This window comes from Amborella trichopoda, chromosome 10, assembly GCF_054954075.1.
Source record: "Amborella trichopoda isolate Santa Cruz 75 chromosome 10, AtrichopodaSantaCruz75HAP2 v2.0, whole genome shotgun sequence".
NCBI classification, from domain to species: Eukaryota; Viridiplantae; Streptophyta; class Magnoliopsida; order Amborellales; family Amborellaceae; genus Amborella; species Amborella trichopoda.
The window spans coordinates 43,817,410-43,961,588 of record NC_142345.1 but is presented as its reverse complement, the minus strand read 5'-3'; the positions used below and the strand labels follow the sequence as shown (position 1 = coordinate 43,961,588).

At 34.5% G+C, this 144,179-nt stretch overlaps 8 protein-coding genes, 5 long non-coding RNA genes, 1 other non-coding gene and 1 pseudogene across 17 annotated transcripts; 4 read left to right on the top strand and 11 right to left on the bottom strand.

Moving 5' to 3' along the window:
• Nucleotides 1–2,710: 2,710 nt before the first annotated feature.
• On the bottom strand, nucleotides 2,711–5,796 carry LOC105421695 (heavy metal-associated isoprenylated plant protein 47-like). Its single transcript, XM_020675627.2, has 3 exons — nucleotides 5,660–5,796; nucleotides 5,417–5,498; nucleotides 2,711–3,173 (listed from the first exon to the last, which is right to left on the bottom strand). The coding sequence occupies exons 1-3, from the start codon at nucleotides 5,663–5,665 to the stop codon at nucleotides 2,905–2,907; spliced, it is 357 nt and encodes a 118-aa protein (XP_020531286.2). The 5' UTR covers nucleotides 5,666–5,796; the 3' UTR covers nucleotides 2,711–2,904.
• Nucleotides 5,797–11,627: 5,831 nt separating this feature from the next.
• Nucleotides 11,628–17,376, bottom strand: LOC148780261 (heavy metal-associated isoprenylated plant protein 46-like). Its single transcript, XM_088849237.1, has 3 exons — nucleotides 17,312–17,376; nucleotides 16,870–16,948; nucleotides 11,628–12,179 (listed from the first exon to the last, which is right to left on the bottom strand). The coding sequence occupies exons 1-3, from the start codon at nucleotides 17,318–17,320 to the stop codon at nucleotides 11,911–11,913; spliced, it is 357 nt and encodes a 118-aa protein (XP_088705363.1). The 5' UTR covers nucleotides 17,321–17,376; the 3' UTR covers nucleotides 11,628–11,910.
• Nucleotides 17,377–28,542: 11,166 nt separating this feature from the next.
• On the bottom strand, nucleotides 28,543–31,986 carry LOC110008408 (heavy metal-associated isoprenylated plant protein 2). Its single transcript, XM_088849236.1, has 3 exons — nucleotides 31,813–31,986; nucleotides 29,714–29,792; nucleotides 28,543–28,922 (listed from the first exon to the last, which is right to left on the bottom strand). The coding sequence occupies exons 1-3, from the start codon at nucleotides 31,879–31,881 to the stop codon at nucleotides 28,654–28,656; spliced, it is 417 nt and encodes a 138-aa protein (XP_088705362.1). The 5' UTR covers nucleotides 31,882–31,986; the 3' UTR covers nucleotides 28,543–28,653.
• Nucleotides 31,987–37,673: 5,687 nt separating this feature from the next.
• On the bottom strand, nucleotides 37,674–39,540 carry LOC148780260 (uncharacterized). The gene is made up of 2 exons (XR_016042277.1): nucleotides 38,348–39,540; nucleotides 37,674–38,040 (listed from the first exon to the last, which is right to left on the bottom strand). It is a non-coding gene; the product is annotated as an uncharacterized LOC148780260 (long non-coding RNA).
• Nucleotides 39,541–45,101: 5,561 nt separating this feature from the next.
• Nucleotides 45,102–47,720, bottom strand: LOC18447496 (uncharacterized). Its single transcript, XR_016042276.1, has 3 exons — nucleotides 47,523–47,720; nucleotides 46,738–46,816; nucleotides 45,102–45,250 (listed from the first exon to the last, which is right to left on the bottom strand). It is a non-coding gene; the product is annotated as an uncharacterized LOC18447496 (transcript).
• Nucleotides 47,721–61,998: 14,278 nt separating this feature from the next.
• LOC148780259 (uncharacterized) lies at nucleotides 61,999–63,446 on the top strand. The gene is made up of 2 exons (XR_016042275.1): nucleotides 61,999–62,164; nucleotides 62,475–63,446. It is a non-coding gene; the product is annotated as an uncharacterized LOC148780259 (long non-coding RNA).
• Nucleotides 63,447–64,881: 1,435 nt separating this feature from the next.
• LOC18447498 (uncharacterized) lies at nucleotides 64,882–66,431 on the bottom strand. Its single transcript, XM_006857595.4, has 3 exons — nucleotides 66,346–66,431; nucleotides 65,987–66,065; nucleotides 64,882–65,648 (listed from the first exon to the last, which is right to left on the bottom strand). The coding sequence occupies exons 1-3, from the start codon at nucleotides 66,349–66,351 to the stop codon at nucleotides 65,176–65,178; spliced, it is 558 nt and encodes a 185-aa protein (XP_006857657.1). The 5' UTR covers nucleotides 66,352–66,431; the 3' UTR covers nucleotides 64,882–65,175.
• A 4,719-nt stretch (nucleotides 66,432–71,150) lies between these two features.
• LOC105421696 (uncharacterized) lies at nucleotides 71,151–79,211 on the bottom strand. Its single transcript, XR_016042274.1, has 3 exons — nucleotides 78,913–79,211; nucleotides 77,914–77,992; nucleotides 71,151–71,681 (listed from the first exon to the last, which is right to left on the bottom strand). It is a non-coding gene; the product is annotated as an uncharacterized LOC105421696 (long non-coding RNA).
• A 6,391-nt stretch (nucleotides 79,212–85,602) lies between these two features.
• On the top strand, nucleotides 85,603–91,638 carry PFK2 (phosphofructokinase 2). Its single transcript, XM_006857596.4, has 2 exons — nucleotides 85,603–86,406; nucleotides 90,731–91,638. The coding sequence occupies exons 1-2, from the start codon at nucleotides 85,828–85,830 to the stop codon at nucleotides 91,547–91,549; spliced, it is 1,398 nt and encodes a 465-aa protein (XP_006857658.1). The 5' UTR covers nucleotides 85,603–85,827; the 3' UTR covers nucleotides 91,550–91,638.
• A 20,545-nt stretch (nucleotides 91,639–112,183) lies between these two features.
• LOC18447500 (O-Glycosyl hydrolases family 17 protein) lies at nucleotides 112,184–116,327 on the top strand. The gene is made up of 2 exons (XM_006857597.4): nucleotides 112,184–112,780; nucleotides 114,606–116,327. Exons 1-2 carry the CDS (start codon nucleotides 112,434–112,436, stop codon nucleotides 115,705–115,707), a joined length of 1,449 nt encoding a protein of 482 aa, XP_006857659.2. The 5' UTR covers nucleotides 112,184–112,433; the 3' UTR covers nucleotides 115,708–116,327.
• Nucleotides 116,328–116,910: 583 nt separating this feature from the next.
• LOC105421697 (disease resistance protein RPM1-like) lies at nucleotides 116,911–127,960 on the bottom strand (annotated as a pseudogene). The gene is made up of 5 exons (XR_016043461.1): nucleotides 125,070–127,960; nucleotides 123,545–123,618; nucleotides 122,929–123,005; nucleotides 119,461–119,566; nucleotides 116,911–117,899 (listed from the first exon to the last, which is right to left on the bottom strand). The product of XR_016043461.1 is annotated as a disease resistance protein RPM1-like (transcript).
• Nucleotides 121,462–122,443, bottom strand: LOC148780258 (uncharacterized). Its single transcript, XR_016042273.1, has 2 exons — nucleotides 121,954–122,443; nucleotides 121,462–121,831 (listed from the first exon to the last, which is right to left on the bottom strand). It is a non-coding gene; the product is annotated as an uncharacterized LOC148780258 (long non-coding RNA).
• On the top strand, nucleotides 121,921–124,419 carry LOC110008409 (uncharacterized). 2 transcript variants are annotated; one of them, XR_016042272.1, is made up of 3 exons: nucleotides 121,921–122,633; nucleotides 122,919–123,683; nucleotides 123,771–124,419. It is a non-coding gene; the product is annotated as an uncharacterized LOC110008409 (long non-coding RNA). The 2 variants fall into 2 exon arrangements; XR_016042271.1 differs by having other exon boundaries at nucleotides 122,141–122,633; nucleotides 123,831–124,419.
• A 7,821-nt stretch (nucleotides 127,961–135,781) lies between the features above and the next one.
• On the bottom strand, nucleotides 135,782–139,721 carry LOC18447502 (E3 ubiquitin-protein ligase RGLG5-like). 2 transcript variants are annotated; one of them, XM_088849233.1, is made up of 5 exons: nucleotides 139,423–139,718; nucleotides 139,065–139,170; nucleotides 138,826–138,953; nucleotides 138,459–138,621; nucleotides 135,782–136,038 (listed from the first exon to the last, which is right to left on the bottom strand). In XM_088849233.1, the coding sequence occupies exons 2-5, from the start codon at nucleotides 139,158–139,160 to the stop codon at nucleotides 136,003–136,005; spliced, it is 423 nt and encodes a 140-aa protein (XP_088705359.1). In that variant the 5' UTR covers nucleotides 139,161–139,170; nucleotides 139,423–139,718; the 3' UTR covers nucleotides 135,782–136,002. The 2 variants fall into 2 exon arrangements, with proteins under 2 accessions (XP_088705359.1, XP_088705358.1); XM_088849232.1 differs by lacking the exon at nucleotides 135,782–136,038 and having other exon boundaries at nucleotides 137,839–138,621; nucleotides 139,423–139,721.
• Nucleotides 139,722–139,968: 247 nt separating this feature from the next.
• LOC148780257 (disease resistance protein PIK6-NP-like) lies at nucleotides 139,969–142,726 on the bottom strand. The gene is made up of 5 exons (XM_088849231.1): nucleotides 141,121–142,726; nucleotides 140,940–141,028; nucleotides 140,716–140,852; nucleotides 140,369–140,482; nucleotides 139,969–140,070 (listed from the first exon to the last, which is right to left on the bottom strand). Exons 1-3 carry the CDS (start codon nucleotides 141,550–141,552, stop codon nucleotides 140,828–140,830), a joined length of 546 nt encoding a protein of 181 aa, XP_088705357.1. The 5' UTR covers nucleotides 141,553–142,726; the 3' UTR covers nucleotides 139,969–140,070; nucleotides 140,369–140,482; nucleotides 140,716–140,827.
• Between the last annotated feature and the right edge of the window lie 1,453 nt (nucleotides 142,727–144,179).

Genomic DNA, 144,179 nt, shown 5'->3' with positions numbered 1-144,179 from the left:
TATATAAAAATAAAGAAAAAGAGAGGATTCTTCACTTGCTGCAGTTGGCTTGCTACAGTTGGCTTGCTACAGTTGGCTATTTATTTATTATTATATATATATATATATATATATATATATATATATAAAGAAAAAGAGAGGATTCTTCACTTGCTGCAGTTGGCTTGCTACAGTTGGCTTGATCTGCCTGTCCACTAGCTCGTAGTCTGGAAAGACTTAGTCCCATTTTGTAGAGGAGGCAACTCAAAACGACTAGCCATCGTCTTGAAGACTGGAAGGGCCCAAATTTTTGGGGGTAGTCAAGCGACAAGGTCTCAGTTTCTCCTTAGGTGGCTCCCACTGTTTCTTTCTCAACTCTTTAACATATTTATTGACTTTGAATACTTTTACATCACATCTTGACATTATATTTTAATTGAAACTTCCTCCCACATTTTTTTATCTAAACTTATTTTACTTGATAATTCATACCATTAAATCCAACTCAATGTTCGTAAAGTCCGCCGGTCCAACTCGGAATTGGCAGGTCAAATCCGAACCAGGCACTGGCCGATCTGGTTTAGGTGGTTCGGCCGTATATTTTAAAAAAATATTATAAAAAAAATATAAAATCCTAAAAAATAAGTGATTTGTTTGTAATGTGATTATCATTTTGATAAAGATTAGAAATTATTTTGGTCATCAATACTTATTTTTACATTTTCCCATATTTTTTGGAAAATTTTGAAATTACTTCTAGGCACAAATTGATTTTTTAAATTCTTTTTTTTTATTTTTTTTTACGTCTTTTCAACTTCATTTGGATAGCTTTATTTACTAATGCTTCAAATATATGTTTTAATTTTTGTTTTGTATTTTTTTAACACTTTTTGGACTGACTCGGACTTGCCCAGTTAAGCCTAGTGAACCGGCCGGTTTACCACTTACTTAGATCCAGCCCTTGGCCTGTTTTCGAGTCCAGTTCAATTTGTCAAACATTAATCCAACTATGCAATGAATTCTACTGTGATCTCTGAATTTTTTCACTGTCCGGCTCTGATTGTCAAGGTTGTTGTGAGGGTATTTTCGGTACAAAAACATGTTCTCATTTGGGTTGTGTTGGGGTTTGAGAATATATAAAGTTGTTAGTGATTTTGTTTCCGTAATTTATAGGAAAAATTATACATAACTTTCTCCCCTTTCCCCCGATACTTTTTAGGGATTACATAAAATGAGACTATTTACCTTTGATATAAGGTGTTCACAATTACTTACAATCATTTAATGTAAAGTTTGATGGCGTGGATATATCACAAAGTTTGAAAAAATTTCTTTAAAAGTTTGAGCTTGGTCAATGGAATAATTGCAGCCACTCAATTTCACATCCAATTGTCAAGATTAATCTCTCACCTTGTACCAAAGGTAAATAGTCTCATTTTATATTTTTCTTATTTTTTATATCATATCTTAAACCTTAACACTATTTTTCTTTGTATTTACCTCTAGTAAAATAGTCACTGAATTTTGGGACGAAATTACCTTTTTTCTCTCTCTTCCCTTTTTTACTCTCTCTATCCCTCACACTCTTTCTGCCCCTTCCCTCTTTCTTTGTTTTCTCTACCCGCCCTTTCTCTCTCTCCTTCTCTCTCCTTTTTCTTTCTCTATCTCACAAAGGGGTTTAACAACGCAGGCCCCTGCGGAAAAATATTTCCGATTGGAAAATCTCTAAACCGAGGATTTTTTTTAGGGCCGTGAATCAAATGGCCCTCTAATTTTTGGGATCCACCAGAAAAAAAAAGGCGTAGCCCGATGGTGGCCACCGGAAGAAAAAAAATTCAAAGAACCTCTATGGCGAGAGGCCATTGTTGCTGCAAAACCATGAAGGATGAAGAACAACTGCTCTCAACCATTGCCAAAACATTTCCAGGGCAAAAGAAAAAGCCATGAGCCCAGACTTCGCAAGGGCATAAAACCCAAATCCCTCAGATTTTTTAGAAGAGAGAGAGATAGAGAGAGTAGGAGAAAATAGGAGAGGGATAAAAGAGAGTAGAGAGAGTGAGAGAGGTCTGGTAGAGAGAAAAATAGTGGGTAGAGAGAGAAAGAGAGGGCAGGTGGAGACAGGGATTGAGAGAGAGCGAGAGGGTGGGTAGAGAGAAGGGTATTTTGGGGAAGAGAGAAAAAAGAGGAAGAGAGGAGGGTATTTTGGTTTCAATTTGATTGATTTTTTTATACAGGGGGGTTAAATATAAAGAAAAATATTATTTGGGCTTAGAATAAAATACAAAAACTATTGAGAGATAAGATTTTATAAAAAATTGATTTTAGGAGGTATCTATAATTTTTTTGAACGTATATATCTTTTGTCAGAGCGGTTTTGTACGGATTTGGAGCTGTGATAGTGAAGCCATATGTTAACTTCGCCTATGAATGTATTACATTAGTGATGGACCATATAAATCCTTAAGTTCTTATTTTCTACTTTGTTTTTTCCGTTATGTTCATTCATGTTATTTTCTCGTGTTTTTTATGGTGCCACTGCCCTATCTACTAGGGTATTTCGGACCACAGATGTCACTATACTGCAATGTGATCATAGCCAGTGACTCAAAAGTTTGTCACCCAGTTTTTGTTAATTTGTAATAATCAATAAAAAACATCGTCGATTAGCCAAGCTCATATAGTTGAGATAATGCTCGGATAAAAAGCACAGCAGCTGGATGAACTTGAAATGTGATAGGCAAATGCAAAAACCTCTTATTCCATTAAAAACTATATAATTCTCACCATACCACAAGCTCATGAGATACAGAAATTTCTGTCGAGCACAATCATCCCTATTCTTTACATTGAAGCTTTCCCAGCAAATAGCAAAACTACCAAACCCCATTTCCTCATTTCTATTTTCTTCTATTTTATTTTCATGCTCTACAGTATAGAGCATTGATCATTATATGAGGGGCGAACCTCAAAACATAAAGGTTGGGGTGGGGCATAAGAACAAGGATAATTACAAACAGTGGGTTCCACACTTGGTTTTGGATCCTTCTTTACATCTTTATTTTCTTCGACACTTACGAGCTCAGTATGGCCCACCTTCTTCCTCAGTATCATAGTTAGCTTTGCTGCATCAACTCCATCTCCTATTACCATCACTTGGCTCTTGTCCTCTCCCTCTAGTCCTAATTGAATGACGCCTGCAAAAATTATAAATGTGTGTGTGAGACAGAGAACGCCCTTTATTTTAAGCCAAAAGATTTCCTACTTTTATGGGAATATACTGTCGATGTGTTCCCTCAGGTGAAATCCAATCTAGAAGTATGATTAGGATCCCAAAATTTTGGATGCAATCCCTGTAACTAGTAGACTAGCTATAATTTAAAAAGTTTTTCCAAATCGTATTTTTTAAGTATTTCTAGTTAAAGAAGGGTGAGGACCTTAAAGAGATGTATTGTATTAGGTAGCCAGACAACATTGTTTTCTATGAATGCTGAATCGTGACAGATCAGATTAGTTTGGAGAGCCCCTACCTTTGATAGAAATTTAGCCTCAAGCGCTAACCAATTAAACCAAGGCTCTTTTTTTACTTTTATTAGTCCTTGCCATCCATTTCACTTTGCTCCTGGGTCAGGGCCAAAGTGGTGAATATAAAAAATTGAGAAAGCGCATGAGTTTCATTAAATTTATCCACTAACCATGTTGTTTAACCTTCGACGATGAAAGGGAAACCCATACTAGAATGCATTGGTCAAAACTCAAAAGGAAAATGAGTCTTAATAAAGGATACAGTTCGGGTGAGGCTGCTGTTAGGAATAAAAGTACAGCTGCACGACAAAACCCCACCTTAAAATTATGTTTTGGTACCATAAATCCCTCTAATGATTTGAAAACATAATTTTGTTTTTAATTATAAAATTTGAAAATCCAAAAATAACATAGATTTGATAAATTTGTGAGCATTTAAAATAAATGGTCCAGATAATATGGTACAATATATGCCATAACCTACTCCTTTCGCATCCATAATACTAAGGTTGAGATGATTGATTTGGTGGTTTTCTAACACCAAAATAATGACTTTCAGCTAGGAATATACGAAATAAAAATAAAGGCAGCATACATTAAGGGCGTGTTTGTTTGGTAGTAGCTTTTGGGAGGGGGAAACCTAAGTTCTAGCCAGTTTTAATCGCACCTTTATTTAGGCCTTGTTGGAAGCTGCAATTTGGAAGTTGCAGCCTCCAGGGGTGTTAGAAACAATGGAAGCCGCCGGCTTCCATGATTTTGTGGAAGAGGGGGCTTTACCAATCAAACACAGCCTAAAAGTCGTCCAAATATAGAGAAAACAAGCGATACACCAGTTGTGTACGCTCAAGCATGGGACACATCCACATCAATCCCTATTGATGAACGGTGGAAATTGACCTAACTATGAATCTTCGCTGGGTTACAGTTGACCTAAACCGCCTCCGTCCGGTTGCCTTAAGGATAGAAGGTGTGTAAAGAAAGTGTATCACATGACATACAAAAACCAGTGTAGTCTGTACCTTTACAACAGTAATATTTTTCCTATAAAAAATGGGAGTATACGTCCAACCTAATTATTTGGGTGGGTTGGAGGAGTTGGACCCAAATATATTTCAGTATCTTTGTTTTCGGTTGGTTGGCTACGTTGGATTTTCGAGTATAAATTAATGGAAAAGTTAATATAAGGGTGAGTCCTTGAACAATCAAATTAAGGCGCACCCTAGAAATCTACCAGACGAGGTTGTTTTGATGCCCAAAAGCCATCAAATCAAGCATCTCAACCTCAACATGCATGGACGTGGGAAAAAATAGATTTCAAGTATTGAAAATAGTGCATCTTGTAATGTATTTTTAAAATTATCAAGTGTTCATAGATCTGTTTGATCTACACTATCTTTTAAGCTTTAAATTTTATAATTTGAGATGAAAACAAATTTTCAGGGTGTCATAAAGATTTTCAATACTAAAACATCTTTGGCACTATTTGAAGGTACATTTTATTTTGATTGTTTAGAGCCCTCAACCTTATATAAACCACAGCCCTACACACATATATATGATTCCCTACACACATATATGTAAAGCTCGGCAGGTCTGATTCCAATCCTAGTTGACAAGGTGCCGAGTGCAAGTGCACATTTGGAGAAATATACGGTGTCATTAACACTCTAATTTTTTATATTATATATGTTGAGACTTAGGAATCAGGCGACTTAGGAATCAGGCTTGGGCTTAATGGTTAGGAGTTGATATTAGCAGCGCAACATCTCAAGTTCCGAACCACCCCTAAAAGACATTTGTTCAGACCTGGCCCAATCTGCCCCTCTTGATCCATGCTCGGGAGCCCAGCGAGTCCAAACATGGGTACAGAATTAAAAAGCCGGAAATGAAAAGGATTCGGTTTACATGGACAAACCTGGGGTACCGGCTACTGCACCCAAGGCCTTGGACATGCTCTTTTGCCCGTCGTTCATTTGTACCTTGAACACCATCTTTTGCTGCAAACATGCATCAATGTGTGTGAGAGAGAGAGCTCCTTCATAGTTTTTTGGGTATTTACAGTAGAGAGAGATATTGAGAGAGAACTTTACAAATTTTTGTGACAGTGAAAATTCGAAAAGAGAAGGCTTTACAATTACAAGAGAGAGAGAGAGAGTACCTTCATGGATGCCTCAAAGAATTGTAGAGATGATGGTTGAAGGCTTGCAGATTGGATACTTTTGGGTCTCTGCAGGTTTTTAAAAATTTCGCACTGGCTTATGATCTATATATGACACATGTAAGAGGATACCAAATGTGACCCTCAATTATTGGACTTTCGGAAGTCTTTCTTTTTTTCTTCCATGAGGAGGAAAGATAGGAGAAGGTTCCATTGAAGCGGTCATCTCACGGGACCGCCAACTAAAGGGCGGTTTCGTTGGTTTGGTCGTGAGTTTTAACCTGGTTTATTTTCAAAACTTAGGAGTTTTATTTCTTTCTATTTGTTTAAGGTTGAGCATAATTTTCAGTTTACTAATTGAGCGCGTATACTATGCTCGTGTGGGAGAAACGTATACGCCCACTCCCTTGGTCAGAAGACCTTCTAGTATTCTTAGAACCACCTCGGAATCATTAGATAATTATTTTTAAAAGAACAAAAAATTGATTTTGAGTTTTTTTTACACTTAGATCTCATCCTTCGTATACCCAAAAAAAAGAAAAAATAAAAAAAAGAATCTCACCCTTCAAATTTGGAGTACATGTTCAATTTGGAGACATTATTTATTTCAAGTTCATAAAAAATGCAACTTAGAATTTTCCTATTGAGATAGGTCTGTGATGTTGCATCCCCAAATTTTGGGGTCCTAAACTTATTCCTGGATCAAGTAGTCTGATTGCCATATTTACTTTCACCGAGAAGAATTTTATGGAAAACTAGCACCGATATATTTTTCCTATTCCATATTTACTTTCACCAAGAGAGAGGAAATGTGTGCACCTCTCTATGAAAAAGAACCTCTTTTGATCCTTTTTATTAAGAACCATGTCATTTTCCCTTGAAAAGCATTCCATTTATTAGACAATGTAAAATTTCGAACTCCAAAGTATTAGTTTCAGGGCCTCTTTGGGCACATCGATTTTGGGTCATAGATTCCTAATATCTTAGATATTGGTGAAATTTACTGTTTGGTTTGCTCAATGCTTAGGATATTAAAATTCAAAGAAAATTAAATCTTGGAAAATAAAACTTAACTTTTTCACGGTTTCATTTCCACACCAAAAACTGTTTTTTTTTATTTTCCAAGGTCGTTTCCACTCATCAACCGCCTTGACCCGAAACATAGAGCACATTTGGTAGGTACGAAAATTTTAGAGAAAAAAAGGCACCTAAAAATTTTTAAAGAGAAAAACTATCTCACAAATTTTTAGAGAGAAAAACTATCCCAAATTTTAACTTTGAGAGAGAGAAAATATGTTTAAATTTTAGAAAGAAAAACTATATCAAATTTTAGAGAGAGAAAGCACCTAAATTTTTGTAGAGAGAGAAACTAACTCAAATTTTAAGTTTTAGAAAGAGAAACTATATCAAATTTTAAGGAGGGCACCTGAAAATTTTTAGAGATAGAAACTCTCTCAAATCTTAAGTTTTAGAGAGAGAGTATATTAAATTTTTAGAGATAGAAATTACATCAAATTTTAGATAGAGAAACTGCATAAAAGTTTTTAGAGAAAAAGATCTCAAAATTTTCAAACATAAAAACTATATCAAATTTTAAGGTTTAAAGAGAGAAAGTATATTAAAATTTTAGAGATAAAAACCATATCAAGTTTTAAAGATAGAAACTACTTGAAAATTTATCGAGAGAGAAACTATCTCAAAATTTTTAGAGAGAGACTATATAAAATTTTAGAGAGAAAAAGTACCTAAAATTTTTAGATAGAGAAACTATATCAAATTTTAGAGAAAGAGAAAGTATTCTTAAAAATTTTAGATAGAGAAATATCTCAAATTCTTTTGAGAGAGAAACTATCTCAAATTTTAACTTCTAGAGAGAGAAAATACACTAAAATTCTAGAGATATAAATTATATCAACTTTTAGAGAAAAAAATATCTAAAATTTTTTAGAGAGAGAAACAATCTCAAAACTTTTAGAGAGAGAAACTATCGCAAATTTTATGTTTTAGAGAGTATCTTAAAATATTAGAGAGAGAAACTATATCAAATTTTAGAAAGAGAAAGTACGAAGAATTTTTAGAGAGATAAACTATCTAAATTTTTTTAAAGATAGAAATTATATCAAATTATAAGTTTTAGAGAGAGAAAGTGTATTAAAATTTTCGAAAAATTTCGTATAGACCCCTAATTTCTCATATTATTTTATTGTAGACGCTCATTCCGTTTTTATTTCAAGAACCATTAAGAATCCCTTAAAGATTTCACCATACCCCCGCATCTTTTATCTCCCTCTTTTAACTTTTGACTATAAAAATGAACACCCAACTAATCTTTTTATACCATTTCAATCCAAAAACATTTGAACCGTTTTTTTCTCTTTCCACCTATTAAAAAAGTTTTTGAGTTAAAATAGTATACAAATATTTGTTGGGTCTAATTTTTGTAGTAAAAAAGTCAATAAAAGAGAAAAATAAGAGATGAGGGGGTACGGTAAAATCATTAAAGATTTCTTTATGTTACTTGAAAGAAAAACAGAAAGAGGGTCTACCATGAAATAAGATGAAAAATTAAGGGTTTACACGAAATTTTCTCTAAAATTTTAGATAGATAAACTATATTATAATTTTAGAGAGAAACTATTTCAAAATTTTAGAGAGAGAATCTATCTCAAATTTTAAGTTTTAGATAGAGAAAGCGTGTTAAAATTTAAGAGAAAATAACTATTTCCAATTTTAGAGAGAGAAAGTACTTAAAAAGTTTTAGAGAGAAAAACCATCTCAGAATTCTTTTGAAAGAAATTTTCTCAAATTTTGAATCTTACAAAGAGAGTATTTAAAAATTTTAGATAGACTATTATATTTTAGAGAGAGAGACGGCTTAAAACTTTTTAGAGAAAAAATTATTTCCGAATTATTAAAAAGGGCAACTGTCTCAAATTTTAAGTTTTAGAGATAGAGAATATCTCACAATTTTAAATAGAGAAACTATCACAAAAATTTTAAAGAAACAATTTGAAATTTTAAAAGTATATTAAAATTTTAGAGAGAACAACCATATCAAATTTTAGGGAGAAAAATGTCCTCAAAATTTTTAGAGAGAGATTAACCCAAATTTTGAGTTTTAAGAGAAAGTATATTAAAATTTTAAAAATAGAATATGCATCAAATTTTGATACCAAACAATGGACATGAAAATGATTGTAAAGAATTCATAAATTTTGTCTAATTTATTCAAACAAGAGATTTGAAGAATCTATGACAAGAGTCCTAATAAAATCGATTGATTTTTTGGATTTCAAATAGTCAAGCTTCCTAATTTCTACCTTCCCTAAGGGGCCCTTATTGAGTCTTATTAAGCATTTGACCAATTCGTCGGTTGTAACACCACTGGTTTCCCACACTGGACCTCTCGTTTTGATAGGATACAAATTCGACTTTTATGAAGAATGTTATGGCAATGGTTATAAAACTGCATTATTCATATGTATCTCAATCTTTATAAAACATAAATGTTTAATTTTAGGGAAAGGTTTATGTACTTCCCATTATGTTCTATACTTTTTTCCCATCCAGCTTTCCAATTTAGTTGAAATAAATCATTGACTGTTTGATATGAATTCGATATCTCAGATTATTTCTTTTTGAGTTTTTATTCTATAACTTATATAAATTTAAATTTGGTACACTCCATCATCTCAATAGGGCAAACAAAAAAAAAAAAAAAAAAACTCTTATAAAATAAAATGACCAAAATACTCCTGAAACTTATGGGACTATTTTTGTCATTTTGTTTTTATAGAGAATAAGGTTCTTATATTGTTTGCAGGTGTGAGTATAAGAGAGGAGTGGATGGCCAAACTTTGGTGTTGTAGAAAAAAATTAAAAATTAAATTGTCTAGAGACGTGACATTGTAATTAGATCCATCTCAACTGTTCATTCAGATCTGATGGCTAGATAAGGGGAAGTATATAACTACTATACATTAGGAGAAGTATAGAGAGCTTGCCCTTTATTTTATTAATGATTTATAATCTATGACATATGAGTGTAATATCTTATTTGACAAAATAATATCCAAGATGACCATGTGAACTTAGATATATTTGGTACCATCGTGACTAAAAACGGACTGGCGGGTTAAGCCAGTTACCCACTCTAACCTGTCTAGGAACTGCTCGAGACAGTCTACTGATTATATGGGGTCTTTAGTAATAAAATAACGAAACAAATATTAAAACTGATGGGATCAAGTATAACACGGTGGTTAATCCAAACGGTTACCCTACAAATCAACTCAGCGATTTTTAAAACACTGGTTAGTGCTCGTGCCAGGATTGGCAGGAATTAGTGAGCTATATTGCTTTCGATTGGTTGTAGTCGAGGACACTTTTTTGTCCTTTCATGCGACAATCATACTTGAAGTACCACAATATTTCCAACTTCTATATACAAATTTTATTTCTACCTGAAAATCCTACCCGACCAAACGAAACTCTATAAACAAAGACCCGGTTAAGTCAATTGACAAAGCAAGTCAACACAGCAATTAAATCATTTTGAAATAAAAAGACTAAGAAATTAAGGACTATGGGCATCTTTGTTTTGGTTCGTCAAGAGAACACTCACTGCCCTTTCTATACTATCCCTAAATTTTGAAAGTCTATGAATTGGACGAAAGGAAACTAGTGTTGATGGCTCACTTTTTCAACTCGGTTTCGCTTCCGTCACCCTTGTGGTTTACTCGGTTTGGTTCTAATGTGGAAATTCCATGGCCCCATACTCCGTGGGTTAGATTGTGATTTATATACGTCAATTGACTCTTCATAAATGATAGAGTAATGACGTGTTTGGTAATTTTGACCAGTGTTTCAAAAGCGGTTGTAACACCACTGGTTGAAACACCTAGTTCATTGAGTAAGTGAACCGGCCAGTCCTATCCCATATAGATTTATTATTAATATTATTATTTTGTCACCAGGAAAATTGCAAGCCGAGTCAGAGTTCACTTTCCGACTTAAGTCGTTGGAGGCCCAAGTCGGCACTTGATTCCTTTCCTTAAAAGACCTACTATAAGCTAGCATGAATGCTTCACCTCCACTGAATTTACAAATGGGCAGTGATTTCATGCAACGGTTGTATAGTAATATAATGCAACAATCTTCAAAAACAATAATAGAGGCTATTTGTTTGGTCCAAATTTGAAAATATACACTATTTTATTTCTCATGAACAATCACAAGAAATAATAATTTGAAAACACAATGTAGAATGTACTTTTTTAGCCCAATTAACATAGACCGTCCATTTTGATAGAATGCATAGATCTAGGCCTTAGAAGGAATTTTTCTTTCCCAATTTTTTTAGATGACTATATTATCATTAGATGAACAATATTTAAAAAGAAAAAAAATGATTTTGAGTTTGTAAAAGTTAAGATCTTAAAATTCACTAGGTGAATGGTCTAGATTCGTTGTTGGAGGGGACTCATTTTGACCATATCTAGGGTTCAAACTGAACTTCTACTTTTTTGGGATTGATTATAGAGATGAAAAGAGCGTGTGTGCAAAATTTTGAGTCGTACAAATACTACAAACATGGTTTTCTATAAGTGTGGTTGGATTATAGTATGATACAACCGTTACATTAGATCATTTCCCCAAACAACATACTACGAAACCACTAAGCTTAAATTCTTCTACTTACAATTTACGATATACTTGGAAAATGGCTTCAACTTCCTCTCCTATCATGGAATTCGTCAACCCAAAAAACGTCGCTATTTCGAATGTTACCAACTCGCACTTGGTAGCTCCAGATTCTAGAACCAAAACATGGAAACTGACCCATATCACATATCAGAGTTTTATTGTCTCTATGACTCGGCCATGAGTTGCCTTACTTGGCCTCAGGAACCTAAGGTGTCCGGATTCCGGACCCGAGTCTAAGTGCACAAATTCCGGGTGATTTAAATTTATTATTTACTCAAGTCATTCTTATTACCACAAATACAGTTAATATATAACAAGGGGCTGAAAAACCAGAAAAGAGAGGGACCATAAATAAAAGCTCCTCACAAACACTCCGCAAAACTGCATCTTAATCGTCCATCAAGCATCATAAAGATCTTAGTTAAGAAGCAGCCAAGGTTATTTCAAGGTCAATCCCGGTTTATCACTCATGGTACTTGATGGATGGTCAGGATGGAGCTCACCCATAATTTTTGTGTGCATGGCATATGTGCAATAAAAGTTCTTCAAAAAATGGAGCACCCATTGTGATTTGGATTATAATACTCATAAACTATAGGCCGAGCCACTCCATATTCAATAGGCCAAACCGTTTCAAGCCGATCTGAGCTCATTTGCGCCTCATCATCATCATCATCTCTCATTTGTCTCACACTTAGCAGCTTTGCATGGCCAAGCCGCTTCTTAAGCCGCTGAGTCAAGTCGACCGCGTCCATATTCTCACCAATCACTTGCAACTTGTTCCCTTCTTCAATTATTTTTACTGAACCAACTCCTGAAAAAGGGAAAACTGAGAATTGCCTCCATACCCCCTCTACATTACTTAATATGTATAAGAAAATATAATATGATCCATATGGTCATGGTGACAAGATCAATGTGCATATGATGGTGGTGACTAACAGAACGTAAGGTCGTACAGTTCATTACGTGAAAGTGTACGGCAAAACCGACTTCCTCCTTTTCCTTTTAGTCCCATTAATGGTTTAAAATTACACTCAATTTGATATTATTTAAGAGATGGGCTCAAGGATAGGTGGTCAGGGCGTAGGGACATCACAATTGTTGGATTTGGTGTTATCTAAAATCACTAACACAAAAAAATCCTGTATTTTGTGAGATTGGTTGAAATTGATCTATAGTGGGATTGAGATATTTCTATATTTTGTGGAATTGAGATATTCTCATAATTGGTAGGATTGATATTGATGTTGATGTTGATAAGGTTCTTAAAAGAAATAAAAATCCAAAAAGATTAGGATTTTTAGATATATCTATTGGTCATTTGAGATATATATTACATTAATAGGAAGTTTTCTATTTTGTGTTGATTCCTTATTATATATATGGGATGAAAGTGTAGAAAATTTACGTACTTAAGTTGGGTCAAACCATATGGGAAATGGTGGTTCCTCTAGAGAGAGGGGGTGATAGAGCATCATGTGTATAAGATGCGATTTTCTCCTAGAGATGAGAACTACTTTTGGACAGAAGCATTGTGATGGTGTCTCTTTTGGACTCTCGAAAATTGAGAGGCTTGTTTCTTGTATAAAAGCGGTTCCCATAGAGATTTTGGGTTGTTTCTCTTTTTAGTGAGATAAAGTTTCGTTTGCTCTTAAAGTTGTTCTCTTTCTAGACAGTAGTCTAGTTATGGAATAGAGATCAGAGAATCGGCATGGTCCGTTTGGGAGAGCATGTTTAAAAGAGTTTGCTCGACTTGGATATTTTTGTCGAGATTTATTCCAAAATCTTTGATGTAACTTTCATTGGTATAGTGGATTTCTATTTGCCGTGCCCGTGGATGTAGCCCTCTTGAGTGAACCACGTAAATCTTTGTGTTCTTGTTGTATATTTTTCATGTTTTATTTCTCATATTTTATTTGTCAAATATTGACCCATCGGGTTTATTGGTTTTGCGCGCACAACAAATGGTATCAGAGCACAACAAGTGGCATCAAAGCACAATAATAATACGACGATTTGAGTTCTATCGTACCACATGTAGGGTACCCATCCCCTATGGACTACCTAAAAAAAGTCCGAAAGAGAATTTTCACCATTTTCCCTTGTTTGGGTTATTGCATTGTTCTCCTATGGGTCCCTCTTCAATATCTTGTCCTCAAAGTGTTGGAGGGGCCTATTAGAATAAGGTCTTGCGTGAGACCAATATTTTAAACACCTTTTGTTCCAAATAAGTCTTATAAGCTATCCTGGACCAGGCTTGGGCTTGTCCAAGCCCAATAGACTCAAAATGAGGTGAGAGGACATCAAGGCTTAAGCTCAAGGTGACTTATGAGGGAAGTGGTCTATACAACCCTGTTTGGGTCTTAATTACTCTTGGAATTTCTACTAATTTGGGGATATAGTAAATAGACCTTGTATGAAATATTTATGATAGGGCCTGGGACAAGAAAAATATACGTTTCATGAAAGAGTAAATATTAATTAGATCTTTAATGAAATATTCTTGAGAAGAGTTTTTAATTTTCATTTTTTTTCCTTTTTGGTAGGGAAAGGATCCCCTACCTAGATCGCCATGTTACTGTACGAAAAAAATAGTGAACTTGCGAAAAAAGATGTGCAAAAACAGTGAATCGGTAAAGAACTGGTCTGGATTGGGGAATAGGAATTTTTACTGTAGCGAATCGTCAGTTCTCTTCTAAACCTAGACACTTTCCTATATATTAGCACATGGTGACTGATTCAAAAGTTAGACCAAGCGATTCCATGCCGACTTGAGGTTTTTTAAATCACTTGTAGAAATGAAACACAAGATGTGATATTGGGGTGTCACCATCTTGACCACCTATCCATGTAAGATTAGGTTCATAGAATTTTCACTCATCTTGTAGTGTCCATTATGATCCCTCCAATTAGTGGCATCAGATTCAAACCTACTTAAAAGGGATTAAGTAGGTTTGAAATTATTGTCCCAAGTGGGAACTCAAAATTAGGTTTGAAATTATTGTCCCAAGTGGGAACTCAAAATTTGAAATTTGAGGGGAGGAGCATGAGGGGCCATAACCAAAGGACCAATGGTTGAACGGCTATCTCTTTTACAAGGAGACATTCTTAATTACAAGTTGAAACCTAGTAGTTCTAAGAATCATTTATATATTATTTCCCCATGTTTTCATGACGAAGGCTTGACTGAGATCTAAATCTACGAAGTTAGATTACCAAATGGACGTTGAAATTATACCACATTAATGTGGCATGCATGCGTGGATTCTTCTCTAGTTTATTGGAATGACTTAGGTATTGAAAACCTTTTTGAGATACAGGAATTTGCAAATGTTTTGCTCAATTGTACCCAAGGTTTTAAGATATACCAATTCAGAGTTAGAGAGTCGATAATCAAATTTGGTGTGTTTAAGGGCCAAATGACATGAATAAAAGTAGTGGGAAGAGATACGGTCACTCATGGTTTGACCGAAGGTAAGACACTTGATATAGTGGAATGACGGAATAAGATTCGTTCAACCAACCTTAAGTAGTTGGGATAAGGCTCGAATGACAATTTTGAGGATTATAAATATATAAGGTTGCAACCTTATATTGTAGAAGTAAAGGTACAAATAAAAAATACTTAAAAAAAACATATTCTTTAGTAGGAAAACCTTCTAATCAATAATCTCAACCTCGAGATAAATGGATATAAAGAAATAATAATAATTTCAAGTCCTAAAAGTCATCATAAGATTTCAAGTGGAAAACCTTTTAATCAATATCTAGACTGTCTATTTATAATGTTTCAAGTGTGTATAGATCTTTACCATTTTTCTAATTTTAAATTTCATAATTAGGCTTGAAGAAGGATTTTCAAGTCCTCGTAAGATTTCCAATACTAGAACTACATCTTCCGGCAAAAATTAGATTTTCGATGCACCTAGGCTTGGAGATGCACCAAGGCTTCTATAGCATAACATGGCACCTTATACAAACCTCACAATATTTAACTCAAAGATAATTCATCAAAGACAGATATTTCCTAAATTTATGTACCCTTTTATTTTTCAATTTATATTTTCAACCGAATTGTTATCTGAATGGTTGAATCAGTTGATCCAAATTGTTCCAGTGGAGGGCTGATATTAAGGGATTGTCCGATCTTTAAGACCTTTGTTTGTGGCACCACAATGGGTTGGCAATGTCAGAGTGAGGTAGATCGGATTATGTAACCATCCCCCTGTCATCTCATTCATGTGTGGCGTATGTCAACTAATTGATGTTGAGTGAACATTCAATATTTTAGGCCCACATAACCTAGTCCACATGCTCAACTCCTTCATAAAAAAAATATGATTGGAACACTTTTTTCATTTATTTCCTAGGAAAGGGCACATGAAATCATTTAACATAGTTCAGACCTGTGTAGATTTTATCTGCGTAAGGTGACGCACATGAAATCATTTAACATATTTATCTGCGTAAGGTGACGCACCTGTTACAGCGAGTCCACACTTTTAAAATCCATCTTTGGCAGAGATCTCGAAAAAAAATTTTTTTTATAGGTCTAACATCTCAACTATCACAATCATCAATTTCGAAATTTAAATTTTGAGCCCCAAAATAAAATTTTTTTTGAGACTATTTGTTTCAACTTTTTTAATAATCACTAATTGTGTTTCGGGTATCTAATTAAAATATTGACAAGAAATTTGAATATCAATCCTCCGATTCAATGCTTAAAAAATTGATATGGCCACCTAATAATCACCCAAGTCCTTCGGGATTGGGTCCCTGGAAATCCAAAGCAAAAAATAAAATCACCCCAAATCTCACTGCTATTTTCTTTCTTTGTTGAATTTTTAATGGGTGTGGTTTGCACTAGGTTGCAACCTTAAATTTAGGAGCACATTTAAATTTTTTCATAAAAATAATTTTGAAATTAAAGAATTTTTATATGCGTTATATGCTTTTCATATTTTAGTAAAAAAAATTGTATATATTTTTATTTTTTTTACAATTTTTTTACCGTCCGGGACTTACTCGATTAGAACGGTTGAATCGGCTAATTTACCGGTTAGACCGGTTAAACCGCTTCCGGCCCTATATCAAACCGATCAGATTTAGAGCTTATTAAGAGCTCCAATCCCTCTCTTTATTTTTCTTGTGATGGAGAATGAAATGGATGTCCTAAAGTATTTCGAGTTTCGAGGGTTTACGATCAACAGAAAAAATTATTGTTTGTTGTGTGGCTACAAGGGTTTATCATGTAGGCCACTTAACACTACAAATGCAAATATTTGTTGATGCTATTGGACGAGTGGAACTCTTGACATCATGTTGTGACACCTTTTTATTTTGATAACCCACATCTCTCGAACTTTTATTACCATTCTCATGGACAATCAGGTGATGATCGAAAATTTATTTTTGAAAAAAGTAAAGAATAAATCTCAAAAATTAAGCCAATACCTGGACATTTACGAAAATAACATATAAATGTGAAGAGTACAAACCTTGTCCCGAGACAGCGGCCTTTAGAGCATTTGACCGGCACTTCTCACAGGCCATGCGAACCTCGATCACAAATTCTTGCTGCATATTCACAAGCATATGTAATTAGCAACTTAGATAACTAAATTCCTCAAATTTCTTTTTGACAATGTTAATGGAACTTGAGATGTAGTGCTACAAATAAGAAGATGAAAAATATTAAGATCCATGTATTATTGTAAAATTTGAGGAATTTAGATTTACGAGATTTGAAGAAAAATTAAATTCCTTCAACCACACAACAATACATGGATCTTACTATTTTTCCTCTTCCTATTTTGCAATCAAGAGAAAAAAGAAAATTTTTAATGCTTTTATTTTGCAAATCTAGAGAAAAAGAAAACCACGTGCAATAAGATTTTTGCTCCCCCTTTTTTTCTAAATACAAAAATAATGTTTTTGTACCTTTCCCATTTATTTGGCCTTGAGAGAATAGTAAGATAATGCCAATAATTGCTTTGCCTTTGTGGGTTGATAGAGAAACCCTACCCCTTTATATAGAAAAGAATGTAGATGCAAATTCCATTGAGATTCCAAGAAACTCAAACTCCATTGAGATTCGAAGAAACTTCTTAAGTCCGAAGCCGTATTCTCTAGGTGCTTTACGCGGCTTGACTTAGGGACATGGTTAGTAGCCTAATAAGAGTTAGATTAAAAAATGACCTTGACCCCAAGCTCTCAATATTTTTTACTTTAAAAAATGACAATGACCTTGACCCCAAGCTCTCAATATTTTTTACTTATGAAAACATTTATTAGTTATAAACAATGAAAATAAGACTGTATTTTCAACCTTCATTTCTTTATTAATCTAAAGTTGTAAAACCTATCTTACTACATAAAAATTCATTTTATTATATCTTCTAACCCACTTAATATATTTTATTTATTTTTTATTAAAATTTTTGGCCCAAACAAATTTATAAAAAACAATGTCTTCTAAAGCCCTCTCTCTAGCCATGATTCCCTTTCTCTCTCCCCCGATCAACCTCCAGACCCCTCTCTCTCTCAATCACCCAAAATTTACCGTGTTTTCCTATAAACCTCCAGCGACCATAATTTTGCGGCACCGAAACTGGTGACAGAGCGCTTCAAGAGAACGCGCTTTTGAAAGGTGCATTCACAGTAGTGAATCAGGTTTTGTTGTTGGAGATCCCCCATCTAGAGAGAGAGAGGCTACTGATCCAGAGAGCGAGAGTATAATGCCCGATCAACAGAGAGAGAGAGAGAGGTAAAATGGGCAGCAGCACAGTGGTAGTGATCTTAGAGAGAGAAAAAGGGGCAGTAGTGGTTTTAGAGAGAGAAAAAGGGACAACAACAAATTGGCAATAGCGTTCAGGTGGTTAGAAGGGTGCGACAGTTGGCGGAGAAGACTGAAGGGGATGGCTGAGGAGCAGAGAGCAGGGAGAGGGAAGTGAGAGAGGCGGAGATCAAGGAAGGGGAGTGAGAGAGGAGGAGAAATGGGGCAGCAGAGTGGTTGAGAGGAAGAACAGTCTAGACAGAAACACACGAAGAGAGAAAAAGTTAGAAAAAGATTATTTTTTAATTTGTTTGGATTAAAAGTTGAAATAAAAAAAGATAAAAGTTATTTGGGGGGGGGGGGGGGTTAGATTATAGGTTTTGAATTTTTAGGTTTAGAAAGAAATGGAAATTAAAAATGGGATCTATGGAGATATATTTTCAAAAAATAAAATAAAAAAATAAATATGCACCTTGTGAAATTTGCGCGATTAGGTAGATGTTACGACAAAGTCCAAAGTCCACCGACATGAAAGGAAATAATGGTAGAAGTTATGAAAAACTTATTGGTGGTGGCAAAAAGATAAGAAAAAATAAGTGAAAAGTAAATTAATTTGAAGGTTTTAAAACCTAGAAACATGGTTTATGAAAAGGATACAAACATGTGTCTCCTCATGCATCAGGTGTCCCTCTTAGAGATGATGTCCAAAAATTAGTGGCTACAAAACATATTTAAAAAGGTAAGAATTTTATTTTTAGAAGTTATAAATTCCAAATTCGTTATCACCATGATAGTTGAGACTAAACAATAGACAACCCCTAAATAAAAGAAAAGGAAATATTGGCTAATAAAATTTAAAATTACTAATGTCCTCAATTTTGAGCCCTAAGGTCCACACTAAGTCAATAAGCCATAATATCTTAGTTTAGTCCCCAAAAAAAACTCAAAGTCTAGCCCAAATGATAGTAGATCTCAATACCTTTCCAACCGTTTAAAAAATCATCAAAATTTGACCTTCCGTTCGAAAGATATTGACGGAAATATTGTCCAAAATAAATGACGTAGAGATTTCCCTGCGTGCGCAGGTCCACGGGTCCACAAGGCGCTTGCTTGAGGGTTCCAGAAGCTTTTGGTTCCTTCTATTGACGTGTTTTGGAAAGGATAATCTCAAATTTTAACAATTTTGCCCGTCACAGTTGGGAAAGGACTCCAACATTGTTTCAACCATGCCCCTAGGCAAAGCCTATGTAAAACCCTCTCATAATCCTAAAAAATTATTTAGAAAATTCAGAAAATCCTTAGGAAAATCACTGAAATTCTACGAAATTTTGTTTTAGAATATAGTACAAAATCCCAAATTCCATAAAAATTAAGAAACACATGAGGAAAATTAAAAAATTTCTCAAAACAATCAGTCAGGCTCTAGAAACCCTATGTCTAGGAAGAAAACTAGGCCAGCGATCATAAGCCAAGGTCGATTCAATAGTACTCCACAAAATCCCCAAAAATCAAGATACCTAGGAATAAGATATCTTAGATCCAACCTTTAAATTCAACTTTCAAGAATGCAAGAGAAGGCACCAAATGTGTAAATCAACCTGTGGTGTTGATATGGGCTTCAACTTCGAGTTTTTCAGATATTTGATCTTTCTTTTTCTCATTATTTATATTCTATTTATCTATTGATTTTTTAGTTTAATTTAGAATTCATAGCTTTTAAAGAACTAGTGGGTCTAAGATTTACAGTTGGCGTTGCCAATAGATCCATAAAGGGTCAGATCTATACTGGTTTTGGATCTATAATTTGAGCAGCCCCACATTCTCTATTGATACATGAATTTTAACTCGTTTTGCATAAATTTGAGTTGATCTCGCTTAGAGAACTGCGCATTTTCAAATATAATCATTAACAAATTTCAAAACTTTAGTTTAAAAATCCATTTTAAAGAACGATTTTGAAGGGCTCCCCACATATTCAGGTGAGTCGACTGACTAACAAACACTTTCCCTTAAGAAAACTTAGGTGGCAAAAGTGCTCAATATCACAGTAAATATGACTTTGAGAAAACAAAAAAAAAAAGCTTTTAATAATATTAACAATAACAACAACAACAACAACAATTACAACAAGAACATCAAGAACAAGAACAACAACAACAACAACAACAACAACAACAACAACAACAACAACAACAACAACAACAACAACAACAACAACAACAACAACAACAACAACAAGAACAACGACAACAACAACAACAACGACGACAATAGTAAATATAGTAATAATAATAATCCAAGCCGATTTGGCAAACTTCTTAGTTGACCAAATGTCATTGTTATGCGTACTTTTCTTGGAAATTGCACTTGATGCCTTAATCAAAGTGATTCTACATCCAAATGGCAAATAACACCTGGTTTTCCAAATGGCCAATTTCACCATAAATTATGGGATCCTGCTAATGTGTCGCATGACTAAATATTAAACTAGTAAATTATAAAAAACATATCCCATCAAGTAGGCCCATTCCCTTATATGTGCTTTATCACAATTAATGCCCAAGTTTGGTCTTTGCAAAATTAACCTTGGATCCCTAAATAATCTTTGAATAACAGACTTGATTCAATACTCGTGCTCATTCTAACATGATCCCAAAATTTAAGATCATGAGATCGTCCTAAGTAGGTCTTTTACTTGATGCGTAAGTCTACGCTATGCTCTCATGACTACATGTTATGCACTCATATATTTAATAAAAAAGGAAATAAAATTCGAGCTTAGCAACCTCCAATTATGGTATTAATGCTTGATTGAGATCTTTAATTAGATAAGGCTAAAACTTCAAGATAAATAAAAATTTTTTTGAAAAAACTGTAAAAAAAATTAGAAAAAATCACAAGAGTTCTATAAATACCCCTTTCATAACCCAAAAGGAAAAGACAGGAAACTACAAAGAAATCCCTTATAAATTCATGAAATTAGAAAAAAGCCCAAATTACCAAAAATAGGAAAAAAACCTTAGAAAATTCTTCAAATTTTTAAAAAAATCTCAAAAATCTTAGAAAAAATATTAGAAATCATATTCAACCTATAGAGATAAAAAAAACCTTAGAAAACTAAAGAAATTCTCCTCCAATCCCAAAAAAAGCCTAGGTAGACCCTACCTAAAATTCTAAGCTTTTCCCCTTGTGTTAGGAACCCTAGATCTAGGTCAAAAGAACCTTAGATCTACCAATTCCAGCAAGCAAATGCATCCAAAAAAAGAGACGGTGGCGTAAATCGGAAGAGCGGCCTAATCCAAGCTCAAATCTCCGGGTTTCGAGTCCCTAGAGGTAATTATATATTTATTTGCTTAATTTAGTTTGTTTTTCATCATTTAATTATCTGCTTTATTTTATTTTTCTTGGAAAACTAATTCATTATTATATTTAATTAAATTTATAAGCATTTTTAGGTCAAAATACGGATTTGGAGCTGGCGTTGCCAGTGGACTTAGAAAAAGACCGGATCTGTATAGATCTAGGATTTTTTTAAGACCATAATTCAAACGACCCCACTTTCTCTATCTTTTAAAAAATAATATAGTTTTTGTTAAGATTTGAGCAGATCTCATCACAGAGATAGACGCATATCTGAGCATAAACAGTTTGGCGCCCACCGTGGGGCACCTTGAGCTTCAGATCCGTATTTTAGACGTAAAAAACTTCTTCTTCTTTTTTTCTCATGTTTATTTTTTCATAAAAAATAACAATACAAATAAAAAAATAAAAAAAAGAAGAAAAAAGAAGGTAAATTTGAAAAGATTTCTTTTTTATTATATTTGATCTTTTCTTTCAAGATCTTATTTTTTCTCTTTCCATAAAAAATTTAGGATTTTTTTTCTCTTAATCTTTATGATCATGTAGATCATATTCTTTTAGATTCATCTTTTAGATCAATTATTCTTATTAGTATTATTATTATTATTACTATTATTATTATTATTATTATTATTATTATTATTATTATTATTTAGAAATTCTTTTATTTCCATCTTGATCATCTTTAGCTTACGATCATCTTTATCTTTTTTAGATAATCTTCTTTTAGATCTCATCTTGATCATCGTTATCTTTAGATCATCTTTTTAGATAATCTTTTAGATCATCTTTATCATTTAGAACATCTTTAGATTCATCTGTATATCATCTGTATCATCTTTATCATATTTTTATCTTCTCTTTTATTAATACTTATCATCTTTGGATCATATTTTATCACCTTTAGATCATATTTATCTTCTTTAAGTGCATCTTTATTATTTTTTAGAATACATCTTTTAGAAGCATCTTTATCTCTTTCCAAAAAAAAAAAGAACAATCTTTTTCTCTTTTGATAAAATAAATTTTAAATTAAAAAAAAAAAGACAGATCTAGGCCTTCTCTACTTTATCTATTTAGATTAGAAATATATCTTTTTCTTTTTTTTCTTTTCTTTTTTTTTTTCATTTTATCATTTGTTTTTAAGCCTTATCTGCATAGCTTATAATTTTCTTGATATTATCTTCTCTTTTTTTTTAGAAAAAATAAAAAATCTTTTTCTTTTAGATCTTTATCTTGTTTTTGTTTTTAGATAGCTAAAAAAAAAACAGAAGAAGAAGAAGATTTTCGTTGCATAATTTTCTAGTCATGTCTGTAGTTCGTGATGGCTCGGATACTTAGTCTACTGCCCATACTAGACCCAAAGAGCTAAGCAACATGATCAATCTTTTAACGGCACCGACCCCCATTACATTTACTGATGATTACATACCTTCGGGGTTCGATCGTTTTCACGCCCATTCACTTTATATCACTGTTTTTATGAGCGGTTATGAAATCAAGAAAGCGATGGTTGACAATGGGGCATCTCTGAACATCTGTCCCTTGAAAACTATTCTAAGAGTAGGGTTATCACGAACAGACCTTGAGGTCTCAAACATCTCAATTGCAGCCTATGATGGGGCTCAAAAAAAAACCTTAGGGATCATCCCTCTCACTCTTTAGATTAGGCCAGTGGTCCAAATAGTGAGGTTTTATGTCCTTGACATCGAACCTTCTTTCAATCTACTCATTGGCAAGCCATGGCTCCATGAAAATCTTGTTGTGGCATCCACTTTGCACAAATGCCTGAAGTTCCCACCTGTTAGAGGAGTGGCTCACATACGTTTAGATGTGGTCAAAGCAGAAAAAGAGTAACTCTCTAAAAATTTGAAAATCCAGGAGATCCTACTTCTAACATGTAAGGAAAATTGTGCTATGATCCATGAAACACATGAAGTGTCTGAGAAATTGAAAAATTGTTATAGTCATTATGATTTCGGTTCATGCACAGCATGAAATATGTTATTGGCTAAGGAGCACTACCCCGGCGATCGAAGAGGGTTGGGTTGCACACTTTCTAAGCTTCAATGCAAACTCAAATCTTTTCAGCATCCACATTTTATTCTTGGAGGAATTTAAGGTCTTTACCATCGAAAGACCGAATCTCTTCCAAAACTGGAGATCATAATTGAAATTCTTCTAGAAGAAGAGCTGTTAGAATGACAACTTTTCCGGCTTACACTTGGAGCCCATATTGTGGCTACCACGTCCTCGGCTTCTAAGCAACTTAGGGCAATTACTGAAAATTAGAGTATTACTCTCTTATCTATTGAATCTATCAAAGGGATACAACGACACTTTCAAGTCCCTGTACCAAAAAACATACATCCTGTGTGAAGCCTTTCTAATACTATTACCTTTCCGATTGTAGAAAATGCAGTCAAGACCCTTGACAAACCCAGTAAAAACTTAAACAAAGTCAATGAAGAAAATGAAAATGAAACAAATGAGGACTCATCTGCCGATGAAAATTTCGGGGCACATGAGAAACCTCCTACTGAGGAACTCATGTTCCAAGCTGAACAGTTTAAGACAAGATTCGACGGTAGTCCTACTGCTATTGTCTAGGAGTCCTTAGACATTAATCTAGGAACTGAGAATGCAAGCGTGTATGATTTAAGTGATGTTTCAATTCACTTTTCTAAATAAAAAGAGATTTACAAATGGAGCAAAGCGAATGTGTTGCAAAAGTATATGTTTTTTTTGGGTAAAAAAATAAATATATTGCAACAGTATTTTATGACTGGTGTATTAAGAAAACCCCTTTAGTAATGAATGACGATGTGTCCAAAGTCTAGACGTCCTGTCTGCCTTCTTTCTCATGAGAGTGAGGGAACACTGAAGGTTCATAGAATAGGTCAACCTTTCTCTTTTCTAGGGTTTTTCACAGTCTCAATTACACAAGGAGAGGTATCCCAAAAAGCTAAAGGAGTGTATGTCCTTTGTCCTTTAATTTGCCTCACTTTAGACAGCGAAAAACTAGTGTACACCCGCAGGAGCATAATGACATTCACTGGGGAAAAACCCTATCTTCAGAGAGTGTGGTCTCTAGTGACTAGGGATAGGTCTGTGAAAAGTCTTGGAATTTTCTTTTGTTAGTATTGGAGGGGCTCTACAATTAATTTGTCATTATTTAGATTTGTCCTTAGGTAGATAAGATGGGTCCTGCATAACTGTGAAAGGAAGCATTCTTTGAGATTTTCCAAAACATGGAAAGTGATAACAAGGGTAGTGCACTGTTGATATTAATAAGGCTAGATGAATAAAACTTCCCTTTATATTTGACAGGAGTTTCCACCTACCAAAGAAGAATGAAATGAAGCTTCTTGGCATGCATGTGCAAGACTTGTTGGGCTACCTAAACTTGAGGCGGGTAGGGACTCTCGATTAAATGCTCCAAATTTTTGTTAGATAAATAATTAAATATTGACCTAGATTATTGTGATGGGTTTTTGAAATTAAAATCAAAAGAAATGGTAAAATGTCAAACAATTCATCTAGGTGCATTTTGATAAATTTCCTGTCGACCTTATAATGCTCCCTATGGAGCTCACATGCACTTACTCCCTCAGGCAAAAGCGGAACTTAGGAGGATTATTTGGATCAGAAATTTTGGGATCCACTTTACATTCAAGATGATTATAAAGGAAAAAATGTATTTTGATTTTCTAAACACAGACGGATTTGAGCGTCAAAAATTTGGACCATTTATATTGAATATTTGGTATTGATTGTTCGAAATGAGGTTAGTTTCTAGTTTGAAGTGGTTACATCTCTAAAATTTAAATTCTAGATAAAATTTTACTAGAGGGAATAAAACATGGTGGATATGCTCCTATGAGATTAGATTTGAGGTTTGGGTGTTAAGTGAAACTTGAGAGCTTAGAGTTCTGCAACATGTTTAAAATTGGATGATTTGTTACAAAGCATTAAAAATCATTCAAAATGAAAAACTGACATGAGGACGATTTCACTTTTAAGAGACTATCTTACGCATCATATAGGCATTACCTACATATTTTCAAGTAGGCGAGATAAGGACCCTCTACTCAAGGATCAGGGTTTGAATCTCTATATTTCAATCAAGAAATTGCTTCTAACTACTTTCTACATTGAAAAATTTAGAAAATGTGGTGAAAACATAGGTCTTGGGAGTCAACACCATGTTGAATCTACACCCATTGTTAAGCATGTGTTTGAATTTGATGAGCATCCCTCATATAAATGTTACGAACTTATTTTAGGGCAATTTATTGAGAATGTAGTAACTATTTAACACAGTTTCTATGAGCTCCCAACTCATATGTAGGAATGCTACCCCCCTTAATAATCTATTTTTGAAATAAACCCCAACTCATATGTAGAAATGCTTCCCCCCTTAATAATCTATTTTTGAAATAAACCTAGACTCTGATTTTTAAGGAATATACAATCCCTAAGATGTAAATCATTAATGTATAAAAAAATTTAAAACTAAAAATAATATTTTTAAAAGGAAATATATGAACCATTTATTTTAGGAAATATCTAAGCCATTGATTTTATCTTTTTCTTGAAGAGACCATTACTTGCATCCATCTTTAGATGGAGAGTTTATGCCTTGCCCCCCCCCCCCCTTCGCGGATGTAAAACCACGAAGACACGTAAATCATAGTAAGAATAGTTGGCATTTTGAATATATTTTGATAAACGAGTGAAATATTGAATGGTTGAAATTAAAGAAAAACCCCATTTTGTTTTCAAAATTTAAAAATATATTCCATATTATATGCTAAGTCTCGCCGTTTTAGAGTGCATAGCATATTTTAAATTTATTTATTTTTTTATATATCTGATTAAGCTCAAATTGGAGTTTTCCCAACTTTGGTTCATTAACATTTATTTGCAAACAAGGCCAAATCTGCCTACGATACCGTAACCAAAAACTCGGGCCGGACCTTTTGTAAACACTAGAAAAATTTTATTTAAAAAGGTCATAAGATATTTTGGGCTAGGTCTGGGCCGCGTTAGGTATACCTCGGGCCTGGCTCCAAAGTACGCTAGCTACCCCAAAACCCCACGGGCCGGCCCAGCCTACTAACACACCCAATGGTTTAAAAAACGGATCGGTGACCTGGATCGGACTTCCAAAAAATCGATCCGGATCGGCGAATCGGCGATTCGGATCGGGAATAGGGTGAATCGGTCAGAATAAAGCTTAAAAAAAATGCGAAAAAATTATTAAAATTCATTATAAATATTGTTTTTTAGGAATTCAATAAGAAATGAGGGTACTCCATTAAAAATTTTCATGGTTTTGAATGAATATGCGAATATTGATATGTTCTTTCCCTGCATGAATCGCCATTCAGCATTTAATTTACATCACACAAAAGGATAAACATATAATTATCATGGAATAAGTATATCAACATACATGGACTGCAATAAAGTATAAAATTAGTAACATATGATCTAAAAATAAAATGATAGACGACGTTATTGTTCTTCTTGGTCACGCTGGTGCCATTGATTGAATTCGTTTAACAATTCATTGATTCGATCTAAAAACGAATCATCGATATTAGCAGACATCTGACTAATCCCAAATCCATGAGTGTTAGTGTTTTATTGTGTTCCCAATCTAAAATCCTCGAAGATTGTCCATCCTATATGCTCACCTGCACTGTCGTGCTCATCTCTACACTGTTGCTGTTGGGACTCGATATGTGAATAATATGGCTGGGATAGGGTGGCCTCAGAATCATCATCTCTCTCATTTTCTCTTTGAATAATATGGATTAAAAAAAATAATAACAAATTTTCAAAAAAAATTGATCATGGATTAAAAAAAAAATCACAAATTTTCAAAAAATTCTATCATGGATTACAAAAAAAAATTCGATCATGGATTTAAAAAAAAAAATCACAAATTTTCCAAAAATTCCATCCTGGATTACAAAAAAAAATTCGATCATGGATTAAAAAAAAAAAATCACAAATTTTCAAAAAATTCAATCATGGATTACAAAAAATTCGATCATGGATTACATAAAATTCGATCATGGATTACATAAAATTCGATCATGGATTACATAAAATTCGATCATGGATTACAAAAAAAAACAAACAAACAAAAAACAAAAAATTCAATCGTGGATTACAAAAAAAGAAAAAAACAATTCGATCATGGATTACAAAAAATTCAATCATGGATTACAAAAAACTCTATCATGGGTTACAAAAAAAGCAAAAAACAAAAAATTCAATCATGGATTACAAAAAAAAAAACAAGCATTTCGATCATGGATTACAAAAAAAAATTAAACATTTCGATCATGTATTACAAAACATTCGATCATGGATTACAAAAAATTCTATCATGGGTTACAAAAAAAAAAAAAAAAAAAAAAATTCGATCATGGATTACAAGAAAAAAAAACAAACATTTTGATCATGGATTACAAAAAATTTGATCATGGATTACAAAAAATTCTATCATGGGTTACAAAAAAACAAAAAATTCGATCATGGATTACAAAAAAACAAAAACAATTCGATCATGGATTACAAAAAAATCGATCAAGTATTACAAAAAAATCTATCATGGATTACAAAAAAAAAAAAAAAAAAAAAAAAAAAAAAAAAAAAAAAAAAAAAAATTCCGTACGAAAATCGCCGATTCACTGTTTGGACTCGCCGATTCCGTACAGTGAATCGGCGAGTCACTATACAGAATCGTCCGGTTCTCTCTAGAACCGGACGATTTCCGATTTTTTAGCTGATACGATCCACTTTTGCGATTTCCAAGTCGAACCGGGCGAGTCCGGTTCGACTCGGCCTTTTTTAAAACACTGAACACACCCCTATGCCATCTCAAGAACCTTTTGATTCAAGCTGGATCACTAATTTTTCGAGTCAATCGATCGCAAGAAGAAAATATCGCACAAAAATTTGCGGGACTGAGATCTCAGTTTACTAATAGCTGATAGAATCATGCTAAGGGGCTTCCAGAGATTAAAGGCACGAAGTTGGGCCTTAACTTTTAAAACTACCAAGAGTTTTACATCAATTATTCACAAAAGATAATCACTAGTGTTTAATAATTTAGGAGCAATTTTGATGGTTACATAATAGAACAAACTGACCCCTCATCGTAATATTGACATGGACTAGGCTCAATGTAATGATAATGACATAAAAGAGGTTGCCATTGGCACTCCATCTTTTTCGGTACTGGCTCTTCCTTCTTTTTTTCTGTTGCTGGTTTCACACTAACCAGCTGTGCATACCCAAATTTCTTCCTCAGTGAACATGTCAGGCGAGCTGAATCGATCTCCTCCCCGATCACCGTTAGTTGGTTCTTATCACCATCAAGTTTTATGACTTCCACGCCTGCATGGATTTTAAAAAATTATTTTGGATTATAATGCTCCCTTTGTATGTTTACTTTTGTTGTGTTATGCAGTTTTTGGAAAAATGTAATTAGTATTTCCATTGACAAAAAGTTTTCAGTCATTCGATATCCATTCACCAAGTTTACACCCATCCCAATATATTTATTGACATCTCTAATTAAAAAATTTAGTATCAGAAATTTTTATATTTATTTTCAATGCAAAATATATTGTTTCAGTAATTCTTTATGATGACCTGAAAATTTACTTACATTGCTGGTTATAAAATTTAAAGATTAAAAAATAGTGTAGATTGAGCAGTTTTATGAATTCTTGAAAATTGACGGCCTGGATAATACGTTACAAGATGTATTGTTTCTAAGACTTGAAATCGATTTTTCTCATGTCCATACATCTAGAGGGTCTTTCAGCATTGAAATAACTCCTCCTAGTGAATTTTTGAGATGCGCCTTAATTGATGGCTTAATCAGCATCAAAATAATACCCCCGATATTATTTTGTCTGAGCAAGCCACAGATCTTTATTTCTGAGCGATGTTTTTCACATAGTTGAGAAGCTATATTTTGAAATGTGAGAAAGGAAAGAAAAAAAGAAAGAAAGTGCAGTATTATTTTCTTTTTGATAAATAAAAGCAAAGGAATTTATTTGGTAAATAAAGCAACTTGGGTTAGATATTCCCACTTGGCAACTAATTGATGTAACAATGTTTCCACCCTTTACTGCATGAAGAATTTTTTAGAAAATATTTTCAGTCACAGAGACACTCACCAAGTTGTTTGGCAACGTTTACCATGGCTTCGGAATGGCACTTTTGACACTTCATGCTCACCTTGATCACCACCTCTTTCTGCAAAAGAAAACCAGCACAATACTTCATAATATATCTACATGACACCATGCATATATTTACATACATCTAACATACATACATACGAACATAAATCAGAAAATTAAGAAAAGTAGGTATTGACAGTTTAGCAGAAATAATATTTTTCAATTATGGACAAAAGGAAGGGTTGATTTGTGTGTATATGTGGGTGCAAATGATTCGAACTGGTGTTTCGACGCACTTTCTTAAACGACAGAGATCTAGAAATGGTACAGATCAAATGCATTTACGGCTGCCATGGAGCCGGATTCAGGGAGGGCAGGCTCGAAATATTTTCTTAACCCCGACACATCCCACTATTGGTCAGATGATGGCTTTCGGGCCGGGCCTTGTCCCAGCCGGCCCATATATACTTTTGTTTTTGAAGGGTTAGATCTCTCTCTAAAGAAGTTTCTCAAAAAGCCAAAAACATTCTTCTAATAAAAAAATGTAGTAAAGTATAAAGGAAAAAGTTTATGATAAGGATTCTACCTTATAATGCATAACTACGGATGCTCCTAAAAAATCTATCTAAAGAGGTAATTTTAATGCTGAAAAACCTTTTGATTGATTATCTCGATATCTGTAAAAAATAAAAAAAATTTAAGTCTAAAAAATAGTACATTTTACAATATATTATCTACGCAGGTCATTTTCAAGATTTTCATATGTTCATAGATCTACTTGATTTTAACTATTTTTTTAATTTAAAATTTTATAATTAGATATTAAAATAAATTTTAAGATAATCCTAAAAACATTTTACATCAAAATTATATACCTTGATAAAATTTGAAGGTGCACCTTACCTCTACCCCTACGGATGCATCCCTATGCAAAAATGCACCCCCTAATAAAATCGAATAAATAAATTTATTTATTTTTTGAAATTTTACCCAAAAAAAAAAAAAAATAACACGTCCGCCTCCCATCCAACACATGGCCAACTATTTATCTCTCTCTCTAACAAACGCTTTAGGGAGGGTGATGGAGGCAAGCAGAGGTCAATTTGGTGGTATATAGAGAAGCTCTTAAAGCTCGGTGGATGGGGATCGCTGCTTTCTTCTTAGCTTTACAGTGGAGATTCTAGCACAAAATGGCGTGTCGGGCTTTATTTCTCCTGTAACAGCTAAACAATAATAGCAGAATAACAATAAGTAGTAGATGAAAAATGAGAACACGAAAGAGAGAGAAGTTTTGAAGTGGGGGAGCACGAGAAGATAAATAAGAATAGGTTGAGTTGCAGGAGCAAGCTTTCTCTCTCCTCTTACAATATTTTAGTTTCTCACTGAAGGCATAATCAATATGCATCCATGGCCCCAACCAGTGGGTTTTCTCTGTGTCTTTAGAGAGAGACTAGGGAAGTTAAAATAAGAGAGAGATTGGGTTTCGCAGATAGAGAGGGAGAGAGAGGTTTGGGTATGTTTAAGAGGGCGACTTTCGGCGTTATTGTGGACCTATTTGGCCCGGCCTGGACCGAAAAACAAAACGCCCCCTCAACAGCCCTCCCTCCCAAAACCAGCCTCAAAGCCCGGTGACAGCCCTGTAAAATGGTCCCCGGCCACGGGCCCAAAGCCGGAGGCCAGCCCGGTCCTTTGGAACCCCTAACCGGATCGCAAAAGTTTGCTTTCTCTTTATGTATTGCGATGACTCCAATGTAGTAAAAGGATGGCAGTTAGTCATGAATAGCAAACAATCTGTCCAAACGTGTTATGAAAATAACAACACAAACTGGACAGAATTCTCTTGCTCAATGGCAAAAATGCTCCAACCTGACCATGCCTGTGCACAAGCACTCAGACGCATGCACACAAACACACTTTTGTGTGCTTGCATTCCATCAAAGACTCCTCACGAGGATCTTATCCAATGGTAATGGTTCAAATCTTTGCAGCCGCAAGATACAAAATTTTTTATATTGAGAGTTTTCAATTTTATATGATTATAAAATCCGACGAAATTGAAAAGACCCTCAATATAAAAAACTTGCTGCTCTAACCTTCAACGATGTCGTCCTTCTTAATCTAAACCATCCGTTTCCAAAAGGCATGAAAATGCCGAAGCCCATCTGATACCTTCATCTTCCGAGAACTCTTCCTCTCTGTATGTATGTATGTATGTATGTTTGTAGAGAGACTCCTAGGATCCCCCACTTCTGTTGTGGAGACTCAAGAGGCGGCCTTTTATATTAGCTAGCAAGGGGTGATCCTAGTCCCTCGGTTTCACTACTTTCTGATGTCATTCTCTCCACAACTAAGGCCCTGCCAGCTTCTAACCACATTTTATTTTATTTTAATTTATTGGTTTTTCGTTAGTAGGGCAGGCCGTAGTTATTGAGTGGTCCAAGGTCCCTATTCTTGCGGACTGCTCTTTTTTTCTTATTTTTGGATAAAAATAGTGGTTTAAAGTCCCCATCCTCAAACAACACTTTATTTCTTATTTTTTACGAAAGCGGCGGTCCGAGGATGAAGACCTCGGACTGCTCTCTAGACTTAGCAGGACTCAATTCCAGGGTTGTTCGAGATTCCCATCGTCGAGCAACTTCATTTCTAATTTTTTGAGAAAAACAAAGTATGGGGACCTCAAACCACTCTACTGGGGTTTGCTGTGTTCCAAGGGCAATCCAAAGATTCTAACCTCGGATGGCAAATTCAGAAAAAAAAAAAAAAAAAAAAGCTGACCGGCTTTCCTTGTAATTTCCGCATAAATCATATCGTTTTGTATTTTTAGTAATTATTTCAAATCCATACGTTATTTATTCAAAAAATTATAACTACTAACTGGAGCATATCTTTCATCCACCCATTGGGGCAAAACGCTATATGAAGGTACTTTTAAGATTTGAAGCTTGGGAATGTAATCTATTTAACAAGCTACCGACCTTAAAAAAAAAGAAAAACAATAAAAAATAAATAAAAATCTTATCCAACTGTCTGTGTTCGAAAAAAAAGAGTAATCTCCTAAGATGGAGCAAGGAGTGTATAACTATTAGCGTTTTTTTTTTTCAACAGATATAATTATTAGGGAAACCTTTTTATGTTCCCTTACAACATAGAAGTTCTATCCTCCCCTTATCCAAACGTGTCTATTTTTTATTGGAGGGTGAAGATTGCCCCAATTAGAATATCACGTCTCTACACTATTTTATTTTTATTTTTATTTATAAACTGTTTTGACACCAAATTTTGGACGTTTCCTCTATTAAACCCGCACTAACGAAAAAAAGAAAAATTATTTTCAATAAAGTAAAATGATCAAAATACCCTTAAAAGATTCAAGGGGTATTTTGGTCATTATTTTTTATGGAAAAATTATTGTTAATATTTTTTAAAAGTACGCCCCAATGAGAAGACGTCACATACCAAATTTTATATTCAAAAAAATTGTAATAAAAAATTAAAAATAAAAAACTTTGAGACGTCGAATCTAAAATAAAACGATGAATGGCTTTCTTGATAAAAAATGGACGGATGGATGGTAGAGAGATGATAGAACTTCTATATTGTAGGGGAACATAGAAAGCTTTCCCTAACTATTGAGTGTATAGCATGCTCCAATAGGACACCATATATGCTCTTAAATAAATAAGTAAATCACAATAAACACGGGTCCTAGAAAATTTTCAGGACTATTGTTCCTCAAAACAAAGACTGCCCTCTCAATATTTACCTCGGGATTATGGATCAGATGTTGGGAAGTTCTACCATTTTTTTGCATTTGTTTATTTAACTCATTTGGGTCTTCTTATCGCGTATTGACCGTAGAGTTCAAGGTCAAGTACTTGAAAAGTTTTGCAATCCTATGTTGTCATTAACTCGAGCGGCGCACAATTAAAAATATATAAAAAAATATAACTCAAAATATAAAATGATCAAAATACCTCGAAAAATGATGGGATCATTTGATCATTTTAAATTATTGAAAATATTTTTTTTATATTTTTATATGGTGCGCAATAGTGTTAAGTATATACGTCCAAATTTAATCTTAATCAGATTTATATAAAAAACATTAAAATTAAAATAATGATATGTATTTTGAATTACTCGATGAAGATCTTTCGGTTGGGATTCCATCTATATTATCTAGACCATCCATTTTCAAGATTTTCATATGTTTATAGATCTACTTGATTTTAACCAATTTTAGAGTTTACAGTTTTATAATTAGATATGGATATAGATTTAGAGATAATCCTATGATTTTTTTACACCAAAATTATATATTAATATAAAATTTGGAGTTGTGCCTTAATTGGATTGTTTAAGGTTGCAACCTTATAGAAACCCCACCTTTTTTATATTTATATATATATAGAAGATGCTACGGTACGCCGATTCATGGACCGCTCAAGTAAACGCCGAACGGCCCAGATCGAATTTGGGCCGATTTGACAATCACGGATATCCGGTAGTATTGAATTTTTTTTTTTTATTTAAAGCCTGTATTTATCAAAAATAGGGGAATCTACGAAAAATATGATCAAAATATTTTACATTAAATAATTTGACCAAAATACCCCCAAAAATTTTCAGGGGTATTTTGGTCAATTTGGTTTTTACAAATTACTTTTTTAATATTTTTATTAGGTACGCCTAATTTAGATGTACATACATTCCAAATTTTAGATCATTCTAATTTGTAAAAAAAAATTAAAATTCAAACATTCTCGGACAACCGTGACTGTCTGATCAGCCCAGATTCGATCTAGGCCGTTGGGCATTTACTGTAGCGGTATGCACATGGCTATATAGGAAATTTTTCCATATATATATATATATATATATATATATATATATATATATATATATATGGGTGTAGTTTCCATAAAGTTGCAACCTTAAACAATCTAACTAAGGTGTACCTTCAAATTTTATCATAATATATAATTTTGATCTAAAATGTTTTTAGGATTATCTCAAAATCTATTTTTATATATAATCATAAAATTTTAAATTCTGAAAATAGTTAAAATCAAGTATGAAAATCTTGATAATGGACGGTGTAGATACTATATTGTAAGATGCACTATTTCTGAGACTCAACATCTGTTTAGTTTTCATAGTCATACATCTCGATGTCGAGATGATCAATCACAAGGTTTTCAACATTAAAACAATATTTTCTGATAGATTGTTGAGATGCATCTGTAGTTCTACATTTTAAGGTTGCAACCTTATATAAACTTTTTCCTAGAGAGAAAATAGATCCTACCAGCCCATGAAATAGTGTATGGCTATTAAAAGAAAAAATATTTTGAGTTCTTGAGATAGTGTATCTTGCAAGATTTTCATGTGCTTATATATCTACTTGATTTGAACCATTTTAGAGTTTAAAAGTTTATAATTAGAGATGATAATAGATTTTCAAGCCATCCGAAGAAATTTTTTATATCAAAATTACATTTGTAATAAAATTTAGAGGTGTGCCTTAATGGGATTGTTTAAGGTTGCGACCTTACGCAAACCACACCCCTTAACTTTTAAGACTACCAAGAGTCTACATCAAATATTCATAAAAGATAACCATTGGTGTTTAGTAATCTAAGAGCATTTTTTGTTGGGTTTATGTGGTATTTTAAGGCTTTATGAGAGCTTGTATGAGTATTTTATATAGTGAAACATAAATTTAGTGGGAGTATGGTCATCTTGTAGATCATACTAGGCAAATGCGATTTACCGATACCCAGACTAGACTCAACGTGTTAGGCCAGCCAAGTTTAGAAAAACCCAAGATACCTGGTCATAGGGATCTACCAAAAAGAGTTTAGTGGGTTAGCCCTTGATGAGGCCGGAGTATACTCAGATGAGAGCTGAGGGACTGTGTAGCCCTTACGTGTGATGAATAGCCTTTATAGACAGTGCTAAAGCATCATCGTTATATCATCACACAGCATGTACATAGATAGTCGTTTTGAGATTCGCCAAAGAGGGTGAAGCGTGTACATAGGCAAGAAATTTCTCTTATGAATCATAGAGTCATGGTTGCATCTTGGTCTGAAGGATCATGATTTTCTCTAGGGAATAATCTAAAATCCATAAACTACTATTGTGTCCCCTAGTCTATTTGGTGGTCTAATCATGAGCGATTGTAGTGTACTGTGGGGCCCATGGGAATTACTAGGTCAGATAGAGAAAGCTAGGTGGATTGTGGTCTGCAGTTGAAAGTGAAGTGCTCTAAAATTATATGGAACCATCCATAAATATAGGGATCCAATTTAGAATATGTGTGATTGGATGGGGCCCACATATGGCCACTGAAGGGTGGCACCCCCTTGTTTGTTGGCCTATCTTTTGGGTATAACCAACTTATATGATAAGATTGAATAATTGAAATATTTAGTACATCTTTGAATCAAGATTGATTCATCCAAGAAATAAAGATTAAATATACTAAATTAGAAAGTAATACTTTGTTTATTTAAATATTTGATGTGAATAGATGTAAGACACGGAGGATAAAGCTCTAGCTCATGTCTTTGAATCTTGATGGTCGATCAAACAGATGGATGATTCAAATCTCTCACCCCACATGTCTTTTTAGATCGACGGTCAAGATTAATCCTACAAATTGAGATAAACCCCAAGACATAGAAAATCTATATAAAGAGGCACTTCCACCTCATAAAATCTGGACACTTATTCTCTTTTCTCTCTCTAAAGGTTTATCTCCCTCGATGGTCAAGATTTAACCCTACAAATTGAAGCAAACCCAAGGACATATAAAATTTATATAAAGAGGCTCTTCCACCTCATAAAATCTGAACGCTTATTCTCTCTTCTCTCTCTAAGGACTTATCTCTCTCTCTAAAATATCTCTCTATAGGTGGCACGTTCTACTTAAATCTTCAAGATCTCTCCCAAGTTTTTCCTATGGGTCACACTCCAACCAAAATCTCTCATGCGAAAGGGGCACGCCAAATAATCTCTCTCAAGCCAAAAGGCACATCCAAGTAATCGCTCTCAAATCAAGGGACACACCAAATAATCTCTCTCAAGCCAAGGGAGCATGCCCAAGTAATCTCTCTCAAGTCAAGGAGGCATGCCCAATTCATCTCTCTCTTGTTTCTAGGTTGCACGTCCAAGCTCAAGTTAGCTTGTGGTGGCTTGATTTTCTCAAGCCAAGGGGGCACGCCCAAGTAATCTCTCTCTTGCTTGTGGTGGCTTGATTTTCTCAAGCCAAAGGGGCATGCCCTAGTAATCTCTCTTTTGTTTCTAGGTTGCACACACAAACAAAGGTTAGCATGTGGTGGTTTGATTTTGGGTAGCACAAAGGAGGATCTTCTTGCTAGTAGATATCTCCCTCTCTCCTTGATCTATCTTTCATCGATCCAAAGTTCAAACCAAATGACAATTTCTCATCTCTCCGAAGATCAAATCAAAGGGGCTTGAGCACGACTAAGGCATTGAGGGCTTAGTTGGTTCTAGATTGAGATCCATGGCTCCAAAGATCAAGCCAAAGGGGTTTGAGCAGATTGAGATCCATGGTTCCAAGTTTTGAACCTTAGGTAATTGGCTTTAGATTGAGATCCATATGTCATTGAAAGAGTTTCTCCATATGTGAGAGAATCAAGATATCGATTATAAATCCGAGCACCATCAGAAGAAGGAGTCTCGGAAGGAAGAGACTCGGTGTGGGGTGTACTAAGCCCAATTGAAGTAATCTTCGGCAATTTTATTCCTTTAAATATTTATTTGTGATTTGATATTCTCTTCCCATAAAATAATGAGTTAAGGTTTTGATTTAAGGATTTGTATTCAATAGTGGTAGCAAAGGGAATGATGTTTTTTTTCTTTTATTTATTTATTTCAAGAGTTATTTTTTTGTAATTGGACATTGTGTGTGGTCTTGCCGGTGTAAAAAAAAATATATATATATATTTATATACACCGTACTTGATCACATGGTCCTACTTTCATTTTTTTATGGTTACATGATAGAACAAAATGGCCCAATAGGCTCATTGTAATATTGATATAGACCAGGCTCAATGTAATGATGTTGATATAAAGGAGGTTGCCATCGCCATTCCATCTTTTTCACCTCTTTCTCTTCTTTTACCTCTTTCTGTTCTTTCTCTTCCTGTTTTCCTTCGGCTGGATTCACACTAACTAGGTCTGCATAGCCAAATAACTTCCTCAGTGAACTTGTCAGGCGAACTGAATCGATCTCCTCTCCGATCACTGTCAATTGGTTCTTATCACCATCAATTTTATGAACTCCACACCTGCATGGATTTTGACAAATTATTTTGGATTTTCAATGTTTTTTGATTTTCAACTTGTATATTTACTTTATTTTCGTATGCAGTTTTTGGGAAAAAGAATGTAATTAATATGTCCATTGACAAAAGTTTTCATTCATTCGATATCCATTCACCAAGTTTACACCCACCCAATATATTCAGCCAAAAGAATTTGTGCTCCTGCGGAAGCCATACACTTTTATTTCCGACTTAATAAAAGCAAAGGAAAGTATTTGGTAAATAAAAATACTTAGGTTAGATATGAGTACTTGGTTATGGAGACACTCACCAAGTTGTTTGGCAACTCTTGCATGGCTTTGGAATGGCACTTTTGACACTTCATGCTCACCTCCATCACCGCCGCTCTCTGCAAAAGAAAACCAACACAATACTTCAAAATATATCTCCATGAAATGATGCATATATGTTAAAGTTCGATAGAGCATGAGCACATATATTGAAGGTAAAGAGAAGAAGAGAGATAACACAAAATTATAAAGAGAAGAAAAGAGATAATAAAAGATTTAACATGGTATCAGATCGAAAGAAAACCTCCACGCAAGAAAACTTCTTGCCCCAGTGCCATATAAAAGAAAACGTCTGCCTAAGAAAACCGAAAGAAAACCTCCTTGCAAGAAAACTTCTTGCCCCAGCGCTGTGTAAAAGAAAACCTCTGTGCAAGAAAACCTCAAGCCCGAGTGCAGAAAACCTCGGTTTTCTTGCGCGGACGTTTTCTTTTGTACGGCACTGGCAAGAGGTTTTGTCTGTGCTTATGCTCTCTCGAACTTTAACAATAAATTTACATACATAGAACATGCATGCATACATACATCAGAAAATTAACAACAGTAGGTATTGACAATTTAGCAGAAACAATATCGTTCAGTTATGGACAAAACGAAAGGCGGATTTGTGTGGTTTGTTTCTTTTGGGACAAATTTCATGGGACAGGAACCCGAACAAAAAGGCAACTACACAAAGAGCAGTTTAAGGCTAAACAAAAAGTGATCTCCCATTGCATTGAAAGTCAGCTTGAAACTTACAGAAGAATGAAGCTTGTTTGGTTGGACAAGCTTGTATGTATGTGTGCACATGATTCGAGTGGTGTTTCTAAGCAATTTCTTAAATGACAGAGATCTAGAAATGGCGTATATCAAATGCATTGCAAAAGTTTGTTTTCTCTTTATAGAAAGTGTGTGTATTGCGACAATGTTTGATGATTAATGTAGTAAAAGAATCACATTTAGTCATGAATAACAATCTGTCCAAACGCCTTATGAAATCACAACACAAATTGGAGAGAAATCTCTCGCTAATTGGAAGAAATGCTCCAAGTGCATATGCACAAAACGTGACCATGCATGTTCACCAGCACTCAAACGAGCGTTGGAAAAATCAAACCGGAATGGTTAACCGGACTAACCAATAACCAACTGGGTCAATAGGCCAAACCAGGGAAGTCCCAGGTGGTAAAAGAAATATTAAAAAATACAAAAAAATATAATAAACTATAAAAAATATGTTTAAAGCATGATTAAACAAAACACATCCAAATGAAGTTGAAAATTAATGAAAAAAAGGATTTTAAAGAATCAATTTATGTCCAAGGAAATTTTTAAAATTTTTTAAAATAAGATGAAAAATGTAAAAATACGTATTAATGGCCAAAACAATTTCCAATCGTTGCGAAAACGATAAAAAATGTTAAAAAATGCATTACAAACAAAATCCCTTATTTTATAGGATTTTATATATTTTTTGAATTTTTTAAAATAACCTGGCCAAAACCAATGGACACAAGCCAGAGGCCCGTTCAAATTAACCAGGGAGCTAGAATTCGAACCGCCCGATTTTTCTATGCTGACTCAGACATGCACAAGAAAACAGTTTTGTTATGGAGAAAATACATCAAAGACTCATGAGTTTGTCACGAGGAGCTTATGGGGATGGTTCAAATCATTCAAGGGCCATGCCTTTTCCAATCTGTTTCCAACATGATTGAAAATCCCCATGCCCATACGGTAACTTCATCTTCCAAGAACTCTTCCTCTATAGAAGGACTCCTATTGGGGACTTAAGCCCATGACCTTTTATACTAGCCAGCAAGGTGTAACCCTATTCACTCAGCGGGGGTAAACAAAATATGATTTTCTATAACCAGGGTATGTGTCCAACGTTTTTTTAGTCACATAACCGTGTTTTGTGTGAGTACAAAGAGGTGCGGGTTCCCAAAGTTAAGAAAAAAAAGTGAGTTAGGTAACACGCGGTTTTGTATAATCACGAGGGCTGATCATCAATTTGACTACTTTTTCATGAAAAACGTTCCCCTCTGCCTTCTTTCTCACGACAATGAAGACCCTAGAGACGAAACTGTGCCTTCAACTTGTAGGAAAACACTGAAGAAAGGTCCTCCATCTTCTTTTCTAGGTTTTTACAGTCTCAATAATACAAGAAGAGGTTTTCACAGCCTCACTTTCTAAGAGCCAGGGATGGATCCCACGTAGTAAACAAGGCCAAAAATTTAGAAGTACCCTCTGGACCATATATTTCATTCACCCATTGTGATAAAACCCTATATAGCGTATTTTTAGGATTTGAAGCTTGGGAATGTAATCTCTTTAACTAAGCTACAAACCCCAAAATAAAAAGTTCTTATGCACTATATCTGTGCTCGAAAAAAGAAAATAGCCTCCTAAGATTGAGCAGATAATGTATAACTAATAAGTGTACAGCATGCTCCAACAAGACCACACCATAAATAAATAAATAATTAACAATAAGGATGGGTCCTAGAAAATTTAAAGGACTACTTTTAAGGACTACTGTTCGTTTATTTAACTCCTTTGTGTACCTCTTAACACATATTGACTCCAGTGTTTTTAAGGTCAAGGCCTTGAAAAGTCTTGCATTCCTCTATTTTTACTACTGAAGGGACCTCCATAATTAATATCAATCTTTTTATGTTTGTTATTGGGGGAAAAGGTAGGATCTTGAATACGTCTAGAAGGTAACCTTATTTGAGATTTTCCAATTCAAGGCAAGTGTTAACAAGTTTGGTCCATTGTTCACATCAATGGTTCTACGTGCATAGAAATTGCCTTTATAATTGATGGAAAAGTAGCATTCTAGAAGGCCTGCGCAAGAGTTTTCAGGCCTACCTGCAACTTGAGAACAATTCGAGGCTCTAATCATCTATTAAGGAACTTTCTCAAAATATATCGGGTTTATTACTGATGTAATATTTTACAAATTTTCAAATATTCCGAATCGCATGTGTTTCGAACGGATTTTTTAAATAAAATCAAAATAGATCGATAAAATGTTAAATAGTTCATCTCTACATAGTTTTTGATAAATTTATTTTTACAATTATTTTGGATGTGGCCTTAATACTGTACTTCATCGAGATCTTGTTGTGCACTTTCTCCCTCAGGCAAAATCTCTACTTAGGAGGAATATTTGGATCTGAAATTTTGGGATTGACCATAGATTCCCCCAAATTATTGAGAAAAAACTGGATTTTGACTTCCGTAGCATAGATCTGAGCATCCAAAAAGTCGATCATTCCTATTTGATTTATATATGTGTGAAAACAATTACAAACATTGTTGGCTAAATATGAAGTAGATGAATACAACTATAAATCGAGTGTGAGAAATAAAGCAAACATAAAAAGCACACCACAACAACACACAATTTACGTAGTTCACCCCATAAAGCTATATCCATGGCGTCAGCAATTAGAAGTCCATCATCACAATGAAGATTACAATTTTGGATTACAAGAGATAATACCTATCTTTAAACATCGGTAAAAGACCATTACTGATCTTCCCTTCTAAACATGCTCTTCAAACCGAGCAATATCATCGATCAACATCGTCTTTCCAACCGCAATACCGATACTGAAAAAATAAGCTCGAGAGGAATATAGAGATTTTCTCTATCTAAAAGTGGAAGCTAACCAACCCAAAACTCGTGAAAATACTGTTTCTTTCTCGAAGGTCATATATCTTTCTCTTGGAGACCCATCTCCATGTTGGAGATCTACTCCTATAACTCCAAAAGTGTGACCTTCAAAAGATGAGTAGTGAGTTTTCATTCACTCTCGCTTATTTGCTTAAAAAAAAAGTCAATTTTTTTATTTTTTCTAATACTTTAATCTTTAGGGAAAAATATGATCACGATGATTTTAGCTATAACCAAACCCAACTATTACTCATTATCGATACAATCTATTAATAGCTTTATACATACTCAGTGTGTGGTCGTTAAATTGAAGTAGTCTCCCTTAAGAAAAGATTTTACGGTGGAAGAGAAGGGTAGACATTCGCATGCGATATTAGGTATGAAATCAAATGGGCAAAGGGAAAATGTGCCGGCATAATGTTTTAAGGAAAAGTTGTTCGTGAGTCAGGGTGCAAGAGCCCGCTACCTCACCATCGCGGATCTTTGAGATGGATGTTGTACAAAACTTATGGTTTTATACGGTGCAATTTTTTTCTCAAAAATTTCACATTTTACATATCCATTTTTGTTATATATGTATTTATCATCATCTTAATCTAGATCATGAATTCTTAAAATTTTGGATTAAAAATCCATCTTAAATATGGTTTAAGAGGGGACCCGCACATGTACAGTATGAGTCGGCTGACTCATAGAAACCCCAATGATTTAAAGCGGGATGATTTATCCTGGAAACCGTACATCATGCATTGGCGGACGCAATTCCACATGCGCGTATGCCGTCGAACATCCATCTTAATGACGAATGAATGGATGAATGCAAAAAAGTTGTGGTCCTTACCAAGATCTGTAATAGGCTAAAACCGTATCAAGAAATATTATTATATTTTAAAAATCATTTTATTTTTTATATTCATGTTCACCATAGTGGAGGTTCTTAATCTTCAAAATTTTGTAAATAGGTTAAATTTTGGAGAGAGGACTCATGTGAATGGGTAAAAGCGGCATCTGCCGAAAGCCTCAAGGGTGTGGTTTCTGTATGGGTGTAACTTTAAATAATCCAATTAATGGGCACCTCCAAATTTTATTATAAAATATAATTTTGGTATAAAAAAAAATTTGAATCACCTCAAAATCTATTTTCATATGTAATATAGAATTTTAAATTTCAAAAATGGTTAAATTCAAGTAGATCTATAAATACATGAAAATCTTGAAAATGAACGGTCTAGATAATGTATTGTAAGATACACTATTTTTTAAAACTCAATTTTTATTTTTTCATATTCATACATCTCGATGTCTCGATGTAGATATGATCAATATCACGGTTGGGGCCAGGTAATATCAACCCAAGTACAGTAGCAAAGCTTGGGCCACAGATGTGCTTTTGGTCTACAGATGTACTTTTGGTCCCTTAGTAAAAGAAGCCTAGGCTGATAATAAGCATCTAGCACCACTTAGGCTGAGCACAAGCCACTAGTAAAAACGTAAAGGCAAATGGTTTGATAGGGCTCAACCCTATCAAAATAAGTAAAGCCTCACCTCATAACTCATCCATCATCTCCGCTTGAACATTTTGGATGTAAAAAGATATTGGGATTTTATATTTTAAAAATAATATATATTATAACAAATTATCTAGATGACCCATTTTGTTTTAAAAATAAGTGTTTATAGATCTATACGATTTCTATTATTTTTTTCAGTTTCAAATTTCATTGCCGGTGTTGAAAATCGATTTTAGAGTCATCACGGAGATTTTTGTTTCCCAAAGTACTTTGCAGATGAGGATTGTAAGTGAAGTTTTATTTTGTTTTATATAAAGCCTAGGCCTTATAGAAACTACATCCAAATATAAAAAAGAGAAGAATAAATGTTGAAAATTAGGCCAATATAAACAAATATAGAAGTACAAACCACGAGTGAAGACAGCCATGCGCACCTCCATCACAAATTCTGGCGGCATAATCACAAACACATGTAATTTAGAGAGATTAAATTCCCCAACTTCCAACATAGTACATTGATCTCTTATAATTTTTCCTATGGATCTTAATATTTTTCCTTTCCTTATTTTGCAAATCAGACACCCCCAAAAAAAAGACAAACTTTTTGATAGTTCTTATTTTGCAGATCTAGAGAAAAATAGCATGTGCTTTTTCCAAATAAGAAAGGCATCCCCTGTAATCCATAGCTCTATAAAAAAGATTTTAATAATCTAAGGAGGACTGGTGGTGTTTCATAGGAGCTGCAGTCTTTCTCTAATTGTAGAAGTCGCCTCTTTAGAGGTAATCAAATGAGCAAGTGCACAGGGCAACTGTCCCTAGCATCTAGACCATGTTTTTGAGCAAATAATGGAGCTGCACATACCATTGCACATTATTTTTTGGTTCTCTCCGCCTAATTGGTTTATATCTTTTAAGTAGTGGAAAAGACCCTCAATCATTTTCATTTGTGGTTGTAGTTACATCTGTAGAGAACCATGTAACATTTTGGTGTTCTTTTTGTATTATTTCATTACTGCTTTATTTTTCTTGCTTGTGGTATGGTTATTGCCTCGTTCTATTTCTCTCGCTCCTTATTTACGAAAAATCCAGCCATCGGGTTTTAGAATTTCCACGCATAACATTTTATTGGGTCCACGAAACTAAAATTCACAATAGCTTATGAGTTCCACTACTGATTCCCATGCTAAATTTTCATATATGGGGATCAAATTTGAGGAATTTGAGAAAGTAAAATTGGGAAATTTTCCAAATGGCAAGGTCAAGAACCGAATCCAGTGCTCAGTTTGCCAATAGCTTATTAAAATTCTGGTAATTGGATTTTAGAGATTACAAGCACATAGTTGGCTTTTAACTCTTAAGACCATCGAGAGTTTACCTAAAGTTTTTATGGAAGATAATGACTGATATTTAATAACCTAGAAGCAATTTTGATGCTTACAAAATATTACAACCTGGCTCAATAGGCTCAACGTAACATTGATATGGACAACGCTCAATGTAATAACATGGAGGTAAAGGAGGTTGCCACTTTTCTTCTTTCTTCTCTTCTTTCTTCTTCTCTTCTTTCTTTTCATTGCCTGTAGTTACTTTCACTATATTTACACAGCAGAATTTCTTCCTCAGTGAGGCTGCCAGGCAAACCGAATCAATCTCCTCCCCGATGACCGTCAGCTGATCCTTCTTAGCACCATCAATTTTTATGGTCTCCACACCTGCATGAACTTCAACAAATTCTTTTAGATTGCCCTGTTTTTTTTTTTTGTTTTTCTGATGCTCACTACAGTATATATATATATATATATATATATATATATATATATATATATATATATATATATATATATATATATATATATATATATATATATATATATATATATATATATATATATAGTGTCAATATTCTATTATAATTTAACCTTTCTAAAATTATTATTTTCCAATGCAATCAAAATCCACTATCAATAAAAAGTAACATAAATTTGGTTTCTTCAAGTGGTTCCAAAACCAAAGGCAGTGACACCTTCATTCGAAATGACACTACAAAATAAAGGGTGACCTTTGTATAAGGTGCCCTGCTTATACAATTAGAATTAAGGTGCACCTTTAGAATTTGTTTATAGATGTAGTTTCCTTGTGACTGCTCAAAAATCTTTTTTTGTCCCCAGTTATGATATTCAAAATTTCAAAAATGAAATGGATCAAGTCGGTATATAATAGATAGTCTATATAACTTGTTACAAGATACACTACTTTTAGGATTTGAAATTCTCTTTTTCTCTTTATATCTATATATCTCGAGGTCAAAAAGATCAATTAGAGGGTTCTTCAACATTAGAACACTCTCTTTGAGAGGATTTTTGTGGTGCATTTTTTTTTAATAGTACAAAGTTGTAACCTTATTTAAGGTTTTTCCTTAAAAAAAATACAAATTCTTTTGGTCATCCAAAACACCCATCATATTCTTTCACCTAAGGCAGCCATAGACCTTCGTCTATGATTTGCTCTTTCACATAATTGAGAAGCTAGATTTCGAAATTTGTGATAACAAAGGAGATAAAAAAGCATAGAATTGTTTTCCATTTGATAATAAAATCGAAGGAATGTAATAGGTAAAAGGGATGCTTTCTATGCTTCTTCTACAACATAAAACTTATATACTTCTCCTTATCCAACCGCCCATTCTGAATGGAGGGCTAAGATTGCCCCAATCACAATGTCACGTCTCTATACTATTCTATTTTTAATTTTTTTCTATAAATTATTTTGACACCAAATTTTGGACTCCAACCCTCTATTAAACTCACACTAGTGAAATATATATATATATATATATATATATATATATAATATTTTCAATAAAATAAAATGACAAAAATACCCCTAAAAACTTCAAGGGGTATTTTGGTCATTATATTTTATCGAAAAAATATTTTTAATATTTTATATAGGTGCGTCCCAATGAAAATATAGCATGTATCAAATTTTATATTCATAAAATTCATAAAAAAAAAACTAAAAAAAAAATATTTAAGATGTCGGATCTAAGATCAAACGGTGAGTGGCTCTTTTGATCAAAATTGGACGGCTGGATGGTAGAGAAAGATCTTCTATGCTGTAGAAGAAGTATAGAAACCTTTCCCATTGCTAAATAGAAAAACTTGAGTTAGATATGATGAATTTTCATAGAAGCACTCACCACGTGCTTTGGAAACGTCTTTGAAGGCTTGGATACGGCACTTTTCACAGTTCACAGTCACCTCGATCACCACTTCTCGCTGAAAAAAGTCCAAAAATAATATTTGTCAATGTTTTTTCAAAGTATTTTATATATATATTTACTCACATATAAAAGCACAAATATACATGCATACATACACTAAAAAATTAACTTAAGCAAGTAATGACAGTGTAATAGAAAGAACTGCTGAAAAAAAAAATGCCATTAATCTGAAAAATCTTCATATCAACTTCACTTAAATAAAAAATAAAAATAAAAAAAATAAAAAAAAATATTTCCTTTAATATCAGCTGCAAAAAAAAAAATTTAATACAAATTACAGAGAAAATAGGGAAAAAAGTGGAATCCCAAAATGGTTTCAATTATTAGGGCATTTGTTCGACTCATATTGATTCCCCTTTCCTGAATCATCCCTTTTCCCATTGAAACAAGATGATTTTTTCGGGAAAAGCCTGATTCATAAGTAATTAGGTTGGTTTCAGATGATTTATAGAATTAGATCGGACGATTTTGATCGGAAAAAACCTGATTCATAAGTAACTAGGTTGGTTTCGAATGATTTATAGAATTAGATGGGGCGATTTTGATCGGATCTGACGACGTTGAAACAAATGGTTTTCAGTAGGACAAAAGAAAAGCATAAAAACTCGATAGAATTCTCTTGCTCAATGGCAAAAAATGCTCTATATGCATATGCACTAGCATATAGACGCATTTGTGTGCACACACACTTTTGTGCTCACATGAGGATCTTATGCAATGGGATGGTTCAGATATTCCGAAGCTCCATACGACTTCTTAATCCGAACCATCCTTTCCCAAATGCATCAAAATCCGCATGCCCAGCCGATACCTTCATGTTTCAAGAACTCTTCCTCTATATGTATCTCTGAAGAGAAACTCTTAGGATACCCCCACTTCTATTGAGGACTCAATCCCATAAAATCAACACTGATGAGGCCCTCTATATATAGCTAGCAAGTGGTAATCCTAGTCTTGAAAGACCCTCAATTTCACTTATAGTCTAGACTTCTTCTCTGCCTTTTACCTCACGCCATTAATGGCCCTAGAGATGAAACTACATGTTCCTCTTGTACGAGAATTAAAGACTCACAAGTGTCTTTTAAACGTTTGAATAGTCCCAATCACGCAAGGAGAGGTACCCCAATGGGATGAAGGTGCGGATCCTTTAAAGGACAATTAATGGACCATGATAAACAAAGCCAAAATATCATATGCTCCCACCGAAAGCCAAATTTAATATTCACCATTTGATGTGGAATTGGTTGGCTACATTTACTTCATTGACCAAGCTTAAAGTTCAAAATATATTTTTTCGAACTTTGTCACACCCAGGCAATTGTATCTCGGTCACCTCCTTGTATTAAATGTATATGGTCATATTGTACACAATCCCATATAATTTCTATAAGCAAGCCATCAACCTCAAAAAAGAAAAACACAAACTGTATGTATTCTGTGTCCGCTTAAGGAAAAGAACCCCTGAGCATGTATAATTATTAGACTGCAGATTTAAGGGTTGAGGAACTCAAAAATCAAACTTCTTCCCTTTCAACATACTCATTTGGCAATTTCCCTAAATGGGTTTTTAGCCAAAGGGACTAAGTTTACTATGCATGCTCATAAACAAATAAATAAATAAGAACAAGGATGGGTCCCATACAAATTTCAGGACTATTTTTCCTCAACAAGATGATTGCTCTCTCAATATTTACGGTAGGATTAAGGATCGAATGCTGGGAAGCTCTACCATGTCATTGCATTCGTTTGTTCAGTTCTTTTGGTCCCTTAGGGAGTAGGGTCAAGAACAAAAACAAAAACAAAAACAAGAACAACAAAAATAAAAACAACAACAACACCAACAACAAAAACAACAACAATAACAACAACGACAACGACGACAATACTAACAATAGTAATAATAATAGTCCAAGCCGATTTGGCAAACTTCTTAGCTGACCAATGTCAATGTTATGCGTACTTTTCTTGGAAATTGCAGTTGATGCCTTAATCAAAGTGATTCTACATCCAAATGGCAAATAACACCTGGTTATCCAAAAGGCCAATTTCACCATAAATTATGGGATCCTGCTAATGTGACGCATGACTAAATATTAAACTAGTAAATTATAAAAAACATATCCCATCAAGTAGGCCCATTCCCTTATATGTGCTTTATCACAATTAATGCCCAAGTTTGGTCTTTGCAAAATTAACCTTGGATCCCTAAATAATCTTTGAATAACAGACTTGATTCAATACTCGTGCTCATTCTAACATGATCCCAAAATTTAAGATCATGAAATCGTCCTAAGTAGGTCTTTTACTTGATGCGTAAGTCTACGCTATGCTCTCATGACTACATGTTATGCACTCATATATTTAATAGAAAAGGAAATAAAATTAGAGCTTAGCAACCTCCAATTATGGTATTAATGCTTGATTGAGATCTTTAATTAGATAAGGTTAAAATTCCAAGATAAATAAAAAATTTTTTGAAAAAACTCTAAAAAAAATTAAAAAAAATCACAAGAGTTCTATAAATACCCCTTTCATAACCCAAAAGGAAAAGACAGGAAACTACAAAGAAATCCCTTATAAATTCATGAAATTAGAAAAAAAGCCCAAAATACCAAAAATAGGAAAAAAACCTTAAAAAATTCTTAAAATTTTAAAAAAAAATCTCAAAAAAATTAGAAAAAATCTTAGAAATCATATTCAACCTATAGAGATAAAAAAAACCTTAAAAAACTAAAGAAATTCTCCTCCAATCCCAAAAAAAGCCTAGGTAGACCCTACCTAAAATTCTAAGCTTTTCCCCTTGTCTTAGGAACCCTAGATCTAGGTCAAAAGAACCTTAGATCTACCAATTCCAGCAATCAAATGCATCCAAAAAAAGAGATGGTGGCATAAATCGGAAGAGCGGCCTAATCCAAGCCCAAATCTCCGGGTTTCGAGTCCCTAGAGGTAATTATATCTTTATTTGCTTAATTTAGTTTGTTTTTCATCATTTAATTATCTACTTTATTTTATTTTTTTTGGAAAACTAATTCATCATTATATTTACTTAAATTTATAAGCATTTTTAGGTCAAAAAGCGGATTTGGAGCTGGCGTTGCCAGTGGACTCAGAAAAAGACCGGATCTATATAGATCTAGGATTTTTGTAAGACCATAATTCAAACGACCCCGCTTTCTTTATCTTTTAAAAAATAATACAGTTTTTGTTAAGATTTGAGCAGATCTCATCACAGAGATAGACGCAGATCTGAGTGTAAACAGTTTGGCGCCCACCGTGAGGCACCTTGAACTTCAGATCCGTATTTTAGACTTAAAAAACTTCTTCTTCTTTTTTTCTCATGTCTATTTTTTCATAAAAAATGACAATAAAAATAAAAAAATAAAAAAAAAAAGAAAACAGAGGGTAGATTTGAAAAGATTTCTTTTTTATTATATTTGATCTTTTCTTTCAAGAACTTATTTTTTCTCTTTCCATACAAAATTTAGGATTTTTTTTCTCTTAATCTTTATGATCATGTAGATCATATTCTTTTAGATCAATTATTATTATTATTATTATTATTATTATTATTATTATTATTATTATTATTATTATTATTATTATTATTATTATTAATATTATTTAGATATTCTTTTATTTCCATCTTGATCATCTTTAGCTTACGATCATCTTTATCTTTTTTAGATAATCTTCTTTTAGATCTCATCTTGATCATCGTTATCTTTAGATCATCTTTTTAGATAATCTTTTAGATCATCTTTATCATTTAGAACATCTTTAGATTCATCTGTATATCATCTATATCATCTTTATCATATTTTTATCTTCTCTTTTATTCATACTTATCATCTTTGGATCATATTTTATCTTTTTTAGATCATATTTATCTTCTTTAAGTGCATCTTTATTATTTTTTAGAATACATCTTTTAGAAGCATCTTTATCTCTTTCCAAAAAAAAAAGGAACAATCTTTTTCTCTTTTGATAAAATAAATTTTAAATTAAAAAAAAAAAGACAGATCTAGGCCTTCTCTACTTTATCTATTTAGATTAGAAATATATCTTCTTCTTTTTTTTTTCTTTTTTTTTTTTTTTCATTTTATCATTTGTTTTTAAGCCTTATCTGCATAGCTTATAATTTTTTTGATATTATCTTCTCTTTTTTTTTAGAAAAAAAAAATATATTTTTCTTCTAGATCTTTATCTTGTTTTTGTTTTGAGATAGCTAAAAAAAAAACAGAAGAAGAAGAAGATTTTTGTTGCATAATTTTCTAGTCATGTCTGTAGTTCGTGATGGCTTGGATACTTAGTCTACTGCCCATACTAAACCCAAAGAGCTAAGCAACATTATCAATCTTTTAACGGCACCAACCCCCATTACATTTACTGATGATTACATACCTCCGGGGTTCGATTGTTTTCACGCCCTGTCACTTTATATCACTGTTTTTAAGAGCGGTTATGAAATCAAGAAAGTGATGGTTGACAATGGGGCATCTCTGAACATCTGTCCCTTGAAAACTATTCTAAGAGTAGGGTTATCACGAACAGACCTTGAGGTCTCAAACATCTCAATTGCAGCCTATGATGGGGCTCAAAAAAAAACCTTAGGGATCATCCCTCTCACTCTTAAGATTGGGCCGGTGGTCCAAATAGTGAGGTTTTATGTCCTTGACATCGAACCTTCTTTCAATCTACTCATTGGCAAGCCATGGCTCCATGAAAATCTTGTTGTAGCATCCACTTTGCACAAATGCCTGAAGTTCCCAGCTGTTAGAGGAGTGGCTCACATACGTTTAGATGCGGTCAAAGCAGAAAAAGAGAAACTCTCTAAAAATTTGAAAATCCAGGAGATCCTACTTCTAACATGTAAGGAAAATTGTGCTATGATCCATGAAACGCATGAAGTGTCTGAGAAATTGAAAAATTGTTATAGTCATTATGATTTCGGTTCATGCACAGCATGAAATATGTTATTGGCTCAGGGGCACTACCCCGGCTCTGGCCTTGGAAAAAATGGGCAAGGTGTTGCTAAGGTAATTACTTATTCCCCTCATGTTAAAGTAGACATCGACGATCGAAGAGGGTTGGGTTGCACACTTTCTAAGCTTCAATGCAAACTCAAATCTTTTCAGCATCTATATTTTATTCTTGGAGGAATTTAAGGTCTTTACCATCGAAAGATCGAATCTCTTCCAAAACTGGAGATCATAATTGAAATTATTCTAGAAGAAGAGCTGTTAGAATGACAACTTTTCCGTCTTACACTTGGAGCCCATATGGTGGCTACCACGTCCTCGGCTTCCAAGCAACTTAGGGCAATTACTGAAAATTAGAGTATTACTCTCTTATCTATTGAATCTAGCAAGGGGATACAACAACACTTTCAAGTCCCTGTACCAAAAAACATACATCCTGTGTGAAGCCTTTCTAATACTATTACCTTTCCGATTGTAGAAAATGCAGTCAAGACCCTTGACAAACCCAGTGAAAACCTAAACAAAGTCAATGAAGAAAATGAAAATGAAACAAATGAGGACTCATCTGCCGATGAAAATTTCGAGGCAGATGAAAAACCTCCCACTGAGGAACTCATGTTCCAAGCTGAGCAGTTTAAGACAAGATTCGACGGTAGTCCTACTGCTATTGTCTAGGAGACCTTAGACATTAATCTAAGAACTGAAAATGCAAGCGTGTATGATTTAACTGATGTTTCACTTTGGGTAAAAAAATAAATATATTGCAACAGTATTTTATGACTGGTGTATTAAGAAAACCCCTTTAGTAATGAATGACGATGTATCCAAAGTCTAGAAGTCCTGTCTGCCTTCTTTCTCATGAGAATGAGGGAACACTGAAGGTTCATAGAAAAGGTCAACCTTTCTCTTTTCTAGGGTTTTTCACAGTCTCAATTACACAAGGAGAGGTATCCCAAAAAGCTAAAGGAGTGTATGTCCTTTGTCCTTTAATTTGCCTCACTTTAGACAGCAAAAAACTAGTGTACACCCGCAGGAGCATAATGACATTCACTGGGGAAAAACCCTATCTTTAATGAGTGTGGTCTCTAGTGACTAGGGATAGGTCTGTGAAAAGTCTTGGAATTTTCTTTTGTTAGTATTGGAGGGGCTCTACAATTAATTTGTCATTATTTAGATTTGTCCTTAGGTAGATAAGATGGGCCCTGCATAACTGTGAAAGGAAGCATTCTTTGAGATTTTCCAAAACATGGAAAGTGATAACAAGGGTAGTGCACTGTTGATATTAATAAGGCTAGATGAATAAAACTTCCCTTTATATTTGACAGGAGTTTCCACCTACCAAAGAAGACTGAAATGAAGCTTCTTGGCATGCATGTGCAAGACTTGTTGGCCTACCTAAACTTGAGGCGGGTAGGGACTCTCGATTAAATGCTCCAAATTTTTGTTAGATAAATTATTAAATATTGACCTAGATTATTGTGATGGGTTTTTGAAATTAAAATCAAAAGAAATGGTAAAATGTCAAACAATTCATCTAGGTGCATTTTAATAAATTTCCTGTCTACCTTATAATGCTCCCTAGGGTGCTCACATGCACTTACTCCCTCAGGCAAAAGCGGCACTTAGGAGGATGATTTGGATCAGAAATTTTGGGATCCACTTTACATTCAAGATGATTATATAGCAGAGAAATGCATCACCGTTATTTTTTTGGTAGAAATACCAATATAAAAATTTTACTAAAAATATTAATGTTTTATATTTAAATGTTAATTTTATTTAAGATTTTTTTTAGAAAGTTATAAAATGGTAGAATAAAATTATTCAAAATTTTTAAAAAATTATTGTCATAAAAATAAAGGTAATATATATATATATATATATATATATATATATATATATATATATATATATATATATATATATATATATATATATATATATATATATATATATATAACTAAATCCAAATTTGGGAACTCATTTGAGAATTATATAGTATTTTACAAAATCAAAAATATAGGAAAATGTTTATATAAGGTTCCAATGATAAAATGTAGTACTAAGGATGCACCCCACAAATCCATCGGAAAAGGTTGTTTTAATATTGAAAAAGTCCCTAATTGACCATCTCGACATCAAGATGTATGAGTATGTGAAAAAAAAAAAAAAAAAATTCAAGAGTACAAGAAATTGTGCATCTTGCAACATATTATCTACACCGTCCATTTTAAGAATTTCATAAGTTTATAGATCTACATGATTTTAATCATTTTTGGAACTTAAAATTATTTAATTAGATATGAAAATAGATTTTCAGTTAATCCTAGGAAGTTTTACATAAAAACTACATGACATGATAAAATTTGGTGGTGGTGCGTTTTAATTGCATTTATTAAAGCAAGGATATATGAAATTGAAAATCCGTGAAGTAGAGGGAGCGAAATCCGTTGTATATGGGATCGATATCGCTCCTTTAGTAGGAGCGAGATCTGTTGTGAATGGATTTGAGATCCATGAAGTAAAGGGAGAGTGATCCATGTTTAATAAGAAAAAGATCCCAGAAGTAGGGGGAGCGAGCTTCGTTGTTAACGGGATCCAGATCCTAAAAATTGAAGCGATATCCTAAAAAAATGAGAATGGGTTCCCAACGAGATCCCGGCTATAGAGCGGGGTCCGGTAGCGAGAGCGTCACCCTAGTTCGGCGCTCCTGGTTACTATGATATAAACCATACCCATATTATAAAATTTTGATAAAAGGCCGCTCGAGAATATAGTAAACTCCTTGTTGCAGAGACATGGCATCCGTTTAATTAGAACCACAAACAGGAAGAGGGTAGTCACAAATTTGAGTTTTACTCTTACGACCTTTAATTGGGCTCCCACTCGGTTTACTCTGAAGCTTCTATTAAACTTTAGCTTAATAGTACCTTTTAAATTTGGGAACCTTATTTTAATGGGCCAGCTTTCCATGCTTCCACTCAGTGTTTAAAAAAACGCCAAGTCAAACCGGACTCGCCCGGTTCGACTCGGGAATCGCCTTGGAGGGAACGAATCGCTGTAAAAAACAGGAATCGTCTGGTTCTAGAGAGAACCGGACGATTCTATACAGTGACTCGCCGATTCCGTACAGTGAATCGGCGAGTCCCGTGAAGAACACGGGTTGCACAGTGTTCTCCACGGGATTCTTCGAAATTTGTCATTTTTTTATCATTTTTTTTTTTTTTTTGGCATGTGATTTAATTTGCAGGCTGTAAACAGCTTTATTCAGCTTTTACACGGATTAAATGGTTGAAAATTTTGGTTTTTTTGGATCACAAAACTTGTATTTTTAGGGTTTCCGCCTTTCCTTGTATTTCATGCCAAATAGGGTATGAATCTTTCAAAATTTGTAGGCATTTTGATCGTAAAGTTGTGCATCAAAACCTTTTGTTACTAATTTGTGATAATCGTTGAGAAAAACAGAGTTTTTTGGAGATTGAAAGCTCCGGTTCACAAAATCAGGTAAGAAGTTTGGGTTTTTTTTTTTTTCCGCCATATGATTAATTTCACTGCATATTTTGAAGATAATGAGTTCCATTTGTAGGGTTTTTAATATTTATTGTGTCTATTATGATTTAAAATTTTCAATTTTATGTAATTTGGTCAATTACAGCATGAAATTTGAGATGAACACAGAGATGTCTGCGGAACCAAAATTCCACTGGTTTTTTTTTTTTTTTTCCGCCTTTTGATTTATTTTTCATGATATATTAGAAATAATGTGTTAAAAATTGTAGGGTTTTGATTCCTTATATTGTTGTTTATCAGAAAATGTACTCAATTGGATGTAATTTATTCACTTAGAGGTGGATTTTTTAGTTAAAATGGTTTATGTAAGATAGCTCTGTGAAGAACATAATTTTTTTTTTTTTTTTTTTTTGTAATCCATGATCGAATTTTTTGTAATACTTGATCGATTTTTCTGTAATCCATGATCGAATTGTTTTTTTTTTTTTTTTTGTAATCCATGATCGAATTTTTTTTTTTTTTTGTAACCCATGATAGAATTTTTTGTAATCCATGATCGAATTTTTTGTAATCCATGATCAAAATGTTTGTTTTTTTTTCTTGTAATCCATGATCGAATTTTTTGTTTTATTTTTGTTTTTTGTAACCCATGATAGAATTTTTTGTAATCCATGATCGAATGTTTTGTAATCCATGATCGAAATGTTTGTTTTTTTTTGTAATCCATGATCGAAATGTTTGTTTTTTTTTTTGTAATCCATGATCGAATTTTTTGTTTTTTGTTTTTTTTGTAACCCATGATAGACTTTTTTGTAATCCATGATTGAATTTTTTGTAATCCATGATCGAATTGTTTTATTCTTTGTTTGTAATCCATGATCTAATTTTTTGTTTTTTTATTTTTTTTGTAATCCATGATCGAATTTTATGTAATCCTTGATCGAATTGTTTGTAATCCATGATAGAATTTTCTGTAATCCATGATCGAATTTTTTGTAATCCATGATCGAATTTTTTGTAATCCATGATCGAAATGTTCGTTTTTTTTTCTTGTAATCCATGATCGAATTTTTTGTTTTTTTTGTAACCCATGATTGAATTTTTTGTAATCCATGATCGAATTGTTTTTTTCTTTTTTTGTAATCCACGATCAATTTTTTTGTTTTTTTTTGTTTTTTTTGTTTTTGTAATCCATGATCGAATTTTATGTAATCCATGATCGAATTTTATGTAATCCATGATCGAATTTTTTGTAATCCATGATCGAATTTTTTGTAATCCATGATTGAATTTTTTGAAACTTTGTGATTTTTTTTTTTTAATCCATGATCGAATTTTTTGAAAATTTGTGATTTTTTTTCTTTTAATCCATGATCGAATTTTTTGAAAATTTTTAATTTTTTTTTTTTAATCCATGATCGAATTTTTTTTGTAATCCATGATCTAATTTCTTGGAAATTTGCTATACTTTTTTTTTTATTTCTTTTTATCCATGATCGAATTTTTTGAAAAATGATGATTTTCCGAAAAGATGTGAAAATCATGATAAGGTTTTGATTATCATGATGTATTAAACCCAATTTTTAATTTTTATTGTTTGAGTTTGCTGTATTTTTTTTTTTTTTTTTCCATGATCGAATTTTTTGAAAAATAATGATTTTCCGAAAAGATGTGAAAATCGTGACAAGGTTTAGTTATCATGAGGTATTAAACCATATTTTAAATTTTTATTGTTAAAGTTTTTGTTGAAAAAATTGTATATGGATAGATTATTTATGCAAAAAAATGCATGTTATTATATTTTTAATGCAAAACTGTATTTTTTTTATCTGTTGTTCATGGATTTTTTAGTTGGAATGACTGATGTTAGCTGGCTCTGTGAAGAATTGTTTTTATTATTAATTTTTTAATGTGCAAAAAATGTATGTTCTTGATAATTGAGTTGTAGCCATGTTTGGAGCTTGCATTTTGTATTATATTATCCTGAATGTTTGTAATTGATATGTACGAAAATATTATTGTCAATAAAAGTATTTTACAATAACAAATAACAACAAATATGACTACATGAACTACTGCAACATATTATCACTACACATGGTGATTATTTTTCTTTTTGAACTGTCAGGTTAATTTTATACTTTTTACATCTTAAAACAGTTGAATCATGTCAAGATTTGCAGAAGACCCTGCATGGCAACATGGGGTCAGACTTGATCCCAACAAAAAAGACAAAATTATTTGTAATTACTGTCAAAGAGTGATAAGTAGTGGGGTACATAGGTTCAAGCAACACTTGGCAGGGGTTAAGGGAGAAGTTTCTGCATGCACTAGTGTCCCTAATAATGTAAAAAAACAGATGGCGGCAATTCTTAATGCTAATAAAGGTAAAAAAATTGCCAAACATAAGATGAATGAAGAGATAGCTAGTTCATATACACCTTCAAGCAGAAATGATACAGAAGAGTAGTATAATAATGACTTAGAAGAGCAATATAATAATGAGCTAGATATGGCCACAAGATTGAGTTTACATGAACAATATCAGAGGGAACGTGGGTTTAGAATGCCCGGTGGGTCTAGCTCAGACATGCATGGTGGGCCCAGCTCAGATATGCATGGCGGGCCTAGCTCGAGCATGTATGGCGGGCCCAGCTCAAATATGTATGGAGGGGTTGGTGACAATATGTATTAAGGAGAATCAGATGTTGAAGAAATTCTTTCTAGGTTACCTAAGAGTGTCAGTATTGCAGGTCATGGTCGTAAAGATCCATTTCTCTCAAAGCCTAAGTCACAACAGATGACCCTAAAAGGCATGGTTAAAGGTACAAGAAACATGTTAGGGAGATATGTTGGTAAATGGTTCTACGATAAAGGGATTCCCTTTGATGCAGCCAATAGCCCATATTTTCTACCTATGGTCAGTGCAATCCAGAGAGTCAGGCCCGGGGTAAAACCCCCGACGGCATATGAGCTCAGTGGGCCAATATTAGATGAAGAGGTGCAGGAAGTTAAAAAGTAGATTGAAGAATATAAACAGAGTTGGCCAAGGACAGGCATTACTCGCATGAGTGATGGTTGGTTGAATAAAGTTAGCAAAAAGGAGTTTTTAAACTTCTTGGCCTATTCCCCAAAAGGTACAGCTTTTTTGTCTAGCAAAGACGTATCAGGGACGAAGAAGGATGCAAACTTCTACGTACGACTATATGATCAGATAGTGGAGGAGGTGGGAGATAAGCATGTAGTCCAGTTTATTACGGACAATGCGCGTGCATGAGTTTCTGCGGGCAGCAAGTTGATGGATAAGATGAAGCGTCTAGTATGGACCTCGTGTGCTGCACACAGCATCGATCTTATATTAGAAGAGATCGATGAGATCAAAATTATGAAGGAGACTCTAGAGAAAGCAAGGTTGGTGTCGAGATTTATATACAACCACTCTAAAATTTTATTTCTATTTAGAGAACACTCTAAGAAAAAAGAGATAATCAGGCCTGCCATAACCCGCTTTGCGACCGATTACTTAGCTGTGGACTCCATTCGAGAATCTGAAGGTGCATTAAAGAGATTGTTTACCTGTGAAGAGTGGTTAAATGACCGCCTCTCGAAGTCCAGTACCGGTATAAAAGTGGACAACATAGTCTCAAATAGGCGGTTTTGGTCTCGATGTTCCAGTGTTGTAGAGGCCACTGCCCCTTTGGTCATCGTGTTAAGAATAGTGGATGCTGACAAGAAAGCTACCATGGGTATCCTTTATGAAGGCATTGAGAGGGCGAAATCAGCTATTGGGGAGAAGTGAAAATTTGCTAGCAAAGTGATCGAGATTATAGAAAGGAGGTGGACTACCAAATTTGGACGTCCAATTCATTATGTTGGTAAATATATATTTATATCATTACAATGCTTCAGTTTAAATCATTTTTTTATGAAATTGTAAATGACATTTTTCTACCTATATATTTTTTAGGTTACTACTTCAACCCAAAATTTTTCTATTTGATACCTGAACAACCCCACAAGATTATGGAAGGGGTCAGATACATTGTTGCAAGGTTAGAGAGAAGCTATCGAAACCAAGTAGCAGCAATACAAGAGGTATTATTTAATGTTTGGGTAAGAACTTCATTGAGTTGTTATATTTGTGAGGAATAATGCACTAAAACGTAATATATTTGTTTTAGCTTGCTATGTATAGGGATGCTATAAGATCCTTCGGAACTAGACTTGCCAGGAATTCTCGAACTATGATGGATCCAGGTTATCCCCTCGCTAATATTTTGTTCATTTATATATTTAATCTTATGAATTGTTCTTGCCCTTACAATGCTTTTTGCATTTTAATCCAGCTGAATGGTGTGATATATATGGTACTGATGCACCTCACCTAAAGAGGATAGCAATCAATGTGCTCTCCCAGACATGTTCGGCTACTGGCTGTGAGCGCAACTGGAGTACGTTCCAATGGTTGCACACTACTAGGAGGAATCGACTCGCTTCTGAGAAGCTTCATAAACTACTCTACGTTCATTATAATTAAACCTCAGAAAACGACAAATAAGAAGGAAGCTTGAAGACTATGGGCCGATAGACTTAGACACAATATTTGTCACAGATACAGCAGACCAATGAGTAGTAGAAGAGGAGGAGCCAGTGTTGCCCAAGAGAGCGTTCCTTAAGGCTATCGGTGATGAAGATCTTGAAGAAAGTGATGAGCAGCATGAAAGAGGAAGCAGCCAGCCAACACATTCATAATTCGTCGAAGATGTTGGTGATATTGCACCTAGTGAGGGAGAGTGGGAAGGGGGTCTAAGAGAAAATGTCAGAGATGATGATTCTGAGGCCACCCTATCCCAGCCATATTATTCACATATCGAGTCCCAACAGCAACAGTGTAGGGATGAGGACGACAGTGCAGGTGAGCATGAAGGATGGACATACTTCAGGGATTTTGGATTGGGAACACAACAAAACACTAACACTCAGAGATTTGGAAATAGTCATACGCCTGCTAATATCGATGATTCGTTTTTAGATCGAATCAATGAATTGTCAAACGAATTCAATTAATGGCACCAGCGTGACCAAGAAGAACAACAACGTCGTCTATCATTTTATTTTTAGATCGTATGTTACTAATTTTATGCTTTAATGTAGTCCATGTATGTTGATATACGTATTCCATGATAATTCTATGTTTATCCTTTTGTGTGATGTAAATTAAATGCTGAATGGCGGTTCATGCAGAGAAAGAACATATCAATATTCGCATATTCATTAAAAAACATGAAAATTCTTAATGGAGTACCCTCATTTCTTATTGAATTCCTAAAAAACAATATTTATAATGAATTGTAATAACTTTTTTCGGATTTTTGAAGCTTTATTCTGACCGATTCACCCGATTCCCGATCTGGATCGCCGATCCGGATCGATTTTTTGGGTGCCCGATCCGGGTCACCGATCCGTTTTTTAAACCATTGCTTCCACTATAACATAAAATTTCTATACTTTTCCCTATCGAACCGTCCCTTCTAAATAGATGGCTTCGATGGACCCAATCACAATATATGGCTTTATACTATTTTATTTTTATAATTTTTTATACAAAACATTTGACACCAAAATTTTGAAAGTCCAATCCTCTATTGAACTAGCACCTATAAAAAAATATAAAAACAATATTCTCAATAAAATAAAATGATTAAAATATCCCTAAAATTTTTTGAGGTATTTTGACTATTATATTTTATCAAAAATATTTTTTGAATATTTTCTTTAGGTACGTCTTATTGAGGTGATGGCACGTACCAAATTTTATATTCATATAATTAGTATAAAAAATTAAAAATATAATTAATATAAAAAAATTAAAAATAAAATATTTTGAAGTGTCGGATCTAGATTAAATAGTTAGTGACTCACTTGATCTAAAATGAATAGCTGGATGAAAAGAGAAGTATATATATTTTTATGTTGTAGTGGAACCATAGAAACCTTCCCTTATTTTAATTTCCCCTCTCAATGGCATGTGATTGTGGGGAATCCCTAAAATGAGCATGAAAATGGCATGAGACTGGAAAATTGAATACCCTAAAATCCCTTCCTGACTTAAGCCCAAGCAAAGATTTTTGGACTATTTTCCATTTTGGAGTGCGTGTGGGTTTTGATTGGGAATCCCTAAAATGTCTCATTGTTTCACTCTCATCAAATTTGTCATACAATCATAGCTAGGAAATCAGGTCTCCTTAGCAAAAACTCCAGCTTTGCAACACAGTGATTACCTAATAGATATAAGGAGACCATTTACTATTAATACAAGGAGATCATAATCACTCATGTCTGTCAAATTTCAAATCGGGTGGCTTTCAGTGTATTATTGACTAGATTTAAAGTTCAAAACAAATTTATCAAACTTTGTGTTATACTCCAAGCCATCCAACTCAACATATATCATAAAAGTAGAAGAGTACAATGAGCTCACCAAGAGAGAAAGCGATATTCCAATGACCACAGTCCACAAATAGAAGCATTCATCTCCCATTACTCATTTCATGTCTCGGTCAATGTTTTTTTAATGAATTGTGATAAAGCACTGAAAATGACATGCTTCTTATCTAAAGCTCAAAATAATTGAAGAAGGCATTTTTAGGCCTTCAAAAGTTAACATTCAAAAAGAGGGAAAAAAAAAAAAAAAAAAAGTTTAGTCCTGCGTTGGATGTACTTGTTCATGAATAATCGTGTTCTCTTCCTCAGCTACTCATGAATGGGAATGAGCACCGTCTAGTTTGCTCGAGCTGTTCAAGAGCAGTGCTCATTGGTCTAATCTGATGGTTGAAAAATATGGATATCCGAAGGTGTTTACTTCTTTTCTCTTTTTTTTGTATTTTTTATTTTTTATTTTTTATTTTTATTATGAAGTGTCAATCTTGTATTATAAAAGTAAGGTGCATCAAAAACCCACTAGGTAAGGTTGGTTCCACACTAGAAAACTGCCTAATTGATTATATCTCAACCTCGAAATTTATGGATGTGAAAACTAAAAAAGATTTCAAGTCTTAACATAGTTCATCTTGTAACAACATTAGATAGACCATAGATTTTTAAGATTTTCAAATTTATACATTTGATCAATAGTATATTTAAAATTTTAAATTTTATAATTAGGGGAGAAGATTTTCACGAGATTGTGGTGGTTTTTGGAACTCGAAGCAATCTTCAAGCCGGATTTGGAGGTGTGCCTTACTTTGTTTGTTTACTTTGTTTAATATAGACGCCTTATATAAGCCTCATACATTTTTTAAAGGGTATTGTTTTTGTAGAGCCAATGCTCCAAATAATCAAAGTAAAGTGCACCTTTAAATAGTACGAAAAAATATGGTTTCAATACTGGAATTCTTTGTGATAGCCTTAAAATATATTTTCATATTGAATTATAAAATTTAAAGCTCAAAAAATATTGCAGATAGAGTAGATTTATGAAAACTTGAAAACTGACACTCCAAAAATGTGTTACAAGATGCACTATTTCCAAAACTTGAAATCCATTTTTTTTCTCATGTCTGTGCATCTTGATGTCGCGATGATCAATTTGAGGATATTTGGTCATTAAAACAACATTGTCTAGTGGAATTTTTGAGGTGGGCTCTAATTTGGTTGTTCAAATCGGCTCTATATATATACTTTTTCCTTTTTTAAATACTTATTCATTAATATATTTATACGAGCATCCAAATTGACCCTCGATATTTGATTTCTCATACATCATTATTTCCTTGATGAGTTATAATATTCATATCACGGCTAAGTAATCATTTTCTTTTGATAATAGATATATATGATGTGCACCTTTTTTAAACTTTAAATTTTATAGACCAATGCAGAAACTATAAGACTAGAACTGCATCTTTCAGTTGGATTCTTTTAGATTGAATGGCAGCCATACATTCATCTTTTAAAGCTATTCATCTTGTAACATTCCTCCCAAATGACAAATAGTCCTCGGATTGTATAACGTGACGTATGCAATTTCAAGGTAGTAAGTTGTAAGGCAGTTGAGATGAATGTTTCTCCACCAAATTCACATTTGCGGAATGGTTCACATCATCCATACATTGTTTGGTGTAGAATGCAGTTTTACTAATGTATCACAGTTATCAAGATAAGACTAGGCCGGTGGTCCGATTTGTCGGATTATCTATTGGTGCTTTGGCTAGTTTGGTCTAGAATAAAAATTTTGATAAAAAATTAGTCCAAATCAAAGTTTGAATAGTCCACCATCCTATTCCAACAAATTTGATAGGCCAAACAAAGTGGGTAATTTTTTTTAAATATACTGCTATTTTTAAAACTATTATTTATAAATATTTATTAATTTTTATTTTTTTAAATATACTGCTATTTTTAAAACTATTATTTATAAATGTTTATTAATTTTTATAGTTTGGTTAAACCTGTTTAACTGCGGTGAAATTAGTCTTGATCGGACTAAATCCCTCACCAGACCCAAATAGCAATGGTTTGTGTATTAGAACGCACTGTAACCCATTTTCTCAAACAATTATTATTTTTACATATCATTTAATCTTTTGTAATTCTGCTTAGATACTACCTTGTTTTATATATTTTCCTTTTCTCTTTAACCATCCTCTATGTAAAGAAAAAGTTTATCTAGAGTTGAGGCTCTAAACAATCAAATTAGAGCCCACCTCAAAAATCTCATTAGAAGAGGTTGTTTTGATGCCCAAATATCTTCAAATTTATCATCTTGAAATTAAGATGCATGGACATGAGAAAAAAATGGATTTCAAATTTTAGAAATAGTGCATCTTGTAACACATTTTTGAACCGTCAATTTTTAAGATTTTCAAATTGTTTTAGATCTGCTCAATGTACACTATTTTTGACGCTTCAAATTTTATAATTAAAGAAGCTATCACAAAGATTTCAAGTATTGAAATCATATTTCTAGACATTATTTAAAGGTGGGCTTTACTTTGATTGTTTAGAGCCTTGGCTCAATACAAACTGCACCCTCATGTAAAGGGAGAATATCTGGGTGGTCTTGCTAGACTAAACCCAATATTTGTTTCTCGCCCAAAGTATGTCGGTGCTACTTTTTATGTGAAACGCTTAGATCATGTTAACTTATCCTTGATGTCAATTTCCAAAAAAAGAATTATTTAAAGCTTAGAAACAGCTCCAAATCAATTTCTTATCACAAATTTTTTTGTGAACCGCCAAGGACATTGACAACTTTGGACTTAAGCAATTCGTGGATAGAATCAATTGTACTTTTACAATTATTCACAATATTACTACAATAATCATCATAACCATGAGTTTTGAAAACACAAGCAATGCCAATTATTCCAAATCCAATCATGAAATGGGGTGGACCCACTCCCACCCTCAGTCACCCATAGCCACAATAAATTCATTGAAGCCTTAGAATGCATCCATAAATAAAGACTTTCATGCTGCCTTCTAATTTTGCCAATAAGAGGTGCAATTCCAAAGAATGACACATAAAAAAGCTCCACTATAGATTTTAATAAATAGGAAATGCCCCAACTTTTGACTAATAGGTCTTAAAGAAAATTTATTGATTCCTATAAATGCACACCTCATTTAAAGTGTAATTGCATCCACACTAGGTACATTCCGTGAATCGAAACTCGACGAGTCCGACTCAAACATCCGGCCAGTTCCTAATATTTTTATGTTACTTTTTACTTATTGAGCCGCAACGGACTCAGCAGAGTTTATCATACCTGACTCGGGCTCCAGAGCCTAGCGAGTTCATGTCCGAGTCTGCGTCTCAAACCACTTGGTACACGGCTGTAGTAATCTATGGAAATATGTAAAGTCACATGATAGAGCACCATGGTGTGGGTTCATCCACATAACACTGATAGACGATCTGTGGCTCCTTTGGGTACATGGGCATGGGGTCAAAAAAGTGATGCTGATGGATCACAATTTGTTCTTTTGGCTCTGGTGGAGTTGTCTTTGGTGGCTCTTGCTTTACCTTATCTTCTTTTTTCCCAGGGTCTACTTTACCTTGCTCAGATTCAGTTTTCTTTGGGGCTTCTTTAGTTGACTCTGTCTCTGCCTTTTTCAGGGCTTCATTAGCTGGCTCGGGCTCGGCCTTCTTTGTGGGTTCTGGTTGTTTGTTAGATTGTGGCTCTGGCTTCTTTTCTTTGACTGGATTCACTTTAAGAAGGCGAGCTAGCCGAAATTTCTTCTTCAATAAACGTTCAATCCGACCCGAATCGATAGACTCGCCAGAGAATGCTAGTGTATGTTTATCTTTGCCAGTGACTGATATTGTGTCCACACCTACACGATCCGAAAGAAACTAGTGTGAATTCCCCTTCATAAGGCCCCTTGTTTCTTTTTCTTCTTAACTTTCAATAGCACTTTTAATGGAAGAAAAAAGAGCAATACAAGAGAAGCGATAACTATTGGCCAATTGATTGCAGTGCATCTCTAAAGTTGAAGAGGGTTTCCTTGGCTTGGGACAAGCCGAAATTTAAGATTTGGAAAAAAAAATATAATGGAAAACAAAAGCTGGAGAGATCAGTTACTTAAGAAACGAAAGATCAATCAGGACTGAATTTTGAGAAATCTTATGGAATCACAAGCAATAACCCCAGCAGGATTTGTGAGAAACTCACCGCCGGATTTCACGACCTCTGCCATGGCTTCCGCCTGGCACTTTTCGCATTTCATATTCACCCAGATCTCCACCTCTTGCTGCACTCTTACATATTAATCAGCATGTTCTTAACTATATATAACAAATATATTAAGTATGCTCATGTCAACAAACAGTTAAATACCCAAATGATTTCCAATATGAATGGATCTACATATATATACATAATTTCACACAAAAATTTGCATTTGAAATTGGATGCATGCATTTTCTACTTGAAAGGGAGATCAAATTAGTACCAATGATTCAAACCATGAATGAAAATGCAAGGAAATTAAATAAATTCTTTAAAAAGAAATCCATGTAACCGAACCAGACCTTCATGATTGAAGAGAGATTTCTCAGCTGTGTAGCTTGAAGACTGATATGGGGGATCTCTACCTTCTCTAAAGCTCTCTTATGCCGACGAAAATGAACCCCCAACAGAGTTTATAAGTGGTCGCAAATGTAGCCTTTTTATTTTGGTGGTAGTCTTTTGTTCTCGTTTTATTAACTTAAAATAGAGAGAAGACCTTCAATAATAATGTTTCTCTCTCTTCCCATTTTTACTGATAAATGTAAGATCCTAGAGAGAGAACTTTATTGAGCAATTTCAAAACCGCGTCACCCCCTATTCATCTTACCCTGGAGGCTCCTTAGGATTGAAGCCTGTCATCCAAAATCCTAACCGACAAGCTCCATGACAATGTGATAACCAAAAGCTTAAAAAGATAGTAACCACGCACACAGTAAGTACAATGAAAAGAAATGGCACAACTACATATTTAAATTTTCATGGTTCTTCATTGATGTGATTACATCTATAGGTAAAGAAGATCGTTGATGTGATTACATCTATAGGTAAAGAAGATCTGGTTTCACTATTGTAATTCTACAAGACAGCTAAACTCCCCCGAAATTCTCGAGTCCAAGGCTTTCACTACTGTAATTCTACAGGACAGCTAATCGTTAGTTGCCAACAGCTCAAGCGCAATTCGATTCCTACCACTGAACTAATTAAAAAAAAAAAAAAAAAAAAGCACTGAAAATATACATAATACCAAAAAAATAGGAATAGGAAAAATTGTAAAGTATTAATCTTTAGGGTCACTCAAGTATTCACACACACTATGTCACAAGATGTAATCCATGACATAGTTGCAGGTCACCAAAATATCATTTTTAAGTTATGCAATTATAATGTTTTGTGAAAATGGGAGTTTAGTTGTTATGGTAGTTAACTCATAACTTACCCGTTAGTTAACAGTTAGGTAGCACCTTTGCCACTTTTTAAAGACACAGCGCACCCACCAGTGAGTTAGATCCACAAATAGAGACTAGCCCATTGATTGGATTCCTCTTTTATTTCATTGCATTGAGAACTAAATAGAGAACGCTGGAGACAGGGGAGAAAGAGATTATTGATTTTTCTTTCCAAAAAAAGAAAACAAGAGATTATTGATTTTTACAATAAAACATGGCCTTTTTATTATGGAATTGGAGGTAATTAACATTTAATACAAGGGTAATACTTCCTTTTAATTTTAGCTAAAAATTAACTAATGGCCTTCATTAATTTTAACTAAAAATTAACTAATGGCCTTCATATACTTGAAACTCCTTAGTGGGATCACTTCAAACCATTAATTGATTCCATAATTGAAACAACCAGATCTCTCTCTCTCTCTCTCTCTCTCACACACACAGAGCAATATATATTATCTAACGTGTATTATACAGAGAATAACATGCAATGTTAATGCATCAATATTATCAGCCATTCCTCTTCCTGTCAAGCATGAGAATAGCTCGTATCCACCGTCTGCTCTTAGAATATGGATGGTTACGATGGCATGTAACGACTTGTAGTTACATTCCAAATATTTTAAACTCACAAGTAAATGAAAGAAATGTACGATGGAAGAACCAAATCCAATATGCGGAACATCGAATAATGTGCAGTGCACTTGAAAATGCATTTCACTATTGGGAAAGTACTTAATAAGTCACGCCCCAATAATGCATTTCACTATTGGGAAAGTACTTAATAGGTCACGCCCCAAAAATGCATTTCACTATTGGGAAAGTACTTTATAAGTTACTCCCAATAATGCATTTCAGTATTGGGAAAGTACTTAATAACTATTGAGAAAGTACTTAATAGGTCACGCCCCAAAGATGCATTTCACTGTTGGGAAAGTACTCAAATAGGTCACGCCCCAATGATGTATTTCACAATTGGGAAAGTATTTAATAAGTCACTGTTGGGAAAGTACTTAATAGATCACGTTTGGTTTCTCATGCGGTGAATTTTTTCTTATCCATTGGTCTTTGTGTTTTTTTTTTACACCAATTGATCTTGGAAACATAGCTTTTTCTTTAGATCAGGAAGACCTCCCTCTTTCTATCCAATCGCCTACCCCTCAAAAATCAGCTCTATATTGTTTACCATTATAGGCCACAAAAAATGAAGGTCATAATGAGGGTGGCAATGGACCCGATCAGACTTTAGACCCGACGGGTGCGGGTATAGGTTCAACTTTTGGATCCAACGGATCGAGTCTGAATCCAAAACCAGCATCATTTCATATTAAGTGTTTTCATAGTTTTAAGGTTGATATGGAGTCTTCTGTGTTTTATAATCAAGGTGTTTTTATTTGTCACTATTCTCTGGTTGATATAAGCCGTTGATTTATGGAAAAGTGTATTATGCTTCCTAAGGGTTACACTTGAACATACTTGATTAGAAGCATCACCACAGCTTGACTAATTTGGGACGGTCGAGATTTGACAGCACGTTTATGGTTTCTCGCAAAGGGTCTAGCGCTACATAGATAAGCTCTCACATTTACAAATCAAAATCAATGCCCCAAATTGTAATGCACCATGGGGCCGCACCATTGGTGGTTAGCAGCGCAGGTGCCTGTACATACTTCAAAAGAATTTCATCAATTATCATTTAAAAGTAAACTTAAATAAAACCTTATTTACAAAATCATGATGTGGGGATGAATTGGAGCATGGGTTCCTCATCCAATTAAAAGCAAAAAGTTTTCGCAATGGTCAAAAGATCCGGATTGCCTATCCCAAAAACAGTCCGGATTGGTGGACCAACAATTTGGATCAACAATCTGGCTTAGAGAATCAGACAAAAAAAATAAAAACAAAAAATTGAGAAAAATTAAAAATAAAAAAATGATAAGAATAAAAAAAGGTATCGATCGACCATTTCCCACATCTGGTGGGAACCAAACCGGCTCCACCAATTCCTGAAACAACGTTTTTTAAAACCCTTAGAATGTTAGGGTAATTTTCCCTTCCCTCAAAAGACACTTTTTCATATTGGTCCTCTTAAAAAACAATCTCTTCAAAATAAAATTTATTTTGAAGTTCCAATTCCAATTAGATCCGGATCAAATTATATCTTGGATTACGAATCTATTGCTACCCCTGGAACATATTTGGGCCGTCCATTTTTTTCTGAACAATACATATACAAAAATCCTGATCATTTTCTAGAACTCCGATGCAAATCCCATGCAGAAGATCATGATATGGAGCTGGTTTGCTACACATTTCAAAATTTGCTTATATAGTAATGAACATGTAATTTTTTAAGAAAATATTTATCTTTGATACAAAAAAGTCACAATAGTAAATAACTTTTAAATCGGGCAGCATAATTGTGCCATTAACTAGTCTTAAATTTTTTTACAAGAAATTTTTTAATCTTTGTGATACATTTCAAGCTTTAGGATTTGACATCCGAACACTTTAATTAGTGACCCCCTTTTATTAAAGGAAAATGATATTTTAGTTTACCTCCCATCTATAAATATGAAGGATATAGATCTCCCTTAAGGCCTCAATCAAAAGAAAAAGTGTTTTGTGAGTCAGCGGACTCACTAGCCCGCACAATCACAAACGTCCATCTTTAAGATGAATATCCACAACTAAAGATTCCTATCCATTGGGTAGGAAAATATTCTAATAAAAATATTTTAAATTTTTATTTTAATGTATTTCATTTTTTATATCGTGATCATCATAGTGTAGATCATGGATCACTACAAAATTTGGATCCAAAATTGATACAAATAATGGCCGTTCAAAGGAACCCGCGTGAAAATAGTATAAGTCGAGGGACTCATTAAAATCTAGTCCTAATCAATGATGTTTCTTCCTCGCCCTGATTAAGATTTTTTTCCTTATTTCCTTGTCCAGCACGTTACGCACTTGATTAATGCTCTACTTACTTAATTATGCACTCAGATTTATAAACGACAGAGACAAGTACACCAACTGAAACCCACTGCCAAGTGCCAGACAAAAGGTTTAGGCCGGTGTTTTAAACCTCAGATAGGTATACGTGGGGCAAATCGTTCATCAGTGATCCATGTTCGATCACTGGATCGAACGATACAAGGTCAGGTCTGGATTTATTTGCATCGATGATCCAAAAAATTGTTAATAGATAAATAAAAATTAAAGTGAGTTCATAATCCAGGGATATATAGGGGACTCTATGAAAGCATTAAATAAACTTTAGAAAAAGAAAAAAAATATATAAGAGGGGTTTTTGAGGGGCAACTCAGTCACGACCCATACCATCTCCGAATCGGTTCGGTCCTGACCGATTCCCATCCAAAACAACACTTCAAATTGGAAATCTCAAGGTTTTAAAACACTGGTTTAGGCTAAGTAAAACAATGAAGGAAGACGTTAACCTTTGGAATGTTTTTTTGGTTCCATGGCTTTTTCCCTCACCCTTGCAAACCCGTGACAAATGAATTTTGCACGGGTGAAGAAAAAGAACAAGTTCCTCAAATAAAAGAATTTTTTAAAAAAGATAAAAGTTTCATAATAATCTACTAAACAAGTTATTAAGGAGACAAAACCCTAGCTAATTTACCGAGACCATCGGCTCCAATTTAAGAGCATGTTTGATTGGTGGAAGAGGCTGCTGCCAAAGCAACATCTTCCACTTACCCCATAAGCCACAGCCTTCATGGGGTAGCATAGAAAAAGTGCCTTCCCAAGAACAATGTATTATAAAGCTATTTTAAAAGTAGTTGGAAGTAGCGACTTCCAAAACAACAACTCACTTCCAACATAACAGACGCAAAAAGTCCCAGAAGCCACTCTGCACAAAACAAAATGAATTGCTGTATCTTTCTCATTTCATTCTTAGTCTTAATAACATTTAACGACATTCAACATGTGACATTAGCTATAAATCCATGACAATTTTTTAAACTATTAAATTTCGTATATTAATGTTCCAATATGGGGTCCTATAATGTTTTGATGGAACAAGACCTTCCCATCGTTGGATTGGCCGAGAAGATGATCTCCACGGTACAATTGCATATGATAGGGGACCACCCACCAGATGTGCTCCTGAATTTTTTGTAGTCACATAATGGAACAACACGGCTGTGCACCATTCTTTTCATAATCTTTAGACTCAGCAGGAGCATTTTTGGGCTGAAATGGAGCCTTTGGTTTTCCTCTCTCTTGCTTTTTATCTTCTTTTTTATCTTTGGTCCAATTCACAGTGAGTAGTTGTCCACTGTTGTTGCATTTGTTTCCTACTGGTGTTGTTAAACGAACACAATTGATCTTATCTCCACGCACTGTCACCCTTTCTACTTGTTGGCTGCCCTTTTGCACTCCTATTTGATCATGGAAGAACTGTTGCAAATGAGTATTTTGAAATAAATACAGTAAATAACTAGATTGTTTGGTCACTTGGAGAAATTTAGGTAATTGATTCTAAAAAGTAATTATTAGTGTCACACACTTAATGCAAAACCGGACAGGTCAACCCTGCCCTGGCCGGGTTACGTGGAATCGGCCACTGGCATGGCCAGTTTTGGCCGGTTAGGGTTGACCACCCTAAGTTAAAAAAAATTCAAAAAACATTATAAAAAATCCAAATGAATTTTTTTTATTTTATTTGTTATAGGTTTTTTAATGTTTTCTATTGTTTCGAAAAATAATGAGAAGTATTCTTGTCATAAATATTTATTTTTACATTTTTCCATCTTGCTTAGATTATTTTTAAAATTTATATTTCAAAATCCATTTTTCACTACTTTTTTAGTCTCATTTGGCTGCAATTTGTTTAATTAAATTTCAAAATTACTATTCATATATTTTGTTATTTTTTTCTATTTGTTATACTTTTTTTTAACCCTTTTTAGCCGGTTGGGACTTGCCCAGTTAGAGCCCATTACATGTTGGAGATTTGGTTGGTGAAATGGGGGCAGAAAATGGTACGATTTGCAAAAATCGGTCTCGAACTCTTCTTGTTTTCAGACACGTACGAGCGCTATCTCAAGACCCTATTTGCCCCCACTTCGATGTACTATTTGTTGTGTATCAGAAGGGCAATTCGTCTTCAAGATACAGAAAAACATAGGATCTTTTTCTTTGTTCCTAAGCACTATGCACCCGAGCTTGGAACCCATACAATAGACACCTGAGTCTTGATAGTTTAGAGAGAGAGAGATAAAATCTAGTAGAGAGAGAGAGTTAGCCCGTTAGCCCACTGGTTTCCTTGCTGGAATTGCAAATAATAATATCTTGAGAGAGGCTAAAAAATTGTTCTTAGTATGTCAAAAAGCTCACACTCGTATGAATAGGAAGGTCCTTGTCATAGAGCACCAAGAGGTTGCCCATTTAGTGTTGTGGTGGTTATATGCATCACCTAACAGCTACAAGTTGCATGAGTTATATGCACCCCAACAAGTACAAGTTAGGTGAGTTACATGTACTTGAATGCTGTTGTTACAAGCCTCCATCTCATCAACGGCTAGATGACCGTTAGATATTCCACACTCTTCGACAGCTAGCTTACCGACACTCTTCGACGACTAGCTTACGACACTCTTTTATGGTTGGCTTACCGATACTCTTTGACGGCTAGCTTACTGATACTCTTTGAGAGCTAGCTTACCGACACTCTTCGACGGCTAGAAGAGCTTCGGATTCCTTTATGAGCCGGGCTCACAAAAAGATAACGAGCCACAAGCTAGACCCATACACGTGCTCAGGCGAGAGGCACCTTATGCACCGATGCAAGCATGCGAAGTGCATCATCAAGTGCCCTTACGCCTACGCACACGCACATGCACATTGCATGCTTTGCGTGCTTCGTACAAGTGCCTTTTCTTTTTTTTGTACTTAGAGTATATTCCATCGGAATAAGTGCTCTTAAATATGGCTCAACAAACTCTCTCCTCTTCAATGTGGGATTCAAACCCACATCTTTCTCTTTCTATAAAACATTTTAAGAAAGAACAATGAAACTATAATCAAAGTAATTTAGGAAAAAATAATATGCCATAGTGTTGTTTTGAAATACATATAAGTATTTTTCTAACAAAAACTATTAACAATCTCTGCCACTATTTTAAAATAACAAAACAAAACATATGAAACATATTATTTGCATACCATGAATGTACATTTCGATTTGAACTTTCACTTAGAGTGTACATTACAAAGTCCATCAAGTACCGTGGTAGCGTATAACTTTGAATCAGGTTGCTTATTTAACAGATAGGTAGTACAACTCACAAATAATATTTAACTCTGATGTCTTTTAACTGTCAGCACGTTTTGGGCCATGTGCTTATATCTCGATTTCATAAGTGCTCTAGAAATGAGTTTTATCTCATAAGAAGCGGTCTCACTTCCACACTTAAATAGATGTGTCCATCAAGAGTGCCCCTATGTAAAACACCACGACTTATTTATATTCCATAGACAACATTAAGAGCATAGCTCATTCTACTAGTATACGGGTCATCACTAGATTTATCCGCCTATGGATTTCTTTACAATGGGTGCTTATTATATTTTGTTGTCTAATGACCAAACTAACCATATGTACAATTTATTTTTACCACTTTGAACTTAAAAATTTGAGGTTACAAAAGACAAAGTTGGGTTCTCACTGTATATGATTACTTAATGGACCCTAGCCCCATTCGTATTGATGTCTTATTAATGTCATCTCTTGCAAGGCCTTTAATCAAAAGATCAGCCAAATTTCTCTTTGATCTTATATATTCTACACTAATAATTTCATCCCCAATTAACATTTTAATAGAATTATGTATCCTCGCAATATATGTAGATTTCTCATATGGGACTACCATATAACAAATTCTTTTGTCATTCGGCCTCTTTGCCTGCAGAGTCTAAAACAATAATTTCAAACTCCATAGTAGAGCGTGAAATACACATTTGTTTATTTGACGCCCATGATATGTCACCATCCGCTAATGTAAATATCTATCCACCAGTTGATAGTGAATCTTGGACTTCAGTAGTCCAATTAGCATCACTATACCCTTTCAACACTCCGAAATAATCCACATATTTTACGTCATAATTGATAGTTCCTTTCAAGTATCTAAATACTCGAGGTATAACATCCCAATGCTCTTTACTTGTGCAACTTATATATCTACTAAGTTTGCCCATTGCATATGCAATGTCAGGCCTCCTGCTAGTCATTGCATACATCAAACTACCAATTACCTTAGCATATTCAAGTTGAGATATACACCTCTCATCATTTTTCTTTAACTTAATATGAAGATTTATAGGGGTAGAGACTGGCTTACTATCAGTATGCTCAAATTTATTAAGCATTTTCTCAACGTAAAGAGATTGAGTCAAGATTAAGACTTTTTCTTTTCTCACTATTTTGATACCAAGTATTACATCAGCCTCTCATATGTCATTCATATCAAAGTGAGATGCGATGAACTTTTTAGTTTCCTCCACAATTTCTAAATTAGAGTCAAAGATAAGCATGTCATCCACATGTAACCAAATTATGACACAAAGAATTTATTTTCTTACTATACACACATTTATCAGCCTCATTTCTTTTAAAACCATTTGACATCAACACATTATCAAATTTGTTATGCCATTGTTTAGGTGCTTGTTTTAGTCTATAAAGATATTTAATTAATTAACAAACTTTATTCTCATGATCTGACATTACAAACCCTCCAGGTTGTTTCATATAAATTCTCCATCTAAGTCACCATTTAATAAATCAGTTTTTACATCCATTTGATATATGTCATGATGATTAGAATGAGCTATTGCTAAGAGCAATTTAATGGTAGCAATTCTTGCCACAAGGGCATATGTATCAAATAATCAATGCTTTCTTTTTGTTTAAAATGTTTAACAACTAATCTTGCTTTATATTTATTAATAGAACTATCAGAATTCTTTTTTCTTTTAAATAACCATTTGCAACCAATGGGTGTATAACTTGGTAGATATCTACTAATTTCCATGTATTATTAGCTATAATAAAATCTATTTCATTATTAATAGCTTCTCTCCAAAAAATTGCATCTTGAGATGCCAAAGCTTCATATAGGATCTTCCTCCAAATTTGAGACTATAGGTAATGAATTCAAATTTTTATTTTGATTAGTCTCAACAAAATAAATTTAAAGTCAGGTCAAAAAGTTGTAAGATGGATCACCTCTAATCTTTTTACTTTTTCTTGGTTCTATAATTTCATCATCATAATTTTCTATATGATCTTCATCTACATTATGATCATTTTCATGATTATTTTTATTTCACATGCTACTTGATTCATTCACTTCACTTTTACAATTGAGATTTTCAAAAAATTCAGCATCTCGATATTCTAAATTTGTGTTAGAAATTAGATCAAAAAATTTATGAGCTTTACTATTATGATAATATCCGACCCAATTTATTTCTTTTAGGATCTAGAAGTCTAACATATGCAAGACCACCCCAAACTTTAAAAAACTTCGAAGAAGTTTTTTCTATCAAACCAAAGTTGATAAGGTGTCTTTTCATACTTTTTATATGGAATTCTATTCAAAATAAAGCATGCCCTTAATAAAGCTTCACCCCACAAATGCAATGGTAAACGAGAAGTAATAAGTATAGCATTCACCATTTCTACTAAAGTTCTATTTTTCCTTTCCGCTAGACCATTTTGTTGAGGGGTATAAGGAGCATTTACTTGATGAATAATGCTATTATTTTTACAAAATTCATTAAAGTCATTTGATAAATATTCTCCTCCACTATTACTTCTAATGATTTTGATTTTCTTACTAAGTTGATTCTCAACTTTTGCTTTGAAAACTTTAAAATTTTCAAACGCTTCATCTTTATGTCTAAACAAATAAACAAGAAAATATAGGAAAATCATCAATAAATGTAATATAAGTATCTTTCACCTCCTCGAGCTAGAACATTATTTAAATCACATATCACTATGTATAAGTCCTAACAATTCACTATTTCTTTCAATTGAAAGAAATGATTTTCTAGTTATTTTAGCTTGTACACATACTTGACATTTTTTTTTAGTTAATTCATCACAATTGGAAATTAATCCTAATTTAATCAAAGATTTAATTGAAAAATAATTAACGTGTCCTAATCTACCATGCCATACATTACATAAAGTAACAATATAACGAGAAGATTTATTCATTTCATTAACAAGGTCAAATTTAACCATCACATCATAAGAGCATCCTTTGCCATCAAATATGCCCTTTTGTTGGCATTAGACTTTTGGTCCTCAAAATTTTCATTAAAAGGTTTTTTGTTATGTGGAGCATATGGTTTTTGCTTAACAAGGCATACCTTAGAGTAAAAATTAATTGATTCATCTTTTTTTTCTCTAAGTCTATTCTCTTCTTCAATTCGAATAGATATTTGAAGTTGAACCAAATCAAGATCAACTTTCTTGTTTTTTATCGTTTTTTTGTACTCTCTCCAAGATAGGTGTAACTTATGAATTATAGATCCTATTAGGAAATATTCATCAAGGAAATACCACAATATTTAAATTCATTGACTACAAGCAGCAACTCTTACACTTGAGAGAGTTTATGCTTGTTTTCAATAAATTTAAAATCTAAAAAATTAGATATCAGAAATCTTTTGTTACCATACGCTTCTTTGAGGTACTTGCTCTCAAGTAGTTTCCATAAGTCTCGAATTGTTGGAGATTTGGTGGGTAAAATGGGGGAAAAAAAATTGTACAATTTGCAAAAATCGATCTCGAACTCTTCTTGTTTTTGGGCACGCAGGAGCGCTATCTCAATAAGATATTTGCCCCCCTTTAATGTAGTATTTATTGTGCATAAGAAGGGCAATTCGTCCTCTATGCACCCGAGCTTGGAACCCATAATTTAGTATGTCAAAAAGCTCCCACTCTTATTCGTATGGGTAGGAGGCCCTTGTTATAGATCACCAAGAGGCTGCTCCCATTTAATGTTATGGTGGTTACACACTCTGTGACGGCTAGCTGACTGACACTCTTTGAAGGCAAGAAGACCGTCATATTCCTCTATGAGAAGTGCCATTGCACCAACGTACATGCGCATTGCATATTTCGCGTGCTCCGCACATGTGTCCTCTCTCTCCTTTGTACTTAACGTGTATTTATGGGAATGAGTTCTCTTAAATATGACTCAACAAACTCTCTCCGGTTGAATGTGGGACTCAAACCCACATCTTTCTCTCTCCACAAAACATTTAAGGAAAGAACAATAAAATCATAATCAAAATGATTTAAGAAAAAATAATATACCATAGTGTTATTTTGAAATACATATAAGTATTTTCTAAACCAAAAATTCTAACATTACACTGACCAGTTCGTGGTTACTCAGCCAGTTCTGAGCCTGGTTTGTGCAATCGAACACATATATAACATCTGTTATTAAAAAATGATCAGTAATTTTGATTTACTCAGGCAGTTTTGAGCCTGGTTTGTGCAATCGAACACATATATAAGATCTGTTATTAAAAAATGAACAGTAATTTTGATACCTATGTTCCCTGGAGAAAAGGAGAGAAACCCACCGGATGTTTTTGAGACAGTAACAGTGGCGTTTGTTTGGCATTTCTCGCATCTCATGCTAACCTTGACGTGCACCTCTAGCTGCAAAAAAAATCCTGCTCTTAATGTTATGATTTGCATATGTAACTGCTTAAAAAAAAGGGCAATGCATAAAAATCCTATTTTATTATTAAAAAAAGTACTTTTTTAGGATCGATAATTTTGTTTTCTTTTCTATATATCAAATTTAAGTTCAAATTTAGGGAGTTAGACACTTTTCACCATCTTACATAGGTAAAAACTACTAAAAACATTTTAACATAAAAATAACACAAGTACCCCTAATTTTTTAATTCTATAGGGGTATTTTGGTTGTTTTTTTAATTTTTCTTTTATAAGTGTATTATGATGCGAAGTACATATGCCCAAAATTTGAGCATAATCGGATACATAGACAAAAAAATAAAATTAAAATACAATATTCACTAGAAAAATGTGGACACGTAAAGAATAAAATATATCGTACTATTTTTCAACTTTAAAAATAAAAACTATATTTCAGTTACTTTTTTAGAAAGAAAAATAAGCATACATGGATGAGAAGACTATAAAATACACCGTGGTGTATGTTATATGGTATTAGTCAACCATAAGATCATCCATCTCCATCTCAGACAATGGATGGTAGAGATTAACCGTACTAATGCGATTAACCGTACTATTGCTTGTGCATGCTATCAGCAGGGTCTTTCAAACCTTCACATAAAAAAAAAGTTCAAACAAAAAAAAAGCACATATAGCATACTTCCATGAAAGCATATTGTACAGCATACTTCCATGAGAGCATATTGTACACACACTTCCACGACAAACCCAATTTTCAGCCAATCGAAAAATCCCATTTTTTCGATTGGCAATATGCAAATCAAAACAATCTGATACTGTGCCTCGACATAACATCCCACCCTCCATTCCCACAATTAATATGTAAAAAAAAAAAAATCCCAAATGTAAAGTGTTACCTTCATTGTTTTAGGTAATGATGCTCTTGAGAATGGCTTTTGTGATCTCCACTTTTCATATATCTTGAAACATTTATACAGAGGAAATGAGGAGGAAGTTTCCCAGTACCTTCTAACGAAGACGACAAGAAACTGTTTTGCTTAAATCAGAGGGAAGAAATTTTTTAAGACCCAATTTTTTCTTCTTGGTGGGGCCTATAAAATACATTGCAACTTCTACTATATACTTTGAAAGACACAGTGCAACTTCCACTATATACTTAATCAAAAAAAATGAAAAACTTCCACCAGATCAAATGAGGAGGGTTTCTTGTAGAGGCTTCTCTTTCTACTTCATTGTGGTTTGAAAAGATGGGAAAAGTAGAGCCGAAATTTCCATGGAAATAGTAGTCGGTTTTTTTTGGGTGAGTCAATGGGGAGAGTACCCCCTAGATAGGAATTCAGCCTTGATTGCAAATCGTCAGGCGCTAACCAATTAAGTCCGAGCTCTTTTTTTTAAAAAATAGTTGGTTTAGGGTAAAATTTTGCAAAATCATCATGTAACCCTGAATTCGACAAGAAATAACTCAGAATATATGACGACGACGCGTGGTTCATGAATGCACAGAGATGAAAAGATGGGCAGGGAAGTTGATGAGGGGGTGGAATAAAATGAAAAAAAAATGCTAGAAAAAACAATCTTTATAAGTCCAGATAAAGTTAAAAAATTACTAGAAAAATAGTAACAAATGTATAGTTGGGGATATTTTAAAGAATTTAAAATAAAAGGAAAATATAAAAAAAGAATATCTCCAAAAAAAATTTCAAAAAAAAGGACATCTACTTTTTGTAAATCATTTTAAATAATAATCAGAGGAAACTCTAAAAAGGCAACTCCCGAATTTTATTGAAAGACGGAAATACCTCAGCTTAGTAATCTAGAAGACTAAAGTCGTCCTATTAATTGAAGACGAAATTTCCAGGGTAAATTCCAGAAATGAGGAATTTGCCCGCATGGGTGGATAGTATGCATAGGTTTTCCCAAAATAATATATATGCCCATCATTTCTTTCAAAAAGTCTCTTTGCCAGTCTTTTTTTTTTAGTTTTTTTTTAAGTTAAGTTTGGTGGGATTTGGCCCCTAACTTTTTTTTTTTTTATTAAGGAAAGGTTTTTGTAGTTCGTCAACTCTATAGAAGATAGATACTTCCCCCAAACAGAGGCCCAATTTAGATTAAGCGAGCCATTGATTATTTGATCTAGATCCGATATCTCAAAGTATTTTATATGCAGCTCTTAAAAAATGTATTAAAAAGAATTTTTTTGATAAAATATAATAACCAAATACCCCTTGAAAACTTCAAGAGTATTTTGGTTATTTTATTTTATTGAGAATATTTTATTTATATATTTTACATGTGTGAGTTTAAAATAGGAGTGGACGTCCAACATTTGATGTCAAAATATTTTGTAAGAAAAAAATAGTGTAGAGAGATTTCTTGCCAGCTTCTTAAACAAATATACACTATAAGGTCTTACAATCACCCATCCCATTGTTTTGGGATAGTACCTATTGCCTCTATTGCCATTTTCAAGTTCGCAATTTTTGGAAAGTTAATGACCTTTCAGAGTTAAGAAAGGCAAGAGGAAACTTACACGTACAATTATAAACTTTGAAAACAAGGAAGTTTTTCATTAATTAAACAGAAAGAGAGAGTCGTGCAAATGGTCTTGATAGCGGTAAAAAATTTTATAAAAATCAAAGGTCTTCTTGGCAGTAAAACAAATATAAGAAAATGAAAAAAACAGAAAAACTATTTTGCTACAGTGACCATGGCTCGAAAGAGAGAAGCGGACTAAGGTCCACAACCTCAACAACAACCAAGCACGTCAATCGATGGCGCATGAGGTTAATCCGTAATCACGACCCCATGGTTCCAAGGGAATAGAGGTCTTGGTCAATCTTGCCACACACAAAGGTTAGACAGTCTAGACATTTATAACTTTTTTTAAAAAAAACTATGAAATAGGTGAATAAGTCAAATACTATTTGTGATAAATAAGATTACAGGGAGACTAACAACTATAAAAAAAATAAAGGAATTTGTCTTTAAAATTGAATATTGTATCAAATAATTATAAATTTTATACATTATTTTTTAAATATTTCATTAAGACGTATCTATTTGGCATAAATTAAAAATAAAATAATTCAAATTTCATAAATAAAAATGATAGAGAATTAAGTTATATAAATAAAAATGAGAGAGAAATTAATAGAGGGTCTTTCTAATGCCAACATCAAATATAATAGTTCTTTAAGACATAAGGTCTTGCTACTACCTATATCCAATGTAATAGGCTATTAAGGCATACTTCAAAAGCATTGGCCCATACTAAATTTCAAAAAGAAAATTCTTTATTTTTTATACTTAGGATATTAATAATCTTTAACCAATTATGTTGCGAAATATAATTTTATTAAATATGAAATAGAATAATTTGTTTGTTAATTACTCTATATATAGTATTATATTGCCTGTTAAATAATTCTTGTTAAATATTATATTTCTTACTAATAAATTCTATTTATGTTATCAAATATAATTCATATTCAATAGTGTTAACTATGTCCTTAAGAAAAGGGCACTTTGAAAATTTAAAAATTGAAAAAAATAAATAAATATAAAAATAGTATTGCGGTGTGTGCAACTTTTTTTTTCCAATTTGGCTGTGGATGACAGAAGTTGCAAAAGAAATAGAAAATACCAAACAAATGAAAAATAAAATTATTATATTATTTTTAAAATATTTTTTATTACGAAAAAGAAGATATTTACCATTATGTATTATGTAATATATAATTAACAATATATTAACAAATTATGTAATATTACAGATATTACCCAAAAATTGGCTTTCACATTAGATCCATGAATCGTCTCAATGGAATCAGTATTCGATAAGAAAAATCCTAATCTCAAAGTCACACATGTAAATGTTATACAAAATAATGCAAATATTTAATATATATATATATATATATATATATATATATATATATAATACTAAAAATGCTAACTCAGGAATATATTTTTTTATAGTTACTAAAAATAGTAGTTTATTCAAATAGTTTGAAAAATACAAACGAAAAATTTTGCAAAAGCACCTTTATTATCCAAATTAATACAAATGTTATCTTAATATATACAGTACTAACTCAAGAATATTAATTTTTAATTACCTAATAAATAGTAATACTATAATTTTCTTTATTTATTGGAATTCGATTCAATTATGTCCTAAAAAGGGGTATCTTCACATCCAATGAAATAAGTACCAAAATGATAGTCTATAAAACTCCAATAAAAAAAACACACTTACTGTTTCATTAGATCAGAGATTCATCTACAAAATGTGACACATCGAAAGAAATGATTCAATTTCACATAATATTCTAAAAAAATAAAAATCAATTCCAAATAGAAACTAAGGAGAACATGAAGGAAATGACCGAAATGTAGGAAAAAACAATAAAGAAATGTAGAGAAAATGGAAGGTTATTTACCATGTAGATCACTAAAACATTTACAAAAACAAACAAAAATAAGTCAGTTCCACATAATGTTAAAAATAAAAAAAATAAAAAAAAATTTATTTTGAAACTAAGGAGAACATGATGGAAATAACCAAAAACGTAGGCAAAAGTAATAAAGAAATGTATGCAAATGCAGAGAAAACAGAAGATTACTTGCTTTGAAAACAAAAAATTATGCTTTCAAGAACATCTCAAAACAACTTGGTCTATAGAGCCTCAATCAATAAATCATTTTAGCGCTTCTATAGATTACTCAAATATCTACAAAAACAAACAAAAATAACTCGATTTTACTAAATATTCTAAAAAAATAAAAATCAATTCCACATAAAAACTAAGAAGAACATGATGGAAATGACCGAAATGTAGGCAAAAGCAATAAAGAAATACATAGAAAACATAAGATTATTTACATTGTAGATCACTGAAAAACAAATAAAAAGAACTCAATTCCACATAACGTTAACAAAAAGAATAAAATAACCTCAACTCCACATTGAAACTAAGAAGACCATGATGGAAATGACCAAAAATGTAGGCAAAAGTAATAAATAAATGCATAAAAATGTAGAGAAAACATAATACTACATACTTTGAAAACCCAAAATTATGTTTTCACAGTAGATCCGTTTAGAACATCTCGAAACAACTTGATCTACAAAGCCTTAGTCAACAAATCATTTTAGGGCTTCTATAGATCACTCAAAGATCTAAAAAAAAAAAGCTCAATTTCACAAAATATTTTAAAAAAATAAAAATCAATTCTACATAAGAACTGAAGAGAACATGATGAAAATGACCGAAATGTTGGCAAAAGCAATGAAGAAATGCATAGATAACAGAAGGTTATTTACCTTGTAGGTCATTGAAAGATCTAAAAAAATAAATAAAAAGAACTCAAATCCACAATATGTTAAAAAAAAAAACACTCAACTCCACATTGAAACTAAAAAGAACATGATGGAAATGGCCGAAAATGTAGGCAAAAGTAATGAAGAAATGCAGAGAAAACATAATATTACTTATTTTGAAAACCCAAAATTATGTTTTCACAGTAGATTCCTTGAAAACAACTTGAAATTACTTAATCTATAGAGCCTCAATCAACGAATCATTTTAGGCCTTCTATAGATCACACAAAGATCTACAAAAACAAACATGACAGTATTTTTATATATCAAACTCGTTTTTTGTATTGTCGTTCAAAAAAACAAAAAATTCAAAAATTCAAAATCTTAGAAACACTTTGAATCTTGAAAATATAAAGTATTTTGTCCTCGATTGTTCTTAGTATTTTGGCCCTAGAAGACAAGCAAGGAACTTTCATAAATTATGGGCAATTTTATCATTTTATGAAAAAGGAAATGTTTTTATGTGACCCCAACAACGTTATACGTGACCCCATTTCTTAGCCGTTCGATTTGAATCGAACGGCTACGATGGTTCATACCGCAATGCCACGCCAAACACTGTTTTATTTTTCTTTTCGTTTTTTACAAAACATTTTTTGATGAAATTTTGGGAGTCCCATAATTAGGGCAAACCTAGAAAAAAGCAACATAATATTTTTTGTAGAAATAAATGACCACAATGCTGAAATTTTGAAGGTTATTTTGATCATTTTTCATCGCCAGAAATCTTTTTTATTATTTTTTATCGTGTGTGTGAATGTCAGATCTATGCATGTATCAAATTTTGCTTCAAAAGTATTTATACAATAAAAAAATGTCAAAAACTATGAGCCGTCTGATCAAGATCTGATGGATAAGAGCTAGCTTTGTGACATTGTGACTCAAGCCATCCTAGCCACCTCCCTAGATTTGACAGCTGATAATAGGAATCACATATACTATATATGTAGGTGGGGTCACATAGAAAGCTCCCTCTTCAGAAAAATGGTGAACAAATTGGGAATGAGGTCAATGAGGTAAAAAAAAACAATGATAATTTAGAGCAATTATGTGTTAATTTCTCTTAGTATTTTGATACGTTGTGTATAACTAAGGCTTAAGTTCCTTATAAATACTAGTCCAAAACTTTCAATTCCCTGCACTATTTTTAAGCTCCAAATTCCATAATTAATTCACTACTATCGAAAAAGAGTTTTCTCAGTGGAAGTTGGAAGTTGTTGAAGTTGAATTTTCACAGAGGCTGCGTTGCCAGAGCCTTTGATGAATTTTTTAGGGCCACCAGCGGCACTGATTGACCTGAAGTCCTTACCAGACTTGCTGTTGCAAGTTAAGACCGGTGGGGCTTGGCCCGGTAGGCCTGAAATATTTTAAAGCTAAGCAGTGGCTATCTTGGTCAAAAACTAATTCGAATGGAAGAGTTTTTAAGTAAATATTTTGTATTAAATAAGAAAAATGTTTATATAAAGCCGAGGTCTTAAAAAATCAAATTAAGGTACACCTCAAAAAATCGGTTGTTTCAATGCTGAAAAATCTTCAATTTTGATCATCTTGACTTTGGATTACATAGACTTCAAGTCTTGAAAATAGTGCATATTGTAATGCATTATCTAGACCGTCAATTTTCAAGATCTTCAAGTGTCTATAGATTTGATTGATGCACACTATTTTTTAAGCTAGAAATTTCACAATTCGAAATTAAAATAAATTTTCTATCCGTCATAATGATTTTTGGTGTTGAAACAATATCTTTGACACTATTTGAAGGCACACCTTACTTTGATTGTTTAAAGCCTTAGCCTTATACCATCCACACCTATTAAGAAAAAATTTTCTTTTATTATATATTTACGAGAAATTTATCAAAGCATTCACACCAATTTGCTAATATATACTTATAGTAATGTACTCAAGGCTAAGTGGTCAAATAGTGGGGCACAACAATATGAAATCTTAAATTTTATTTCAATCAGAGACCTAATTCCCACTAAACTACCCAAAAAAAAAAAGAAAACAATTCAGAGTCATATATTTTGTGCCCGGGAATGTAATATAGTGACCTCCGATCGGACTCAGGGCCGAATGCGACCCATTAAAACCCGGCCCGTTGTCGGTCCCTAAGGTTTTATTTTTTTTTGGTTTTTTTGATGCTTCGATAATTCAATGGGGAAGACATTAACTATCCCTTCTATTTTCAATATAGAATTAGTTCACTAAGCAACCAACCGATGCCATAGAGCCACGTGATTGCAAAGCATCGCGCCAGGTTTTAAAATCGTGCGCCGATCGCCTCACGATATGCCACGTATAATAAAAAATTCGTCAAGAAAACCACCACCTCCTTCTCTACACCTTACTAAGAGGCCCCATTTGCGTTAAACCTAAAAAAAAGACCAGGCCCCTTTGTTCTTTTGTTTAGCCTCTGGCCGCCATGACTAGCCGGGAAACCATCAATAACTCGCCTGGGAAACCAGAAAACCACCCGATAAACCGCTTACTACCCTCCCTAAACCTACATACACCGCCCCACCTTAAGGATTATATACCGAAGCTCCCTTCTTTCTCTAACCCCTTAATCCACAACCCACTTTACGACCTCTCACATGAATTTTTCATCTCACCCCATGAAGTGGTTCTCAAGAAAATACTCTTTGATTATTCCGGCGAGAATTCGGCCGGAGATCTCTACACGTGTGCGGGACCAAGGACTGATATTTGTTTTGACCCCAAAAACGTTAAGGCGGCTATTGTCACGTGTGGGGGTCTGTGCCCCGGCTTGAACACGGTGATAAGGGAATTGGTTGTGGGATTGTGGGACCTTTATGGGGTCAGGGAGATTTTTGGGGTTATGTCTGGGTATAGGGGATTCTGCACGTGTGAGCTGCTGAGGTTGAATCCTAAGACGGGGCATGATTGGCACAAGAGAGGGGGCACGGTGCTTCAGACTTCGAGAGGTGGGTTTGATTTGGAGAGGATTGTTCATTCCATTGAAGCAAATGGGTTTAATCAGGTTAGTGGAATTTTGTTTGTGTTCTTTTGACTTCGCTATGTTCGTTTTTGTGTGTGTGTGTGTGTGCGTGCGTGCGCGCGCATGTGTGAGGGAGTGGGGTGGCAACAGGTCGGGTTGGGTCAAGGTCTGTGACCAGACTTGGATCCGAAAAACTATTATGGGATCCGTACCCGGACCTGACCGGATCCAAAGTCATTGGACCTAGACCCAAAAATATATTGTGGGACTCGACTGACAAATTAAAATATCTTAGGATTTAAATATATTCTATTGTTTTTTCATAAATTGGGAAATGTGGGACTCGGACCCGATCCGACCCAAACAATAACCAAACACTGTTTTAGTCCAAGATTTACACCCGGACCCCACCAGTTGGGTCCAATTTTTGGACCCATGCCCGGACCGAGGTGAGGTTAACCGCCGGTCCCATGTCGGGTCTCTGGTCCATTGCCACCCCAGAGAGAGAGAGATAATGTTTGGGATTTTGGAAGATTTTGGTTTTTTTTTTTCCTATTAGACTTGGGTGTATATATATATGAGAAATGATTTCGTACAACGGTGGTATAGTAGTATAATTTTGTTTGACACAAATTTTTAAATTTACACTCTTTTCGTTCCGAAGAGCAATCACAAAAAAGAAAATTTTGAAAAAATGCTCTAGAAAGTTTTCAGTCTTGTCCAATTAATATATGCCATCCATTTTATTGAGATGGCTAGATGTAGGCTTCATAAGCATTTCTTTATTCCCACAATTTTTATATATTGTTATCATAATTAGATTAATAATGCTAAAAAATAAAAAAGTGATTTAAATTTTTCAAAGCCTAGATCTTGAAATTTACCAAATGGATGGTCGAGATTCATTGTTGGATGGGTACTAATTTTGACCATACCTAGGGTGTAAAGTTTTTTTTGTAGGATTGATTATGAGGATGAAGAGAATGTGGGTGCAAAATTTGGGGTCCTACAAATGCCAAAACTATGGTTTCTAGAGGTGTCGTCGTATTATACTACTATACAACAGTTCCATTAGATCATTTCCTTATATGGGGAATGATTTCATGGTTATATATAGGAAAAGTCTTCTCAACGCCTATAACGCCTATAGGCGAAAATAAATAGTGATTTTGTCTATCCTCATCACTGTCTTAATTTCATAGAGCGGTCACGATTGTCCAGTAGTTGTTTTATTTTTTATTTTATTTTTAAATATCGGAATGACCTGAAATTTGGAAGGTGTTTATATCTTACTAAGGAGCATCTAATAAAAATATAAAAAAAAATTATCCACAAAAAACAAATTGATCAAAATACCCGTGAAACTTTTCGGGGGTATTTTGGTCAATTTTTTCATGTAAAATATTTTTTTTTATATTTTTCAAAGATTCCCATATTTTTTATGAATACAAGTTCCAAATTTCAAGTCATTCCGATTTGTAGAAAAAAAAATTGACAAATGAAATACTACCAAACAATCGTGACTGCGCGATGAATTTTGGACGGTGATGGGGGTAGGCGAAATCACTGTTCATTTTCGCCTACAGGCGTTGCGTAGTGTTTATATATATATATATATATATATATATATATATATATATATATATATATATATATATATATAAGGATTGTTTACAAAGAGACCATTAGTCTTTTGTACATAGAGATCGTAATCATTCCCTCTCATTAGATGGTTTGGGGTAAGTCACAAAGTCCTGAGATTTTTTTTTTTTTTTTTGGAACATTGTCTATTAATAAATTATGCTCTTACAACAATCCATTTTACTTTCAAATTTTAGGGAAGAGTGGTTGTGACTTCTTGTACAAAAGATAAAAGGGAAAAGTTTTTATAGAGCCGAGGCTCTAAACAATCAAATTAGAACCCAGCTCAAAAATTTCACAAGAAGAGGTTGTTTTATTGTCCGAATATCCCCAAATTGATCATCTCGACATCAAGATGCATGGACAAGAGAAAAAAATAGATTTCAAGTTTTGAAAATAGTGTATTTTGTAACACAGTTTTGGACCGTCAATTTTCAAGATTTTCAAGTTTTCATAGATCTGTTGATCTACATTATTTTGGAAGCTTTTAAACTTTATAAATAAAGATGAAAAACATATTTTAAGGCTATCACAAAGATTTCCAGTATTGAAATCACATTTCTCGATACTATTTAAACGTAGGCTCTAATTTGATTGTTTAGAGCCCAGGCTCTATACAAACCGCACCCCAGATAAATACTCTCTTTTTAGACAATTCCATATATATATTCTTTCACTTGGTAGGGAACTTGAAGTTTGGGGGTTTGAATTTTGTTGAAATTTGATTTTGTAGTAGAAATAGTTTCATTAGTAGGTTATGTAGAATGATTTTGAATTCAAACTTGATGACTTTTAGCAAATTTGGCTGTTTCCTTTGCATTAGAGTAGGGCATGGGTTTGAACTTGGTGGAAATTGTGTTTTTAGGAAAATATAGAGGAGAGCTCCGTTGTTGGAGTTAATTGTTATTGTGATCATCATCGTCCTCAGCGGAGCCTTACCTCAAATATTTGTCCTCGATTACATGAGCCATACTCTGAGTAATCGTTATTACGATCTAAATTATAAGACATTAATGAAAAATAGGCCAAGCGTGCTATGATCCAAATGTGTACATTGATAATGTAGTCATGGGACCTGCAGAACATGATATAGCTTCAGCTTTTGGCCCCATAAACCCTCGTAGCTTCAGTTGTATACCCCAGACCTTATCAGTATCCCACTCATATATTACAGCTATGGACTCTCTCTGATAACCAAATAAAATTGCAAAGAATTCTATGCTCCCTCAAGAGTTTGTATTACATCGTGATGACGGTCCATTGTAGTTAACTGGTGGTCATACATTCATGCCCTCATGTAAGATCCTATCTAGGATAACTTTTACAAAACCAAAATTTGGGACGTAACCTCAACCTAACGACGCAAAGGAAAACAAATTCACAAGTATCATGCGTCATGCATCTGGCTTAAAAAGACAAGTTCTAGGATGAAAAATACATGGTCGAATTTTTGGACGATCAGATTTAAGTGTTTAGGATTTCAAAATCGATTTGTTCCCTCGGAAATATTTATCTTCTGATTCTAAAGTGGATACCAATATTTAGATCAAGAAATTCCTCCTATCCTGAGTAGGTATTTTGCCTATAGGATTAAGTGTGTAGTTTGTTACAATGGAACTGCGCTATACGTGTGTATGGTGTGTTACAATGAAGTTATTGTATACTTTATATACCAGATAAGAAGTGGACGGGGAGTCGTAAAGTAGGGTGCATTCAAATAGCTTGACTTTGAATCCAACATGAGCCATTTGATAGTTTTTAATTGTTTGCTATGAGCCCGTTGATTTTCCTTAATTGTTATATACTGAAGTGTTTCAGCGTGCTGACACTAACCAAAGGGTTTAGTGTAACACTTTGGCAAGTGTCAACCCACGATATCAGCCAAAGGGTAAAGTATCGATGACACTGCTATGATGTGTTTATACTCTGGTAGTCTTTTATTGTTCTATACTCTGGTATCTTTTAGTTTTGACTTGTGTTGAAGTGTCGACCCATTTGAAAAAGCATGAAGTACTGCTCGGAGGTGTTTACTTTGAATTATCAAGACTCAAATATTTCTATATGCATTTACTATGTGATGGTGGACAGTGGTGGTCCACAATATCACACAGACCGTTCGGTAGTAAACAGGGAATAATCTTAATCTTGATCGGTATCATTTGATTGTCTTAGGGTCGGTTAGTCATGATCCCTAAAATGATTTTTACTACATAATGATAAAAAGATGCATCATATGGAGGTGCAGTGAAAATCGAGTTTCCATAATTTATAGATCTTTATCTGTCTTTCGTTATTAATGTTATCGTGGCTTTTCCTGTCCCTACAAGATGCAACCACACATAATCACAAACCACATAATTTGTGATTTAAGGTTTCTTATCTTTGATTCTACTAGTGATTGTAATAAAATAGTCCATTTTCCCCATAGTTGTTTGCTTGGGTTGTATCGTATACTTTCATCCCTTCTTTGTGTGTGATAAAGTTGCATTTTGCATGTGTGACTCAAGAAATTGTGTAATTTATCTGAATTCTTTTGCTAGCTGATCCCAATTAGTTGGAAAAAGCTCTAATCATAAAGATATGAATTCTTTTGCTATATAAAATGAATTCTTTTGCTACATAACGGTATTGCTTGCATATATGGCATTTCCCCCCTTTTATTTATTACAAGTTACACAAAGGGCAATGTGCCTACTAACCTCTGTGCTCAATCACTTAAACATAGGTGTACATAATTGGTGGAGACGGCACTATGCGAGGAGCCGTGAAGATATACAACGAGGTCTGTCGCCGAAAGCTCAACATCTCCATTGCAGGAATCCCTAAAACTGTAGACAACGATGTTGGGATCATTGATAGGTCCTTTGGCTTCCAAACAGCGGTCGAGATAGCACAACAAGCGATCAATGCAGCCCATGTTGAGGCAGAGAGCGCAGTTAATGGCATCGGCCTTGTAAAGCTCATGGGTCGAAGCACTGGTCACATAGCCCTACACGCCACCTTAAGTAGTCGCGATGTTGATTGTTGTCTTATCCCTGAGAATGACTTTTACTTGGAGGGAAAAGGCGGGTTATTTGAATTCTTAGACCAACGGCTGAAAGACAACGGTCACTTTGTGCTCGTAGTAGCCGAGGGGGCGGGCCAAAACCTTATTCCGAGAACTGAAGAACAAAAAGAAGAACGTGATGAATCAGGAAACCCCGTGTTTCTTGATGTCGGTAATTGGCTAAAATCAGAGTTGAAGAGCTGGTGGGCAAGAGACCATAAGGGATTGTTTACAGTTAAGTATATTGATCCAACATATATGATAAGGGCAGTGCCAGCAAATGCAACAGATAATTTATACTGTACACTCTTGGCGCACTCGTCTATACATGGTGCAATGGCCGGATTTACAGGGTTTGTGACTGGTCCGATCAATGGGCATTATGCTTATATTCCGGTGGATGAGGTGGCGAGGGCGAAGAATTTGGTGAATACTAGAGATCACAAGTGGGCATGGGTCAGATCGGTTACCAATCAGCCAGATTTTGTAAAGAGTTAAGGCCTGAATGGTCTGTACATAATATTTCTTTGATGATAATTATTGGTGGATTCTTTTTTTATATGAAGATTTAAAATCAATATGGGTGATATCAACTTCTTCTTTTACTGCGTCTGGTTTCCAGGGGTGTTACCACTGTTTAATATTTCCATTTCCTTTTGTTATCCTAGGGATAGGTGGTGATCTTGTTGTGAGCTTGAAGCAAAAAGTTAAAAAGTGCTTCTATCTGAATAACCAAGTTGCACAGTGGATTTTTGTTTATTTGAAACTTGTGTGGATTTGTCTGCTCATGAATGTGCATGTGGTTCTTTTTTTTTTCTTTTTTTAGCATCAACTGTTAGTAGTTTTGGAAAGGGACCATTGGTGGGCTAGGAATGGAAACCGAGACTGATAGTTGAGTCACATGTGGTGCTACCATCTTGACCTCAACCCCATTCCTCACTTGTCTAACTCGAAACAAATTTTGATCATTGCAATCTTACTTCTGCCTCATATTGAAAATCATGAATTTGGGCCTTCAAAAGTGATGTCGATTTCAAAACACATCTTAAATCACCGCAATTTCATATCTGCCTCAGATTTATGATTTGGAGCTCTAAGCAGCCTAGATCTGATGATCTTTGAAAAATTGAAATGAACCACCTAAAAAATGAGTATAAGATTAGCTACTTTAAGCTCAAAATTTCTTTTTCATAGTATTGGTGATCAAGATGATAAATCTATCAAAGATGATAAAAATATCTGTGAAGTCTTGGATCTCCATTTCATTTCTAAGATAGACTTGGGCGCACCTTGCGCACCTAAATCCTACCCTTTAGTGTTGGCACTTGATTCTGATCTTTGAAACACTCTATTATGGCACTATCACTATTCTACACCTTCATCTTGATGCAGGCTCAGATTGTTCTCAAAGATACAGTGGGTGCTCTTGGTGGCCATGGCAGAGAAAGTTCCTTCCTATTTGGTAACCCATGCACAAACATGAATATGCACAAGAACAGTGAGCTAGGATTGTGTGCGTGCGGGTGTGAGAGGGCACGCTTGAGGCAAAATTTCTTTTCCTTTTTGTTCATTTATGACCTGAAAATTTATTTACTTGTTTATTTATGACCTGGATATTGTTTGAAGTATCTAACAAGGTTCAAAGAATGTGAATTTAGTATTCAAGTAATATATTACAGTGATGAGTTCATAAAGATACTTAAGATGGTTTTTGTATGCAAGTGGTAATTCTTTCAATTTGTGACATGTTAAATGAAAGAATAAATTACAGTGACAAGTTCATATAAGATGCTTTCCACATGTAAGTGGAAATCAAAAGAATAAATTACATACATATACCCAATTTTTCCTGTTATTACAAAAATATCATTTTATTTTGAAATTTACATTCATACCAAATGCCTCGATTTTTTTTCCAAGTGGATAGTTTTTTCATTTTGTTACATGTTTAAATTAAAGAATAAATGACTTACGTATCCCCTATTTTTCCTGTTATTACAAAAATATCCTTTTATTTTGAAATTTACATTCATACCAATGCCTCGATTTTTTTTATTGGTTCCCAAACTAATCCTTTTTTGGATATTCAAAAATTCGAAAATCGACTTTATTTTTGGATAAGTCGAAAAGTAGACCTAGGCTTTTTCTCCAAAAAAGAAAAAGAAGAAAATTCTCCTCCCTTCCTCGTTGGGTTCGCGAGGTAGTGATTTTATTTGTATGAAAAACAAATTTGATTCTTGGATGTCCGAAATTTAGTAAATTTGGACTAAACAGTTTTTGGATGTTGAGAACCCGAAAAATTGCTTATATTTTTTGGATGTCCAAAAAAGGCACTTTTTGGATGTTGAGAACCCGAAAAATTGCTTATATTTTTGGATGTCGAAAATTTCAAAAGTAATTTGAAATTGCACATAAGACTTTTTTTTTTATTAGTGGATTTTCAAAATCTGGAAATTAAAAAATAACCAGTTTTGGATTTTGAAAATATGAAAATCTTTAAAAAGAATGAACTAACTTTAAGGTGTGTATTTTGGATCTTGAAAAACTGAAAACTTTAAAAGTTTTTTTAGATTTTGAAAATTCAAAAGTCTCACAAAAATAACTAGTTTTGATTATGTTAATTTTCACATCTTGAAAATCTGTAATAAAATCAGTAATATGGGTAATTTGGTCACCGGGAAGAAAAGGAACGAAATTATGCAAAAAATAATGATGAATTTAAATAATGTTGATTAAAGATGAGACCTTAATTATTAATGAAATTAATTGTTAAGGGAACACCTGGTAAGAAAGGAGGAAGAGCTCATAAATTTTGGTTTAATAAAAGATCAATATTGGATTTTCGAAGTGTGGAGCTACATAACATGCTTTGGACTTAACTGACGTAAAGAGAAGTAATAACAAGATCCACGACCCTTTAGATGTGTGTTTATGAGTAATGCATAAAGCAGTTGGACATCTAGATTTATGGAACCGAGTTTTAAAATCATCACTGAGCCTAAAGATGTTAAATTCTTTGAGAACATGATTTGAACCAGTCAAAGTAAACAAGAAAATGCAATTGAACTACCAAGAAATGAATTCAAGATACTTTTTGATGAAGCCATAAAGGGAAAGACGGATGTGTAAGAATGAAAACATCGATTTAAGAAATGATCCATTATATAATTTTCGGCTTGATTTATGTTCTCATCTATAATTCACAAACCAAAATATGATATTAGGAGTCTTGATAATGGCCCTCAGTTTGGATAATGGACTTACAACATTTAACGAAAGTTGCATGATGCTACATCTCATAGAGATGCCATAAATAGTTTCATACTAGTATAACTGAGAAAGGTTTTCTGAATGTTTTGACATTATGTTAAGATATCTATTATAGAGCTATTACACACAATTACCTCATTTAACTATTTAATTATTCACCAATTCTATATGCTCCAATGGCATAAGCAATTGGCAAAATATTTCTGTCCAATGCTTTTTTAGAAGGAAATTTTTTAGAAGGAATTAGACCGATGAGTGTGTATAGTAGATTTATAAATTCGTTACGTGTTGTTATGTGTCTTTATCTTCATATTTTACGGCTGTTTTCTTTTTCTAAAGTCTATTCTCATCTTCTATTTGAGAACGATTTTAAAGTTAGTGTTATCATGTGTCTTTATCTTCATATTTTATAGCTTTTTTCTTTTTCTGAAGTCCATTCTTATCTTCTGTTTGAGAACGATTTTAAAGTTAGTGTTATTATGTGTCTTTATCTTCATATTTTACAGCTAATTTCCTTTTCTGAAGCCTATTATTGTCTTCTATTTGAGAACGATTTTAAAGTTAAACGAAATCAAGATCAACTTTATCATGTTTCATCCGTTTCTGCTGCTTTATCCAAGATGGGGGTAAGTAGCATATTTCATAGTTTGCATTTGGAAAGACTGATCTAACTCTATTCCACTTCCTTTAATTTAACTTACTATGAGTTGCAATGCATACGTTTGATTGTGTATATTCTTATTTTTTATGAATGTAAACTTCAAGTAGTTTGAAACAGAAGTCTTTTATCTTTTATTTCCTGATTCCTAGCATGATCTGCAGTCTCCTTGAATAGTAGAGTCATGTTTGATTCACTTTTGGTGCACCTTGGCTTGCTCCTAATTCCCCTTCAACTGGTGGAAATAATTCTAGTATTTGGTCAATAATCGCCTTTGGTATCGTCCACAAGAAAGGCAGTTAATCTTTCAACTTTTGAAGAAGTTGAATGGGTCGAATTTTACAAGTTCTTGATTCATGAATTTCATAAGGAAAATTGTTTCATGCGGTCTGGATCGCATTTTTACATATGCGGTCCTGAGAGTGGAAAGCATCCATCTTGATGGATGCAAGTACGTATTTCATCTAAAAACAATGGAAACTAACTGTCAAAATGTTTTTTTTATGAGAATTATTATTTTTAGTTTTTTAAATTTATTTATTTATTCATATTCATGCTCTCCATATTGGAGATTACATGTTCTTAAAAATTAAGTCTTAAAATCCATCTCAAAAATAGATTTATTAAGAGGCCCATATTTCTACATAAAGGAAGTCACAATTAACTATTGTATAATTTGTAGAAATGCCCGGTATTTGAACAATTTCTACATAAAGGAAGTCATGATTTACCGGGTTCATTTCATAAAAGAAAAGTACATAATGAGCTTATTTACCTTTAGTACAAGGGAGTTACAATTAATCTTGACAATTGAATATAAAATTGGATGGCTGCATTTATTTTATTGACCAAGCACAAAATTCAAAAGAAATTCTTTCGACCTTTATGACACACCCAAACTATTAGATTTTATATTAGATAGTTATAAATAATGTGACTTCTTTATATTAAAGGTAAATGATCTCATTGTATACAATCTCATTTAATGAACTCATCAATATCAAGAGATACTTTGATTTACCCAAAAAAAACAAAAAATATTAAGAGATGACTCTTTCATCGACATAATTGCATGGAAACAAAAATGCCGACCTCACAGTTTTGAGGCTCATCACAAGTCAACAATTTGTCCTCGGCATAAAATCGAGCAGACAACATAATGATCTCACAACATAATGATCTCTTTTTTGATGGAACATAATGATCTCTCTTGTTCAAATACAATCAATAGAGAAAAAGAGCACACAAATTATGATTAACACTATAATTTGCAAGAGAAGTCGGAATCCTTTGAGAGAATTAATGCTCTTTCTAGTATAAAGCATTACTACTTGAGTAAAACTAGTGTCTTCTTTCTATACTTTCATTGACAACAATGCATTCTGTGTGCTATGCACAGGCCTTCTCTATGTATACATCATTCCCTTTCCTAGTTGTCGATTTGAGATTGAAAACCTACCTTTTATCTACCTATAAAAAAGATAAGGGGTTGTTTATAGAGAGATTATTTACCTTTTGTAAAGGGCTATCATAATTATTCTCACTCGATGTCAAATTGGATGGTTTGGGGTGAGTCACAAAGTCCGATAATTTTTTTTGGAATTTTGTGTCTAAACAATGACATTCTTACAATCACCCATTTTGAAATTTAAAGAACAAAATTATTGTAACCTTTTTGTACTGAAAGGTGAATGATCTTTTTGACACCAAAATTACATTTATAATGAAATTTGGATGTGCTCCTTAATTTCATTGTTTAGAAAATCATAGTATTTGAACTTGTATTAGTAAAATAACTTTGAAGATACAAAAATTGTGACGAATCTTGTCGAGAAGGGGCTTAGACCAAGTTGATCAAGTCAAACAATATCCATCTAAATTTGATAACGTAAATGAATATAGTGTTGGTAGGAAGTTTCAATTTAGGGCATGAAATTTGGTTTTGAGCTTCAAAACTTGAAGTATGCTTTAAAGTTTAAAAGCTTCCACTATATTTTAGAAACTGATAAGAGTTTCATTTCAATATTTTACTACTTTCAACCATGTCTACTTCTTGCCTTTTATGAGCCTTCCACTTGAACAAGCTCTTGGTGTACATCAGATTCTATAAAACCCTGAGATGAGCTAGCGAACTTTGTGGAAAAATAAGTAAATAAATTTTTAATACCCAAAAAGTAGATTTTTAATACTTTTGTAGACCAAATGCTGCATATAAGTGGTGATATGCATTTTATTTGCAAAAGGGGTTCTTCCCAATTTTTCTGTCTATTTATGCCACTAATTCATTACTCCAGTGCAAGAAATACTTTCATAGTACACACACAAGGGCCTAAAAATCTTAAATCCTATTCAACCACAGTATGTATCTTCTGATGTAGCCATGCCCCTTCGTGACTGGGCCAAAGAAGGGATTATTTTAATTATTCTTTTATTTAGAGAGTGCGCAAGGATAATTAGTAAGGCAACTTTAGAGTTTATATTGTGTTTATCATGTATGATTGGGTTAGTTTGAAGGATATAATTAGGATAAGGTAAATTTAGAGGAGAGTTTATCTTTATCAACAATAACCAACTTGAGAGGTCTTTTTGGGGTAAAACATGAGAGGGAAACATGGCTATCTAGAAGCCCGCAGATATGAGAGAGAGAAAATAGCGATACGTGTGAGAAAATAGCGATACGTGTAGAGAGAAGCTTTTTATTAGTTATTTTATTTTAGTCTATTTAAAGAATAAAAATTGGTCTCTTGAAAGAGATTGTTTTGGGGGTAGATTCCCTTGCAGACCTTTGAGAGAGGGTTTTTTTCTCTCAACCTTCCTTCTTTTTATTGTCAATTTTCTGGTTTTATTCTCTCTCTGCATCAATTGATATCAAAGCGAGGTTTCGATGACTTCACAAGAGACACCCCTCGATGGATTAAAGGTATTGACTGAATTAGTTCAAGCCCTAGTAGAAAGAGTAGACCAATTCATTCCTGCAGCTGCGAAAGTCGATGAGCTTGCGCAAAGGTTCGCTCAGCTTCAGGATGGAAGGAATCCGGAGACCGGCATTGGAACTCAAGGCCACAGAGATGAAAGAGGTATGCATCTTGTTCCTAACCAACCTCGGGTGGCCCCAGCTAATAACGAATTCAATGAACGAATTCTTTGATTGTTGGAAGGAGAAAGAGAACCTGGAATAAAAATTGATATTCCGGTGTTCCATAGTCGATTGCATGCAGATGATTTTCTTGATTGGCTAAATAAAATAGAGAAACTGTTTGAGTACAAAAATATTGCAGATCACAAAAAAGTAAAATTAGTAGCCACAAAATTTTCTAGCCATGCATTGGTTTGGTGGGATGATTTGCAGCAGGATCGTCTTCGACAAGGCAAGGAAAAGATTAATTTGTGGGAAAAGATGAAGACGAAGATGCGTCGAAAATTTTTACCAATAAATTATACCCGAAATTTGTACCAAAGGTGTCAAAACCTCAAGCAAGATGAAATGTCGGTAAGTGACTATACTGAATAGTTCTATATTTTGACATTTAGGGCAAATTTACAAGAGTATGAAGATCAAAAAATAAGTCATTACTTGAATGGGCTAATACAAGGCATTCAGAATGAATTGGCCTTCAAAGATGTCTATAAAATGTCTGATGCCTATACTTTGGCCCTCAAAGTAGAGAAAATAGTCAATCTAGGCTTTGGGAGAAATAGCTCAGTGACAAAAGGCTTTACTTCAATACAGGGGCAACAAGCTTTAACCTTTAGAAGACCACCTATAGAGCGTGGAAACCAAACTTCTCAAAATTTTCCGATTAGGCCAAACCCTAATATGGGGAGAGGTGGTGTTGGGAGAGAGTTGGGAGCACTTAAAATACTTCATGATAATACATAAATAGTGTGTTTTAAGTGCCAACAACCTAGACATATGGCATTCAATTGCCCCTCACAGCAACCCCTTGTCAAAGTTAATTTGGCTGAAGAAAATTATGAAGAAGAAGTTGATGAAGGATACACTTATGAAAGCCAAGGTGTTATTGGGACGAGCCAGTCTTATGAAGGGACTAGGCCTTTCAAAGGTGAAGTTGAGGATTTGTATGGAGATGAAGAGGGTGAAGTCTTAGTTGTCCAACGAACTATATTATCAACCCCAATACCTAACAAGAATGAGAAGTGGCTGCGACATAATATTTTCGAACAATTTTCACATCAAGAGGTAAGTTATGCACAATACTAATTGATGGTGGGAGCAGTAAAAACATTGTATCTAAAGAGATTGTGGCTCAACTTCAATTGAAGGAACATAAGCACCCACGCTCATACCACATCTAGTGGTTCAAGAAAGGAGGTGATGTATCAGTTCTTACTCGTTAATTAATCTATTTCTTCATTGATGCTAATTATAAATATAAAATATGGTATGATATAGCACCTATGGATGCATGCCACATATTACTTGGTAGACCATGGCATTATGATCATGATATGATGCATAAAACTGGACCAAACACTTATTCTTTTGTTAAGAATGATATTAATATAATACTCTACCCTATGAAGCAACTTCCTACACCTAAATCCACTAAAGAGGAGGGTTCAAAGTTACTTAATATTCAAAAATTAAAAGGGGACAACAAGGATATGGATGTAATTTATGTATTGGTTGCAAAAAAAAATTCTGCATCGACTGCAATTCTTAGGTCTGTTGAACCTCTACTTGATAAGTATAAAGATTTGATGCTTGAAGAATTACCTGATGGTCTTCTTCTAATGAAAAATATTCAGCATCACATTGACTTGGTGTCCAGATCTAGCCTATCAAATTTAACCCATTATCAAATGAGCCACATAGAACATGAGGAGTTACACAGACAAGTTGTTACGCTGCTTAAGAAGGGATTGCTTCGACAAAGCATGTTACCATGTGTTGTCCCTGCATTACTGACTCCAAAAAAAGATAGGTCATGGAGGATGTACGTGGACAGTCGGGCAATCAACAAAATCACAATCAAGTACCGATTTCCCATACCTAGGCTCGATGATATGTTAGATATGATTAATAGAGCCAAAGTTTTCTCAAAGATTGATTTAAGGAGTGGGTACCATCAAATTCGGATTCGACCAGGAGATGAATAGAAAACCACATTCAAAACTCGAGATGGACTATATGAGTGGCTTGTGATGTCATTCGGTCTTTCTAATGCACCAACTATATTCATGCGCCTAATGACTGAGGTACTTCGTCCTTTGATTGGTAAATTTGTTGTGGTTTATTTTGATGATATATTGGTTTTTAGAGCTAACCCACATGATTATCTTAACCACTTGGAACAAGTTTTTGATGTGCTAAGAAATGAATCACTTATTGTGAATTTGAAAAAATGCTCATTTATGACAAACACTGTCGTCTTTCTAGGGTATGTTGTTTCATCTAAGGGAATTACGGTGGATCAAAAAAAAGTGAAAGCCATAGCTCAGTGGCCGGTGCCAAAGTCACTCACTGAGGTGCGTTCTTTTCATGGCCTAGCGACTTTTTATCATCAATTTATCAGAAATTTCAGCACTCTAATAGCACCTGTGACTGATTGTATGAGAGCTGAAAAGTTTTCATGGAATCCCGCTGTTGAAAAGAGCTTCACTCTAATTAAACAAAAGATGATGCAAGCACCAGTACTTGCCTTACTAGATTTTTCTAAGGTGTTTGAGATTGAAACTGATGCATCAAATGTTGGCATAGGGACAGTTCCAAGTAAAGAGGGACGACCATTGGCCTTCTTTAGTAAGAAATTGAATGATCCACGTAAGAAGTATTCGATTTATGACCTCGAGTTTTATGCAGTGGTGCAAGCCTTACGCTACTAGAGGCACTACCTGATTCATAGAGAGTTTGTTTTATACTCAGATCATGAAGTACTTCGGTATTTGAGTTACCAGAAAAAGTTGAATTCACGACGTGCTAAGTGGATGGCCTTCCTTCAAGAATACACCTTCCTATTAAAGCACAAGGCTGGAACCCAAAATAAGGTAGCTGATGCTTTAAGTAGAAGGGTAGTGTTGCTTAGAACTTTGTCTATGGAAGTGCTGGGGTTTGAAGAGATAAAAGATCAATATAAAGTTGATCTAATTTTCAGCAAGGTCCTTGAAAGGTGTGTTGATGGGCGAGACCCTATGAGTGAGTATTTCGTGCATGATGGTTCTTTATTTAAATGTGTGCAGTTATGTATACCTGATTGCTCCCTAAGGGAGAAGATAATCATGGAGTTTCATGGTGGGGGCTTGGGTCGACACTTTGGGAACGAAAAAACTATGACTATGGTTGAGGAAAAATATTTTTGGCCACGTATGCGACGAGATGTTAATCGATTTGTGACCCGATGTCGAACTTGTCAAGTATCTAAAGGTCACACACAAAATACAGGTCTTTATACTCCGCTCCTGTTCCAGATGCGCCATGGGTTGATATTTCTGTGGATTTTGTACTTGGACTTCCACATACCACATGAGGTATGGACTCTATTTTTTTTATTGTTGATTGATTTTTCAAAATGGCACATTTATTCCTTGTAGAAGAACTATGGATGCTACACATATCGCGAATCTCTTTTTCAAATATATTGTAAGGCTACATGGTGTTCTTAAGTCTATTATATCTTATCGAGATACAAAATTTTTAAATCATTTTTTGCGCACTTTAAGAAGGTGCATGGGAACTAAACTTCAATTTTCTAGTGCTTATCATCCTCAAACAGATGAGCAGATCGAAGTAGTGAATAGGAGCCTTGGTAACCTCTTGAGGAGTATTGTTGGTGATAACATATCTCAGTGGGACCTCGCTTTGCCTCAGGCTGAGTTTGCTTACAACAGTTCAATAAATCGATCTACAAAAAAATCACCATTTGAGATTGTTAATGGGCGGACGCCTAATCGTGTGTTGGACCTAGTGCCATTACCCATGTCAAGCAAGATAAGTGATGATGCCAATGCTTTTGCTGAATATATTCGAGATTAGCAAGCCCAAATCAAGAAGAAAATTGAGGAGAGTAATGCAAAGTCTCAAAAAGCCTCAAATGAGCATAGAAGAGAGAAGATTTTCAAGCAGGGTAACTTAGTAATGGTGTATTTACGAAAGGAAAGGTTTCCGTTGGAAACGTATAATAAACTCAAGTTCAAGAAAGTGGGTCATTGCCGCATCTTGAAGCAATATGGGAACAATGCATATAAGGTAGAATTACCAAAGGCATTGGATATCTCCCTGATATTTAATGTTGCTGACTTATTTGAGTTTCACGAAGACCCTCTAGAAGTCGCAGAAGATGTAGTTGATATGAAGAAGAAATTACCAAGGCAGAAATATGATGAAAGTTAGCAAGTTTTGAAGACTGAAAGCTTTCAAACTCGAAAGGGTTCATATCACCAATTTCTAGTCAAATGGAAGGGCATGCCATATTCTGATAGGACGTGGATTTCTGAGCCAGAGTTCAAAAGAGTGGATCCAGACTTATATCGCATATATACTAAAGCCAACTCGTCGGAGGCGAGTTCCTTTCAACTGGGGAAGAATGATGCAGTTATGCCCCTACGTGACTGGGCCAAAGAAGGGTCGCAGAATCCAATAGGGAAAGAAATGGCAATGACGTAATAAGAAAAAATTATTAGGGTTATTTATTATGATTATTTTAATTATTTTTTTGTTTAGGGAGTGCACATGGATAATTAGCAGGGCGACTTTAGAGTTTATATTGTGTTTATCTTATATCGATTGCGTTAGTTTGAGAGATATAATTAGGATAAAGGTAAATTTAGAAGAGAATTTATCTTTATCAACAATAACCAACTTGGGAGGCCTTTTTTTAGTAAAACATGAGAGGGAAAACATGGCTATCTAGAAACCCGTGGATATGAGAGAGAGAAAATAGGGATAGGTGTAGAGAGAAGTTTTTTATTAGTTATCTTATTTTAGTCTATTTAAAGGGACATCTCCTTTCATTGTAGATCAGTCTATGAATTAAATAAAAATTGGTCTCTTGAAAGAGATTGTTTTAAGAGTGGATTCCGTTGCAGACCTTTGAGGGGGGATATTTTTCTCTCAACCTATTGTCAATTTTCTGGTTTTATTCTTTCCCTGCATCAATTGTGAATCGAAACTTTGCTTCTTTTTTTTAATAATCATTTTAATCAAGGAATAGGTTTATATTAGGTTGCAACCTTAAACATTAGAGTTAAAGTACGTCTCAACAAATTATCGAAAAATGCTACCCTCTAATTGATCATTTCGATATCGAGATGTATGGAAATTTCAAAAAAAAAAAAAAAGATAACATAAAAACTTTTCAAGTCTAAGAAAATAGTGCATCTTACAACACATTATCTGGACTGTCTATTTTGTCATGTGTTTATCAATCTATTTGATTTGAACTATTTTTGAAGTTTAAAATTTTATAATTAGAGATAAAAATAGATTTTAAGGCCATCCAAAAAAAGTTTCACATCAAAAATACATTTTATGATAAAATTTGGAGATGGACCTTTATTTTGATTGCTTAAGGATGCAACCTTATACAATCCACACCATTTAATCAAATCTATTACAGAACTTCGTGTCTCCTATAGGACTATGTTGGAACTCAGTCTTCATTAGGGATTGATACGACGGGCTGTCATCAAAGGTTACAATTAACTCAGCTGGCATGCCTATAGATTTTGATGCCTAAATATTTTAGGGATGATATATTATAATACTATATATTTTGGTATAAGGAGATCACAGTTAATCTGATGTTAAATTCAACTACTTGAGAGGTATGTTAGTTCAAGATATTTTTTTTGAACCTAGGCAATGACAACTCCATCCGCTTGATTTGAAATTTAATAGCTAAGAGTAATTATAGCCTCTTTAAATCGTCGAAAAAGCTCCAGTGTTTTAAAGGACTACATGTAATTTTCTCTTGAAAGGATGGTTTAGACTCGTGTCAACATATAATAACTATGGACTCGAATATCCCTAGTCATGTGGAGTTAACATTTTATTATGATAAGGTGCTTTTCCAAAGAAGAAATGCAACAAAGTCGAGAAATAATTGAGTCTTTGAGTAAAAGGGAAGGAATAAAGGAAAGCAAAAAGAAAGTGATCAAAAGTGGCATCCATGGGAATCATTATCCTTTCCATTCTCTTTGGGAATAGAATGCATGCATCATTTTTCTTCCTTTTCGGTTTAATGGAAATATTCATTTTGCTTTCTTTACCCTTCAATTGGATCACTTAACTCAATTAGATGGGGGCTGTGATTTTCCATGAAACTGCATCCTATGGTGTTTCTATGAGACCAGGGGAAATGATAGAGTGCTCCGGCCGGATCACCTAAAAATTAAGAGATCATTTATTTTTGGAACAAAAAAGTCACAATCTTTCCTGGCCATTAGATTTGAAATCTGGACACTAATAATAAGTCATGAAGTTCAAGAAAAATTAATTGCATAAAATATGTCTCCATGTGATGACAACATAAGACCAATTTGATATTGGCACCCTTAAATGGAATTCCCCAATTTTGTGTATCTATGATTCCACATTTGTAGGCTCATGTTTATGCATGTATGAGGAACAAACGTTATCAAAAGCACATGGCCTCAATTTTACATGTATGAAAGATATATTGTCCTTGTTTTGATTTATCATATATTGGTTGTCCAATGGAAATTTTTATTTTTAAACATTAAGAAAACATAAAACTATTGACAAGCTAATGGAAGATGGGTTGGAAGGAAAAGGTGAAGCAAAATTAAAAGGAAAAGTATATAATGAGATTATTTCATTTTTGTACAAGGAAGTCACAGGCAGTTGGAGGTAAAAGAGGGGTTAAAGAACTTTTCGAACTTTATGGCGTATATCAATTAAATCTGTTTTTTATATGTAAAGATAATGAATGATTGTGATATCTTTGTATCAAAGATAAATAATCACAAACGTTTGCTAAACGAAAAAAATCTGCTACAAGTGAAAAAAAAAAAAATGAAGTAAATAAAAACTATAATAACCTGTTTGGGAAAAAAGGATATTTGAAGTAATGTATTTGTGGCTTTTGATAGTAGTAAAATTTGTGTTTCAACTAGCATATTGGGAAACAAGATAGAAGTATGGAAAGGGAGAATTATGGATTGCAGTAAATTGTAATGCCTTTAGAAGTTAGGGAAGAAGGGAAGAATTCAGAAGGAAAATCACACTTGAATATGAAGCATAATAACTCCATGTGGCGTGTGTAAAGCTAGTGTTGTCACGCAGTCAACGCATTGGCTCCCTAATTTTACGTGGACATGCAAGTAAAATTAGTGGTACGTTGAAATCCGGCAAGAGAACTAGGTTCAATAGTAATTTCTCAGAGGTAGTATACATCATAGTTATCAAGTCTGCACTTTTATGGGTGAATAAAATCATAATAACTGATTTAAAAAAAGAAAAGAAAAAAAAAGATTGCAATGTACCACTAGGTTTGACTAGTTGGATTGCTAATCAATGTCTAGGTTGAAATCTAGTTTCATAAATAGCATGTGAATATCAATGCTTGATTGATCTTTGACTCCACCAGTTAAATAAAGTTGAGAAATTCTTTTTTAATATATTCTATTTTTATAAACCGGTATTCTTATTTTTTATTTATTTTATAAAAAAATTGATGGTTCAACCAGTGTTGAATTGATTTTGATTGAACTAAACCCTCTAATCTTCATAACAATGATTAACATATGAGTTGATGTATTATGAATTAAAAACCCTTGCAAGGTGTGTGGGACGAACTCCCTACTCAAAATGGCCTTTGATAAATGCTATGTCTCTAAGATTATGTTGTAGGTTAGAGCATGCATTATTTTTGTGATGAGGCAAGACCAATTATACAATGCACGAAAAATTCGACAAAGGCGAGTCATAAGATTTTTACAACCCTTTACTACTTATAAATAGGCGAAGCACTTAGGGGTGGCAACGGGTCGGTTCCAAGTAGTGTGGGACTTGAACCTGGACCCAGATTCAGATCCGATTCAAAAATTAAAATATCAATATATTTAACTATATTTAAATATATTTCATATATTGGGACCCAAAAATATTATTAGATCCAAACTTAGACCAAGATCCGACCTGTCGGGTCCAATTTTTAAATCCATATCTGGACCTAGATTGAGTCTACCCCTCGAGTTTCGGGTTGGGTCTGGGTCCATGTCACCCCTAGAAGCACTTAACAAGGAGCAACGAAAAGCATTTGGTTAGTCAACGGACTCGTGCATCTTCCGTAATTTTGGAGGGACTTACGTTCTTAAACACACCCAAAAGCTCTCTGAATCTATTTCCACCACAGATATGTGAACTTGGACCTCCAAAAACAATATATCGAATTCAAAAGAACGGTCCATAAAAGAGTACAAAATAATTGTTTTCTAGGCATAGAACTCTTTGTTTTTTTTTTTTTTTTCATGTTCGTGGTGGTCTAGATGATGGACCTACCAAAACTGAATACAGAATCCATCCCCAAAATGAAATACGGAATTGTAGACTAGCTTTAACTGTTGGCCCTTTGAAGCACCTAAACTCTACCCAAAAATCAATCATCAAAAGATTGCAATTCTGAGACCATGAATGTAATGTATCTAGTGACATAAGGGAAAACGGTTGCATATACCAGGCTACAAACCAGGGCAAATAATGAAACAAGTTGAAACTGAAAGAACATCCAGGAATCAGGCTTGGGCTTAAGAGGTTAGCAGCTGCCATTCAGCAGTGCGATATCTCAAGTTCAATTCCTACTACTGAATTACTCAAAAAAAAAAATCCGATTTAAATGCCTTATAAAAGACGTTTGGCAGTGCTATATGAAAGGCAGCAAAGTTTGTCTGCGATATCTCAAATTCAATTCCTACTACTGAACTACTCAAAAAAAAAAAAAAAAAAAAAATCCATCTGAATGCCTTATAAAAGACGTGCTCTATGAAAGGCAGCAAAGTTTGACATGGACACTGTTGATCAGCATTAAGGCATAAGATGGAACCAAGGTCAAAAGAAACCAAAACAAAAATATTTGAACTAAAAGGGTAACAAACATGTACAAGCATGAAATGTGGTATAATTTTAATACTCCCCCAATAGCATAAGGGGGAGTATTATGTAGGGTTGGAACTTTATAAAATAATTACTTCACCCTCACTCGAAAATGCTGTTTTGCTGGAAAACCCATATATCTAGGACCTTGACAATTATGGATATGGAAATATAATAATTAAACTTCAAACCCAAATAGTAAAAAGATCTTGAACAAATAGTCTACTTTGTAACTTTCTTTTTCGGCCGCGCATTTCATTTGGTTACAAATCTTCTGTATATTTGTATTATTTTTTTAGCTTCAAATATCATAGTCAGAGATAAAAGTACATTTTTAAGATATCGCAACATTTTTCAATGTTGGGGTTTTTTTGGTAAGTAAAGTTTTGAGGTACTGCTTTAACAAATATAATTATGTCATAGCCCTAAAGAAACCTTTTTCAAAGTATAAATATACAAAAGTAAATTTCCAATATGAATAATGCAAATCTTGTACTACTACAATCTTACGACTAATTGTAAACTCGCATCCTTCTTCAATAAATAAAGGGACATGTATCAAAATACCCCCAATTTATCAATTATTTAACATTTGATCCATTTTCAACTATTTCAACATATAATTGTGATGGGCTTCCGTGATGAGCTTCTTAACTTGATGGTGGAGTGATGATGATCAAAGGCTATTAGCGGAAATTCATTATATTAAAATCTTAGCGTATGAATAAAAATGATAAAAAATTAAGATAATATAAAAATGCCAACAATAATGCTAAAAAAATAGTAAGAAAACTAAGTTTAAGGTATCTAATGATCTGTACAAAAAATAAAAAATTGAGTATAAGAGAAGGTAAAACAAAATGTCTCTAAATTCGCAAAAATGAGATAAAGGAAGTGTAGGGATCTACATCATATTAAATACATTAAAAATAGAGATCAAAGAGTCTAAGTGGAGGAAGACGAGCTCAACAAAAGAAGGAAATTTTATTTTCAAAAATTGCTAAAGATGGCTACTGAAGAAGAGCCTTTGACATTAATGAGGCCAGATATCATAGATGCATTTGTGAGATTAGGATATTTGAAGTGAAAATAAATTTTTAGAAAGATAAAGATATAAAAGGCTTTAGGACCAGATGGCATCCCAATAGAGGTTTGAAATGCTTAGGAGATATTGATATATCCTGGTTGACCAAGTTACTCAATAGGATTTTGAGAACAAAGAAAATGTCAAACAAATAGAGAAAAAGTGTGGTGGTACCTCTTTATAAGAACAAAAGAGATATACAGAATTGTACAAACTATTGAGATATCAAACTTATGAGCCACAATATGAAACTATGGGAGAGAGTGATTGAGTAATGACTGTGACATGAATCGAATGTATTAAAAAATTAGTTCGGGTTTGTGTTAGGGACGTGAAAATTTAAGCTTATTTTCATATTTAGACAATTGATTGAGAAGTTTAGGTAGAAGAAAAATGCCTCTTCATGATCTTTATGGATTTAGAGAAAAGATATGATAGAAAACCTAGAGACATAATTTAGTAGGTGTTAGAAAAGAAAGGAGTCTCTAGAAGATATATTGACATTGTAAGAGATATTTAACGAGGGAGTACTAACTAGTGTGAGGACTCTAGTAGAGAGTTTTCCGTAACCACATGCCTATATCATGGGTCAATGTTGAGCTCATATCTCTTTGTTTTGGTTATGGATAAGTTAACTAGGTATTTATAGGATCAGATATCATGGTGTATGTTGTTTGTGGATGACATATCTTTGATTGATGAGACTAGAGATGGTGTCAACATAAAGTTAGAACTTTGGGGGGGGGGGGGGGGTGGTCTAGAATCTAAAGGTTTTTAAAGTTAGTAGGACTAAGACAGAATATATGGAATGCGAATTTAGTTATAATAAGAGTTGGAACAAGAAATTAATTAATTGAAAGAAGTAGCTAAAAAATATTATTTTTGATATCTTGGGTCAATAATTCATGATAATAGATTAATTGACGAAGATGTCACATATAGAATTAGAGCTAGGTGGACAAAATAGAGATGTGCTTCTAGAGTCTTATGTGAACGTTACATACCAGCTAAACTGAAAGAGAAGTTTTATATGATAGTTGTAAGACCAGTCATACTTTATGAGATGAAATTTTAGGCCATATTCATCGAATAAATGTAGTTGAGATGATGATGTTGATATGGATGAGTGAAAAGATAAAAAACCAGAATTTGGAATGAATACATTACAGGGCACTTAGGGATGACTCTAATAGACGATAAGATGAGGAGAAGTAGACTTGTGTAGTTTAGCCATATACAAAGCCAACCTAGAACAACACCAGTTAGGATATGCCATTTTATTTAACTGGAAGGCTATAGAAGGGTAAGGGAAGACCCAAAAGGACATGAATTAAAATAATTAGAAAAGATATTGTGACCAATGATCTTATTGATGGTACGACCCTTGATAGAGCAGAAAGATAGAACAAGATTAGTGTAGCCGAACCTAAATAGTTGGAATAAGGTTCAAGTGATGATGATGAACCTTGAAGAAATTTTCAAAATTAAGTAAAAAAGAATGTAACAGGTTAAATTGTTCATCTTTTAAATACATTTTGATTAATCTCCAATTAATGAATCCGAAACAAGGACCTCCTAAGAAAAAGGCATGCAGTCCAAAGAAATGCAAATGTGGTGAATCCAAATAAATGGCGATACAAAATGTTTTACAAAAGAATCCCATCGAAACCTAGGAAAATTTATCATCTTTTCCTTTTACTTAGGAAATTGGAAGCATTTCATTCTTTGTATCATGAGTGGATCCAACCTTTGACTCTTTTTTCTTTTTCTTAGAAATCGATAGGCATTACAAATTTTCTAATGTTAAGACACCTTTCCTATATGGAAAGATAAAAAGAACCTTATCTTGTTTTCTTTTATTTCCCTAAAAAGAATAAGAACGAGAACGAGAGAACAAGAGATAGAAAACTACTTCATGTTAGAGAGAGAGAGAGGTGTGTCTCTTTAGTCCATGTTGGGGGTGTGTCCAACTGATTCATGTTTGCCACCAAAACTAGAAAAAATATATAAGGGTGCAGTTTGCATACGGATGCATATGTTGGTGTAGACGTAAGGTGCACCTTTAAATTTTATCATAGTATATAATTTTGATATAAAATTTTTTCAAGGATTATCTCAAAATCTATTTTTATATCTCATTATAAACTTTTAAATTTAAAAAATGGTTAACATCAAGTAGATCCATAAACACATGAAAATCTTGAAAATAGACGGTGTAGATAATATATTGTAAAAAACACTATTTTTAAGACTCAAAATCTTTTTATTTTTTATAGTCATACATCTCGACAGAGATGATCAATCAAAGGGTTTTTCAACATTAAAATTACATTTTTCTATAAATATTTGAGAGGCATCATTATAAGATAGCATTTTTATACAAACTTTTTCCAATATCTACCTTATATAAACTTTTTCCAATATATAATGAGAGGGGGAGAGAGAGAAGGAGGGTGGGACGGTGGTATGGGTGCGTTTTTTAGCATTAATGAATAAAAGCGCTCACATGGCAACCACATTTGCAAATTGAAAGGTTTTGTTTCCTCCTTTACCAATCATCTGCCCTCCTCAATGACGACTCCTAGTTTTAGCGTTGGGATGGCAGTTGGCCGGTTGACCCAACCCGGTCCGGTCACTCGGGCCTTAAAACAATTAAGGCTTGGGTAACAAAATGTGGTTTAAGGGCTGTGCCAGGGCAAAGCAACCACAACTCAAGGGTAGAGTTGGGTTGGGCTTGCGCTAAGATCGGCCCAGCTCAACCTAACTTTTTTTTTTTTTTTGTAGTTTTTGTTTTTATTTTTTATTCTTAAAGCTTGGGCCTAGGCAAAACCTATTAGTATTGGGGGCAAGCCCGACACGGCCTAGGATCAGCCAATTGCCAATCCTACGTGAATGTTGCTTATGAGTTATGACCCACATCACATCGTGCTAGAAAGCAAGCCAAATACAAGTCACAGACTCGCGCATTATCTCGCTCTAAGAAGTAGTGACATACAATACTTTTTCCTCTACCCACACTCTTATGTGTCATCCACATAACCACCCGATCTCTCTCTCTAAAGTCCAGTTCTTGGGACCAAGACATGATAGTGAATGAAACACTTCTCTCTCTCTCTCTCTCTCTCTCTCTCAAGCGCAAGGCAAATAGGGACTCATTCGTCCTCGCTCTCTCCCTCGCAAATGTACCCCCCACGCTATATATGATACTTATGTTGAAAAAACTTTGACAGAAGAGATTGTCTCATTTTTAGGATTAAAAGTAGTGTTTTTATATTATTGATCATAAAATTCAGGTTTTTATTAGAACTGTGAGCACAATATAAATTTCTCTATACCTTTTCATGGCCATAAATCCTTTTTAAAAAGGGATGGAGGAGGCCGTTCTCCAACGTTAAGCTTTTTCATGAAATCTATGAGAAAACGTCACTATGTAATTTTGAAAAGTAGGTGGTTACCTTCCAACAGTTAAATAACATAATTTTCTCTCTCTAAAAAACCTCCGTTTTTTTTTTTTTAATGATATACATTAAATTATACAAAAAAAAAAATATTTCACCCTTAAAAACCTCAAGGCCACCACCTACCAACAACATGGTCACCCTTTCTCTATCTAAATTGTGGCCTCCATGCTTTCTCACAACAAAAACTGAACTCTCTCTCTCTTCAAGCCAAAAGTGTCTCTCTTGCAAAAACTCTCTTCAAGGCTTCAAGCCAAGGCTCGCTCTCTCTAAAAGTCTCCCTTCAAGCCAAAACTCTCTCTCTCAAAGTCTCTCTTCAAGCCAAAACTCTCTCTCAAACTCTTCAAGCCAAAACTCTTACTCTCTCTCCTATACATCGAGTAAAAAAAAAATTGCACTCCTCAGGCCAGGCCGGGGTCTCTCTCCTACGTTCCTCCTCAAGCCAAAGCCAAAGCCAAAGCCAAAGCCAAAGCCAAAACTCTCTCTCTCTCTCTCTCTCTCTTGGCAGAAACATATTTGAGTTAAATTAATGGACTATTCAAACTCGAGCCGTATAAAACGGAAATCACTAAGCCCACACTGATCACTCGCTTAATAGTAACACACTGCCTGACACTCACCTCTCACCTCCTTCACGCCTCTGTTTCTCACTCCCTTCACGCCTCTGTTTCCTCATATATTTCCAGCTTTTCAAAACCTTTTAACTGTTAGGGTTCTGATTCCTTCTTCACCCGCTTTTTCATTTCAATACCAGACAACCTCCTCCATTACCTTAGCAATGCTCTATCAAATCTCCAAGAGACCCTGAAAAAAAACCCATTTTTCAGAACCAATCAACAATGGGTGAAACCCATTTTACAGTATCAATGTTTCTGTTCATTGGGGTGAGCTTTTCCTGTGTTTTAATGGCGGAATCTGGCATTGGATTCAATTGGGGGACTCTCTCTACTCATAGACTTCCTCCCTATGTTGTGGTGAACCTTTTGAAGGTTAATAGGATTCAAAAAGTGAAGCTTTTTGATGCTGATTCCTATGTTTTACAGGGTTTAATGGGCAGTGGGATTGAGGTAATGGTGGGTATTCCAAATGAGTTATTGCAGGTTTTGGCTTCTTCACCAACTGCTGCTGATTCATGGGTTCATGACAGTGTTGTTCGCTATGCTGTTAGAGGTGGAGTTGATATCAGGTTGGTGTTTCATTTTGTGTTTCTTCTCTTGCTTTTCTTCTGTGTATTTTTATTTTCTTTCTTTTTTTCTCCCTTTGTGTTCTTCTTGCGTTTTGTTTATTTTTCTTGTGATTCGGTTTCAACGGTTCTTGTTTGATGTGTAATTTGTGAAATATTTGTTGACTTGATTATTTTTTCTGTTGATTTTCTGGTTTCTTATTAATTTTCTCCTCATTTTTTGGGTGTATTCTCACTTTGATGATTTTTTTGTTTTAAAATGTGGCATTGTTGATTTTCTTTGTGGATTTGTTCTCAATCGATGTGGATTTTGTTTGATATAGTTTGTTGAATCATTAATTCATATGAATATCCTTTGTTAAATTTCTTACCTTGCTCATTGATAAGCCCCCACTCCTTCTCCTCTTGTACATGATTTGTTGATTTATGTTGATTTAATGAGTGGCACTGTTCTTTCTTAGTTTTGTGGATTTTGTTTGATGTATCTTGTTCGAATATTCAGTTATTTGGACTAGTTGATAGTTGAATTTTAGGTTTCCTTTTTATTAGTGAGACCTGTGTTTTCTACATATTTTTGGGTTTTTCCATTCATCGTGATTTTTATTATTCTGTACCAATTTTTAATCGGCCTTGTTTGTTTAACTCAATGAACTTCTGATCTGCAATTCTCTACCTTTGTATTGACATGTTTGTCGAGCATATTTTGAATGAGCAGGGAATCAAACATTAATTCTACTGCCACAACCAAGGCTGGAATTAATCTCTCCTCCAATGTAGTGGTTACCTAGTGTTGGGACCATACTTACCTGCAATGATCCTAGACCTCACTGCAAAGATTTTCAACCACTCCCTTCCTTCTCTACTGCATATCCTTGCATGCTTGTCGAACTTCACTACATGAAACTTGCATCCTTTCTATTTTCTTCAATAGAACTCCCATCAGATTCTTTCACTGAAGTTCTCCTTGTTAAGTTGGTATGGGAAATGGAGAGAAAAAGAGAGTCACCCGAAGATGTATATGGCAACAAGATCTGGGGAAGTGAAATGACACGGAGAGGATAATATATTGGGAGTCTGATAGGCACGTGTCTCTCTATTCCTGAGGGTGATGGCCCCTTCATGGATGGAAATCAGGTTCATTTGTCTTGATGTAACGGGTGTGTAGATTGGTTATACTTAAGAGTACTTTCAATTATGCATTGAAAGATTAGTGCCCAGGGCACTGTACAAATTCAGTGTCATTGTTGGGAAGGTGGTAGGCTCTCTTGGAACAGTCCTTGATGTTTATTTTACCGGGTGATACTGGTCGAGTTTAAGATAACAGTTCATTTTATTATACTTATAGAGAGTTATGAACAGTTATTTATCGTAAAAAATATGTTCATTTGTGGTGCAATTTAAAAGTAAAAAATCTGTTAAAAGTGTAACATATATTCTTTTCCATGATATTACTCTTTCTTTTGAGACAAGGCTTAGTAGGGAAAAAAAAGGGTAAAGTTGGTATGTCCTTATGTTATTCCTATAGAATGGTAATAGTGACTATAAAATGGTAATAGTGATTACTTTATTGTAATTTGATTGTAATTTATTGGTGTAATTTTGCTGCATCTACTTTCTTATATCTTTTCATGTCATTGTTAACATGCATGAGGTCCAGACAAGGAATCAGACCAAACAAATGAACTTGTAGTCTGTTATTTTTGCATTCTGAATATTATTTGTTGGGCCTAATCTAATCTTCCTACTTTAGTGGATTAAGTATTTTAGCATTTTATATCCGTTACCTTTGCAAAAAATGAATGCCTAATTTGTTAAATTCTCTTAACAGGTACGTTGCCGTTGGAAATGAGCCTTTCCTCACTAGTTACCAAGGCCAATTCCAGTCTTATGTCCTCCCCGCTGTTGTCAACATACAACAATCCTTAACAAAAGCGAACCTTGCTGGCATTGTAAAACCTGTAGTCCCATGCAATGCAGATGCATATGAAGCTTCCTTGCCCTCACAAGGAACCTTTCGACCTGAGTTAACTGACATCATGACCCAACTTGTCTCTGTCCTTAATAAAGCAGGCTCCCCCTTTGTAGTTAACATTTACCCATTTCTTAGCCTCTATCAAAGCTCTGATTTTCCACAGGACTATGCTTTCTTTGGAGGATCTTCTCACCCTTTGGTAGATGGCCCAAACGTATACTATAATGCGTTTGATGGAAATCACGACACATTAGCTGCAGCTCTAAGCAAGATCGGGTTTGGGCAGATGCCAATTGTTATAGGAGAGGTGGGCTGGCCAACCGATGGGGCATTGAGTGCTAATATCAGTGCTGCTCGAGCCTTCAATCAAGGTCTCATAGACCATGTCTTGAGTAACAAAGGGACCCCGTTAAGGCCTGGAGTCCCACCTATGGATATCTATCTTTTCAGTCTTTTGGATGAAGGGCAAAAGAATATAATGCCTGGCAATTTTGAGAGGCATTGGGGTGTTTTCTCCTTCGATGGACAGGCTAAGTACCCTTTAAACCTCGGCTTGGGTTATAAAACTCTGAGAAATGCTGATGATGTTCAGTATTTGCCTTCTCGATGGTGTGTGGCTGACCCCACTAGGGATTTGGCCTTGGTTTCAGACCACATAAAGCTAGCTTGCAGTGTTGCAGATTGTACGACTTTGTTATACGGGGGTTCTTGTAACTCAATTGGGGTGGCAGGAAATGTATCTTATGCTTTCAATAGTTATTATCAGGTGAAGAAACAGGATGCTCGAACCTGTGAGTTTGATGGGTTGGGAATGATTACTTTTCTAGATCCAAGCATTGGAGACTGCAGGTTTCTGGTTGGAATTAATGATTTTTCAGGGTATGGCTTTAGGAGTCAGTGGAATGGATGGATTGTGTCGTTGGTTATTGTATTTCTAGGTTTTTGGGGTGCTCTGTAATGTGTAGGGATGGGGTTTTGCATATGGTAAATATAGAGTTTAGGACACAGTAGACACAGAGAGTGTTATACACAAGTTCCAGAGTTTGTATAATGGATGATAGTCTTGTGGGTGGTTGTATTTCTCGGGTTTTGAGGTGTTGTGTGATGTGCTAAATAGTGGGGTTTGCATATGGTTGGCATAAAGAGTTTTGATATAGTAGACAGAGAGTCTTATAGTCAGTGTAATATATGGTGGTCTTAAATAGGGAAGTGGGTTTAAGTATGCATCAGATAGTCATTTAGACAGTCAATGAGCTTATTATTAAGTATAGAATGTGAACTTAATATTCAGAAAGGTTCCTGGGTTATTATCAATGATACGGATTGGTTACTAGTACAGCAGGAACAAGCATTTGATTCATGTCACCATGGATAATTTTCCATTTCCCTGCACAAATTAACGTGCCTATGAGGAGGAACATGAAGCAATATGGAGGCCATTTCCTCTGCTGCTTGTTCAGTAAGAAAAAGGTTTACCACTTTTGATATGTGTTATGTTGAATGAACTATGGAAAAGCTACAGATGGGTTCTATGAGTGGATTACATTTGGAAAGATGGTTAAAAATAGCTGTTATTCATCTTCTCTTGTTCCCACTTTTTATCCTTGAAGTTGGCTAATTCCTGTTAATTTTAATTACTTGAGGCTAGCTTATGATGGTTTTATACCATATTGGAAATGGCACCATGTTATATAGTAAACGTAACTCATCTAAAATATTATGTCTTTCTGAGCAACAATAGCATCCTCTAAGCCATCTTTATGGCTTGTGAGGCAGTTCTTTTGAAATTTGGTGCCTAGCACACACTCAGGTCCGCTTTTTTTAATAAATGCTTTGAACTATGCAGTGTTTTATTTGATTCATCCCCTCTTGGATCATTATTTGAGTATTCATTTTGTATTCATTTGTATAAATGTTTTTGGGTTTTCTCTATCCTTTTTTTTAGTTCTTTTCTTTTCATTTCTTATAGCTTATGATTGCACTTCTGTGATAGTTCTTTTCTTTCTGTTCATCACTGATGTTTAGGTGATGACATTGTTTCTTTTCTTCTTGTTTATAATCATTTATAATCACTCATGTCGCATTCTTGAACATGCGGGCACGAACACACACACAGATCACTGGATTTCTAGACCCACTCTTGTTTCTAGACACCAAAAAAGGAAGAAAGGAAGATAATTTGAATTACAAAATCTCAAAGATGAACATGGATGTGCCCAGCAGCAGCGAGACTGCAGTAGAATATGCCTTGATTTGTCACATCTTTTTTTCACGTTTTTCGTCCAAATTCCTATCAACTACTTGCACTTCGAAAAACTTCCAAGAATGGTTAGAAAACAAATAGAGAACAGAAGCGTTCACCCCTGGAAATTTCTTCAATACCTTTTTTGCCTCTCTCTCATTTGGCCAAGTTAGCTTGGATTTTAATCTCCGATTTGCTACTGCATCCTTTTGCTCCCAAAAACGAAGACAAGGACAGGAAACCCGAGCACTTCAAATGTGTGCAACCCAATTGCGCATCAATGACATAAAATACTTTGATTTGCTTGACTTGTTGGACTTTGTATAGGTCTTCTCCCGCATTTGGTCTCAACCTTGTTATGAATTCATCTGACATGTCTCCTAGATGTAAAAAATAGAGTGAAGTGCGGTGTATAAAACTTCCTAACATCTTCAACTTCTTGCATTGAGCGATTACAAGGTTTTGGAGGAGGCATGCATACCTCTTGTATCTCTCCATACCATCCTAGTTCTTCAAAGTTCTCAAATGCAAGATGGGTAAGTTTGGGGAATCCATAAATACCATCACTCCCCATTGTATGCCTTAGAAACCAAAAGTTCAGCTAAATCGGGCAATTGACTGTATGCCAAAAGTGGGTCTGTAGTTACTATAGAATTCACTAAGAATAACTTCTTGAGGCGCTCGAGTGAGCACAACCACTGTGGTAACTTCCCCAACACAGCATGAATCCACAATCGACTGAGATTTGGTGCGGTAGAAGGAATGGATTTTATAGATATGGGTTTTTCTTGATCCATGGAAAGTATAGCCAAACTTTGGAGGCGCTTCATCTTTTGGATAGAGGCCCATAACTTATCCCGATCCTCCATACTTGCTAACTGGAAATTCAGCTTTTCGAGTTGGGATGACTTTCAATCTCCTCAATAATGTTTCCCCCAATTCTGACATGTTTCAATGCATGAAGGCAGGTAAATCCCCTTACACTAGTATTAATTGACACGAATAGCTCAAAATATATATTTTTACTAGATGCAAGTGGTGTGGCTATGGCTTCCAGGATAGGAGATTTGAGTCGACTCACAAGCAAATAGGTCATATGTTGTGGGCATGAGATCTCATGGAGCAATGATTCTGAATTGCATCCTATGGCTTTTAGGGTTTCCAGTCCACGTAGATTTTTCACAGATTTGGGGAGCTCTTGAATACCCGTATTCCTCAATCCTAAATACCTCAAATGATTTAAGTTCCTTATTTCACTTGGCAGCCGATCTATGTGAATACCTTTCCAGTCCAAAACTCTTAAAATCTCAAATTGGATAAAACAGAAGCCAATGAAAAAAGGCCAACTTGTTCAAACCAAATGTGGGAAGAGTGCAAAGGTAGACTTACTCATAAGAAATGGTATGTGCTCTCTGCTCTCTGTAATTATGGATCAAGAGATGTCGAGTTCATTCATCAAACTGGGTGTTCAGATCTGTTAAAGCGGACCCAAATTTCTCATCCACGGATATAGAGCGAGCAAGCTTGAGTACCACATCATGGACATGACATGCTTTGAATTGTCCAGCAAAGTATAAACCAGCAGTTCCGATCAAGTTCCTCTCAACTCCGGAAGGTATTCATATCCTACCTCCTCCATTGCAAATCCTTTGTGTGCAGCTATAAATCCCTCTGCTATTTATAATCTAATCAACATCCTTTATTTGATCTCATAGTCCTCAAGAAACATACAAGAATATAGGAAGCAATAAATGAGATGAGGGGACTGATCTTTATTGCTCAAAGATAGAATGCCCCTTACTCTTTCCAAGGATGGATTGTTAGCCACCTGCCAATTCATACCCTTCAGCACTTTCATCCATTCTCCTACTTCAATCGCTCTCTTAGATATCAGACCTCCTATAGCCACAATTGCAAGGGATAGGTCCTCACAATTTTTTGCTGAGTCTGCCTATCTTTTCCAACTCACGGCTAATTTTCTCATTTGGGGTTTTCAAAATGCTTTGTTTCAAAATAGGGATCAAGCTTCTTCCTCACCCTGGGGTTGGAGGTCATGCAATCTGCTCTCTACTTGACACGAGGAAACTACATTGCTCATTTGAGTTGTGAGGACATTTGTACTTCCATGATCACAATACGGTTTGAACTTCCATTTGTTAACCATCGTACGAGTACTTCAACATTTTTTTTGTATTACAACTAAATGTGCTTCCTCCAGGAAAGGATAAGCCAAGAGAGAATCCCCACCTTTCGAAATCGAATCTTTGAGCTTGTGGCTTCTTCTTTCTTTTGAATATCGTACTTATCTCTTCTTTCTGCAATTTCTTCGATTCGTGCTTTGATCCCTCAAATCTTGGCTCCTATTCGATGGCAAACTATAAGCTTCTTGTTGAAGAATCGACGCTGGCCCTCCATTTGAATCATGAATTTATTGAGGATATCTTCTGCATCATACACTACTTTTCTTACTTGTTCTACGCAAACTTTTACAAGGGAGTAAGTGCCTGTCCTTTTATCAGCATTGGTCAAGATGGCACGCGTGGTTCCAAGCTCATCCCTGAGCCAAACAATGTCTCTGCACACACCATAAAGGAGACAGACTTCACGGGTGAGCAACTCATCCAATTTCTCCAAATGGAATGTCGGGTGAGCAACTCATCCAATTTCTCTAAATGGAATGTCACTGCACCATCTGCCATCTCTCTCTCTCTCTAACGATTCCTTTGATGTCCAGCTGTTTCCCCAATGGATTTCCTCACTTTGTCCCCAAGTGCACAGAAATGTTGAGCAGATGAGAGAAACGACAGTGTTTCAAATGGTTGGGGTTGGAGAGATAGAGAAAGAGTGAGCAAGTGAGAGATAATTCTTAGTCCGCACTGTTGGCTGGATGAAGTGGAGACAGCATCAACATTGGCTTACACACGAGAGAGAGAGAGAGGCATTTGTGCCAGTCCATAGCCCAACCATATGTGTAGAGAGAGAACATTAGCCCCCCGCACACGAGAGAGAGACTTGTGCAAGCCCATAACCACAACTAAATGTTGCTCACATGAAACTCTTCCTTTATTTTGGGGGTGCTGGAAAAGAGGAAGCAGTTGGGGGGGAGGCATAGCCCGTACTAAATGTAGCTCACATGCAATTCGTCCTGTATCGGGATGTAGAGGCATGGGCATTGTGCTTTTTGGAAGAAGTTAGTCCCCACACGCCCTAATAGAAACTGCAAAAAGTGCACAAAGGTAGGGCCAAGAGTGGGTCGGATCAGGTCCTAATCCACCGAGATCTGGATTCAGATCCGGATCGGGTCGGATCAAAAAAATTATTTTGTAAATAATATAGAACAAAAAATACTAATTTATATATAAAATAATATATTATATTTTAATAATTGGGTCGGATTTGGATCGGATCCTCTTGCACCTAGATTTAATCTGAATTACTATTCGGATCCAAATTTTGGATTCATACCCAGATCCAAATGGGATCCGAAATTCGGGTTTCAGATTTAAACCGGGTAAAGTCTCAACCCTACACAGAGGCTGAAAGTCAAGTGGAGGCCAAATGGAATTCCCATTTAATTATTCAACGATTCCGTGCAAGTGTTACTCACTAATCAAGCTCCTTTTGTCCCTTTGGTATAAATCTTGGGAATACACTATTGTTTTGAGTTATTTCTTATCAGCTGCATTATGTGGACTCGGATACGTGTATAGCATTTGACATAGAGATGGGTGTGAAAAATAGTGATATGAAATTGACCTTCCAAACGTATTACATGTTTGTGCACCATTGAAAGAATGGAGCATGTGAGGTTTTAGGTGACAGTAAATATTTTTATTGTGATATTTCAATAGAAAAGATTTTTAAGTGTCGATGTTTCAGGTTTATGAAGTGTCTGACCCATAGCTCAAATTTTTTATTCCTATGTGGAAGAAAGCTCAGTGGAAGATGCTCAAAGAAATGAGGCAAATGAGTGCGATGGTGGTGGTTGAGGATGATTGTATGAATACCATTAAATGTAGGAAGGAGGAAAGAGTCTCATGGGTCTACAATAGACCTAGTTCGATATACCGGACATCTGCGTGCAGGTCAAGGTATCTTTTGTCCATGTTTAGAAGGAGCCAAATGGAGAAGCGGATGAATGTCCAAGCAGGGTGTTAATTTTTTTTAGCTGATAACCGTATCGTGTTAATAGTGGGTGGTTATGTTTTTGTTCATGGTGGGATCCTCCCACCGAATGGAGTTCTGGGAACATGGGGATCGCGATCCTAAAATTCTGGGAGTGGGGATCTAATTTGTTGGGGAACCACATCTACAATGTTATGGAACGCGTTCCGTGGGACAGTGGGAGTGAGATCCGTGCGGTAGCGAGAGCGAGCTCCGTTGTGAATATGCCATAACTCTCTCTCTTACACAATATGAATACTGAGCCCACACACAATATGAACATTGAGCCCATCCTGAAACTTGTGATTGGTAGTAAAACATCCATCTTTCGGGATGCGATTTTGTCATCATAGATTTCTCAACATATGTTTTGCTTAGTTCTCTATAGCTATGGAGAGCAAGGAAGACATGTGCATGTGTGATAAACAAATAAACAACAAATAAAGCAGGGCAGAGTCTGAAGCCAAGCAAGTTTTTCAGTAAAAAGCAAGTGGAGTGTTTAAGGGATTGAATGTTGTCCTCCTTTTTCCTTACTTTCCTCGCACTCCTTCCTTCTAACCAGGAAAGCCAGCCCACTCCAATATCGCATTTTACTAACTCGAGTCAGGAGAGAGTTAAATAAATTGAAGTAGTGGCAGAGCCAATAGAGAGCCTTGCCTTCATATCAATACAGTACCTACACACACGTGAGTATATACGCGAAAGTGATGAGACCGAATCCTCAAGAATCACATAAGAAGAGTAGTTGTACAATTTGAAGCATTTATCACCAAGCAAAAGCAAAAACTTAAACCTTACCTGTTCAAGTGCTGATTTGCCATGCTTCACGTTGCAGAATCCCAGCGCTGCAACTATAAGGAACACATGGAAAGAAGATGTTAATATTATCTCAAACTTACATCTGAATATTTCTATTTCCTTCCACTTTCTAAGAAATCAACTCTTCATCAATAAACACCAATAGATTTCAACTACCCCAAAAAACAGAACACCATGGGTTTCATGTGGACGTTATTGGAAGCTTTCATCCAACATCTTCAACTCCCTACATCCCTCCCCAAATGGTAATGCTATGAGCACGGTCCTCGTCAAAAAATGAATGCGCCAAGCATAATTTTTTGAGAGATTCAAGCGAGTGAAGCCACTGTGGCAACCTCCCTAAATTCCCATTTTAAGATTAGTTTTAGAAGATATAATGGGGGCGAAGACTTTTTCTCTGAAAGTGTAAGTTTTCCGTGGCGTATGCAAGTTACGTGTAAGTCATGGAGGTCGCTCATCTCCTTCCCTCCTCTAGGTTGAGGCAAACTCACCAGAGTTGTGTTCCTTACAACCGGGGGATAATGACATAGCCAAGCCCCTGCAGCAACTAATAGTTTATGGCTGGGCTGCTAAGGATCACATGACCGTAAGGGACAAAAGGGGCGAGTAGGGAATTTGTTATGTTATTTCTGCATGCTCGAGTTAATAAAAGTTCATAGGTGGATTCCTGGTTTTTTGAATTTTCTTCCTTCTCTATCTTCTATTCTCCTTAAAGGCTTCTCGTTCCATTAGAGTTTATGCAAAGTAAAGTGCTGATTCATGAAGAATAACCCTAATTTGCATCAACCCATTTCTTCGCCTCTACCAAAGCTCTGATTTTCCCCAAGACTATGTTTTCTTTTGAAGGGTCTTCTCACCCTTTGGTAGATGGCCCAAACATGTATTACAATGCCTTTTCATGGATATCACGGCACACTAATTCTTTTTTTTTTTTTTTTGACAAGATTAAATCACAGCACACTAATTGCAGCTCTAAACAAGAACAAGATGCCAATTGTTACATGGGGGTTCTCGTTACTCAATTGGGGTGGCTGGAAATGCATGTTATGCTCATCAGGTGAAGAAACAGGATGCTCGAAGCTGCGACTTTGATGGGTTGGGAATAATTACTTTTCTAGATCCAAGCATTGGGGATTGCAGGTTTCTGGTTGGAATTAGTGATCTTCAGGGTACGACTGAGTCAGTGGAATGGATAGATAATGTCGTTAGTGATTGTATTTCTAGGTTTTTTTGGCGCTCTGTTATGTAGGGATGGGAGTTTTGCATATGGTAAATATAGTGTGTAATGGATGGATAGTGTTGTGGATGGTTCTTTTTCTAGGGTTTTGGGGTGTTGTGTGATGTGCTAAACTGTGGAGATTGCATATGGTTGGCATAAAGAGTATTGCATATAGTAGACAGCGAGTCTTATAGACAGTGTAAGATATGGTGGTCTTAAATAGGGAAGCGGGCTTAAGGATGGACATCAGATAGTCATTTAAACATTCACTGAGCTTATAATTAAGTATAGAATGTGAATCTAATATTCAGAAAGGTTCCTGGGTTGTTATCAATGGCACAGATTGGTTACTGTTACAGCTGGAACAAGCATTTGATTCACGTCACAATGGATAATTTTCCATTTCCCTGCACGTATTGATGTGCCTATGAGGAGGAACATTAGGCAATATGGAGGCCATTTCCTCTACCGCTTGTTCAGTAAGAAAAAGGTTTTACCACTTTCAAGATGTATTATATTGAATGAACTATAGAAAAGTTTGAAGTTCAACTTTGATGGGAGTTCTTTTGGTGAGCAGGCCCTGGCTTTGGAGGGATCCTTAAGGATTTTTCGGGAGACATTATCTTTTGTTATGCAGGACTGGGAGGAGTCTTAGCGGCCAATGAAGCAGAGATGGAAGCGGTTGCAAGAGCCTCGGAGTTTGTCATCCAAAAAGGTGTGACAGATCCTTTTAGTATTGAAGGGGACTCGTTAAATGTCATAAACTGGTGTTCCCTGATTTCTCGACCTCTGTTGCGGTTGAGAAAAAAACAGATGAAAAGTTTGGATCTGTGCTCCACTTTGCAAGTCTCTTTTCAACATGTATATAGGAGGCAAATTCTGCTGCTGATGGGCTTGCTAAGAAGGGTGCGACTCTTCCTTCTGTTTTCTTTTCTGATAAGTTATATTACACGAGGCTAGCTTATGATGGTTTTATACCATATTGGAAATAACAGTATGTTATATATCAAACATAACTCATCTAAAATATTATGTCTTTCTGAGCAACAATAGCAGCCTCAAAGCCATCTTTATGGCAGCCTCAAAGCCATCTTTATGGCTTGTGAGGCAGTTCTCTTGAAATTTGATGCGTAACTGATGTCAGGTCCGATTTTTTTAAAAAAATGCTTTGAACTATGCAGTGATTTATTTGATTCATTCCCTCTGGGAGCATTCATTTGTATAAATGTCTTTGAGTTTTCCCTATGCTTTTTCTAGTTTTTTTAGTTTTGTTATTTTCATTTCTTATAGCTTATGATTGCACTTCTGTGATGGTTCTTTTCCTTCCGTTCATCACTGATGTTTGCATGATGGTATTGATTCTTTTTTCTATTATATAATCATTTATAAGCAATCATGTTGCATTCTTGCCAGTGCATGTAACACACACATGCACCTGCGCACACACAAACAGAGAGAGAGAGAGAGAGAGAGAGAGATCATTGGATTTCTTGGCACCAAAAATGCAAGAAAGTATGATAATTTGAATTACAAAATCTCATTGATGAACATGGATGTGCCCAGCAGCAGCAAGACTGCAGTGGATTATGCCTTGGATTTTTCACTGCCTTTGTCATGCCTTGGATTTCTCACTCCCTTTGTCAATTTTTTGCTCCAAATTCCTTCTAACTACTTGCACTTTGAAAAACTTCCAAGAATGGTTAGAAACCAAGTAGTGCGCAGAAGAGTTCACCCCTGGAAATTAATTCAATACCTTCTTTCTCTTTCCTTCTCATTTGTGCAAGTTTGCTTGGGTTTTAACCTCCGACGTGCTGCCTTGTCGTGCTCCCAAATCACCAAGACAAGAACAAGAACCCTGATTATTTTAGATCTATGCAACCCAATTGCCCACCATTGACATAAAATAGTTTGATTTGCTTGACTTGTTGGACTTTGTATAGGTCTTCTCCTTCATTTGGTCTCAACCTTGTAATGAATTCATCTGACATGTCTCCTAGATGCAAAAAGTGGAGCGAAGCAAGGTGTATAAAACTTTCATCCAACTTCGTCAACTTCTTGCAATGAGAGATGGCAAGGTTTTGGAGGAGAGGCATGCATCCCTCTTGTATCCCTCCCCACCATTCCAATTCTTCTAAGTTCTCAAATGCAAGATGGGTAAGTTTGGGGAATCCATATATACCATCACTCCCCATTTTCTTCCCATTGTATGCCTTAGAAAGCAAGAGTTCAGCTAAATTGGGCAATGACTGTAGGGCCACAAGTGGGTCTTCAGTTAGTGTAGAACTCACTAAGGATAACTTCTTGATGCTCTTGAGCGAGCACATCCACTGTGGTAACTTCCCCAACGCAGCATGAATCCACAATTGACTGAGATGTGGTGGGGCAGACGGCATAGATTTTATAGATATGGGTTTGTCTTGATTCATGGAAAGTATAGCCAAACTTCTAAGGTGCTTCATCTTTTGGATAGATGCCCACAACTTATCCCCATCCTCCATATTTGCTAACTGGAAATTTAGTTTTTCGAGTTGGGATAGCTTTTCAATCTCCTCAATAAAGTTTCCCTCAATTCTGACATGTTTCATTGCACGAAGGCGGGTAAATCCCCCTACATTAGTATTAATTGACACGAATCGCTCAAAATATACATTTTTACCAGATGCAAGTAATGCGGCTATGCCTTCCAGGATAGGTGATTTGAGTCGACTCACAAGCAAATAGGTCAAATTTTGTAGGTATGAGATCTCACGGGGCAATGATTCTAAATTACATCCAATGGCATTTAGGGTTTCCAGTCTACAAAGATTTTTCACAGATTTGGGGAGCTCTCGAATACCTGTATTCCTCTATCCTAAATACCTCAAATGAACTAAGTTCCCTATTTCACTTGGCAGCCGATCCATGTGAATACCTTTCAAGTCCAAAACTCTTAAAAATGTCAGATTGGATAAAATAGAAGGCAACGAAAAAGGCAACTTGGTCAAACCAAAAGTGAGAAGAGTGCGAAGGTTAGACTTACTCATAAGAAATGGTATGGTCTCCCCGTAGTTATGAATCGAAAGACGTCGAGTTCGGTCATCAAACTGGGTGTTCAGATCTGTTAAAGCAGACCCAAATTTCTCATTCCTGGAAATGGAGAGAGCCAGCTTGAGTACCACATCATGGACTCGACATGATTGGAATTTTCCAGCCAAATATAAACCAGCAGTTTGGATCAAGTTCCTCTCAATTAACTCCTTAAGATATTCATATGCTACCTCCTCCATCGCTAATCCTTGGCGTGCAGCTATAAATCCCTCTGCCATCCATACTCTAATCAACAGGCTTTGTTTGATCTCATAGTCCTCAGGAAACATACAAGAATATAGGAAGCAATATTTGAGGTTAGGGGACAGATCTTTATAGCTCAAAGATAGAATACTCCTTACTCTTTCCAAGGAGGGATTGTTAGCCAACTCCCAGTTGATACTCTTCAGCACTTTCATCCATTCGCCTACTTCAATCGCTCTCTTAGATATCAGACCTCCCATAGCCACAATTGCAAGGGGTAGGCCCTCACAATTTTTCACTATGAGTCTTCCTACCTCTTCCAACTCACTGTTAATTTTTTTCACATCAGGTTTTCGAAATGCTCTGTTACAAAATAGGGACCAAGCTTCTTCCTCAGCCAGGGGTTGAAGGTTATGCAGTCTGCTCTCTACTTGGACAGAGGAAGCTACATTGCTCATTCGTGTTGTGAAGACAATCCTACTTCCATGATCACAATCCGGCAAAAGAACACTTAGCCCATTCCAAACATCTTCACTCCATATATCATCTAACACGAGGAGACACCTCTTCTCTCGTAAATAAAAGTTGAGAGTAGCTTGCAGCCGTCGATCATCCATGGCATCTACCATGGTTGGGATTAACTCATTTCTATCATCATACATCCCGCTCAATATGGCTCTCATAAGAGGCCCCTGTCTAAAGGACTGTGATACTGTAACCCAAGAACGGCAATCAAAGTGCCTTTTAATCACTTCTGCATTAAAAACTTTCTTAGCAAGAGTTGTTTTCCCTAGTCCACCCATCCCCACCACCGAAATCACCTCAAGCTTTGGATGTCCATTCGTTAACGATCGTACCAGTACTTCAGCATCTTTTTGTATTCCAACTATATGTGCTTCCTGAAGGAAAGGATAAGCCAAGAGAGGATCCCCACCTTTCAAAATCGCATCTGTTGAGCTTGTCCCTTCTTCTTTCCTTTGAATATCATACTTATCTCTCCGCTCTGCAATTTCTTGGATTCGCACTTTAATCCCTCGAAGCTTGGCTCCTATTCAATGTCGAATTACAAGCTTCTTGTTGAAGAATCCACGCTGGCCCTCCATTCGAATCATGAATTCATCAAGGATATCTTCTGCATCATACACTACTTCTCTTACTTGCTCTACCCAAACTTTTACAAGGGAGTCACTACTTTTCCTTTTATCTGCATCGGCCAAGAAGGCACGCATGGTTCCAAGCTCATCCCTAAGCCAAACAATGTCTCTGCGCACACCATAAAGGAGATGGACTTCATGGGTGAGCAACTCATTCAGTTTCTCTAAAAAGAATGTCACTGCACCATCTGCCATATCTCTCTCTCTCTCTCTCTCTCTCTCTCTCTCAGGATTCCTTGGATGTCTAGCTGTTTTCCCAAAGGACTTCCATCCCAAATTGTACAGAAATGGTGAGAAGGTGAGAGAAACTAGAGTGTTTCAAATGGTTGGTGTTGGAGAGAGAGAGAAAAACTCCTAGCAATAGTGAGAGAAAAAACTTTGTCCACACTGGTGGCTGGATGAAAGGGAGACTCTGAGAGTGCCTTTGTGTATTGGACTTTGTCCCAGGAAGAACCTGTGCAAGTCCATATTCCCAACTAAATGCAGCTCACATGAAATTCTTCTTTTATTGGAATGTAGAGCGCAGCTCACCTCAAATTCTTTCTTTATTGGGATGTGAAGGCATGGGCTTTGTGCGTTTGGGAAGATCTTAGTCCACATGCAAATGATGGAAACTGCAAAAAGTGAACACAGGCTTAAAGTCAAGTGGAGGCCAAAGACGGTTCCCACTTGCTCATCCGCGTAAATATTACACAATAGTCAAGCTCATCAATTGAAGTTTGGGCCCTTTGTTAGGGGTCGCCGGACCAGATGCGGGTCTGAATAGGATACGGTCCAGGTTCTGAACTCGGACCCGACCTTTTGGGTCAAAAATTTTTGACCCATATTTGGACCCGAGGTTGGGTCTACCCGTCATGTCTCGGATCTAGTCGGGTCTATTGCCACCCACAACCCTTTGGGATAAATTATGGGAATACATTATTGGTCCTAATTAAAATAGTTATTTCTTGTAACAACCCTTTGGGATAAATCCTGGGAATACATTATTGGTCGTAGTTAAAATAGTTACTTCTTGTCACTACATTATGTGGACATGGACGTGTGTGAGTTAGCGTCTGATATGGACATGAACTGACCTTCCAGACCTCATACAAGTTACAATGCAGAATCATTTAGATGTTAAATCGAGTGGTTATGAGTGTTATTGATTTGACTCATAACTTCAAAAAAAAAGTTCTTCAAACACACTATAAGCTATCTATTTTGACATCTCATTACCAGTAGCAATTGAAACATCCTTATATGAAAAATAAATTATCTTATAGCATACAGTCCCAACCTCTCATCAAAACATCCTCTTATTTTCAAGTGGAAAATTTATCGAAATACACCTCATTGGCATTTACCTTAGGTAAATTATTAAATAGTTAATATCTTAGGTGTATTTTGGCAAATTTCTTTTTACAAATTATATTTAATTGTCAAGGGCGATGAAATTTTGAAGCCGATCAATTATTAATTTTTGGTGTATAAAATATGAAGGAAAAAGTTTATATAATGTTGCAACCTTATAATGTAGAGCTAAGGATGCACTTCAAAACTCCATCAGAAAAGGTAGTTTTAATGCTGAAAAACCCTTTCATCGATCATCTCGGCATCGAGATGTATAACCATGAAAAATAAAAAGATTTTAAGTCTCAGAAATATGGCACAATTTTACAACATATTATCTACACCATCCATTTTCAAGATTTTCATGTTTATATATCTACTTGATTTTAACCATTTTTAAATTTTAAAATTTTATAATTGGATATAAAAATAAATTTTGAGATAATCCTAAGAACATTTTACATCAAAATTATATACCATGATAAATTTGAATTGCACCCAAATATGAAAGGGAACTAAAAAATATATATACCATGATAAAATTTGAACTGCACCCAAATATGAAAGGAAACTAAAAAATATTTATATATCTCGCGTCCATGCTCCTCGCTCTCATCAAGAGCTCATCCCTATATTAGAGTTTTTTTTTTTTACAATGCAAAGTGGGGTGATTTGGGCCTTACCTTTTTTGGTGAGAAAGGAGTCAAAGATCTCATCATGAAAATCAACAATCCTACCAACAAGGCCCTATGCTATTCTCTCTCACTAATTTTGTTCTCCCCAACCTCTCTTATGAGTTTGGTTGTTGTTTTCCTCTTTTTTTTTGGAAAATTGTTTAATGCGGGCTGGACCGCATTTCTACATATGCGGTCCAGAAAGTTTAAAGCATCCATCTTAAAGATGGATAGAAGTAGGTGTTCCATCTAAAAACAATGGAAACGAACGGTCCAAATGTTTTCTTATTAGAGTTATTATTTCTAGTTTTTAAAACTTATTTATTTTTTCATATTCATGATCTCCATGTTAGAGATTACGTGTCCTTAAAAGTTAAGTCTTAAAGTCCATCTCAAAAATAGATTTATTAAGAGGCCCACATTTCTACATATACGGGCTTGGCCGCATAGTAACCGGGTCCTTTTATTTTTATCATTCATCTAGTTTTTGTCACTAGTTTTTTTCTCCAACCGCTCCTATGAGTTTGGTTTTTGGTTTTGGTTTTTGTTTTCCTCTCTTTTTATTTTCATCATTTTATAACCATCAAGAATAGAGCTTGGGTTTAATTGGCTTGCGCCGCTATGTCCTATGCTCAATTCCTACGAAAGGTAGGGGCTCTCTCCCCTCTAACTCACCCATAAAAACATTCACTTTATAACCATATTCCTCTCATGCACTGCAAATAATCTTTAGCGTTCATTTAACGGATAACTTTTAACAACAAACAAGCACCATGATACATTTTTCATATGATTTAGTGTCCGATAATTTACACAGAATAGACACCTTAAACAGTTTTTCTAGGTAGCAAATGAGGTAGGCCTAACCCTAACTATGGATTGGATGCGTTGCATGGAAAGAGGGGCTTTGTTTGGTGCCTCCACAGAATCAACTTACTCATTTGCTCCACAAGTGAATTATTTCAAAATCAGCTATGCCTTACTCTTGAGATTTTTCCTTTTCGTAACATTGATTTTGACCTCAAAATTCCCAATTGGATGGTCAAGAGATCAGATTCATACATTAGATCAAACTTTTGATTCATTAGATATGAAATTAAGGGTGACATTTACATAAGCGCTCACATTAAACGATCAAAGCAAGGCACACCGTTCGCGAAATACTTATAATGGCTTGAAACTCTAGTTTTACCCGTAATTCCTAATGAAATTTAAATATCTAAAAAAGGAGTGGATCAAGCAGATCTATACACTTAAAAATCTTGAAAATGGACTGTCCAACTAATGTGTTACCGGATGTATTATTTTTAGGACTTAAATTTCTTTGTGTTCTTTTATGCCTATACTACTTGAGGCCGAAATAATCAATTAGATGATTTTGTAATGTCGAAACAACCTTTTCCAATGAATTTTTGATATGCTCTTAATCTGATTGACGCCTTATATAAATTTTCTCCTAAAAGTGATCTCCAAGATCATACGAAGATGGTTTAATCCCAAGTAAGAGCTGACACTATTGCATAAGATATTGAGACCAGCCGCACGACTCAATTAAGTGTGCGTGTGAATATAATGGCACATATATACTCAATTATTTGCCTAATTGCCTTCCTTAAGCGATTTTTGAGGATTTAATATCTTCCATTTCCATGTGTGCACGTGTGTATATATAGACACACATATGTGTCTATATGAATATGAGTATCAAAAATGTTAATTTCAAAATTGATTTTTTCTAGTATGATAAATTTGTACAAATTTTTGTTTAAGAAAGGTTGGTTTTTACATGACATTAATTATATGTATAGTGAGATTTCAAGAAGAAATGCATTGGTTTCGAAATTCTAAATAACGATTGCACATATGTATCGACATGGGCAAAAATTTAATTGCCATTTTTCTCCATTATGCCTAGATCATAACTCAATCAGACGGAATTATACGAGTACTTAAGAAGGGTTAGAAATTAGCATTATAGAGTTTTGCCTCTTGTCTAATATGGTATCAGAACGCACTATTATGTACCCTCTGTTCCCGCTTCCAAAAATTACATAACACACCGTTATAATGGTGAAGGGCCGATATATTTGGCATAACGCTGTTATAAACCAAGATGAATAAAGCACATGGCATTTCTATTTAGTCGCGATCCAAGTCAGATGAGCTTTACAAGAGAGTTTGGTCAAGGAAAACTGCTTTCTCGGTTGGATATGAACTTAGACCCTACTTTTCAATGATGAAAAAAGAAACACAATCAGTCTCTCTCTCTCTCTCTCTCAAACACAAACTCTCTCTCTCAATTTGTGAAGGCACGCACACAAATACTCTCTCTAAATTGGGAAATCACTAAATATATATCTCCCACTCAATTGGAAAGGATGCATACAAAAATCCCTACCAAAATTTGGAAAGCATTATCGTCATCGTCAAAACTTTTTTTTTAACTAATTAGGATTGCTTCTACAAATTCGGTATATCATTTTACTCTATGAATGACAAACATTCAGGGAAGTTATAAATCCCCATATCTCTTTTCACCATTTCTAATTATGTCCTTTTAAGCGTGCCTTCCACTTGAGTTAACTCGCACCTCCTAACGGGTATTGTAGTGGGTCTGCTCCATACATGGTTAACCCACCAATGTCTACTCTATCTCATCTTATCATTTATTAGTGCCACACATAAATTTTATCAAATGTATTCATTTCAAATTTTGTCCCTTGTTGTCATGCCACCCATCCATCTCAACATCTTCATCTCAACTACAGTTATTCTATGGGTATGTTGTTTTTGGACCGACCAATATTTTGCTCTATAAAAGAAAGTTGGTCTCACAGCTGTCCTATAGAACTTGTCTTTCAATTTCATTTGTATGCTGCTATCATATAAAATTTCGATTGCGCATCTCAATTTCGCCTACCCAGGTCTAATTCTACATGCGAAATCTTCCACAATCTCTCTATTTTCATGGATTATTTATCCAAAAAATCGAATGTATACTGTTTTTTGTATCTCTAGGCCGTCAATCTTAACTATTTCGTCTCTGCACTTATTATTACTAAACTTGCATTCTATATGCTATGTTTTTGTCCAGCTAACTCTCTCAAAAAACACACACAATCTCTCTATCAATATGACAAGCACATACATAATCTCTCTCTCAGCTTTTAAGAGGAAAAAATAGATCACATGTTACATTTATTGGTGTAGGCGAGCCCTTGAAATGATTGATCAACCTGTGAGCCTTGTCGCCCTTCAGTGGGACCACAAGTAAATTGCAGGGGCAAAATATATCACTTGAGAGCAAATATTCCTTCATAGTTTCACTCATCCTAGAGAGAGAGTAGATTCATTATTTTCTTTGAGTTCTAGAGAGAGAGAGAGATGAAGAAGCACGTCTTGGTGGCATTTCTAGTGTTTGTGATAATGGCAGCTCTTTGCAGCTCTCCATCAGACCACTGAGAACGTAGCTTATCCCCAAGGTAAAATCACGCTTGCTCTTTTCTTTTTCTTTTCAATATATGTACATTAACAATAAAAGTAAAACGCATTTTCAAATAGTATCGAGAAATGTAGTTTTAACAATGAAAATCTTTATAATAGCCTTCAAATATACTTTCATCTTTAATTATAAAATTTTAAGCTTAAAAAATAGTGTAAATCAAGTAGATCTATGTAAACTTGAAAATCTTGAAAATTGACGATCCAAAAATACATTACAAGATGCACTATTTTCAAAACTTTAAATCCATTTTTTTTCTCATGTCTATGCATCTTGATATCGAGACGATCAATTTGAGGATAGGGTGCAGTTGGCATACGAATGCATCCATAGCTATAGAGGTAAGCTGCACCTTCAAATTTTATCATGGTGTATAATTTTGATGTAAACGGTTCTTAGGATTATCTCAAAATCTATTTTTATATCTAATTATAAAATTTTAAAATCAAGTAGATCTATAAACAAATGAAAATCTTGAAAATGGACGGTGTAGATAATATGTTGCAAAGTGCACTATTTCCTAGACTTAAAATCTTTTTATTTTTCATGGTCATATATCTCGATGTCGAGATGATCAATCAAAGGGTTTTTCAACATTAAAACTACCTTTCTTATGGATTTTTTAGGTGCATCTGTAGTTCTACATTGTTGCATCCTTATATAAACTTTTTCCTTGAGGATAATTAGGCATCAAAACAACCTCTTCTAGTGAAATTTTTGATGTGCGTTCTAATTTGATTTGTTTAGAGCCTCGACTAGGTATAAACTTTTTCCATATATATATATATATATATATATATATATATATATATATATATATATATATATATAACATAAAAAATAACAAATAATGACTCAAATAAAATAAGTGAAAGTGTAATATAATCCCAAGGACTATGGATAAATCACAACTGTTATTTATCAATATGAGAAAGGAGGATGAGACCCACCACTGAGAAATGTCTTTTTACAGTAGAGTCTCACTCCATCACCGTTCATTATCGACAGTGACATGGGACTCACGGCCCTAAAAACTTTTGCAATGGGACTCACGGCCCTAAAAACTTTTGCAACCTTGGAAATATGTTTTAGGATTGTATACAGCATAAGACTTATTTACTTGTAGTATAAAGAGGTCACATATACTCTTAGCCATTGAATATGAAATTTAACAGATTGAAGCGTGTCATAACATTTGAAAAAAATTATTTTGGACTTTATACCAAGGCAATAACACATCGCCCCATCCAATTTCACATTTAATAATCAATAATGATTGTAACCTCCTTATACTAAAAATAAATGATCTTAATCTTCATATTTCCATATGTTTTCCCATAGTCCTTGCGATTTTATTATACTTCCTATTACTTGAACTATCCACGCCCAAATATATCTTCTTCCTAAGCTAATTTTTCAAGATGTATTTGTCTAGGTCATTACCTTGTAATATTGACCTTCTATTTTGTTTAGGGGTGGGAGGGGAGTTAATTGGGTTGGATCTAGGTTGGGGTGTTCCTAGTTTGACCCAGACCAAATGTGGACCTGTGTTAGGTCCAAGTCAATGGACCCAGAACGGACCAGCCAATTCGAATCAACTCTAGGTCTAGATTGAAGAAAAATAAATTTGATTATGAATACTTATAAAGAATGTTAAGTATGAACATATATATAACATATAAATATTAGATCCAGTCGGATCAAATTTGGTGAAATCTACCTCGATCTAAGACCCAACCACGATCGGATCTAAGGGACTTGGATTTCCCATATTCAAGTCTAGACCCGAACTTATGCCTGGTTAACCAGTTGGGTCAACATATAAAATGGACCCAGTTACCACGCCCATACATAGTAACCATTATTTTTCGTGCATAAAGAAGACAGGCACCCACGCTATTAGATGAAAAAGATGACAACTAGGTGATTCTTTTGGAATTTGAGCACAATCAGCTGCACAACCCCAATCTCCTCCCCATTCACCTGATTTCAAGTAGATTTCACTTACTGGGGCAAGGGGGATGATTGTTTTCTTTCGCACCAAAAGCAAACAATCTCATTGTATATTTTATCTTATAATCTTATATATGATTTTTATCTTCAAGTAAAATAGCAAAATAAAATACTCTGAGCTGTCTAGTCAAGATTAAGGGCTGATAAACTAATTTGTGATATTATGATTAAAGATATATTAGTAGTTCATTCAAATCAGATGGCTGGACATGGGGTTACATCGTTTTTACATGTGGGTGGCACCATTAAGTAAAAGTTCCTCTTCAGTAATACAACTAGTAATTGGTCTAACTAGTTTTATCAATTGTTGGCTCAATCAATGAATTGAAGTTTTGAGAAGTCACACAAAGTTATGGGTCAGCTTAAGCCAGTGTGTCAAATTAGAAGACAATTAGCAAGCATAAGCCCATTGTGAATGACGACGTTCATGCTTTACCAGGTTCACGATTTAAATGAACACTCAGATGGCCCCCCTCAAAAAGATAACAGAAAGAAAAGATTAACAAACTGAAGTTAATCATGGCAAAGGAAGCCATGTTTGTGACAAACTGAAGTTAATTTGGCTTCCTTTCCGCACCCATAAATCAGAATGGCTAATACATGGGTAACAGGTAATGTCTCGTATGACCAATAGAAACCTTACTTTATTTAGTAAAATATTTATTCAGATAAAATATTTATTGGCAAAATCTCCATGCACAGGGAATGGTAAAACCAACCGAACAGGAAAATGCTTTTTACAAGACAAATCCCAAAATCCGACACCTTAAAAATGACAGGATATTATCTGAAACTCATGATTCCTTAATCGACCGCTAAATCATATTAACAGGAATTTAATACAACCTTATTTTGATGAAGATCTCATTTCCGCAGGTCATGTCCACAAGCATAGCACGTCTGTATTTCGGGTGCATTAGAAAGAGGACTGAGGATTAGTTCACAATCAGCAGAACATGGCTGGATGTTAAATTCATTAGAGAGAGAGAAATGGAATTGGGATCACAATCAAATGCAAGATTTTTGGTGTTAGAGATACACATCAGACACATCTATTCACAAAAGTATCGTCATTAGAATGTAGAATTTTTCATCGACATAACCCAACTACTCATACATTTATTCACAAGGGGCAGACAAAATCATCAAAACAAAACGATCAGACAAATTCAATTCCACAAGGAGGAGCTATGGAAAATAATTAAAGAAAAACATACTATTCCACTTTGTAGCTTGAAAATATATACATGGGATTCTATACAATGAGAGCATTTATCTTCGGTACAGGACGGTCACAATTGCATACAACCACCCGATGTGAAATCTGATAGCTTGGTTGTGTTACAAAATTCAAAAAAAATTCTTTTGAACTTTGAGCTTGATCAATAAAATAAATGCAGCCACCCAATTTCACGTCCAATAGTCAAGATTAATTGTGACCACCTTGTACTAAAGGTAAACGGCATCATTATATATTTTCCCTATATATCTGGTTCTAACTGCAGTTAAGATTTAAAATTGGGATCTTAATGGTTTCTTTTAAAATTAACCTTTTTTTGGCTAATGAATGCAAGAGTAATGAAACTAAATACATGATCGTGGAGACAATTTATCCTGTGGAGAACATAGAATCCAAACAAACCTTTAAATCCCAAAAACCACTTTTAATGCTAACTTTAAATCAAAAAGATGGAACCAGTTTTGCAAAACCGGCCGATCTAGCCTCTAACCACCCGATTCTAGTTTTGGTGATCAACTGATTTCTTAAAGTTTAAATAGAATACTACTTGACATTTATATCAAATATTTTAGAATAGCATATTGGTTAGCGTTGGCGACTATACTTTATACGAACCGTGGTTTGAATCCCGATATTAGCAGTTTTCCCCGCCATTAGCGGTTTTCCCCGCCATTAGCGGTTTTCCCCGCCATCAGTGGTTTTTTTTTAAACATTGGTGAGGTTCATTCTAACAATTCTAAGAATTCATTACATTGGTAAGAAGTTCAAAAAATTTACTTGCCCACATGAATCGAACTTGAAAGTTCTTGTAAAGAAATAATTTGTTATTAAAGCCACTAACCAATGCATCATATACTATTTAGTTGCCTATTAGATCTATTAACAAATATGTCATTTACTACGTATTTACAAAAAAAGAATGGTCTATATTGTATATAACTTAATTTTTTTTCATTTTCTTTTTAAAAAAGAATTGGTCAAGTCGATTTTTTAACATTATTTTAATATTATTTACATTATGGTAAAGATTAACAAAAACTGTAGTCATTGATACTCACTTTTATATTTTTTCATCTTTTTTAGAAAATTTTAAAAATACCCCTGGGCACAAATCGATTCATTAAAATCCATTTTTTTCAATAATTTTCAACTACATTTGAGTATGTTTAGTTTTAATCACATTTTATATAGGGGAATAATTTCCTGCAACGGTTGTATAGTAGTATAATGCAACCATCTTCAAAAACCATGTTAGAGACATTTGTTTGACACGAATTTTTAAATGTACACTCTTTTCACTCTGAAGAACAATCACAAAAAAAAAATATTGAAAAAATACTATAGAGAGTTTTCATTCTAGCCCAATTAATATAAGCCGTCAATTTTATTAAGATGGTTAGATATAGGCCTTAGAATAATTTTTTTATTTCCAAAATTTTTATATAGCATTATAATCAATAGACTAATAATGCTAAAAAAGAAAAAAGTGATTTTGAATTTGTGAAGGCCTAGATCTCGAAATTCACAAGTATGGTCGAGATTCATTGTTGGATGGGTACTAATTTTGACCATGTCTAGGGTGCATATTGAATTTTTTTTTTTTCCATAGGATTGATTATGAGGATGAAGAGAATGTGTGTGTAAAATTTGGGGTCATACAAATGCCAAAAATATGATTTTCTAGAGGTGTGGTTGCCTTATACTACTATACAACTGTTGCATTAAATCATTTTCCTTCTTTATATGCTTTTCATATTTTAGTATTTTTTTTTTTTTGTCTTTTTTTTTTTTTTAACATTTTTTTTATCGTTCAGGACTTGTTCGGTTAGAGCGATTGAATCGGCTAGTTTACTGGTTAGACCAGTTAAATCGCTTCCAGACCCATGTCCGGTTAACTGCTCTGGTTTGATTTTACGAACAATCGATGGAACCTAAGTTTCAATCCAAAGTGTAAATTCATACATTTGTAAACTTCTGAGACATAAGGATAAGCGGATCAAATTAGTAAAGCTGTGAACCTTACATTCTAGAGTTATCTGTAAAGCTCAAAATTTTCTAAGTAGCCCATGGTAATTCTTACCTGACTATTCCATTGTTGAGATGGTGGGGCAGGAGTCTGATAAGCACCACCACTTTGATCAGAGCTGCTTGAGCGTGAATAATTCGACCCAAAACCAGCTGAATTACGAGTCACACTTGGTGGGTGGAGAGGTACCCTGCCATAGGACTTCCCTTTCCGACGACTGCAAAGACATAGGAAGACATCACTTTGAGGAAAATCCAAAACTGAGTTAATAAAATGGATCAAAACTAAAGTTTAAAATGCTCATTCGTGTAATTATATTTTTCATACAGTTGAAGTCAAATTAATGAATTGGTTCATAGTCCTGCCAAAAACCCTACATACCCAGAAAGAAGAAAAATGGAAGTAATAGAAGAAATAGTACCCCAATATCCCAAGCTCCAAAATGGCCTGGAACTGTGATTGTTTTTCCTTTAGGGCTGCCAAGGCAAATTTTGCCTCCTTCCTTGCTGGAGGGATCTTCTTCAACATTATTTCAGTAAAATTCACAAACTGTACATAGCCAATGTGTTAGACTTGTCAGAGCTCCATGATATAATAAAGCATAAAGATGAACAAAAAAGTCAAATGAATGGATTCAATAGGAAAGTATTTTTCGATGACCTGGAAATTATCGAAATTCCGAGCAGGGATTTTGTCATTAAATTGACGCTTCATGTCCCATGGTCCATCACCAACACCAACCAAGATAATTGACATGGGAAATTCACTGCAATAGAATGAAAAAAAATTGCAATTTCAAAGCATGCACTAAATTGCAGTGAATTCTGAACATTGGCCCTCAACTGAAACTGCAACATGTGTCTTCAAGTGTATACTCTAACTACTACCATATAGATTAGAAGATATCCAATATGGAATCTGAAGTTCATCTTCTTAGCTTCAATGAAAACCTAACTCTAGTTTAAAAACTTTGATTAAAGGGAAATTATGATACCATAACAGGTACAGATGCAATTACCTGGCTTCTACAATAGCATTAACAGTGTCCTTCTCTTGGGGACTAAGATGGCCATGCTCAGTTTCAACACTTCTAGTCACCTGGAGCCATCTCAGTAAAATAAGAACCAGGTCAGTTTCTGGCCAGCTTGATATCAGAATATAATCACATGTTGAAGACAGTAAAGAAGCATGGAACACCAACTACCCAAGAAGTGAGAATAAACAGAGATAGCCCACAAAACATAAGCTAAATCATTAGCTCAGACAGGAAGAACTAAAAAAGCCTTTAAAACTTTCAGTTGTTTAATCATTCAGAAAACCATGGCAAGGATTCAGATTTTGTTATCATTTCCTGCTGAAACTTGACGAGTGCCTGCCATAATTTGGAAACCCACCCCACGTTACGATATTAAAATAAAATAAAAAGACAAAAATTGTCAATTTCATCAACTCCAGACAAAATTGAAAATGAATTTCGGCCTTTAAATATGGTTAAGAACTTCCTCTGAATCATAAAACAGAGAAAACAAGTGTATGGCTTTCAGAGCTCCATGAGAAAAGTGACTTGCCTGTCCATCTGCAATTATCAAAAGAACATGGTACTGTCCACCACTCCTCTCTACAATATTCACAGCTGATTTAATTATTGGTGCAAAGGATGTTGGCCCTGTCACAAAAAGAAGTTACCCTAATTAAAGACCTGGGAAACAATTAATTTGAGGGAACGGGCACTACAACCCACTGGACTTGAGAAAACATTTTCTCTCGGGCTCATTACTGTCCAATGAATGGACAGTGATGTAGAGAGAGTGAGAGCAACCATAACAACACATGAATCCAATGGTGGTTCCTACTTTCCATCAATTACGATCCATCATTTCACTGGATGTTAATGACCCTTACAGGCTATGGTTTCGAATAGTCTACCATTACAACATAACTTTTGTTAAATGTTTGAAACCAACCAGCTAATCGCAGATGTGGAACTCTCTCTCTATAACGTCCCAAAGCTTCCTTGAATCCCTTGCACATCCTTTCATCTGGATTGAAACTGAACACATCCTGGTCATGGGTTTTTTCTGCCAAAAAGGAAAGTGATTAACAATTCCCATGAGCAGTAAACAACAGTCACCAACCATAACATAACTGCAAATCCGATCCTATCAAAAACAAAGAAAGAGACTCAATCCAAAAGAAGAACGAAAGAGAACACCACAGCTCAATGGTACCATATAACTAAGCCACTTCCAAGATAGAATAACAATCCAATCTTATTGAAGAATCAAAAGGAATATCTCAACAAAATACTAACCATCTCCAAACCCAAAACAAGGAATCAGATTTTCTTCAAAAGCAACAGGGTTCGTCCAATTATGGAAATTGCTTGTTCATAAGGATTTGGAGGGCTTCCAATGAGATGCAAGCTATGGCGATTGAATGATCTTGCACCTGAAAGAAAGTGGTTTCCTTCTAAATAATTAGTTATAAGTCCCATAGAAATGAAGATTCCTTTAAGACAAGTCTCGTAACGCATACCGGTCGGTCCATTCATTACTTTTTGTAGAATCGATGCCTATAATCAGATTGGAAGACTCAAGACCAGCAAGGGGTAGTGCCTCCATCACCTGTCTCAAGTATAAAAATTGTACATGTCCAATTTGCTAAAATATTGTTCAAAGATAATTTTATAAAACTTGAAATAGATGATATTTCATACCTTACTCTCCTTACTGTAATCTGACTTGGAACTGACCATCCGACTCAGAACTGACCATTCTTTACGTTGAATATCATACCTTACTCTCCTTGCTGCAATATCACGTATTCGTGTTTTAAGGCCTTGGATCTTGGTTCCGATTTGACGGCGAGAAATGAGCTTACAGAAGAATCCACCTTGCGTTTGTTTCATGGATTCATTTTTTAGGATATCTGCTGCGTCGTCTACCACCTCACTTACTTGTTCCACCCAGGCTGTTATGAGTGAGTCATTGCTACTCCTTTTATATGCATCCTCTAAGAAGGCGCCCATGGTCCTAAACTCATCTCTGAGCCAAATAATATCACTGTGCACTCCTGCCAGGAGTTGTAATTCCTGGGAGAGCATAGAGTCCAATTTCATCAGGAAGAATCCCACAACACCATCGACCATCTCTCTTTCTTTCTCTCTCCCTATTTCACCAGTTCAGGCTATACCATGAAATTGTCTCTCTCTCTCTCTCTGTCAACTTCACCACTTTAGTCTATGCCATGAAATTCTCTCTCAGATGTAAGCAAGCTGCACACTCCTGCATGTTATACCATGAAATTCTGTGTCTCAATTTCACCACTTTAGACTTTGCCACGAAATTCTCTCAGATATGAGCAAGCTGCACAATCCTACATGTTAAAATTTTGATTATAGTGATGCATTCCCTCAAGTATATGGGTCAAGATTACATTTCTCACCTTACTGATGCATTCCCTCAAGTATATGGGTCAAGATTATATAGACTTTCTCACCTTAAAACACCCATTAAAGGAAAATGGCATACATTTGTACTAGGACACATGCCGATTCAAACCCATCCAACAACCTAAATTGGACTTCCTATTTTTTCTTTATTAGAGAAAATTATAGATAGGGAGAGAGAGGATTTGCATTTTGAAGAATAAAATATTCCAGGCAAACCAAAACAATTTTTTTATTTCTGCAATCCAAACACCATACACCATATTTCAGAAGATGTCAATTCTAGTAAATCTCAATTCCAAAATTGACTTTTCTTTAGATTGAAAAACCCAAGGATTCAAACGAGCCCTAAAGGGCTGCTTTTGAAAGGAATCCAAATTAATAGCGGGGACATTGAGAGAGAGTCTATAAACCGACACCTCTTGTTCCTCATCAAAGGGTAATTTATAAAAACCAAGGTTTAAAAATTCATCGTTTTGATCCGGATTTGTTCGATCCGGATCAGATATCAATTGTTACGTCCAAATCCAATTATAAAACAGGATCCGACTTGTTCAATCCGGTGCATACCTGTTCTTTACTACTAACCGGATCATTCGTAATAAACCGGATTTTTTCAAAATTTTTTGATAAAAGTAATGTGGTGGGCCGACCTACGTCCCTACATATCCAAATGTCGTGCCTTATACCTCACCCCCCTGGTGTACAACTTTTCCCATTGAGGTAGGCTTCACGCCTTATATGTTGACTCTCTCCCACAATCTGTGAGATATATCCAACTTCAAAGTGTGTGAACTCAAACTCTCCTGGTAAAATTGACTCTCCTCCCACAATCAGTTGGATATATCCAACTTCAAAGTGAGGGTGAACTCTCTCTTGGTTTTACATCGGTGATTTAAACAAGGGAATAGTTTATATCGAGCCAATGCTCTATCCAAGGTTCTAAATAATCAAATAAGAGCCTACTTCAAAAATTTCAGAGGTTGATGCCTAAATATTCTCAAATTGATCATCTCGACATCAAGATGCATGCACATGAAAACAAAATGGATTTGAAGTTTTGGAAATAGTGTATTTTGTAAAGCATTTTTTGAACGTCAATTTTCAAGATTTTCAAGTTTCCATATAGATATGTCGATCTATACTATATTTTAAGCTTTAAACCTTATAAATAAAGATTGAAAATATATTTTAAGGCTATCACAAAGATTTCTAGCATTGAAACCACATTTCTCGAATTTGATTGAACCGCCCCCAACAAACAACAATTCAGCAATATTGGCATGTAGGCAATTAGAATGCTTACTTATGTTGAACAAACAAACAATTTAGCAATACTTACTTATGTTGGTCATTAATTAATGACGAAAAGAGGGAAAATGATGGATTAAAAAACTAATATTTATTACATTGGTAGGATCTATACGGAGTTTAACATAGCTAATAAAAATCTTAATATGACCTATTCCATGTCAAAACAAAATAAAGACGTATTTTTCAAATGTTTGTTTCTATTTTATTTTTAAAATTTTTACATTTTATTTTAAGGAAAATATCCCCGTACTCCTTATTTTTGGTTTCTATATCTTAATAGACCCAAATATTCAAAATACATCTCCTAACCCCTGGCTAACTTTACCAACGTTTAATTATTTTTTTAGCCCTAACAAATATAAAAAAAACATGCTCATTTTAAATTCTTCATCTCTTTAGTTAATATATTCCTCCAAATTTCTCTCTCTCTATAGCATTCACCCTCTTTATCTCTCTAATGGGGAAGAGGGAGTGAGGGAGAGATACAGGAGAGACAGAGTGTGGGAAAATAGGCAGGAGGACATTTATGGGAAAATCACGTGAAAAGAGAGAAATGATGGTGTTTAGAAAATATATGTTTTTTTTATATTTGTTTGGGACAAAAAAATAGGTTTAAAGGATATAAAGTTAGCTTAGTAGGTTAAAAAATACAAAACTTAGAAGTTTTATAATCTAAAATATATTTTGAAGCCTTGGGTCTATTGAGATATAAGACTTAAAAATGGGGGGTATAGAGATATTTTCTCTTTATTTTATTAGATTCCATTAACATCTCTATCGTTTCTCTTGCTTATACAAGGGCAAGTTCATCTACAAAAATGCAATAGTCTATAAGATATATTTTATTTTATTTTTTAGATTAATATTATTTATTTATTTATTTATACTCTTTAAAAATTAAAGTACATGCAGTTAAATTTTAATTACATATAATTACAAAAAGATATTCTATATAATTAATTCAAAAAATTCATATAATTCTATTAAATTATTATTGTTTATTTATCTTAATA

What these genes read in the sequence shown, in the direction of transcription:
- LOC148780257 (XM_088849231.1), bottom strand. Translation starts at nt 141,552, where the DNA reads ATGGTCGATGGTGTTGTGGGATTCTTCCTGATGAAATTGGACTCTATG. An exon ending in ATTACAGTAAGGAGAGTAAG is followed by an intron (nt 141,029 to 141,120) that starts GTATGAAATATC and finishes TACTTGAGACAG; the next exon opens with GTGATGGAGGCACTACCCCT. An exon ending in AGTAATGAATGGACCGACCG is followed by an intron (nt 140,853 to 140,939) that starts GTATGCGTTACG and finishes ACTTTCTTTCAG; the next exon opens with GTGCAAGATCATTCAATCGC.
- LOC18447498 (XM_006857595.4), bottom strand. An exon ending in AGAGGTCGTGAAATCCGGCG is followed by an intron (nt 65,649 to 65,986) that starts GTGAGTTTCTCA and finishes CGGATCGTGTAG; the next exon opens with GTGTGGACACAATATCAGTC.
- PFK2 (XM_006857596.4), top strand. Translation starts at nt 85,828, where the DNA reads ATGACTAGCCGGGAAACCATCAATAACTCGCCTGGGAAACCAGAAAAC. An exon ending in AAGCAAATGGGTTTAATCAG is followed by an intron (nt 86,407 to 90,730) that starts GTTAGTGGAATT and finishes ACTTAAACATAG; the next exon opens with GTGTACATAATTGGTGGAGA.
- LOC148780261 (XM_088849237.1), bottom strand. An exon ending in GGCCGCTGTCTCGGGACAAG is followed by an intron (nt 12,180 to 16,869) that starts GTTTGTACTCTT and finishes TCCCTTTTTCAG; the next exon opens with GAGTTGGTTCAGTAAAAATA.
- LOC105421695 (XM_020675627.2), bottom strand. An exon ending in TGCAGTAGCCGGTACCCCAG is followed by an intron (nt 3,174 to 5,416) that starts GTTTGTCCATGT and finishes TAATTTTTGCAG; the next exon opens with GCGTCATTCAATTAGGACTA.
- LOC18447500 (XM_006857597.4), top strand. Translation starts at nt 112,434, where the DNA reads ATGGGTGAAACCCATTTTACAGTATCAATGTTTCTGTTCATTGGGGTG. An exon ending in AGAGGTGGAGTTGATATCAG is followed by an intron (nt 112,781 to 114,605) that starts GTTGGTGTTTCA and finishes TTCTCTTAACAG; the next exon opens with GTACGTTGCCGTTGGAAATG.
- LOC18447502 (XM_088849232.1), bottom strand. Translation starts at nt 139,160, where the DNA reads ATGTCAATTATCTTGGTTGGTGTTGGTGATGGACCATGGGACATGAAG. An exon ending in GGAATTTCGATAATTTCCAG is followed by an intron (nt 138,954 to 139,064) that starts GTCATCGAAAAA and finishes GGCTATGTACAG; the next exon opens with TTTGTGAATTTTACTGAAAT. An exon ending in TTGGAGCTTGGGATATTGGG is followed by an intron (nt 138,622 to 138,825) that starts GTACTATTTCTT and finishes ATGTCTTTGCAG; the next exon opens with TCGTCGGAAAGGGAAGTCCT.
- LOC110008408 (XM_088849236.1), bottom strand. Translation starts at nt 31,881, where the DNA reads ATGGGCTTCGGCATTTTCATGCCTTTTGGAAACGGATGGTTTAGATTA. An exon ending in GAAGGACGACATCGTTGAAG is followed by an intron (nt 29,793 to 31,812) that starts GTTAGAGCAGCA and finishes TTTCTTTTGCAG; the next exon opens with AAAGAGGTGGTGATCAAGGT. An exon ending in AAACGTTGCCAAACAACTTG is followed by an intron (nt 28,923 to 29,713) that starts GTGAGTGTCTCT and finishes AAATCCATGCAG; the next exon opens with GCGTGGAAGTCATAAAACTT.